Source organism: Ambystoma mexicanum, chromosome 6p, assembly GCF_040938575.1.
Source record: "Ambystoma mexicanum isolate Mex_15411 chromosome 6p, UKY_AmexF1_1, whole genome shotgun sequence".
Taxonomy (NCBI): domain Eukaryota; kingdom Metazoa; phylum Chordata; class Amphibia; order Caudata; family Ambystomatidae; genus Ambystoma; species Ambystoma mexicanum.
This window is the reverse complement of record NC_090935.1, coordinates 125,199,143-125,343,321: the sequence shown is the minus strand read 5'-3', so window position 1 is coordinate 125,343,321 and position 144,179 is coordinate 125,199,143. Positions and strand designations below refer to the sequence as shown.

At 47.7% G+C, this 144,179-nt stretch overlaps 1 protein-coding gene and 1 pseudogene across 1 annotated transcript; both read left to right on the top strand.

Moving 5' to 3' along the window:
- The first annotated feature begins 25,482 nt into the window (after positions 1-25,482).
- Positions 25,483-109,481, top strand: LOC138511272 (3-galactosyl-N-acetylglucosaminide 4-alpha-L-fucosyltransferase FUT3-like). The gene is made up of 2 exons (XM_069626822.1): positions 25,483-25,564; positions 105,826-109,481. Exons 1-2 carry the CDS (start codon positions 25,505-25,507, stop codon positions 106,798-106,800), a joined length of 1,035 nt encoding a protein of 344 aa, XP_069482923.1. The 5' UTR covers positions 25,483-25,504; the 3' UTR covers positions 106,801-109,481.
- Positions 109,482-130,066: 20,585 nt separating this feature from the next.
- On the top strand, positions 130,067-131,061 carry LOC138510889 (4-galactosyl-N-acetylglucosaminide 3-alpha-L-fucosyltransferase FUT5-like; annotated as a pseudogene).
- Positions 131,062-144,179: the final 13,118 nt, after the last annotated feature.

Below are 144,179 nucleotides of genomic sequence, written 5' to 3'. Positions count from 1 at the left end.
TCTGGGGCAAAACCCCGCTATTTATGGATACTACAGACTCTGTGTTTAAGCTAGAGACATGGGAATTTACTGGAGTATGTATGGACAGGCCGTGTATATGTATATAATTTTTAATGAAGAACCAAGGTTGCATAACCCAATAAAATCGAAAATGTTGCCGTTTCTGAATGCAACCCCTCAGGAAGAGCAGATTTGGGACAGAGACTACCTCATGTGATAGGTAATATGTACATGCAATAACAAACCACTATGTATTTGAGAAATGTGTATTTTGATCAAATATAGATTTGTGGGCAAACTGACCAGGGGAGGATCCTCTGACCCATAAAACCCACAGCATCACTCTGACTCACAGTTCCTTCCCCAATCATGGGAGAGGGGAGAATTGGGCCAATGACAAGTTGAAAGAGGGGCTGGCTAGTGATGCTGCACACACACCCACTTTCAAAACACATAAAAAGAGACTGCTGGGACAGGTAGGGACATTCAATTCCATTTGCCGCGGAGCATGCTGACCGACAAGTTCACATCCAGAGATCCAGACTTCAAATCCATCAATCTCCAGAACCTGTAGCAGTACCCAGAAAGCAGTGTTACATCCAGGATCCAGAACCAGAGGCCAGAGATCCAGAGTGACCCAGACCGCTGTTAGCAGAACCAGAGAGCTCACCCAGATCACTGTGAAGTGCCGAGACCAGAACCGGAGTCCAGTCCAAAACCTGACCAGATCCGTGGGGAGGCCCATTCCTTTTAAAATTATATTGTGAGTACCTAGCAGAACTGTGCAAAACCTATCCCTTAGTTAAAATAATCTAATGCAAGCTATTTTAACTTAAGTAGAACTGTCTCCTAGAGATCCTGTCACCTGTCATTCTTAAGCTGCGAGCTGTCATCTGTAATTCCAAAGTTGCACGCTGTCACTTGTCATTTTGAGTTGTTTTAAATCTGAACATCTACCTTTACTAAATCCTTCATAACTCCGGAACCGTTTGGGCTAGGAACGAAATTTAACTTTCATTTTGAAGCTGAGATAGTGCTACTCCTTATGCTACTCCTTATAGATATATATAGATAGACTCGGAAATATTTACCGCGATTCGCGATTTGATTCGCGATTTGACCTGATTTCAGTCACGTGTAAAAATCTGCAGCTGCTTGCCTTCCGTTAAGAAAATTTGTTTGCAATCTGCTAATCATCCATAGAGCATTGCTAACCCGAGCCTGAACAATATAAAGTAGCCATCACCTACCCTGAACCTCTAGAGGGAATTAAAGACATTTTTGGCGCATTTCACTTCCTTGCCACCACATTCCAAAGCATTTTGGGCCTGTGTTTAAAACTCCGACCTGTTTTCCTCTAAGCTTGCTGGGGGGAACTGAATTTCGTATTGTATTGATTGCATTCCTGAAAACTGTGTGCTCTCCTTTCCATCTCCTTATATTGCATAAAGGGGGGGGGGGTGAATTTTCAAAGAAAAGTGATTACATTGTCTTTTAGTGAAGTCCTATCAAGTCGATTTCTGTGCTGCATTCTTTTTCATCCGTGCAATTCATTGAAACCATAAAGCATTCTCTGATACTTTATTCCCCTGTTCCTAGTCATAAGTCACCAGAACTGTGCTATTGTAGGATTGCTTATTGCTGATTACTGCTCATATGCCTAAGTGTGCTATCAATTATTAAATTATTATCAAAGTGTGATATATCTATAAATTGTTTAATTTTTTCAAATAAATCTTTTAAATTTGCAAAACAAACCTACTTCTTGGCTCAGTGGGGACAGGGGGATTCTAAGAGAGGGGTGTTATACAGGGGTAGTCATCCAGAACTCATGAACTGGACATAAAGTTATATCAATAAGGGTTTTCATTCCGTATTCCAGACTAGGCGTTGACTTAGCTGTAGTGTTGAATTGAATATCTCTTACACCCCACTCCCCGTTCTGCCTCCCCTCCCGTCTCCCCCCTCCCAAATCGTCCCCCCTCCTTTGCACTACCTACCATTCGCCTCTCCAAACACCAAGCCAGAGGGGCACGATGGCGAACAAACTACCCTAAGAAGACTCCCCCCGAACATCACCACCGATCAGCTCACATTGCCCATGCCCGCTCTGCTGCACACCCCGCCCTGCAAGCATCCCCCCCGCCTTGCCTACAAACACCCTCCGCCTCCACTCCCCGAACACACCACTTCCCCTCCCTAAAAACTGCATGCCGAGCCTCTGCAAAAACCGAAGCCGCATCCCTCTCCCCCTCTGACTCCCCTACTCTCTCCCACACTCCAATCACAATAAAGAAACTAAAGAGGAACCGTACCTGGTCCCCCTCAATCTCTCAGCACTCCTCGCCTGTCCTGTCTCGACCCACAACCTCTGTACCCCAATCACCTCCTTCCCCCGTAGCTTCACCCTGCCTGAAACCCGTCTCCCTCGACTTCTCTTCAACTACAACCGAAAGTCCTAACCAGCCACACCCTACCTTCAATTCCCCCGAGCCAATCCCGAGCTTCCCAACTCACACAGCCACCCATTCCAGCCCGAAACCCGCCAACTCCGCTGCTCGCCCACTATTCCCATCGATCGTCTCCCGCCCTACCCCTCTCCCTCCCCAACTTCCTCTCCCTCAGCCACCTCCACCTTCCGCTCCGAGACCAACCTCACCTCCCGATGTGAACTGCATCCTATTTAATGCCCGTTCCATAGCAAAAAACAGATACTGCATCTTTGACCTCCTCACCTCGGACAAACCAGATCTGGTATTCATCACCGAAACTTGGCTCTCAGACGACTTCGCCCCAATCGCCAGTGAAGCCTTCCCCCCCCCGGATACTCCCTCATCCCACTGAACCGACCTTTTAGAGGAGGAGGAATAGCATTCGTCTTCAAGTCTCTCTTCCACGCCTCAATTATCGACAGCCAACCTTCCATTCCACACTGCGAATCTCTCCTTGTTAGACTATCCCTCTCCCCATCGCTCTCACACAGCTTCCTAATAATCTACAGACCCCCTGGCTACGATAGACATTTCGCAAACAACCTCTGCAACTCTATTTCCACCCTTCAACTAAACCACCCCAACCTCACCCTTCTTGGAGACTTCAACATATGGCTTGACATCCCCACCAACTCCATGACACACTCTCTGATCGACGGTTTGGACGCAATTAACCTCCAACCCCACTCAAACGGCCCGACTCACTACAAAGGACACACTCTTGATGCCATCTGTAGCTCCAACACCCTGATTCATTTAAAACCCCCCAGCCCTATCCTCTGGTCCGACCACTTAATTCTCTCGTTCACCATTCACTCACCCGACCGCCATCCCGTACTCCAATCTGAACCTCCGAATCTACGCAAATGCTGGAAAAAACGAAAATCGTCCCTGACCTAGCCGACGCACTCCTCCAGTCTCCACCACCTACCTGCCTACTGAACAAACAACTAACCCCGATGCCTTTGACTCATGGCTCAATGCATCTCTGACGTGGCTCACTCTCCCTTGCAAACTGTCAACCCGCTACGGCCAATTCCCCAGATGCTTCACTCCTGAGTTGAATATCACTAAACAACTATATAAATACGTAGAACGCAAATGGCAGAAAGACAAAACCCAGGTGAACAGAGGGACCTTGACCCGACACCTCTATCAGTACAAGGCCGAAATCCGGAAAGCAAAACAAGCCCACTACAACTCCCGAATCCAAAACTGCAAAAACCCAAGCAAAGAACTCCACAAAATCATCTCCGAATTCACCCATCCGGCCTGCAACACAACCGTCCCAACTCCCTCACAATAACTATGTGACTCACTCTCCCTCCACTTCTTCACCACGGCTCTCGAAAGAACAAATACTCTAGCCACCAACCTAGCTCTCTTACATCCCCAAAGCAATTCAACCCCTATACCGGCCACCCCACCAGATGCAACCATTACGCAACCAACGTTTGAATCCTTTAGTCCAATATTACCTGAGCAATTTCACAAACTTCTATCTGCCCGCAAACCATCAGGCTCGCCTCTGGACCCTTGCCCAGCCGCAACCCTCAAAGAAATCTTCACTTCCACCGGCTCAGGTGAACATGCAAGATTCATCATAAACACTTCCCTTTCCTCTGGTATCTTTCCCGACGCATTCAAAACAGCTTATGTCAAACCTCTAATTAAAAAACCCTCGCTCGACCCTCTCGAGCCCAAAAACTACCGCCCCATCTCAAACACCAGATTCCTTGCCAAACTCATTGACCGAACTGCCTACTCCCAACTAAATACATTTGTAATACTAAATACATTTGTCGAAGCACAATCTTCTAGACCCCGCTCAATCAGGTTTCAGAGCCCGCCCCGGAACTGAAACCACCCTAACCTCAATTTGGGATGACCTTAAAATGACTGCAGACTCCGCGGGATGTGCAGCACTAATCCTTCTTGACCTATCCGCTGCCTTCGACACAATCAGCCACTCAATCCTCCTAGACCGCCTCCACTCCCTTGGAATTCGTGGAACCGCTCTTAAATGGATAGTTTCATTCCTCAAGGATCGGTACCAAATAACGATACTCTCCAACTATACCTCCCAAGCCCGACCAGTCAACACGGGAGTCCCACAAGAAGCGTGCCTATCCGCCCTCCTGTTCAATCTCTACTATCACCCTCCCACCACTAATTCGTTCGCACAACATCCTGTGCTACAACTATGCCGACGACACTCAACTAATTTTAAAACTCCTGAACTCAAAACCCAACTGCAGACCTGATCTGGCCTCCTGCCTGCTTGACATAGAACTCTGGATGACCTGAAAGCCACCTCCTGTTAAACCCCTCCAAAACAGAAATCATGGTGTGTGGAAACCTGGAGCTTCTCCCTCAACCACTACCCTGGCCATCCGCCATGGGCAAGTCTCCGACCCCCTCCAACTCAGTGAAAAATCTCGGATGCACCCTTGACTCTAACTCATCCCACTGAGCCGACCTTCTAGAGGAGGAGGAATAGCATTCGTCTTCAAGTCTCTCTTCCACGCCTCAATTATCGACAGCCAACCTTCCATTCCACACTGCGAATCTCTCCTTGTTAGACTATCCCTCTCCCCATCGCTCTCACACAGATTCCTAATAATCTACAGACCCCCTGGCTACGATAGAAATTTCGCAAACAACCTCTGCGACTCTATTTCCACCCTTCAACTAAACCACCTGTAAGAGGATTCAATTCAGCACTACAGCCAAGTCAACGCCTAGTCTAGAATACTGAATGAAAACCCTTATTGATATATCTTTAGGTCCAGTTTATGCGTTCTGGATGACTACCCCTATATAACACCCCTCTCTTGGAATCCTCCTGACCCCACTGAGCCAAGAAGTAGTTCTGTTTTGCAAGTTAAAAGGTTTAATTGATAATTTAAACAATATATATATATCACACTTTATAATAAATTAATAATTGAATATCACACTTAATCTGAGATGATAAAGATTAACAACGGAGAATCTGGCACTAGCACACTTCTTGATAATCACTAAGGAGTTGACATGAAATGGATAAGATAGCAACAATACTTTTATGGTTTCAAATGGATGCAAAGTGGAATGAAATGCAGTACAGAAAATAACTTGATAGGATTTCAGCAAAAGACAATGTAATCACTTTCTTGGACAATTCACCCCCCCTTTTATGCAATGCAAGGAAATGGAAGGAAGGCACACAGTTCTCAGAAATGCAATCAAATGTAATTCAGTTCACCCAGCAACTTAGACTACAGAAGTTGAAAACACAGGCAAAATGCTTATATATGTGCTGGCAATGGAGTGAAAATATGTTAAAATGCTTTTAATTCCCTCTAGAGGTTCAGGGTGAGTGGTATCTAGTTAATATTAGTCCAGGCTCACACTAGCAATGATTCAGGGATAATTAGCAGGTTAAACGAATTTCTGGCAAATGGAAGGCAAGCAGCAGCAGATTTTTACACGTGAAGAAATTTGCAAATCGCGGCAAAATTCGCGAATGCGCCGGGCGCGATTACAGAGGAACTACAAGGAATATCACTATCGTTTTGGGGTCCAAAGACAGCCTAGGATCTCAGCTTCCAGATGAAAGTTACTGCAAGTCTCTAGCACAAACGGTCACGGAGATATGAGCGATTAAATAAAGGTCGTTTTTCAGATTTGAAATTTTAAAGTTCAAAAAGACAAGTGCAGCTTGCAACTAGAAAATGACAAGTGACAGCTTTACAAATGACAGGTGACAGTTAGGAGACTGTTCTACTTAGATTAAAATAGGATTGAATTATATTATTTTAACTAAGAGATTGGTTCTGCACAGTTTTCTAGGTACTCACACTATATTCTTGAGTGAAATGGGCCTCGCCACGGATCTGGTCAGGTTTTAGACTGGACTCTGGTCTCTGCACTTCACAGTGATCTGGGTCAGCTCTCTCTGGTTCTGCTAACAGGTCAGCTCTACTCTGCTGGTCTGGTCTGGGTCTCTGAAGGTTGATGGAGGTAAAGTATGGATTTTCCTGGCAGAGCTTCCAGCTGCAAATGGATTTGAAGGTCCCTATCTGTCCTGTCTCTCTGCTTTTATGTGTTTTTAAAATGGTTGTGTGTGAGCAGCATCACTAGCCAGCCCCTCTCCACTTATCATTGGCCAAGCTTTCATTTCTCCCCTGATTGGGGGAGCTAAGTTGTGTCAGAGTGATGTCATTTTACAGCCTGCAGAAAGTCCACTCCTCCTGTCAACTTACACACAAATCTAGATTTGAACCAAATACATATTTGCATATATTGTTTTAAAATTACACGCACCCATCACATATCACAGGAGGTATACCCTGTCCAAATCTGCTCTTCCTGGGGGCTTGCATTCAGAAATGGCAATATTTTGCACTTTTTAACTGGTTTGCAATACCGGACATTACCCCAAATTTACACACATTTGCGCAAGGAGTATGGACATTAGTTGATGAAGTGTCAGATTTTTCACATGCACACATTTTGAGTAATATCCTCTTTTCCGCTAAAACCCCCCTGAACATACCACCGGTTCTAAAAACCTCTTAAAATGTGGGCAGAAAAATCACAAGAATTATGGTGTCATTTATAAAATTTTCACATGTCCGTACTATGAGTTATCCATCTTTTTCTAAAACCATATTCTGGCTATAGAGGTGTGTCTTTTCATGTCACATGGTACAGAAACCAGTCTTTCCAGTTTCTGCCAAGCTCAGAGACCCTGCCCCTCCCAGCTTCTGCCAAGAGGAAGCTCCATTTACGACTCCCGCCAATAAAACATTTGCCTGAGTCAGGACAGGGCTTTGTTCAGAGCTCCTGTATTCTGTGGGGGCTCCCCTTAATTCAATTATCAGAGAGATGGCATATCCTTAGTGTGGCCAGCAAAAGGCAGATAGGCCTGGGAACACAGCTGTGACTCAAGTTTCACTCCTGATGGGGGTAGTTGCCAGGCAGAATTCAGTTCCTTAAGCCAGGTTTCAGATAAAATGTCACTTCTGTTCCCCAGTTTTCTGCATTCAAATAAAACTAAACATTTTTACATATGCAGCTAGAATGCTGATTCTAAGTTCAAAACTATGACATTTAAACAATTTCAACCTATGTGACACTCAGAAATAGGTCACTCAGTCAATTTAAACATTTAGATTTTTTTAGTGTCTTTCAGTCCAAATTTACTTAAACTGCTGAAATCCACAGCTCAGCCAGTCTTGTTATAAACCTTCAAGTCACTTCAGAATATAACTTTACATTGGATCCACCTCTTAAAATGTCTTTCTTTGGCATGTTTTGGGTTCATTTATTCAGTTTTCTACAAAAAGTAAAATATGGTGGTTTTAAAACGCCGGCTTTTGGATAGTGGTGAGTACTGGTACTGCACCCCTTTTTGGGATTTAAGAAAATGAATTCCCAACAGTTATGGGTTTGCTTTTGGCAATCAGCATTGCCATTCCCAATGGTTTCAGGCTACTGTGTGGGTAGTCCAATGGGGTTTTAGGCAGCGTCCTTCTGTGCCGATAACATCGGCAAAAATGAGTGGCAGCCTATTCTTCATACATTTCCCTGTGCATTTTCTGGGAAGCTCTGGCCATCTTGATGTTTTCCAATACTGCACAGTTTTGAGGTAGGGCTCGGATGCATGGGTAAATACATCCCACACACCCCAACCTCACCCTTCTTGGAGACTTCAACATATGGCTTGACATCCCCACCAACTCCATGACACACTCTCTGATCGACGGTTTGGACGCAATTAACCTCCAACCCCACACAAACGGCCCGACTCACTACAAAGGACACACTCTTGATGCCATCTTTAGCTCCAACACCCTGATTCATTTAAAACTCCCCAGCCCTATCCTCTGGTCCGACCACTTAATTCTCTCGTTCACCATTCACTCACCCGACCGCCATCCCGTACTCCAATCTGAACCTCCGAATCTACGCAAATGCTGGAAAAAACTAAAAATCGTCCCTGACCTAGCCGACGCACTCCTCCAGTCTCCACCACCTACCTGCCTACTGAACAAACAACTAACCCCGATGCCTGTGACTCATGGCTCAATGCATCTCTGACGTGGCTCACTCCCCCTTGCAAACCGTCAACCTGCTGCGGCCAATTCCCCAGATGCTTCACTCCTGAGTTGAATATCACTAAACAACTATATAAATACCTAGAACGCAAATGGCAGAAAGACAAAACCCAGGTGAACAGAGCCACCTTGACCTGACACCTCTATCAGTACAAGGCCGAAATCCGGAAAGCAAAACAAGCCCACTACAACTCCCGAATCCAAAACTGCAAAAACCCAAGCAAAGAACTCCACAAAATCATCTCCGAATTTACCCATCCGGCCTGCAACACGACCGTCCCAACTCCCTCACAATCACTATGCGACTCACTCTCCCTCCACTTCTTCACCACGGCTCTCGAAAGAACAAATACTCTAGCCACCAACCTAGCTCTCTTACATCCCCAAAGCAATTCAACCCCTATACCGGCCACCCCACCAGATGCAACCATTACGCAACCAACGTTTGAATCCTTTAGTCCAATATTACCTGAGCAATTTCACAAACTTCTATCTGCCCGCAAACCATCAGGCTCGCCTCTGGACCCTTGCCCAGCCGCAACCCTCAAAGAAATCTTCACTTCCACCGGTGCAGGTGAACATGCAAGATTCATCATAAACACTTCCCTTTCCTCTGGTATCTTTCCCGACGCATTCAAAACAGCTTATTTCAAACCTCTAATTAAAAAACCCTCGCTCGACCCTCTCGAGCCCAAAAACTACCGCCCCATCTCAAACACCAGATTCCTTGCCAAACTTATTGACCGAACTGCCTACTCCCAACTAAATACATTTGTAATACTAAATACATTTGTCGAAGCACAATCTCCTAGACCCTGCTCAATCAGGTTTCAGAGCCCGCCCCGGAACTGAAACCACCCTAACCTCAATTTGGGATGACCTTAAAATGACTGCAGTCTCCGCGGGTGCGCGGCACGAATCCTTCTTGACCTATCCGCTGCCTTCGACACAATCAGCCACTCAATCCTCCTAGACCGCCTCCACTCCCTTGGAATTCATGGAACCGCTCTTAAATGGATAGCTTCATTCCTCAAGGATCGGTACCAAATAACGATACTCTCCAACTATACCTCCCAAGCCCGACCAGTCAACACGGGAGTCCCACAAGGAGCGTGCCTATCTGCCCTCCTGTTCAATCTCTACTATCACCCTTCCACCACTAATTCTTTCGCACAACATCCTGTGCTACAACTATGCCGACGACACTCAACTAATTTTAAAACTCCTGAACTCAAAACCCAACTGCAGACCTGATCTGGCCTCCTGCCTGCTTGACATAGAACTCTGGATGACCGAAAGCCACCTCCTGTTAAACCCCTCCAATACAGAAATCATGGTGTGTGGAAACCTGGAGCTTCTCCCTCAACCACTACCCTGGCCATCCGCCATGGGCAAGTCTCCGACCCCCTCCAACTCAGTGAAAAATCTTGGATGCACCCTTGACTCTGACCTAACACTATCGCCCCAAGTCAACAACGTCTCAAAGTCATGCCACTACCACCTTAAAACCCTTAGGCGCATCTTTCCATATCTCTCCTTTCCCAACAGATGCTCTGCGGTCCAATCAATCGTTATATCAAGACTGGACTACGCAAACCCCTTATACCTCGGAGTCCACACGTACTAAATGAATAAACTCCAAAGGGCACAAAACGCGGTAGCCAAATTGCTTCTTGCGCTTGGCCCAAGAGACCACATCACCCCAGCCCTCAAGACGCTGCACTGGCTTCCAGTAGCCCGCAGGGTGACTTTTAAAACCTTGTGCATCTCACATCGAGCACTGCATAAAACAGGACCTCAATATCTTCAAGACAAGCTAAAATCCTACAACCCCCCACGCACCTTAAGATCAAGCTCAGCCGGCCTCCTAATCATTCTGAAGACAAACTAAATTAGGTTAGGTGGATCATCATTCTCAGCCGTAGCCCCCACGTTATGGAACTCACTCCCACCCCACATCCGCCAGACTGAGGATTTAATGGCTTTTCGCAAACTGCTGAAAACCTGTCTCTTCCCCTAAAATCAACCTGTACCAAACCAACCCAAACAGACCAACAGCAACTCAATGACACCAATCCATCAAACCACCTGATGCAAGAAACTGGCAACTGACATCCCCCAATAATCTAGAAGAGCAAACAGAATTAAATTAATATAGATCAAAGCAGTGAAATGATTAATAGGAGTAATAAGATTTAAACTCCCGAAACAAATAGAATGCATGCGGAGTGAACAAAGTGAATGACATAGACGAATTACTTAGAACAGATAACTATATAGTTTGAATGAATGTGAGATTTGAATGAATATGTAGACCGGATGAGTGTATAGATTGGATGAACATGTTGAGTGGATGAGTGTGTAGAGCGGCTGGATGTGTAGAATAGACAAGCGTGTAGAGCGGATGAGCGCATAATACGGGGAAACAAGTAGAATGCAGAAGCGCGTAAAACAGATGAATGTCCAGAACAGATGAGCGTATACGGGATAGTGTGTAGAAATGACATGTATGTGAACCTGATGAGTATGTAGAGTACATTAATATGAACAATGCATGAATATGGAAGTGTGATGAGTGTGTAGAGCGGAGGAGTGTATAGAATGCAGGAGGGTATAGAATGCAGGAGTGTATAGAGCGGAGGAGTGTATAGAGCAGAGGAGTGCATAGAGCGGAGGAGTGGAAAGACCGGAGGAGTGTACAAAGTGCAAGAGAGGATTGAACGGATGAGAGAATGAGTGAATATAGCGGATGAATGGATAGAGCGGATGAGCGAACAGAGTGGATGAGAGGATAGAACAGACAAGTGGATAGAATGGATGAGAGAATGAGTGGATAAGGCGGATGAGTGGATGGGGCAGACGAGTGAATAGAGTGGATGAGTGGATATAGCGGAGGAGTGTTAGAGCGTATAAGTGGATAAGTGTACAGACTGGATGAATGGATAAAGCGGATGAGTAGATAGAGCGTTATGAGTGGATAAATGTGCAGAATGAATGACTGTACAGAACGGAGGAAAGTATAGAACAAATGAGTCTAGAGATGAACTTATAAGACAGAATATCGCTGTTGAATGCGTGATATGCACGAGTCCTTAAAGCAGACGACTATGAGGAGCAGATGTGTGCGGGGAGCTAAAGAGCACGGGATCAGATAAGTGCAGAGAAGGGAGGAATGCGTAGAGGGATGAATGTGTAGAGGGATGAGTGCATAAAGGGGATGAAGCCGTAAATGGGGTTGATTCGCGTAGATGGAGGAGTGCGTAGAGAGGAAGAATGCGTAGAGGATGAGTGCATAGAAGGGATGAGTGCGTAGATGGGGTAAGTGCATAGATGGGGTGAGCGCGTAGATGGGCTGAGTGCGTAGATGGGGTGAGTGCTTAGAAGGGGATAAGTGCATAGAAGGGGATGAGTGCGTCGTGGGGATGAGTGCGTCATGGGGATGAGTGCACTGTGGGGGTGTGTGCGTCGTGATGAGTGTGTGCATCGTGGGGGTGTGTGCATCGTGGGGGTGTGTGTGTCGTGGGGGTGTGTGCATCGTGGGGGTGTGTGCGTCATGGGGGTGTGTGCGTCCCGAGGGGTTGAGCGCATCAAGGGGTTGAGCGCGTTGAGGGGTTGAGCACGTCGAGGGGTTGAGCGCGTGGAGGGGATGAGCGCGTCGATGGGTTGAGCGCGTCGAGGGGTTGAGTGCATCGAGGGATTTAGTGCGTCGAGGGGTTGAGTGCGTTGAGAGGCTGAGTGCGTCGAGGGGTTGAGTCGCTAGAGTGGATGGTGTGGATAGAGTAGATGAGTGGATGGAACGGACAAGTGGATAGAACGAACGAGAGAATGAATGGGTAGGGCAGATGAATGGATGGGGCGGATAAGTGAATAGAATGGATGAGAGGATAGAACGGACAAGTGGATAGAACAGAGGAGAGAATGAGTGGATTGTGCGGATGAGTGGATAGGGCAGATGAGTGAATAGAGTGGTTGAGTGGATAAAGCGGATGAGTGTTAGAGTGTATGAGCGGATAAGTGTACAGAGTGGATAAGTGTACAGAGTGAATGAGTGTACAGAACGGATGAAGGTATAGAACAGATGAGTGTAGAGATGAATATTTAGAACAGGATATTGATGTTGAATGCGTGAAAGACACGAGTGCTTAAAACAGATGAGTACGGGGAACAGATGAGTGCGGGGAACAGATGAGTGCGGGGAGCAAGTGAGTGCGGGTCAGATAAGTGTGTAGAATGGATTGATGTATAGAGGGTTGAGTGCATAAAGGGGGTTGAATTGCGTAGAGGGGTTGAGCGCGTAGAGAGGAAGAATGCGTAGAGAGGAAGAATGCGTAGAGAGGAAGAATGCGTAGAGAGGAAGAATGCGTAGAGGGGCTGAGCACATAGAGGGGCTGAGCGCGTAGAGGGGCTGAGCACGTAGAGGGGCTGAGCGCATAGAGGGGCTGAACGCGTAGAGGGGCTGAGCGGGGAGAGGGGCTGAGCACTTAGAGGAGTTGAGCGCGTAGAGGGGTTGTGTGTGTAGAGGTGCTGAATGGCTAGAGGGGTGAGTAGGTAGAGGGGTGAGTGGGTACACGCTTGATGCTGACAAGGGTGCAGGCGTGAGGCTGACAAGAGTGGATACAAGGGCATTGAATGGACTGAAGCGCATAGAATTGGGTAACGTATAAAGTATGGTTTGGAACGCAGAGAACGCTCAAAGTGCATTTAACACATAATGACTGGAGCAGGCATGGTGAACTGGAGCACACAGGAGCGAACTCGAACACACGCGCAAGCAGGAATGCATGATTGCGTGACCGAAATATATGGGCCAGACTAGGATGCATGGAGTGGATAGGAGTGCAAGGAATGGACGTATATAGTATGATTTGGAATGCAGAGAATTTCTGAAAGGATATATAACCCATCTTTTCCCATCACCACGCTTACTCTCTCATTACATCACCACTCAACTAGAACACAGTGATACTATGACACCATTCGGTATAACTGTTCTCATTCCAACGCTCGCCGCTCACTCCACATCATTCTAAGTAATTAATGCTGGTAACACACCCCCAGCCACGTGTTCTCCTTAGGCCTAATACAGCCACATCCTTTCTGGATAATTCCTGCCAGAACGAGCACATACTCCTGACCTCACAACCAGCACACTTACAGCTAGAATGCAGCTATTACACGGATACCGCAAGAGCTGCACACATACCCGTTGCCCACACGCACCCTTTTGACTCTCTCTTCTCTCTCTACTGATATGAACTTCGGTTCCCAAGGGCGTTCAACCTACCAGCGCCTTCAGACCATACCAGTGGTATATAAGGCGCTATATAAATGCAAGTTAACAATAATAATAACAATAACATTAAGGACACATTGGGCCTCATTCCAAGTCTGGCGGTCTGGAAATAAGGGTGCAGGTAGCAATTTACTAGCACCACCTCCAGACCGCCAGACTACGAGATTGCCTGCAGGTGCCAGGTCTTCCGGCAGGTCTGATCTGCTAGGAGTACCGGCCTTTGCAGGCATGATTTTCACACAAGCACTGGCACCGTAAGCAACAGTCCTATGGTACACCATGAGAATAGGGACTCACTGTTTCCGCAGCCTGATAACCCAGCCCGCCGCCACCTGTAATATCCCGGTGGCTCCAGGATATTATGTGGCGGAAATGGTATTACGAGGTTGGCGGCAACCCACCGGTAGCACCGGCGGGTTACCGCCAACCTCATAATGAGGACCATTCTCTGTGGTCATGGAGCACAGTGCAGTAGTGCCAAATAACTAAATGTACTGTCATATTCCTCTCTTTGAATGGTTGTACCATTCTTCTGTGTTACTCAGCTATTCCGCTTACTTTCATAATACATCAGTGTTTGAGGAATTGCCATCAGGCAAAGGTGTAGAAACACTGTCTTTTTTAGTTTGATCATTTAATGAAATGATGCAGGTAATTCCACCTCTGAGTGGGTAATCTGCTTATCAGATTCCCCTTTCATAAGTTCCATGCCAAAAACATAGTTTGTACCTTTTTCCTGCTGCATCAGTATCCTGTTGTGCAGTGCTTGCTCTAACAGTGCCACAGAGCAGGTTCATAGGGCCCAAGCGCCCATTTGACAGCTGAAGTGTCAGTCAAGCCTCTGCAGAACGAAGATGTATTTAAAACATGCACCCTTGTACCAAAACCCTATAACTATGAGTTCACTATCCTGGTGGGAGATACATCTTTAAATATAAGCCATGCTTGATTAATGGTATGGTGGGTACTATTTCCAGAATTATTACAGCCTCAGCAATTTGATATCACACATGTGTCAGCCCTGTAAGCCCAGCTCAGACATAAAGGGATTATGTGTATTCTCCCCAGGCAGGCTGTCCTTGCTAGTGCTAGCAGGACTCTTGTCTTGGGAATTGCCTCTCGTTGTTATGTTTCAAGGGCAGGTAACACCCTCCTCAGAAGGACAGCCAATTCACAGTAAGCTATCCTGGGAACATGAATCAAGTAGCACGCCTAGTCACAACAGGATCAGTCTCACACCAGGGTGCTGAAAATCAAAATGCCTTTGGATCTGTTGAGAAGGGGTGGGGATAGCATAGACAGAGGGAGCTCTTTACAGTTAGAGGAAGGTACCATCATTGTGTTTCTTTTTGCCTCTATCTTGCCTTTCTGTCCCATCCACTTCCTATAGCACAAAGCACTTTCGGTGAGATTGCAGAGGACAGGGTTTTGACCACTAAAGCAGGGTATCTTCAGTCCAATCGCCTGTTGGATTTTGCCTTCCAAAGAATGGGTCTCCCACTTCTTCTTTGATTCACTTTTGTATAGACACCTAAGGAATAATTCATTTGACCTCTGTTGTGAGAATTGATTTTTGAAGTCCTCTGCCAGTGAGGTGGAGATTGAGTCTCCAAGACAGAGGAAAGCCCTGTCCTCTAACCATCCCCAGGGACAAGTGGGGGTGAACTGCTGCTGGGACAAGACCTGCATCTCTGTTAGCCACAATGCTACCCAGGACTTCACTGTATTGAAGGACACCTGCAGATGTGCGTCAGAGTATTCTGTGTTTGGATGGGGAACATTTTATTGGTCCCTTCCATTTTAAGTCTGAAATTGTGTTTACTTAGTCTGTAGTGGGCAGTGATGTATATCCCCATGCATATATTTGGATGAAGGTTAAAACCAGTCAGTCAGTAGCATGTCTATGTATGTGAATTATGATAGTCTAACTGTTTTTTTTTCTTTGTATGCTGCTCTGCATGGTCTTTCTTTGAGGGCCCTGTAAAAAAGTTTTAAAAAGAAAAACTCTGTTTGTTAGGGAATAACTATACTCATATAAGAATGTGTGAGAGGTGTGTAAAGGTTTTAATTACAAATCCCTGTTAAGGGAATGTTACTGGGATTATCCATCCCTTATGATATGTTTCTGGGTGCCTTTGATTGAGCAGTCTTGAACACCCTTAACTATGTATGGGATCCCACTGCTTCCACCCTCTGGGGGCACATTGTGTAGAATCCAGAGCCACCCTGCAATTAGCAGCTCTTACCATTCAGAAAAGAAGATATTGCTGTAGAGGAGCAGACGTATATGTACACAGGAGACCTTACCCCCGGACTCCCCTGTATTGAAACCATGAGACCTTGCCATGTCTAACGTCAGCTACTGTACCAATACTGTAGCGAACATATGGAAGACGGGTTCCTTTGAGACTACCTTATCAAATGTACCCTTAAGTTGATGACAGCTTGCAGGAGAAATTCCTTGAGGGAATATGAGAAAGGGCTAAGAAAACAAACTGATGATGTCATAAGAAAGTGTGCACAACATCTTGAAATCCTATATCAAGACAATGTTTGGATACTAGAGGAGAAATGACAAAGTAAAGAATCAAGTGTACCTTACAAGTTTAAAAGAAGATTACACATTTACAAATGCTGCAAAAATCAGAAGTTTAATGAATGTACAGGCGGTGAAACACAATATAGATCAAGTCATTGTATAGGCTACCTACAGCAGTAAATAGAATGCTGGCGGAGCTGCCATTGTACCGAAACTGGACATTGGTATCATGAAATAAGTAAACCAAGAAATCACGAAGAATGAATGAAAGGTTGTGTTGCAGTAGAATAACAGGCTGCTGGAAGCTGCATTGGGAGGCTGTCTGGGCTGAAGTCAAGAACTGAGATGTCGAGGTCAGCTCTCTATAATGAAGAGGAACATGTGTGCAGAGGATGAATCTTCTCACGTAAAGGTGCAAGGAAGACCACAAAAGGATGCCAAGTCTTATTTCATTTAAAGAATGTAAAAGCTTGCAGAATGAACAGAATCATGGTCTCTCGTGTGTTGAGGATGGAAATAGGACTGGAACTTGGAGTTCCAGACACAATGGTGTGTACCCTCACTCCTGTTGCATTCCAAGGACAAGAATACTCTGCAAGGCCAACTACAAAGAGAATTTCATAACAGAAGGCACGATTGATGGGAGATGTTGGGCTAATTGGGTGGTAGGACACTCTCGTGTTCCATCTACAGGCACCTGGGTCTTGACTTACTTGCTGCTATTTGAACAGAATGTTCCAGACATGACCTAAGCGTGCCAACCAATTGTATTAGTCTATTTGACAAAGAACCTTATAGCTTTAGAAACCAATGAAACACGGTGTAACTGATTTGTCCTAATATGACACGTTTTAAGAGGTATGAGTTGTCCACCTGATATCGGGCAACGAATAACAAACTTAGCTCCTATATGATTGCATATTTAGTTGTGTCCCTTAACCTATCCCAACCCTTGTTAGGTTTTTGACTACTGCCATGTAGCATGATGTCATTTGGATGTATGAAAAAGGTATATAATTGTATTTCATGCCGAAATTGCTGGGAGAATGAGCGTACGTCCTTTGATCCTCGTTGTTACCTCCCTTTTTTAGATAATTTCTAATAAAACAGTGACTTGCCATATGAGTTCGTCCGGTTATTTGGACTCAGAATTATTCTTGAGTAATCCCATCCAGTAACAGATGCACGTTCCAAGTGCCATAAGTCAATTGCCGTTCATCTAACTCCTGCACTCCCCTTTCTATGTGTCTCTCCATTGGATAGTCTGCCAGAAATATATCCTGGAATCCTTGAAGCTATATTAGAGCAGTCACAATGTCTTCCCTAATTTTGGCTGGACTTCTCCAATGGCTTAATGGGCCTTCCTTGGTGGGATTATGATTTGAATGTCTATCGGGGAAAATGTGGGAGATCTGCCCTAAGGCTCACATATTTAGGAAGACTGGGTTAAAAAGCTGCAGCGACTACTGTGGATTCACCATGGACATGGTGGTGCATTAAAACTGTTTGATAGAGAACAAAATCACTGTGAACACACATGATTTCTATGATTTACCCTGGAAACAGTTCTTCAGTTCTCTCAGTTCTCTCCAAGTAGCTGTCTTCCTGCTGCTTGAGTCTAATAATGTTTCTATCATCTTCTTAACAATTGTGATGACTACATGGTATACTGTAGGCCCGCTCTGGGCTAGGATAACTTGTCCTAGAAGAACCTCCCCACCCTACTCTGGAATATCTCAGGTCTTTCCTCAGAGAGATTTAACCAGCTTATTCCATTTGCTTGCGCATTGATGGTATTTGGGAACTCTCTAGACAAATGTACAGTTTTCCACAAGATTAACAGGTTATAGGAGTGTAGTGTATCCCTGTGGTAATTACTTTCAGTGGAAGGGAGGTATGGGGAGCTTGAGCCCCTTGGTTTTCTAAGAGCCTGTCTATTTCAGATGGTGAGTGGAAAAGGCTTATGCAAGAAGATGGCTTTTCATACTCGATCAGACATGGGTTAGCATGTCATCCTTTATTCGCTGGGGATTCACTGTGGGTCAGTAGTTTACCTGATGGATACTGACATCTACTTGCACGTATTGTGTGCTATAAACCTGTTGGTGGCCCATGGCAGTCTTAATGGCTTACTCCAGAGAGTGTGCACACCTGAATGGTTCATTCTATAGTCCTATTATCAATCAACTTCCTGATTAGAACGTCTCTGTGACCTGCCATTTTCCTCAGACACTCAAGAGGCTTTAGATTGTTCTCCCAGAGATCCCCAGAGTTCAGAGTTGTTATTATGTCCCAGTACTTTATTTGATTGATTTCAATGCTGTCTTTTAAACAACATAAGGTGAAGTGATACTCTTTACTGAAAATGCAGGTCATTAATGTTAAACAGTAAAACAAATAAAAAATAAACGTTACCAATCACACTTCTTTAAGAAAAACTGTGGGCCTAATTACGGGTTGGGCGGTACTCTGGCGATAAATGAACTGGAATACCACCCAAATTAATTACAATTACCTACACTTGGTCTGGCGGAATTTACTCTGGATTACAAGTGGCGGTGGTCGTATGGACTTTCTATGAGCCCATACGACCCTTTGTGCAGTAATTCCACTGATGTTGCCAATTTCTGGTGTAGAGTTGGAGGATTCACATACAGCATGACGCTGGAGGTAAATCCGCCACTCCAGTGCCATACTCATAGTGTGGCAGAACAGGAACATTGGCAGTAATTCCGTACACCTCCAATTTTCTCCCACTCCCCCATACTTGAAATGACGCCCTCTGTGGTAGGCTGCCCAGGATCCAGTAATAAAGTGAGTGTCAAGGCTTCTACTCAAAATATATTGAGGCTCATTTCATGTTACGTTCATGTTACGTCATGAGAGACGTAACATGAACAGAAGAAATAAACGCCTTGAGTAAGGCTTTAAAGCCTTCCATTCACACAAAGGCTCACTTTCAAGCATTTGTACAAATGTAATGTGTGTGTGTATGTTGTTCTCCCTGGTAGTCACAATGGTGCATGGGTTGCACACTACCTAGCATTTGCAAATCACAACATCAAATGCTGATTGCTATTTTCTCCTTCCACGCCAAGTCCTAAGCAACCTGTTGCTTCTCTGCATCAATATTGATCCTCAATGGCCACCCAATGCCAAGCTCCCTCATCTGAACCGCAGTAAACATTTGCAAGTAGAGCTTGGCTGGCCCTGCCGCAATTCTGTGATTCGGATGAGCCCTAAAAATACCCTGCTAAATAAATAACCCAATAATCATCATCATCATCATCATCATCATCATCATCATCATCATCATAATAATAATAATAATAATAATGATAATAATAATTTCACCCGAGCTTATCCATTAAGCTCAGCTAGCCCAGCCAGGGTTAGTAAGGAAACGCAGACAAATCTCTTGCACGATCAGTAGTTTCACACAGTCTTCTCCATTACATGTTGCCTGGCAGTCGACTCAAGGTTGCGGCTACATGGACTATCCATAAAGGAATAGAAGAACAGGTTATCTGGCCTTCAATGAAAGGAAAACAAAACCAGGAAACATCATTTTTTCGAAGGGTTTACAGATTGTTATAAGTGTTTTATGCAAAATGTAGTAAAGATGTGGTTTTAGATACAGTTCTCAATGATGTAAACATTTACATACACTCAACAAACGATATGTGCAAATGCCGAACGACCATTGAGTTTCCAAAGGTTTACAACATTATTGTAAATGGTTGTAAATCTTGTTTTTATGGTTTTGAAAACCTACGCAAGTCTTTGAAAACCATACGTTTAATATAGTTTTCGAACATGTAAAACATTGTAAAGACAGTGTTTTACCTGTAGTTTACAGTTTAGAGAACTTTGCAGACATGACGTTCACTCATCTGAATGGCATGTAAACATAAAGTAAACTTTAAGTATACAGAATGTTTGCAAGAGCATTGTAGAGTGTTGTAAACGTTAAGTTATGCATTTTCTTTGCAAAAATAGGGCAATGTGTAAATCATTGTTTTCATGCAGTGTCTTAGTCACCGTATTTGTGCAGGTGGCCGGTTGGGTCAATGCGACTTGCTGCACCAGAGTTTGCCTCGCTCCGCTTTCTGCTTGAGATGAGGTGAGTCAATGGGTTCCAACAGGTTTAAGATGGCAATCAAGTCAGGTCAAAATGATGCTTCCACTGGACCAAGTCACCTTGTCACAAGATGTCTTCCAGGGGTCGAGTCAGCAATCGACTTGATTTGAGATGGGGTTGCGTTGGAAAAATGCACTGCTTGAGATGCAGTGAGTTAGATGCTTTCACAGCCATGAGCTGGTCCTCGGGTCATGGCTGGGATGCTCATGACTGGTGTCGTTTGGCATTAAGATGGCTCAAAGATACAGGAAACCAGCTCAAACTTTGTGGAGTACCAAAAGCAGCACTGCAGGCATTGTGTTAGCTCAAAGGGAATGGAGCACAGTTGAAGCTGTTCACAGACATCTTCATGCAGGGAAACATGATTCCTGCTTATTTTGGACATCTGTGTTGTTGTGAGTCCCAACCCAGGTGTCCAGAACAAGTTGAGAGCTGTTGATGCATGTCTTCTCTGGGAAGCTTGAATAGAACTCAAGGGTTCCTTTACCGCCATCGATAGGGTCATAGTTGCAGTGCAGCCACGGGAAGTCCTTGGTCCAACAGGAGTTCAACCCCCCCTATGTGCCTTGGAGGCCCTTTGTGTTCACCTCCCTGACAGAGGATGTTATAATGGACTCCCTAAAGGTCCAAAGGTGTGTTCTTCTTAGAGTCAAAGAAATTATCGAAGAATGAGGGGGTGTCCTGCTCCTTTTATAGGCAAAATACTGCAAGGGACTGCTCCAAAGCAAGCCTGGTGGAAGGGTAAAATCCCTGTTTTTGTAAACAGTGCCCTTTGTATTATGACTTCACACCCTGAAGGCTTTGCTTGCAGGAAATGTGGGGTACAGAAAAAAAGAGACCCGCAACAGAAATCAAGATGGTGGAACTGCTCTGCATGCCTTCCTTCGCTGTCTGGCTACTCTAACTCCTCCTTTTCCCATGCCTGCTGACTTCAAAGTGATTAAGAGCAGCCCATGTCAGACTGGCTTTGTTATGTCTTTGCTATCTCTGAAGCACAATTTCCAGGAAAATATCTGGAGGAAGTTGCTATGCACTGGGCAATGGTGTAACCCTCCCTACTGGAGATCCACAGGGTGTATCATTATGAATTTTAATCCACAAAGTAGCTTTGGAGACCTTCAGCTGGGAAGCAAACATATGTCAGCCATGCAACAACTGAGCCCTGCTGACAGAGCTGTCACTGGTGTGATATCAGATTGACATGGCTCATAATTGTGTGCTCTTATGAGTCACTATGCCACACGCAGGCCTGGCTTACGCTCTACCTGCCACCAGACAGATTTAAGCAGACAGTTGTTATAATTCAGATCTGAGGTGCAGAATTTAAATTGCTGGTGACTTTGTGTCCCAGAAATGGTCAAGTGCATGCAGGTGACCTTTCAACTGGCTATGTACCACAGCAGAGATGGTAATTTGATAACAGTAGATTCATTAAAGCAAGGCACCTTTATGCACTATAATTTTGGCATGGAACATTGGTAAAGGGGGTCTGATTAGCTGGCCTCTCTTTAAGAAGCAGAATTACCCACACATTACATATGAAAGAAATTAAATAAGCTAAGGCTTTCACAACCTCACAGAGGGAAGTCATCACATGGGGGTGTTCCTATATCTCCATTAGCATTACAAGGGTGTGGGTTGTGTATTGAAAACCATCTGGCTCTACCGTGCATGCCAGCAACTTAGATGTTAGAGGTGTTTGATTTCCACCTCTTCCCTGCTTTCTGGTTCCTGTGTGATGGGTTCCTGGGATGCAGAGGGCCATTCAAGCCAGATATGTAATGGCTCTAGCAGCAGCAAAAGTCCTCAGGGGTCAGTGTAATGCGAGTAATGAAAGATAAAAACCTAGGTCTATATGCAAGTATGCATATATGCATAAAATTGGGCATGCAGAGGTTTTTGTCTGCATACGTGTGCATGTAAAGGCCAGTGCAGTATATATGATGCAGGATATGGGTGTATGTGTGAATGAGGGCACAGTGTGTATATTGTAGCATGTTGTATGAATGTTGTACCACACAGGTGCTTGTGTGAACGGAAAATGAGAGTGCAGTGTGTGAGCAATTGCCATCTATCAAGGGTGTGAATGCCCTGGGCTTAATTAGTACAATTATGCAGACCTTCAAGATTTTTGCGGCATGAAATGGCACATTTTGCGGCATGAAATGGCAAATTTTGCGGCACAAAACTTTATTTATTGCTGCATTTTTGCGGGACATTTTGTATAAACTGAAGGGAGCAAGATTGCCACATTGCAGGAAATAGGCAGAGTGCAAGGCTACAAGAGAGCCAGGGTATCATTATTATGTATCATTTGTACTAATTTAATAGAAAGAGTCCCAGATGTCTCTGGCTTGGCAGAACAGTGTTTGATTTGGCTACATATTTGGTTTAATGTGCATGGCTATTTAATAGTATTAACTAAATTGATCATTATCAGTTGTAATGCTGCAAATGTTGCCCTTCTATGTTCTCCAATCCCCCAAACACCCACACACCTCTCTCACCAACACACACACATCTCACGAAGTCCCCATCACAACTTGCATTCCTGAACCTCTCACTCTGTCATACAAATACTCACGGGCTATGTCACACTGTCAAGTCACAATTTACACTGCCCAGCCCCTGCCACACTCCAAATCATACTCCCAACTCACACCTTTCACTCTACAATTCCTCCCACAATATACAGTCCTTCATTCTTTTGTGCTGCTTCTGCATCTTGCATCCTTTCTCCCATTCTTTCGCACTCTTCCCTCTTCCTTTTCCCCAATCTGCATCTCACTGCCTCGTTCCAGCCAACCGCTTCCTCTCTGCTTTCTGACTCACTGACCACATGCTCCCTCTAATTTCTGTACCTTTGCTCGCTCTCAGAATTCTGGCCCACTGCATCATTGCTTCCTCTGCTCTCTTGTGCACTGCTTCCTCCTCTGACCCACTGCTCTCCCTATGCTTTCTTGCCTATCACTTCACATCTCACCCATCACCCTCCTATCTCTCCTTTCCCTCTCACAGTGTAACCATTTTTTTTTAATGTAGATTTTGAGGCAGGTCCTCAAAAAATGGGGCATTTTAAAATAGAGCAGAGGATATGCTATTTTTGGACAACCCATTTTTGGAAATGAGCAGGTCACCTTATTCTCAAAGGTGACTGGCACATTTCCACAGGTTTGCGCTGTAGCGCAAATTGTGCGCTGGCCAGCTGCCTTGAATGGTGTTCTGGGTTGTTTGACCGAAGTGTAATTATTTGCGGCGGAATTGACCGTAGTCAATTTTGCCGCGAATTAATTTGCACTTCAGCCAAAAAATCAAAAATGTACCTTTCACCACCACCCCACCCACCTCCCTACTTAACTGCTTGGTCGCTGCCTCTTCCCCTACAACCCTGCGGTGTCAGATCCTTCCCTCTAAAGCGGGTCGGATCAGAGTCCGCAGGGTCCCTTTTTCGTTCATTTCTTTTTTTTTCTGTCCCGCCTTCAGTTTTGAGGAAGCGGGGGACACCCCTGCAACCTCCCAGTCCAAAAATACTGAACTTGGGGAACGGTTGACACCCCCACAACACATGTTCGGTATTCATAAAAATCATCGAATAGTACTGGACGAAATAGGTCAAATTGTACTATTCGATCGATTTTTGTCATCAAAATGGGTAGTACCTTGAATAGAATCTCTCTCCCGACAGTGTTCTGCAAGCTCCCAGCGCCTTTCAAATGGACAGGCCCTTCAGGGGCCTGCCACTGTAAAATGCGACCCAAAAAATTCATTTTTATCCTGTTTGAGCAACAGAAATGCAAGCAACACAGCAGCGGTTCATACCTTAAAAGAAATGCATGACAGTGTCAGGAAAGACCCTGTCATGCAGTGATAGCCCCACATCCTGTGCATGCAGGGTTGCCTACAATTTCTGCACATTTAAAAGTGCATCTTGCTTGGAAATGAGGGATGCGCTTTTAAATTGACAGAAACGCCACTTTATTTGATCATGGAGGTGAAAAAGTCCATTTGAATGGGCGCGCATATAAAATGGGCCATTCATGTGTCCCTTGTGGATTGGGCTGCTCTCTTTTTGGGCGTAAGTGATGAGATGTGTTGGCGCATTTCATTTCTTGCGTAAAACAACGTAGAGAACCTGGCACCTTAAGTATTTTGTTTTTAAACTAATTTTAGCAGATTCGTTTAAAAAAAAAAAATATATATATACATTTTTTAAAAATGCTGTGTTTGCACAAAACGGCCGTTTTTGCAGCATTTTGCGGAATCGCAAAATCGCTATAAGCTTGGGGTCTGATTATGCATGTAATTCTATCTCTGAAAGGGCAATCTGCAGATCAGATTCCATCCCGATAAGCTCCATGCCAAAAGCACAGTGTGCATCAGTACCCTGATGTGCAGCCCCTGTTCTGCTCGTGGCACAGGGCAGGTTCAGAGATCATAGCTGCTCATCTGACAGCTGCAGTGGCAGCCAAGACTCTTAATGCCACACCAACACACGTCATAGCCAGCTGCACTTCCTTCCGTATATGACAGCTGTACCATTAATGGAATCTAAAGTTTGCTAACTTGTTTTCGCCAAATATATGTTGAAAATGTAACAGCCAGACTTGTTATTGTCTTAGATTCCAGTAAGGAAGATAGTTTGCTACTTTTATGGAAAATAGAACTTGGGTTCATACCAATATATGCCTATCAAAGAGACATCTCTTAGCCACAAAGACAGAGCTCATTCTGGCAATCTCTGTGTTTGTCATTACGTGCTTTCCAAGTGTCAGCTGACTTTTGTATATTCAATATTATCATGTGCTTAATAACAAACCTGTTTATCCAGTTTGGCTCGCACGTGGCTTATTCCTGTCTGGTTCTCTGACCGCTTTTGGCCAATACGTGGCTTTTCCGAGCCACAGCACCCATCCACCTGAACCTGAAGCTGCCCAGATGCTGCGAGCCACGTCATCCCATTCACAGCAAGGGGTCCGCGGTCCCGCTTCTCCGAAGGTAAGAGCTTTTAAAAGCTGGAATGACAGGTTTGAAGCAGACATGCTGAGCATGTATTTCTTTCTGTGAATGAGCTGGGGCCCTCAGTTGTCTCCAGGCAGTACAGATGAGGAGCCTAGCTGCTTCTTAAAGCTAACGGACAGGACGATCCCTGCTGATGCATCACACGCCACTGCTTATGTTCTGTGTAGGTGCATTTTTTTACAGTATTGATATAAGAGGTTACTTATAACGCGCTTAATACCCAGAGGTTTATAAGCTCGGACGGGGAGTGTCGTCTTGCTTCCAAGGCGAGCACGTTGCCCCTGAGCTATCCTCCGGAGACCTATTGTGTCTATGTTGTGGTCCGGTACAGAGACCAGCATTTCCCCTAAGGACATTTGCTTTTTGCTGCGCCGCATTCTAGGGAGGATAGCTCTGGGGCAACGTGCTCGCCTTGGAAGCAGGATGACACTGAACAACACAGGTTCGATCCCCGGTTCCGCGCTTAGTACACCTCTGGGTATTAGGTGCGTTACAAATAACCAATTACTTCAAACTTCATCGTTCCACGCTAATACGTCAGTGATCCACTCTAATACGTCAGTGGCTGAAAACGGACTTCCTTACACCCAGAGGTGGCTGAAAGCGGAGTTCCTTACACCCAGAGGTCTCCTCCATTTCTTGTAATCTTGACATGGTGTGCTTGTTGCATAGGACTGTTGCTTATCATGCTGTGGGGCTAGGATGCTGTCAGTGCGCCTAATGTGTTTCTCTTACGAGCTGCAGAGTTTAGTGGTTTAGAGTCTCCCTACCCATGTCTTCCCAGTGAGTTTTGCTCTTTATAAACTATATCAGATGCCAACATGGGCGTAATTTTAGGAGGGGGGAGAGGTGTTTGTGCCCCCAACTTTCATGGCACACCATTTTGTCCCCATTCATGTGGCTGGGTTACCTTTTCTTCAGAGGTCATGCCCCCCCCCCCCCAACATTTTCAGCAAGGTTACTCCACTGGATTCCAATTGGGCTCCAGCTGAAGCTAGCTCCTGTTTTCAGCACCAGAGGCAAGCTGCGGTGCTCTCAGAGTATATTCATCACATGTGCAGGTTTCTGCAGGAGTGCTTTGGATGTGTTTTTGGATCGGTGTATTTCAAGGTGTCTCACGTGTGCCAGCCATCACGCACTGCTGGTTGCTGGCATCGCGACATTCCAATGTCACTCAGATGTATCGCTCTCAGGTGTCTCGGACTCACGAGTATTTGCATGATGTGTAAGTTCGTCATGCTAGCAATGATGCTTGCTATGCTTGCAGTTACTGCCTGCCGTGACAGCATTATTTATCTCATCGCCTAATCCGAGTATTATTACCCACCTCCTCCTCAGGCCTGTTTCGCTCTCCGATTTTCGATACTCCGCCATGATTTCTCCGACAGTTTTTGTTGTGAATAATGTTGCTTTTTAGTACACTTACAGTCATATCGCAGTGAGATACATACTTGTCTCCACTCACGGAAACTGTATCAAATTGGGAAAGAAAAAAACAAATTCACCTAGATTCATTTTTAGTTCACAGCTTGATCCAATACAATGAGCAGACATTTACAGTCCATACCTTTCTTTATGTACAGTCATCCTATTGCAGCGATCGACCTTGAAAATCTTTTGCCTGCTGGGACTTCTGTGCAGGAGTGACAAAGTCGTGTTCTGTAGTTCTCACCTTTCTCTGGGTGAACACCCATTCACTTTATTCCTGCATATCCTATCAGCTCCCGCTTGCTCCTATCTCCCACGATGTACCTCTTGTACAGGGGGGCCCTTCCCCCACACACCCCACACCTCCATCAGACATCCGCGGATTCTCATGCTCCCATCCATCATGCAGAGAAAGGGAAAAAACAGACCCCTGGGAGTCAAAATGTGTCCTTAATCATCAAGAAAAAAGAACACACTCTCAATGCATGTCTGCATCCAACCTATCGTTATAGATTTTCCAAGATTATACGACATTTTAAAGCAAATTAGCCCTTTGTACATGGTAGGCTTTGATCAACCATGTTAGTTAAAGGGCAAACATCTCTTTGTCACCATTGGATCACTTTATCACATGTGCACAACAATGTTATTAAAGCATAACTGACATCCACAATTTTTCTATGACGCACACAATGAATATGCCTATTTTAGACTTTATTTATTTTTATCTATTTTTGGATTTGTATAGCGCACTCCAACCCTTGGGCAATGAGGCGCTGTGAGAAGATGAAAGTAGGCTTGCTTTGGGGTTACAGATGAACAGCCCCCATTCGATACAATTGCTTAGTTACAGAGAGTCCGTAGACCCAGCACAAGTTACATTCCGTGGTACAGTACATGGTGTGAGAACAGCAGAGGGCATGAGGCATAAACAGGTTTGAAGGGGAGGCTGTTAAACAAAGAGGCTGCTTTTTAGTGCCATAAAGACTTGGCAAACACAACTATGAACTCCTGCCAAGAACATTCTTCACGCGTCAATGTCTGCACCATATCTACTTACTGGGGTTATGCCAAGTTTTCAGGTACACACCACCCTTAGAATATATATACATATATATCCTCATTTTATGGTGCCAAATAATACATCTGAGCTTTGAAACTAATTTAGATGACACAATTTATACACTTTCTCCACAAGAACCCAAGAACATAGATTCTTGTGTCAGACGCTTCTATTCATTGCCTAGCCTGATTCTTCTCTGATTTCTACGTCAATTCCATTTTTAACCTACAAACATGATGTTCCAAATTGCTGATTTTGCTACCAAAATCTATGCCTCATTCCTTCTTGCTTATCTTAAAACCCTTGGCAATGTTTATAGTTCCCCACACCTGGCATTATTGACCTGGAAACCATTTGTAATTGAGTATCCATTTTAAAATACATATTTATCTGACACTGCTCTTTTCTGCTATCAGGGATTTTACACAATGATGAGTGAACTAATTGACCTACCCACCTACCATTTCATCTTTATATCAGTTCAGGGGGGAGGGTTTGACAACCCCTGTTCAGAGGGAGAAACATCCCCTCTGTTTCTCCCACGCACTTTTCTTCCTTGGACTGAATCAAGGGGTTGTGGCCCTCGAAGCAGAGTTCCACAGCCACAGCAGGGACAAATGCCGTTTTCATGTTTTTTACGTATAGCGCCTACTCTTGCAAGTTCTGTTTTCCGATTTGCATTTTTATATGAGGTGTAATAAAAACTGTGGCCCGAAGTAGGGTCTTTCAATATTGATAAACTGGTTGACCTGCAAGGGGCTCTCAATCAGTTGAAGTCCAGAGTCATGCAATGTCAGTGGGACGCATACTTCTGTTGGTACGATGAAGCTCAAAAGACATTGGGCCTCATTTCGAGGTAGGGGGTAGCCATGGTGCTATTAGCATTCTGAGAACCATTCCCCATTCCCGTTCGAGCCCCCATAGGTAAAACCAGGCGCCCATAGCGGGACCCACTAAGGGACCTCGGAATACGGAGGTAAGTGGTTACCGGCACCAGCATCCTTACCGGTGCCGGTAACCCCTTACCTCCAACCTCGTAATGAGGCCCATTGAGAGTTTTGCAAAGCAGGTCTTTAAATGACACTGAGGCAATACTAGAGTATTAGCCCGTTACAAAGATATTTCTGCTGGCGGCATCCATATAAAGAATACTTTTCCAAACTATACCCTAGTTTCGAGTCAGGTCCTGACACACACGTGACTGACCGTATCCCAAGCACTCTGCCTGACGATCCCTTAGACCATCTCCGACCATACTCTTCCCCCGTCGCACTTCTCCCAATAAGGGTGCCACCTTTCCCGTTGGTACAACAACCACCATTTCTTTTCCCTCCATCACCCCTAGCCCCGATTCGCCTACCTACCACTGCTCCTCCTCCTGGTCCACCTCAACCCCTGCCACATTCTCCACATTTCTTGAGATCATTCCTTAGAAAACCAACTCTAACAAAATCTACCCCCACCACATCGGTGCGCTACAATTCCACTCTTCCCATTGTTTGATCCGTAACTTTGCTGCCCTGATGCCAGAATAGTTTGGAGCCCCTTCTGATAGCTGTAAGTGATTTCAATCCGGCACTTCACCTAAGTCAATGCCTAGCGTGTAATGCACAACTGAAATCCTTATTTATTTGTGCCTAAAAGTTATTTTATTCTGAACGATGTACCACTTATATCACCCCTCTCTCTTGGAACCCCCCGGTCACACTGAACCAGGAATCAGGCCGGTTTACAAAGTTAAAATATTTATTTATATAGTTCACAATATAATCACACTATGTTTAATGGGTATACAATAATCACCAATGGGGTGAGGTAACACTAAACAATCTCTTTAATCACAAGGAGTAATAATGAGCAAAACAATTCAGCACAGAAATAATACTTTTGTGTGTGTTCAAATCGAATAGCAATGTGGTTACTCTTCCCCCCCCCCCGCACACCCTCAACCCCCAATATGCAATGTAGAGAGATAGGGGGAGAGAGAATGGGTTTCAGGAATGCAGAATTCGAACAAATTTGCCCCCAGCAAACACAAGAGAGAAACAGAATTGATTGGCAAACTGTCAAAATGGTTTTTAAAGTTATCTGAGAACGGAATGGGTAAAACACTAAAAGGGTAATTCATAGAATTTCGCAGAAAAGTGTCGCAAGCGGCTGGCGCAGAGTGTCCGCGTGCGATTGTCTGCGCCAGGCACGTGCGCTAAAACCGATTTCCGCGCACAGTGTATTCATGGATTATAGGCTCCCAAACCAGCCGTGGCGCAGAGTATCGCAGCGACCCTGCAGCAGCGCCAGTAACGCCCCCAAGAACGCCCTCGCGCAAGGAAAAGCCATCAAAATCGCTAAATCATTGCAAAGGGCTGCGCTAACCCTGGACCAGTTTACAGGGCTGCCAAACAAGGAATGCAAAGCGGGTAACGTGCATATCAGGGGTACGCGTGAAGTTATACACGCGATTAGCCAGGGTGCCAGGGTACGTGTATTTCAGGGGTGCGCGGGAAGTTCAACACGCGATAGTCCAGGGAACGTGTATTACAGGGGTACGCGGGAAGTTCAACACGCGATTGTCCAGGGAACGTGTATTACAGGGGTACGCGGGAAGTTCAACACGCGATTGTCCAGGGAACGTGTATTACAGGGGTACGCGGGAAGTCTTACATGCGATTAGCCAGGGCACGTGTAATACAGGGGTACGCGGGAATTATCACACGCGATTTGGCAGGGTACGTGAATTACAGGGTTGCGTGGGAATTATCACACGCCATTTTGCTGGGTACGTGTATTACAGGGGTGCGTGGGAATTATCACACGCAATTAGGCTGGGTGGGTCCTCACAGGTATTCCCTGTACACCCTCCACGGCCCCTGCAGGCAGCCCACAAAACAGGGGACTACACTGCACACCTGCTCATGTCCCCCTGCACCCCCACCCCCCAGCCACCAGGGGCACCCACCACCAGGCCCCCACCCATGTCTCCTACCACCCCCACCCCCCAGCAGTGCAAGGGCAGCCTCCACCAGGCCCCCACTCATGTCTCCCACCACCCCCACCCCCCAGCCACCAGGGGCAGCCTCCACCAGGCCCCCACTCATGCCCGACTCATGTCTCCCACCACCCCCACCCCCCAGCACTGTGGGGCACCTGCCAGCAGGCCCCAAACCATGTCACCCACCACACCCACCCCCCAGCAGTGCAGGGGCATTCTCCACCAGGCCCACACTCATGTCCCCTATCACCCCCACCCCCCAGCAGTGCAGGGGCAGCCTCCACCAGGCCCCCACTCATGTCTCCCAGCGTGCTACGTGTATTCCAGGGGTGCGCAGGAAGTTCCACTCGCGAATAGCCTGGGCGCGTGTATTTCAGGGGTGCGCGGGAAGTTCCACACGCGAATAGCCTGGGCGCGTGTATTTCAGGGGTGCGCGGGAAGTTCCACACGCGAATAGCCTGGGCGCATGTATTTCAGGGGTGCGCGGGAAGTTCCACACGCGAATAGCCTGGGCGCGTGTATTTCAGGGGTGCGCGGGAATTTCCACACGCGAATAGCCTGGGCGCGTGTATTTCAGGGGTGAGCGGGAATTATCACACGCGATTTGGCTTGGTACGTGTATTACAGGGGTGCGTGGGAAGTTACACACGCGATTAGGCTGGGTGGGTCCTCACAGGTGTTCCCTGTACAACCTCCACGGCCCCTGCAGGCAGCCCACAAAACAGGGGACTACCCTGCACACCTGCTCATGTCTCCCACCACCCCCACCCCCCACCATCTAGGGGCACCCTCCACCAGGCCCCCACTCATGTCTCCCACCACCCCCACCCCCCCAGTCACCAGGGGCAGCCTCCACCAGGCCCCCACTCATGTCTCCCACCACCCCCACCCCCCAGCAGTGCAGGGGCAGCCTCCACCAGGCCCCCACCCATGTCTCCCACCACCCCCACCCCCCAGCAGTGCAGGGGCAGCCTCCACCAGGCACCCACTCATGTCCCCTATCACCCCCACCCCCCCGCCACCAGGGGCACCCTCCACCAGGCCCCCACTCATGTCTCCCTCCACCCCCACCCCCCAGCAGTGCAGGGGCAGCCTCCACCAGGCCCCCACCAATGTCTCCCACCACCCCCACCTCCCAGCCACCAGGGGCACCCTCCACCAGGCCCCCACTCATGTCACCCACCACCCCCACCCCCCAGCAGTGCAGGGGCAGCCTCCACCAGGCCCCCACCCATGTCTCCCACCACCCCCACCCCCCAGCCACCAGGGGCACCCTCCACCAGGCCCCCACCCATGTCCCCTATCACCCCCACCCCCCAGCAGTGCAGGGGCACCCTCCACCAGGCCCCCACTCATGTCTCCCACCACCCCCACCCCCCAGCCACCAGGGGCACCCTCCACCAGGCCCCCACCCATGTCCCCTATCACCCCCACCCCCCAGAAGTGCAGGGGCACCCTCCACCAGGCCCCCACTCATGTCTCCCACCACCCCCACCCCCCAGCCACCAGGGGCACCCTCCACCAGGCCCCCACTCATGTCCCCTATCACCCCCACCCCCCAGTCACCAGGGGCACCCTCCACCAGGCCCCCACTCATGTCTCCCACCACCCCCACCCCCCCACCACCAGGGGCACCCTCCACCAGGCCCCCACTCATGTCTCCCACCACCCCCACCCCCCCGCCACCAGGGGCACCCTCCACCAGGCCCCCACTCATGTCTCCCACCACCCCCACCCCCCAGCCACCAGGGGCACCCTCCACCAGGCCCCCACCCATGTCCCCTATCACCCCCACCCCCCAGCAGTGCAGGGGCACCCTCCACCAGGCCCCCACTCATGTCTCCCACCACCCCCACCCCCCAGCCACCAGGGGCACCCTCCACCAGGCCCCCACTCATGTCCCCTATCACCCCCACCCCCCCCAGTCACCAGGGGCACCCTCCACCAGGCCCCCACCCATGTCCCCTATCACCCCCACCCCCCAGCAGTGCAGGGGCACCCTCCACCAGGCCCCCACTCATGTCTCCCACCACCCCCACCCCCCAGCCACCAGGGGCACCCTCCACCAGGCCCCCACCCATGTCTCCCACCACCCCCACCCCCCAGCAGTGCAGGGGCACCCTCAACCAGGCCCCCACTCATGTCTCCCACCACCCCCACCCCCCAGCCACCAGGGGCACCCTCCACCAGGCCCCCACCCATGTCCCCTATCACCCCCACCCCCCAGCAGTGCAGGGGCACCCTCCGCCAGGCCCCCACTCATGTCTCCCACCACCCCCACCCCCCAGCCACCAGGGGCACCCTCCACCAGGCCCCCACTCATGTCCCCTATCACCCCCACCCCCCCAGCCACCAGGGGCACTCTCCACCAGGCCCCCACCCATGTCCCCTATCACCCCCACCCCCCAGCAGTGCAGGGGCACCCTCCACCAGGCCCCCACTCATGTCTCCCACCACCCCCACCCCCCAGCCACCAGGGGCACCCTCCACCAGGCCCCCACTCATGTCCCCTATCACCCCCACCCCCCAGTCACCAGGGGCACCCTCCACCAGGCCCCCACTCATGTCTCCCACCACCCCCACCCCCCCGCCACCAGGGGCACCCTCCACCAGGCCCCCACTCATGTCTCCCACCACCCCCACCCCCCCGCCACCAGGGGCACCCTCCACCAGGCCCCCACTCATGTCTCCCACCACCCCCACCCCCCAGCCACCAGGGGCACCCTCCACCAGGCCCCCACCCATGTCCCCTATCACCCCCACCCCCCAGCAGTGCAGGGGCACCCTCCACCAGGCCCCCACTCATGTCTCCCACCACTCCCACCCCCCAGCCACCAGGGGCACCCTCCACCAGGCCCCCACTCATGTCCCCTATCACCCCCACCCCCCCAGTCACCAGGGGCACCCTCCACCAGGCCCCCACCCATGTCCCCTATCACCCCCACCCCCCAGCAGTGCAGGGGCACCCTCCACCATGCCCCCACTCATGTCTCCCACCACCCCCACCCCCCAGCCACCAGGGGCAACCTCCACCAGGCCCCCACCCATGTCTCCCACCACCCCCACCCCCCAGCAGTGCAGGGGCACCCTCCACCAGGCCCCCACTCATGTCTCCCACCACCCCCACCCCCCAGCCACCAGGGGCACCCTCCACCAGGCCCCCACCCATGTCCCCTATCACCCCCACCCCCCAGCAGTGCAGGGGAACCCTCCACCAGGCCCCCACTCATGTCTCCCACCACCCCCACCCCCCAGCCACCAGGGCCACCCTCCACCAGGCCCCCACTCATGTCCCCTATCACCCCCACCCCCCCAGTCACCAGGGGCACCCTCCACCAGGCCCCCACCCATGTCCCCTATCACCCCCACCCCCCAGCAGTGCAGGGGCACCCTCCACCAGGCCCCCACTCATGTCTCCCACCACCCCCACCCCCCAGCCACCAGGGGCACCCTCCACCAGGCCCCCACCCATGTCCCCTATCACCCCCACCCCCCAGCAGTGCAGGGGCACCCTCCACCAGGCCCCCACTCATGTCTCCCACCACCCCCACCCCCCAGCCACCAGGGGCACCCTCCACCAGGCCCCCACCCATGTCTCCCACCACCCCCACCCCCCAGCAGTGCAGGGGCACCCTCCACCAGGCCCCCACTCATGTCTCCCACCACCCCCACCCCCCAGCCACCAGGGGCACCCTCCACCAGGCCCCCACCCATGTCCCCTATCACCCCCACCCCCCAGCAGTGCAGGGGCACCCTCCACCAGGCCCCCACTCATGTCTCCCACCAACCCCACCCCCCAGCCACCAGGGGCACCCTCCACCAGGCCCCCACTCATGTCCCCTATCACCCCCACCCCCCCCAGCCACCAGGGGCACCCTCCACTAGGCCCCCACCCATGTCCCCTATCACCCCCACCACCCAGCAGTGCAGGGGCACCCTCCACCAGGCCCCCACTCATGTCTCCCAGCACCCCCACCCCCCAGCAGTGCAGGGGTACCCTCCACCAGGCCCCCACTCATGTCTCCCACCACCGGGCAGGAGCGTGGTATTCCGTGTGCGTACGTGTGGCCAGCTTGGTACGGAGTGATTTGGCACGTGAAAATCCTGCACGTCAGCGTGAAAACTGAGGAAAGGCCCTCAGCGCATAAGCACGTCTGTGACGTGACCCGCACAGGTGTTTCCCACACAGCACGTGATGACAGAGCACACGTGGAAAGACTGCACGTCAGAGTGTAATCGCGTGTGATTGGTGGAAATGGCCCTACACGCAGAAGTGACAAAGCATGTAATTGGTGGAAATGGCCCTAGCGCGTACACGCCGCGTAAGTGACGCTGGACGTGTGGGCCTGTATAAAAGGTACGTGTAGAACACGTTTTCCTTGTACGTGCTTTTCGTGGAGAGCGAGTGGGTGAATTCTGTACTTCTTGTCGTTTCACACGCGATTTACTTCACGGCGTTTCAAGTTCGTATTCCCTGTTACCTCTGACAGCTTTTTCTCTTTTTTCTCTTTTACTGGTTTACCTGGGCCTGTTCCCTCAAACAGTGTTCCCTTCTACTGTTGTCCTGTCTCCTCAGACAGCGTACAAATCTTCTTTTGGCGCGGGTGTTGCCAACCAAACGTGCTCCTTTTACACGCTCGTTTACCAGGCAGACGGTGAGTCACGCACGTATCTAACATCTGTGCTTGCCCCGTGTGTAGCCTACCCCTTCAGAGGTCATTCTAGGCTGTGTGTGACACGCATACGTTCATTCTTGTGTTACTGGGTGCCACAGCGTAGTGCAGGTTTTTCTTTCTGCACACGTGGTCTAGGAGGGGTTGCGTGCACGTCATCTCCCTTTTTTGGGCCTCCTGTGCGTTGCGTGACCCGTCATCTTTCCCCAGGGGTTACAATCAGCCTTGCTAGAGCACTAGGGTACAATTACCATCTGGTACCCAACCCCTTTGACCCCCAATTGCCCAGGACAATAGTCTACATCCACTCCCATACGCACATTAACATCAGTGCCATGGCTGGGAGGCGAGGATTCCGTAAGGGTGGCAAAGGTGGAAGAGCCACAAGTGGTGGCCGTGGTGGATCCGGTAGGGGACGTGGTCGTAACTTGCAGGGTGAGCCTGTCCCCCCATGTGTGGAGGACCAGTCACGGGCACTCATAAACCCCCCCCCCTCCCGTTGAGGCTGATGTGGCTGACACCATCCATGCTCAGCCCTTGTTGGACCAGCCCATTGTGGCACCAGACCTGGCTGACTCCATGGCTGACTTCCAGGTGAGCAGGGCTACGACACGTGCGCTGGTGCACGTTGATGCCATCATGCCACGTGGATCTGGGGCAGCAAGGTCATCTGCTGCACCAAGGAGGCAGGGCGGAGAGGCTGCAGGGGCAGCTGCGGCTCCATCCACCCCAGCCCTCACACACCCAGCCAGGACAGTGTCGGTCCTAGTCCATGCTGCTGACATTCCCCCTGACACCATCACACTAGAGCCAATGCCTGCACCAACTCCCATGCTGAGTGTGCAATCCTACACTCCTGATACAGAGTCCACCAGGGCTCCTGCCCCTAGTGTCCAGAGTGGCGCAGGACACTCAGGATCACCACCACCTTCCAAGCGGAAGAGGAAGAGTGCTCGTCCGGCACAGGCTGATGCCCCAGACACGGCTACACAGTCCGGCCCGTCCAGGAAGCCCAGCTTCACGGATGACGAACTGAATGCACTTGTCGAGTATGTGTCCGGACATGACAACGAGATGGTCATTGTTGCAGGATCCAAGACCACACCTGCACAACGCCAGGCACACTGGCAGACCGTTGCGGACATCGTAAGTGCCCTTGGAATCGTGAGGCGCACAGCCAATGATTGCTATAAGCGCTGGAATGACCTAAAGCGCAGGGCAAAGAGTAAGCTGGCCTCAAGTCATGCTGCAACTCTAGTGACTGGAGGTGGGTCTCCAGTAGTAGACATGGAACTCACTCCACATGAGTCAGTCGCTGGGACCTATGTCACGGAGGAACAGATCCAAGGCGTGGGAGATCTGGCTGATTACGAGGCATTGTCCGGTGAGTGCACATGCATGTGTGTGTCATCCATGTGCATGGTGTGTGTGGTGAGGGCTTCTGTTTGTGTGCCAGGTGAGAGTGTGTGCGCCTGAGTCGTATGGGTCAGCCATGTGCTTCATGCAATACTTCCTGCGCAGCTGCATTTGGTCATAGCAGTATCCCTTCTGCCAACAGTAGACATCTAGCCCAACTGCACGCCAGTTGCCCTTGAAGTGTCACCTTGCCACAACATTGTTGCTTATTTTTCCCTGTTCATTCAGTCAGATTGTTTGCATTCCCCCACTTTTACTAGCCATGTCGCTGTCCACTAGTCACATGTCTGACATGGCAATGGTGAAGTGGAGTGACTTTGTTACCTGGATATCATTTGTACACACATGTCCCTGTGCAATTGGACCATTTCAGACTGGCAGCTCCAGGAGAAAAATCTGACCTGTTAGAATTAGAAAAGCAATTACATGCGGGAACTGGACTGAATGAATAGGTGCTGCCCTCCTCTCCATCTTCACTCAATAGCAATGGTACATGCCATCTGTGTGATGGCATGTGTGTTTCACCTGGCAATCACAGGCCAATGTGTGATGCCACTGCCAGGCAGCATGCAGAAAATGTGTTCATTTTCCATCTTGGTGTCATCAGTGTGTGCCATTTGCCTGCACTTCATACGCAGTGAGGGTGCATGCATGGGAGGGTTTTAGTCATGTGGGACATGTGTCAATCAAGTACTGGTTCTCTTGCTTCTCAGTCCTCATTGTGTGCCATGGTGCTAATGCCTGTTTCCATTTCTTTGTTTTCATGTCTTTGCAGGGGAAGACGCACCTGATACTGCTGGGGTTGTGGAGATGGTGCAGACCCAGGAGGGGTCCGAGGGCCGACCAACCACCAGTGAGGGACGTGGTGTGGTGGTGGGGGAGAACCCACAAGTGCTGCAGGTCGTGCTCTCAAGGGGTGTCTCTGGCTGCACCTCCCCCGAGCTGTATTCAGGTGTTGATTCGGATGAGACCTACGTGCCGTCGCAGGTGAGTGTTCCAGGGAGGGATTCTGTTCTGTCTCACCCACCTACACCAGGGTCAGAACCCTCCATGGGGATGTCAGTGTTGGCAGCTACGCCTTCGGTGGTTACGGATGCAGGGTCACACTCCGCGACATCTGATCCTGTTCCTGGGCCAGCAGATCAGAGGGGGAATGCAGTCCTGCAGCCTCAGGCAGTGCCGGCACAGCAAGGCGCAGTTCGCCTTGCCCCAGACAGGTGTGGTGCCCGCCGACGTGGTGGCCGTACGCCACCCGGCAATACCGCATGGGAGCAATCCATTTACGGTATGGCAACCCAACAGGCTGCATCATCCGAGATGATGGCTCAGGCCATGGATAGGGTGGCCACTTCCATTGTCCCCCCAGAAAGGCTGATGGAGCGACTAGAGCAGGCAACCGACTCCATCTGCCAGTCACACAGCGAGGACATGTTGGGGTCAAACAGGGACAGGCGGGCGGCACTGGCGACTCTGCAGGAGGCCATCTCCATTGAGTCCCAGGGCCACAGGGAAGCCCTGAGGCAGGAGCTCCTTCACCTCAGGACGACTCTTGTTGAGCTTGAGGCTTCAACACACCAAAGGACAGAACAGCAGCTGGAGCGTCTCACCCGTACGCTCTCAGCTGAGATGCAGGCAACGAGGGCGGAGGTCCGGGCATCCCGTGAGTTGTTGCATGGGGACCTCCGCACACTCATCCTCCAGAACCAGACCTACCACACCCGCATGCTTGCAGCCATGGAGGAGCAGACTAGGGCCTTGCGTGGGGTGCCTCCCATAGTGCAACCACCTCCGGATGCAGCTGCACAGGGTGATAATAGTGACAGCAGTGATACTCCCACAACAGGGTAGCCGTGTGGGCCATGAGCCCATGGAGGTGTTTTATTTTCCCAGGATCCACGCAGGTGGGTTCTGGTGTGCATCCTGTCCTCGGACCTCCTGGGTGGCCTCCCCAACCCCCCCGGGCCCATCAATGGCCATTTTTGATTGTTTCTTATTTTTATTTTTATTGTTATTTCTTTTATTCCCTATTTTTTTGGGACGATTTGTTGGCTTCCGTTGTTCCTGTGGGCATACGCTGCATTGTGGCTGGGCACATGCAGGCTTGTAATGTATTTGGTTCAGATGCTTGGGTTTGAGTCACACACACCCCTCCTGCTTCCCGTTTCCATGGGCTTGCAAAGGGTGTGCCCAAGTGACAGTGAATTACACAGTGACGTTGGACTCCCATGAGCTGTGTGGGCAGTCTGTAGTCAATACTGTGTATACATTCCTAGTGCATATTGCTGTTGTGTTGTACACTGCATGTTGCATTGATGTGTAACTCATCTTCTGTGTCTACCTCCCAATTTGCAGGTCCCTTCCTCATGTCTACACAAGGACCTCTAGTCTGGAGATGGGGTCCATGTTGGCAGCAGTGCACCTACAACTCTACATGGCGCCAACACTGCACAGTTGGTAGTGGTGGGAGTGCAGGCATTTCCAGGTGGTGAGACTACTAATATGTAACATTTGTGATGTCATGTTAATGGTACTACGTGCTCAAGTATGTTGTTGGTCCGGCATTGCTGTGAGCATTTCAGGTGTTGCAGGTTTCTAATAGGGACACTGTACATAGTGAGACTAGTGTCATGTTGTGGGGATTACTTTGTTTACCTGCAATTAGCATGACATGGCACGGTGTGTCGTGTGGCGGTGCTGGGGTTGGGTTGGCTGACATGGCACTGTCCTCTTGTTGCATTTTGCAAGTGGGTAATCATTTTAGCTGCTTGAATGTGTAACTTCACAAAACTGCATTGGTGGTGTCTGTGTGGGTAGGGAAGCACACATTGTGACACTTCCAGGTGAACAATCTCAGGCTGATATGGTATTCACGGTTCATTCTCCAGACATTCAGGATCAGTGTCATGTTGAGTCATCATTGATTGTCAGATGGAATGTGCCAGGGCAGTGTGCACTCCACAGGGGTGTGATTTCTATGTGAAGTAATTAGCCACTAGCTGTGTACGGGCTGCCTCCCCCCGTGCCCTTTCCCCTCCCATGCGCAGCAGCTGTGCATGTGGTTGGGGATGTGGGGCCACCACCATGTCCTCGGCCAGGCCCCGGCGTGTTGCAACATTGTGCAGGACACATGCTGCCACTATGATCCTGCACACTACTGGGGGAGCGTATAACAGCTGCCCGCCAGAACGGTCAAGGGAGCGAAAGCGTGACTTTAGCACTCCGAATGTGCGCTCCACTATGCCCCGGGTCGTAATGTGGGCTGTGTTATATCTTACCTCGGGTGGCGTGGTGGGGTTCCGAATTGGCGTCATCATGTGGGGGCTGAGAGGGTAGGCACTGTCCCCTGTGGAGGTGGTGATTGGTATCATTGGTGGGGTTGTGACCTTGCTCAGTATCCAACATGCATGCATGTGCAGTGGCATACATACTCACCAAGCAGCCATGTATCGCCATGCCGCCCAGCTTCTAGGTCCCGGCTTAGGGTGGACATTCGGTAAATGAAGCTGTCGTGGGTGGAGCCGGGATAGTTGGCATATACTGAGGTGATGATTCCCTTGGCATTACATGCTACCTGCACGTTGATGGAATGCCAGTGCTTGCGGTTCCTATAGATGTGCTCAGATGCCCTGGGGGGACGTAGAGCCACATGGGTGCAGTCGATGGCACCTAGCACTTTGGGGAATCGTGCCACACTGTAAAAATCCAGGGTGGCAGCATGCCTTTCTGCAGGTGTTCTGGGCAGGTATATGTGCCTGCGGACCGATGGGCGTGCAGTGATGATGTTCAAGACCTGGTGTAGGCAGCGTGACTGGGTGGCCTGTGACACCCCACCCATTATGGCACTTGTCCGCTGAAATGATCCAGTGGCTAAGAAGTGCAGTACATTGAGGACCTTCTCCAGGGGGCTGAGTGCTTGGGAGCACAGGGTGGGTGATGTGAGGTCATCCTCCCACTCACTCACCAGGTCCAGTATTATGTGTGGTGGAAACCTTTACCTCCCATACACCTGGTCATCAGGCATCCCGAAAAGGCTGGTTCTGGGTGTGAATATTCTGGCCCTGACTATCCTCCTCCTCCTCCTTTGGTAGCCCACTGCCACTGCTGCTAGGAACGGTATGTTCATCCTGGCGTCTGAGCTTGTTATTGTTAAAGTGCGCAAATGTATGCTTTGCGCATGTTCTAGGCGAGCGTGTGACCCGCGCACCCCTGGAATCCAGTTCCCAGTCCAATAGCGTGTGGAAATTCACACGCACCACGGGATACAGCGTGTGACCCGCGCACCCCTGGAATCCAGTTCCCAGTCCAATAGCGTGTGGAAATTCACACGCACCACGGGATACAGGTTCGCTGACGTACTTGCGTGTGTAAGTGCCCGCGCACCCATTAAATACACGTACATAGGCCAATCGCGTGTACGCGCACTTTTGTCCAATTACACGCGATGACACTCTGACGTGCAGTATTTCCACGTGTGCCCCGTCATCACGTGCTGAGTGGGGAACACCCGTGCGGGTCACGTCACAGACGCGCTTACGCGCTGAGGGACTCTGGTCCAATAGAATCGCGTATGCGTGCTGACGCGCTTACGCGCTAAGGGCCTTTCCTCGGATTTCACGCTGACGTGCAGGATTTTCACGTGCCAAATCACTCCGTATCAAGCTGGCCACGCGAAAACACACGGAAGACCACGCTCCTGCCCAGAAGGCCGAGTTACTGCCCCCCAGTGCCCCGAGCAGCCTCCCACGTGCCATCTGCTGCTGCCTGCCTGCCTGCCTGCCTGCCTGCTGCCACCGTGCCCTGCCATTTGGTGCCTGCACATCAGCCATCTGCAGGGGTCCAGTTGCTGTGTCCACCCCTGCTGGAACTGAAGACTCCCGACTGGGATTAGATCGCTCCACAGCCCAGCCCCAGGACCCAGTTGCCCACCCACACCTGCCTCTGGGGTTGCCATGTCGGGCACTTCCACATCTGGCACCAGTGGCAACCCCAGGCCAGAGGGGCAGAGGGGCACCAGCTTCACTGTCACCGAAGTTGGTGTCCTGGTGGAGCATGTCCTGGGGCAGTATGATGCCCTCTTTGGATCGTCCCGCGCCAGCAAGGAAGGACGGCAGAGGATCTGGGCCGACTGTGTAGTTGCCATCAACGCGGAGGGGGTGGCAACCCGCGACGTCCTGAAGATCAAGAAGCGCTGGGAGGACTTGAGGTCCAGGACCCTTGTGAAGGCCCGGCGCCTCGTGGAGGGGGGCCGGGGCCGCATGAGTTCCATCCAGATGAGGGTCCTGGAACGCGTACGCCCAGCGCTCCACGCCCAGATCCTTGAGAGGGAGGCCCGTCTGGAGTTGAGCGGTAAGTGTCCAAGCATTACTGTGTGAGACAGGGCATGTTGCGGTGTGCTGGTTCTATGATACTTGCCTGTATGTGTGCCATAGGCCATGTATGCATGTATGTGTGCAGGGACATCATGGTAATGCATGTGCGACCAGTGATGTGTGACCCACATGGTTGTTGCATGTGTTCAAATGCCGCATGGGGAGCCCTATGCAGATTTTGAACATGAGAGCATGCCAGTCTCTGTACCTGGACATGGGTGGGGGTGAGGGATGGGTGCTGATGCCAGGTACATATATGGTAGCCATGTCTGTGTGCCTGACCTGCGTGTCTGTGACTTGTGCATGCCATGGATGTATGACACATGTGTGTGACAATGCACAGATTCAGTGAAGCAGCCAAATTACCCTTGTATCCGCTGTGTTTGGTGTGTTTGGGGCCAGATGGATGTGAAGGTGAAGTGTGTGCATGTGATAGGCATGAGCCATGATGCATGTGAGTTACATATCATTGAATGTTTCAAGAGTCCATTGGACATGCATGGAAATGTCCATGGCATGCACCATGCCTGTTACTGTGTGTGTTTTGCCTGGACTGACCCATGTGTTGTGGAGGGACATGATGGAAGTGTACTTTGACAGTGGTGCTCATCTGCTATTGCTTCCTGTCTAGGGGACCATTGTACAGTGCCCTGATGCTTGTGTTCTTTGTCTCCCTCTACGCAGCGGCTAGTGAAGAAGAGGACGGAGACGGCGCTGTGGAGCAAGGCGGCGGGGATGCCCCCACGGCTGCAGCGGATGGGGTGGGTGAGCCCCCACAGGGGCCTGCTACGGTGGGAGACGGTGAGGAGCCATCCAGGTTGGTGGTTTGCACAGAGGAGGAGGAGGCCGCCACTGGGGCACACATGGGGCCTGGTGGGGGCATCCCTGATGGTGCAAGTGGTGCAGTCCAGGGCCAGGGGCAGGAGGCAGCACAGGTCACCGTGGAGGGGCCTGTGCATGTCGCTGTCCCTGACCCTGTGAGTGCACCACCATGCACCAGCAGGGATGCCCCGTCCCAGGCCCGTCCGCAGGTAGAGGGGATGTCCATGTCACCTGACTCCCCTCCACCTGCGGACGTGGGAACCCCTGGCTGTGCGGAGAAGGTCCTGATTGGGGTCGGGATGCGCACGGCTGTGATTCGTGATGCCGTGCGTGCTTCCCGGGAGGAGCACGCACGTCATCACGAAGTGCACCGTGCCGACGTGGCCCAATTGGGATCGGCCATGTTCGGGGGTTTCCTGCATGTGTTGGCCAATGTGGCGGCCCTCTCCTCCTCTGTGCAGGCTATCCACCAGTCGTTCTCCTTGCCGTCTTCCAGCCCAGATGCCACCAGGGCCCCCTGTGGACCTGCCCCGACCAATGCAGCCAGCTCGGTGGGGATCCCATCCCTGCCACAGTTGGGGGTCGGAGGTCCAGCAGGGGTGGACAACACAGCAACTGGACCCCAGCAGATGGAAGATGTGACAGCATCATCAGGCAGGGCACGTGCACGACGGCGTTGGTGGTTTCCATCAGCCTGGATGCCGTCGTGCTGGCAGAGGCAGTGGCATCGGAGGCAGCAGCGGGCTCGACGTGGGAGGCATCATGGCTCGGGGCCATCAAGATCAGAGGGGCAGGCATCGGCCGGAGGGCAGGGCAACCCTGGGATGGTGGTGTCTTCCGTGTGGGAGCAGTTGGTCCAGCGGATAGGTGCGGAGCGGCAGCGGGCGGAAGAGGAGCGGCTCGCCATGGTCAGGGCGGAGTTCTCCATGCGTCGGGCGTTGAGGCGGGCTGAGTGCCTCGAGGAAGCTCGCAGGGAGTTTGAGCTGAACATGGGGTTATCCCTGCGAGACCTCGGGGCCAGGACAGAGTCCCGCCTCCAGGACATCGACATGGAGTTCGATGATGCCCTGGCCAGCAACATCAACAAGTGAGCCACAGGACTTGCCCGCTGCCTTTGTATATAGTTATATAGTTAGTTAGTGTTAGGTTTCCTTTATTTGTTTTTATTATTTTGGACTGGTCGGAAAAATGGCCACTTTTTTGTATATATTTTTTTCATTAGGTAGTAGTAGGTTTCCTTTATGGTGTTGGGCTCATGGACCCTGGTACATTCCTGTATTTAGTTTGTTTTTTGAAGGAACATTTTCTTTTTTTCATTATTGTGTTCACCATGTGGAAATGGTTTTTCATTATTTTGCTTCTACTTGATATTGCTTTGGTCAACATTTGTTTTTGTATTCCTTTTTCGTTTTTTGATTTTTACTTTTGTTCTCCAACATGGACCATTTATTTTATTATCCACATAGTTGTATGTTTGATTTGTTTACTTATTTTTAATCTTTAATACATTTTTTATTTTTACTTCCACTTGTCTTATTTTGTCTTTGGTTTCATACATGTCATGATATGGGTTTTGAAATTCACTTGCAGCCATTGTGTATGTGTGTGTGACGGACATGTGTTCATTTACATACTTGCCATTGGGGTTGTGTCATGTAATTGCATTCACTATGTGGGTGGATGCAATCCTTGCCTGGGTGTTTGTGCTGGGTATGCTGCCCATTACTGCCATGATTGTGTATCTTCAGGACCTGGGGGAAGGGGGACATGGGTGGGGGCCTGGTGGAGGCTGCCCCTGCACTGGTGGGGGGTGGGGGTGGTGGGAGACATGGGTGGGGGCCTGGTGGAGGCTGCCCCTGCACTGCTGGGGGGTGGGGGTGGTGGGAGACATGGGTGGGGGCCTGGTGGAGGCTGCCCCTGCACTGCTGGGGGGTGGTGGTGGTGGGAGACATGAGTGGGGGCCTGGTGGAGGGTGCCCCTGGTGACTGGGGGGGGTGGGGGTGATAGGGGACATGAGTGGGGGCCTGGTGGAGGGTGCCACTGGTGGCGGGGGGTGGGGGTGGTGGGAGACATGAGTGGGGGCCTGGTGGAGGGTGCCCCTGGTGACTGGGGGGGTGGGGGTGATAGGGGACATGAGTGGGGGCCTGGTGGAGGCTGCCCCTGCACTGCTGGGGGGTGGGGGTGGTGGGAGACATGAGTGTGGGCCTGGTGGAGGGTGCCCCTGGTGGCGGGGGGGTGGGGGTGATAGGGGACATGAGTGGGTGCCTGGTGGAGGCTGCCCCTGCACTGCTGGGGGGTGGGGGTGGTGGGAGACATGGGTGGGGGCCTGGTGGAGGCTGCCCCTGCACTGCTGGGGGGTGGGGGTGGTGGGAGACATGAGTGGGGGCCTGGTGGAGGGTGCCCCTGGTGGCGGGGGGGTGGGGGTGATAGGGGACATGAGTGGGTGCCTGGTGGAGGCTGCCCCTGCACTGCTGGGGGGTGGGGGTGGTGGGAGACATGAGTGGGGGCCTGGTGGAGGGTGCCCCTGGTGGCTGGGGGGTGGGGGTGGTGGGAGACATGAGTGGGGGCCTGGTGGAGGGTGCCCCTGCACTGCTGGGGGGTGGGGGTGATAAGGGACATGGGTGGGGGCCTGGTGGAGGGTGCCCCTGGTGGCTGGGGGTGGGGGTGATAGGGGACATGAGTGGGTGCCTGGTGGAGGCTGCCCCTGCACTGCTGGGGGTGGGGGTGGTGGGAGACATGTGTGGGGGCCTGGTGGAGGGTGCCCCTGGTGGCTGGGGGGTGGGGGTGGTGGGAGACATGAGTGGGGGCCTGGTGGAGGGTGCCCCTGCACTGCTGGGGGTGGGGGTGATAGGGGACATGGGTGGGGGCCTGGTGGAGGGTGCCCCTGGTGACTGGGGGGGTGGGGGTGATAGGGGACATGAGCGGGGGCCTGGTGGAGGGTGCTCCTGGTGGCAGGGGGGTGGGGGTGGTGGGAGACATGAGTGGGGGCCTGGTGGAGGGTGCCCCTGCACTGCTGGGGGGTGGGGGTGATAGGGGACATGGGTGGGGGCCTGGTGGAGGGTGCCCCTGGTGACTGGGGGGGTGGGGGTGATAGGGGACATGAGTGGGGGCCTGGTGGAGGGTGCTCCTGGTGGCAGGGGGGTGGGGGTGGTGGGAGACATGAGTGGGGGCCTGGTGGAGGGTGCCCCTGCACTGCTGGGGGGTGGGGGTGATAGGGGACATGGGTGGGGGCCTGGTGGAGGGTGCCCCTGGTGGTGGTGGTGGGAGACATGAGTGGGGGCCTGGTGGAGGGTGCCCCTGGTGGCGGGGGGTGGGGGTGGTGGGAGACATGAGTGGGGGCCTGGTGGAGGGTGCCCCTGCATTGCTGGGGGGTGGGGGTGGTGGGAGACATGAGTGGGGGCCTGGTGGAGTGTGCCCCTGCACTGCTGGGGGGTGGGGGTGATAGGGGACATGGGTGGGGGCCAGATGGAGGGTGCCCCTGGTGAGTGGGGGGGTGGGGGTGATAGGGACATGAGTGGGGGCCTGGTGGAGGGTGCCCCTGGTGGCGGGGGGGTGGGGGTGATAGGGGACATGAGTGGGGGCCTGGTGGAGGGGGCCCCTGGTGGCTGGGGGGTGGGGGTGGTGGGAGACATGAGTGGGGGCCTGGTGGAGGGTGCCCCTGCACTGCTGGGGGGTGGGGGTGATAGGGGACATGGGTGGGGGCCTGGTGGAGGGTGCCCCTGGTGGCTGGGGGGTGGGGGTGGTGGGAGACATGAGTGGGGGCCTGGTGGAGGGTGCCCCTGCACTGCTGGGGGGTGGGGGTGATAGGGGACATGGGTGGGGGCCTGGTGGAGGGTGCCCCTGGTGACTGGGGGGGTGGGGGTGATAGGGGACATGAGTGGGGGCCTGGTGGAGGGTGCCCCTGGTGGCGGGGGGGTGGGGGTGATAGGGGACATGAGTGGTTGCCTGGTGGAGGCTGCCCCTGCACTGCTGGGGGGTGGGTGTGGTGGGAGACATGGGTGGGGGCCTGGTGGAGGCTGCCCCTGCACTGCTGGGGGGTGGGGGTGATAGGGGACATGGGTGGGGGCCTGGTGGAGGGTGCCCCTGGTGGCTGGGGGTGGGGGTGGTGGGAGACATGAGTGGGGGCCTGGTGGAGGGTGCCCCTGCACTGCTGGGGGGTGGGGGTGATAGGGGAAATGGGTGGGGGCCTGGTGGAGGGTGCCCCTGGTTACTGGGGGGGTGGGGGTGATAGGGGACATGAGTGGGGGCCTGGTGGAGGGTGCCCCTGGTGGCGGGGGGGTGGGGGTGATAGGGGACATGAGTGGGTGCGTGGTGGAGGCTGCCCCTGCACTGCTGGGGGGTGGGGGTGGTGGGAGACATGGGTGGGGGCCTGGTGGAGGCTGCCCCTGCACTGCTGGGGGGTGGGGGTTTTGGGAGACATGAGTGGGTGCCTGGTGGAGGGTGCCCCTGGTGGCGGGGGGTGGGGGTGATAGGGGACATGAGTGGGTGCCTGGTGGAGGCTGCCCCTGCACTGCTGGGGGGTGGGGGTGGTGGGAGACATGGGTGGGGGCCTGGTGGAGGCTGCCCCTGCACTGCTGGGGGGTGGGGGTGGTGGGAGACATGAGTGGGGGCCTGGTGGAGGCTGCCCCTGGTGACTGGGGGGGTGGGGGTGGTGGGAGACATGAGTGGGGGCCTGGTGGAGGGTGCCCCTGGTGGCGGGGGGGTGGGGGTGATAGGGGACATGAGTGGGTGCCTGGTGGAGGCTGCCCCTGCACTGCTGGGGGGTGGGGGTGGTGGGAGACATGGGTGGGGGCCTGGTGGAGGGTGCCCCTGGTGGCTGGGGGGTGGGGGTGGTGGGAGACATGAGTGGGGGCCTGGTGGAGTGTGCCCCTGCACTGCTGGGGGGTGGGGGTGATAGGGGACATGGGTGGGGGCCAGGTGGAGGGTGCCCCTGGTGACTGGGGGGGTGGGGGTGATAGGGGACATGAGTGGGGGCCTGGTGGAGGGTGCCCCTGGTGGCGGGGGGGTGGGGGTGATAGGGGACATGAGTGGGGGCCTGGTGGAGGGGGCCCCTGGTGGCTGGGGGGTGGGGGTGGTGGGAGACATGAGTGGGGGCCTGGTGGAGGGTGCCCCTGCACTGCTGGGGGGTGGGTGTGATAGGGGACATGGGTGGGGGCCTGGTGGAGGGTGCCCCTGGTGGCTGGGGGGTGGGGGTGGTGGGAGACATGAGTGGGGGCCTGGTGGAGGGTGCCCCTGCACTGCTGGGGGGTGGGGGTGATAGGGGACATGGGTGGGGGCCTGGTGGAGGGTGCCCCTGGTGACTGGGGGGGTGGGGGTGATAGGGGACATGAGTGGGGGCCTGGTGGAGGGTGCCCCTGGTGGCTGGGGGGTGGGGGTGATAGGGGACATGAGTGGTTGCCTGGTGGAGGCTGCCCCTGCACTGCTGGGGGGTGGGTGTGGTGGGAGACATGGGTGGGGGCCTGGTGGAGGCTGCCCCTGCACTGCTGGGGGGTGGGGGTGATAGGGGACATGGGTGGGGGCCTGGTGGAGGGTGCCCCTGGTGGCTGGGGGTGGGGGTGGTGGGAGACATGAGTGGGGGCCTGGTGGAGGGTGCCCCTGCACTGCTGGGGGGTGGGGGTGATAGGGGAAATGGGTGGGGGCCTGGTGGAGGGTGCCCCTGGTGACTGGGGGGGTGGGGGTGATAGGGGACATGAGTGGGGGCCTGGTGGAGGGTGCCCCTGGTGGCGGGGGGGTGGGGGTGATAGGGGACATGAGTGGGTGCGTGGTGGAGGCTGCCCCTGCACTGCTGGGGGGTGGGGGTGGTGGGAGACATGGGTGGGGGCCTGGTTTAGGCTGCCCCTGCACTGCTGGGGGGTGGGGGTTTTGGGAGACATGAGTGGGGGCCTGGTGGAGGGTGCCCCTGGTGGCGGGGGGTGGGGGTGATAGGGGACATGAGTGGGTGCCTGGTGGAGGCTGCCCCTGCACTGCTGGGGGGTGGGGGTGGTGGGAGACATGGGTGGGGGCCTGGTGGAGGCTGCCCCTGCACTGCTGGGGGGTGGGGGTGGTGGGAGACATGAGTGGGGGCCTGGTGGAGGCTGCCCCTGGTGACTGGGGGGGTGGGGGTGGTGGGAGACATGAGTGGGGGCCTGGTGGAGGGTGCCCCTGGTGGCGGGGGGGTGGGGGTGATAGGGGACATGAGTGGGTGCCTGGTGGAGGCTGCCCCTGCACTGCTGGGGGGTGGGGGTGGTGGGAGACATGGTGGGGGCCTGGTGGAGGGTGCCCCTGGTGGCTGGGGGGTGGGGGTGGTGGGAGACATGAGTGGGGGCCTGGTGGAGGGTGCCCCTGCACTGCTGGGGGGTGGGGGTGATAGGGGACATGGGTGGGGGCCTGGTGGAGGGTGCCCCTGGTGACTGGGGGGGTGGGGGTGATAGGGGACATGAGTGGGGGCCTGGTGGAGGGTGCCCCTGGTGGCTGGGGGGTGGGGGTGGTGGGAGACATGAGTGGGGGCCTGGTGGAGGGTGCCCCTGCACTGCTGGGGGGTGGGGGTGATAGGGGACATGGGTGGGGGCCTGGTGGAGGGTGCCCCTGGTGGCAGGGGGTGGGGGTGGTGGGAGACATGAGTGGGTGCCTGGTGGAGGGTGCCCCTGGTGGCGGGGGGGTGGGGGTGGTGGGAGACATGAGTGGGGGCCTGGTGGAGGGTGCCCCTGGTGGCGGGGGGGTGGGGGTGGTGGGAGACATGAGTGGGGGCCTGGTGGAGGGTGCCCCTGGTGACTGGGTGGGTGGGGGTGATAGGGGACATGAGTGGGGGCCTGGTGGAGGGTGCCCCTGGTGGCTGGGGGGTGGGGGTGGTGGGAGACATGAGTGGGGGCCTGGTGGAGGGTGCCCCTGCACTGCTGGGGGTGATAGGGGACATGGGTGGGGGCCTGGTGGAGGGTGCCGCTGGTGGCTGGGGGTGGGGGTGGTGGGAGACATGAGTGGGTGCCTGGTGGAGGCTGCCCCTGCACTGCTGGGGGGTGGGGGTGGTGGGAGACATGGGTGGGGGCCTGGTGGAGGGTGCCCCTGGTGGCTGGGGGGTGGGGGTGGTGGGAGACATGAGTGGGGGCCTGGTGGAGGGTGCCCCTGCACTGCTGGGGGGTGGGGGTGATAGGGGACATGGGTGGGGGCCTGGTGGAGGGTGCCCCTGGTGACTGGGGGGTGGGGGTGATAGGGGACATGAGTGGGGGCCTGGTGGAGGGTGCCCCTGGTGGCTGGGGGGTGGGGGTGGTGGGAGACATGAGTGGGGGCCTGGTGGAGGGTGCCCCTGCGCTGCAGGGGGGTGGGGGTGATAGGGGACATGGGTGGGGGCCTGGTGGAGGGTGCCCCTGGTGGCTGGGGGGTGGGGGTGGTGGGTGACATGAGTGTGGGCCTGGTGGAGGGTGCCCCTGCACTGCTGGGGGGTGGGGGTGATAGGGGACATGGGTGGGGGCCTGGTGGAGGGTGCCCCTGGTGGCTGGGGGGTGGGGGTGGTGGGAGACATGGGTGGGGGCCTGGTGGAGGCTGCCCCTGCACTGCTGGGGGGTGGGGGTGGTGGGAGACATGAGTGGGGGCCTGGTGGAGGGTGCCCCTGGTGGCGGGGGGGTGGGGGTGATAGGGGACATGAGTGGGTGCCTGGTGGAGGCTGCCCCTGCACTGCTCGGGGACGCGGGTGGTGGGAGACATGGGTGGGGGCCTGGTGGAGGCTGCCCCTGCACTGCTGGGGGGTGGGGGTGGTGGGAGACATGAGTGGGGGCCTGGTGGAGGCTGCCCCTGGTGACTGGGGGGGTGGGTGTGGTGGGAGACATGAGTGGGGGCCTGGTGGAGGGTGCCCCTGGATGGTGGGGGGTGGGGGTGGTGGGAGACATGAGCAGGTGTGCAGGGTAGTCCCCTGTTTTGTGGGCTGCCTGCAGGGGCCGTGGAGGGTGTACAGGGAACACCTGTGAGGACCCACCCAGCCTAATCGCGTGTGTAACTTCCCACGCACCCCTGTAATACACGTACCAAGCCAAATCGCGTGTGATAATTCCCGCGCACCCCTGAAATACACGCACCCAGGCTATTCGCGTGTGGAAATTCCCGCGCACCCCTGAAATACACGCGCCCAGGCTATTCGCGTGTGGAACTTCCCGCGCACCCCTGAAATACACGCGCCCAGGCTATTCGCGTGTGGAACTTCCCGCGCACCCCTGAAATACACGCGCCCAGGCTATTCGCGTGTGGAACTTCCCGCGCACCATTGAAATACACGTACCCTGCTGTAATCGCGTGTGGGACTTCCCGCGCACCCCTGAAATACACGTACCCTGATGGAATCGCGTGTGGAACTTCCCGCGCACCCCTGAAATACACCTACCCGGATAGAATCGCGTGTGGAACTTCCCGCGCACCCCTGAAATACACGCGCCCAGTATATTCGCGTGTGGAACTTCCCGCGCACCCCTGGAATACACGTACCCTGGATAATCGCGTGAAAAACTTCACGCGAACCCCTGAAATACACGTAGCCCGCTCCCCCAGGCCCGATCGCGTGAGAAACTTCACGCGAACCCCTGTAATACACGTAGCCCGCTCCCCCAGGCCCGATCGCGTGAAAAACTTCACGCGAACCCCTGTAATACACATAGCCCGCTCCCCCACGCCCGATCGCGTGAAAAACTTCACGCGAACCCCTGAAATACACGTAGTCCGCTCCCCCAGGCCCGATCGCGTGAAGTTGTACCCTGCTGAAATCGCGTGTGAGACTTCCCGCGCACCCCGGTATACACGCACAAGTATTTTTTGTCAGCGGGTGTCCGTGTTTGTGGGTACCCCTTTGCACGTCATTTGTCCTGGAGGGCCACAGTATAGGACATTCATCATGGCAGTATATAGGTGCTATTTGTTGGCGCACCTTTTGGCGCACATTTCTTACAGCCGCAGAGACGCTACCGCCTGCTTTCTTGTGGCGGTCGTGTTTGTGCCTGTGCGCTGGTTTGAGCGTGCGCTTTTTTGCCCTATTCTATTCCATGAATACGTGTTGTAGGCGAGCGTGTGGGCGTTCCGCGCACTTGTGCCCTGTACTTCCCCCGTGACGCCCACGTTTTTGCAAGTTGTTCCCCATTCCGAGTGTTACGCCCGTGTTCCGCCTACTTTTGTTGCGTGCGCCGCGCTATGTGCGAATTTCGCTGTGGCCTGTGCGATTTTCGCTGTGACCTGGCGCACGCTGTTAGATGGCCAGTGCGCCAACGTGCGCGGCGCACTTTTTTATCGCACATCTGCTGGTTTTCTCGCGCACGGCCTTCCATGAATCGACGTGCGCTGCTTTTCGTGCGATTTTCGCACTTGCACTGCGATTTTCGCTTTTCCACTGCGATTCGCACGTTTTTGCCCACTTGCGCCGCGCTAATTATTCCATGAATCGGCCTGTAAATATGGGCTAAATTGCTGAAATTGTTTAAATTCTAATGGGAGCCACTATAGATAGTTATAGACAAACTCCAGCAATGATTTGACACTAATAAGCAATGTGAAAACTGAAAATTGAGGTTGGGTGCAATTGAAAGCTGTTTTCCACTTGACAGAATTTTACCTTAAACAAATTTGCGGCAAACTTTTCCGTGTGTGGTCATCACGATTGCAGGAAAACTACATGGATTTCAGATGCGGTTTTTGGTTCTGTGGATGTTAGCTACAAGCAGAAGTTGACATTTTGTTTCTAGCACACAAATTGAAAAAGTTATGGACGTTTCATGGAGGTCGTTTATTTCAGATAGGCGCAAGAAATGAGAAAACAGGACTGCACCTTCAAAGGACAAACAGGATTTGTTTACACTAGGGGATGACTATGAAGAAGCTTATACCACACGGAAGCACAGCCACTAGATCAGGGCACCACTCAATCAGGGCGACTGCCTGCCGAGGAGCTTGTCTTTTTCAGATGAAATATATCAGCGCAAAGATATGTTTAACAATACTATTACAGAAGGAGATAGTAGGGATAATATAGAGGGTTCAGGCAATTCAAAAAGATTTCTAACAATGCAGTTCTGAATATAAGAGAGGATGGGTTTAGATAGGGATTACTGTGGACAGTACATAGGCTAGTGACACAGTTCTGTACTATGGATACTCACTATATAGGTTTGAACAGAACCATCAGGAATTCTGGTCCGTCAAGATCAGGGATTCTGCTCAGAAATTCTGCTGGGCACACCAGACTGGACAGGCTGCTGGCCACACCGGACTGGACTGGGTCTGCAATGGCTCTGGTCACAGCTATCTGGTCACAGCACGGCACAGCACGGCACAACCGGATTGGGTCTTTTTATTCTGGTAATAATTCTTTAGCAGGAAAGCAGTTACAGCACAGCCCGGCTGTTTCTTTTGTTCCCCTTAGATGGCTGGGGTAAATTCTGGTTTCTGGAATTTTAAGGCCAAGCTGAGGATGCTTCAGCTGTAGAATTTGCCTTTCTGCTTGCCAAGTTTCAGGACTCTGGAGCAACGAATATGTCAAGTTCTCTCGCAGGGTGCTCCTCCAGCAATCGGTTATTGGGTGAATCTGTGTGTGTCCTCTAATTCCTCAGATGTCTCTATTTATGCTTTATGATAAGGGGGTGGGTATGCTGGCTTATCCTAAGTGCGCCCCTTAGGTAGGCTATTGGCTAGAGTCTCCCCCCTCCCTTGATTGGAGGAGAAAACAGGTGTCACCATGATGATGTGGTTTTATGAGTCAGAGAATCCTCCCCTTGGCTCTTGAACATAAAATCAACTTTTTGTACAATACATATTTGCAAGTGTGCAATCTTTCTAACAATAACATATATAAATTACATATTTTGTGAAGCAGATACTCTTCCAAGCCCCGTCTCTGTAGGATTTTGGGTCTGCTTTTGACAGAAATTCGCCCTTTTTGTCCGGAACACATGGAAACATTTGATGCAAAACCATAATTTCCACGAATACTTCCCAGAACATAGCACAGAGTTCTAGCACCTCTTAAAATGTGCAGCCAAAAATTAAATTCACAATTCTGGGGTTTACATATTTGTCCCAATCGTACACAGTAAATTATAAGTCTTTTTAAAATGTGATTTTTGTCCTTGTGAATCAACAACTGGTTGTCTGTCCCCACCTCCTTCCTCTTCTTGCAGCTCAAGAGCAATCTCCTCCCATTTCCTTCTGGCAGAGGCCATTTAGGATCCTTCCTAATTAGCATCTCCTTGAGCTGGAGAAAGTCCATTGTCTCCTTCCCACAGCAGCCCAATTTCTCCTCCCACCCCTTAATCATCACATGGGTGTGAGTTCCTGCAGAAGGGAGAGAGGGGTGTGGCCTTTGTGGGGGATGTTTGGAACTGGTTTGGCTTTGAGTCAGGCTTAATTTTAAATGTCATTTTGTTACATTATTTTCTGGGTTTAAAACAAACTTGCAATTTTCAAACAAGCAGCTAGAACACTTATTCCAGCTTCTAAACCCTGAGATTTAAATAGTGACAACCTAGGTTACTCTCAATGACAGGCCACTTAAATTTCAGACATTAGATTACAATTGTACAAGTTTAAATCCTTATGATGCAATCCACTGACAGCTGTCATTCATACGGTCACTGGTACTGCACCCCAATTTTGACATATTTCACAGGCAGGCACATTTTTTCTGTGAATGTTTTGATGACAAATTCAGCTTTTCAGGACATTGTCTGTTCATAATGATTTCTTGAATGACGTGACTTCTGACACCCAGCAAAAATATTGGATGTTTAATCATGTTTTGGACCGACATTCTGTATTTTCAGCAATCAAGAAAAATATTTGAAAACAAGATTCTGGATTTCTTTCAGTAAAGCACTGCTTTTCATCTATGCTCCATTTTTACGTGTTGGGCAGCCCAGTGACATGTTTCAGGAGTGCGCTATCCATTCCACCCCTGACAACATGCATTGTAGATTTGGCAGCTATCTTTTCGTGTTGTAAAGCGGGATTACCATAGGTTTTGGCACGCATAGGGATTTTGCGGCCATTTTGATAATTCTGGCACCATCAGCACACAGTGATGCCGCAGGGCAGAGCATAAGTGGGTTAATACATCCCCCAAAGCCCACTCTCATGACTTGAAATTTGACTGCCCATCAAGGGGAAGTCGGGAGATTGGGATGTTCAGTTTTTCTTTTTGGTCCAAGAGGAAAAATGTGTCTGCTTCTACCATCAGTGCTGGATCGACAGGTTCTCCTCGCCAGTTCCGGATGGGAGTATGGAGCGATACCCCGGGCCCCTTGATTCTTTCCTCCTGGACCCCGAGTGGTCCTCCTTGGTGCTTAGGATCAATGGTTTCAGTCCTATGATGATAAAACAGAGCATGTTTGTGGACATTTCCCCACCACTATTCATGTAGTGGGGCAGATGCATACATTTGAAATATAAATGACAATCTTTCCCACTTGTAATTACTACTGATTTTAACAGGTGGAAGGGTTTTAATGGTTGTAATTTTCTAGGGATCTGGAATGTCCGCCTCTGGGTTTCCAGATGGCCCCTCTAGTTGCCGCAGAGTATGCCTAGGATGGCAACACTTCAGCTGGTTGATGTGGACCCACTTATCTTCCCCCTCTGCCAAACAGCCTTTGGGGATACAGATTTTGTAGGCGACTGGTGAGATTCTGTCTACAATTTCAAAAGGACCCCGCCAGCTAGGAAGAAATGTGCACTGCTTGGCCTGGTTACTTTGGAAATTGTACAAGTAGACCCGGTCTCCTACTTGGTATTCTTTTCTAGTTGTCGTAAGGTCGTAATGGGTCTTCATACTGTCTGCAGATCTTTCTAGATTGCGCTGAGCATAGGCAAAAGCATGTTGAAGGTGTTTTCTCAGATTCTCAACATACTCATGAGTTGTGGAGGCATTTATCAATGTCTGCTCTTGGGTTCTGTAGAGCAGATGCCGGGGAAGCACCATCCTTCGTCCAGTCATCAGCTCAAATGGCGGCATTTTAGTTGCAGAAGAAGGAGTAGATCTGATGGCCATGAGGACAAGAGGTAATCAAATGTCCCAACTTGGCCCAGAATCAGCCACAACCCTTTTTAATATGCTCAATATTGTCTTGTTGTATCTCTCAACTCCACCACTAGAGGCTAGCCGGTAGGCAAGGTGTAGTTTCCTTTTGACCCCAAGTATCTCCCACATCTTTGTCATCACTTCGCTAGTGAAATTGCTACCTCGGTCTGCCTCAATCCTTTGGGGTAGTCCAAAACGCGAGAAGATGTGGTTGATCATCAGGGCAGCTGCTGTTTCTGCCTTGCAGTTTGGGGCCAAGAGACATTCCACCCATTTAGTGAACAAGCATGTCACGGTCAACATGTACTTATTCCCCCTAGAGGAGCGAATCACGGGCCCGATAAAATTGACTTGTAAATCTGACCAAGGCAATGTCATCCCCCTCTTTTGGAGTGGAGCACGGTGTGTGAGTGATGTTGGCTGAAATTGTGCACACACAAGACACCCCTTCAAGTATTGGTCGAGGTCCTGCCCCATGTGTGGCCAGTATGCAACCTCTCTCAAGATTTCTAGTGTCGTATGAAAACCCTGATGACCAGCTGTGGCCGTATCATGGGTGTGGCTTAGCATCAGGCTTTGGAATGGGGTAGGGACCACCTACTGGTCATGGCCAGTTAGGGATCTCCTCACCATCAAACCGTCTTGGATTCGGAACATTTCTGGACATTTCATCAACACTCTGAGGTCCTCTTTCCCTATGTAACCGGTATCCGTCAGGGGAAAGTTCTCAGGGTCCTCAATGTGTTGATAACATTTTCCAATTATTGGATCCCCTTTTTGAGCCATAATCAAATCAGCATCTGGGGTCTCCTTACTCCATTGTGCAGTTGAAAGTTAATTGTGAGCAATTGTCTGGGACCTAGTGATCGCAGTGACCTGGATTTTCCCCAACAGGGACTCAATCTCATGTAGATCCCCTTGGATGGCTCCGGTTTTGGCCAGCTGATCAGCTAGATCATTTCCAGTTTTGTCTCGTCCCTCTAGTTTAGAATGACCCTTGATCTTTTTCCAGCAGATGGTCATCCCATTCGAGGTGACCAGATCATCAATATTCTGCATTAATTTCCCATGTTTCAATGGTTTGTTATTAGCACATAGAATGCCTCTGGTTTTTCAGTTAACCAGGTGCTCCACAAACCCGTTCCGTACATAATCCGAATCTGTGATTATGACCAGTTTATGGAGTTGGTGTTGGACAGCAGTGAGGATGGCTTGATGCACAGCCATCAACTCTGCCACTTGACTACTACAGGGACCGATTTTGTACCCAGCGGAGGGTACTGGGGCATCATTCACCCATGCATTCCTTACCCTGGCATCAAGGTCTTTTTCCCCGTTGTTGTCAACATGGTACCCATCCACATAAACAGTGGGCATTCCCTCACACTGGTCTTCTTCATAGACTTTGTGTGGGGAATTAAGGTATGCCTCCATGATGTCCTTGATTTTAGAACTTACGTACTTGAGAACGTTTTCTCTGGCACAATCATGCAAGTCAGCTCGAGCTTGCGCGAGGGGACTCTTCTTGTTTTGGCCATATCTGACCACCACAGGAAAGCCTTGCATTGACAGAATCCAGGAGGTAATTAGGGAATTACTCAAATTTCCGGCCCGGATTCTGTCACTTTGAAGATATTGCAAAGGTTGGTGTGGAGTCTCCACTATGATGTGTTCCCCCTGGATAAACGGGGGGGGTAAATCTTCAATACCCACACCAGGAGTGCCTTCTCACAATCATTGAATTTTTCCTCCACAGAGGATAAAATCTTACTCGCATAGGAGATTACTTTATTGACCTTGTCATGCTTTTGATATAATAATGCCATCAAACGTGTATTTGAGAACCCTATCTCCAAGAAGAACTCCTTGTTTTTGTCAGGGTAAGCTAGGCAAGGCGCTTGTGAGAGGCTTCTTTTGAGTTGTCCTACTGCCTCTGCTTGTTCTGGACCCCACTCCCACTTGACCCACCCCTTAAAAAGATGGATCAGGGGTCTTGTGATCTCTACATAGTCCTCAATGCACTTTCTGCTGTATTTAGTTAGTCCAAGGAGGCTCCTTAGTTCCCGCAGAGTTCTGGGGTCTTTTAATTTCTGGAGTGCTTTCACTTTCTTTTCCTGGGGACAGAGACCCTTAGAAGTAATCTCATGCCCCAAGAAATTGACACGGGTTCTGCAGCACTGTGCCTTTTAAAAGGAGAGTTTTGCTCCGGCAGCCCTCAACTGTGTCAGAACGTAACGGATCTCCGCTATGTGTTCCTCCACAGTTGAGCTTTTGACTAAAACATCATCTACATAGGCCATGTTATCCCTCTCACCCAGGTCGGGCATGGCCTTCTGTAGAAAAATGTTAAATTTATTGCCAGAGTTGATGTATCTGAAGGGAGTCCGGGTCCATGTGTACTGCTGCCCCCCGAAGGTGAAAGCCAGCTTGTATTGGTCTTCCCTACTGACGGGTACAGTCCAATACCCATTGTTCAGGTCAATTGCAGTGAATACCTGTGACCCTTGGATCTGGGCCAGCCCTTGGTCAATGTAGGGAAGAGGCCATCGGGAAGTATGGACCCGTTTGTTGAGCTCCCTAAGGTCAGCACAGAGTCTCCACTGGCCATTTGGTTTCAAAATCCCCAGCCCAGGATTATTGAAAGTGCTGTGGAGTGGACAAATTATCTCACGGGACTCAAGGTTCTTAATTATTTCAGTAAAGCACTCCATTGATGCGAGAGGCAAGCCATATTGCTTCACGAACACTGGAGTCATGCCAGGGTCCATGGGAATTGTTGTTGTATGGATGTCGGTGCGACCACAGTCATATGAGTCCACCGCAAAGAGATCTTGAAAATCTAAGAACACTTGTTTCAATATTTTCTTTTGCTCCAGAGTCTCACAGGCATCAGCTAGGTTGACTCTCTCTTCAACCATCTGCCTGTAGCCTAGAAAGACTTCTGGTTTTGCTATCTCAACGGCCTCCTCCAGCTGGGTGGAGAAGTCCCTGGTCAAAGTGCTGATTTGGACTGGTGGCTTCAGGTGAGGAAAGGCAGTCCTCGTGGACTTGGAAGATCACCTCATCCCTCCTGAAGTCACAGGTCACATCTTCCTTACCATAAGGGCAGGAAGTGTACACCGGGAAATGCCACCATGCCGGGTGAAGATCCTGTCTGGTGTTGCGTCCTCATCATTATCACTGTCAAACAGTCCTTGGGGATTGGTCCTGACAGTTCATTACCTAAATCTATGGAAAAATGTTGGTCATCAACTGCCATTCCAATAATGGTGCCTGCGGCCAGAGTGATACTCTTTAGGTCGTTGTTATCCACATCTATTTGAATGGTGTCATGTTCTATGTTGACTAGTGGTGTTGGGTTTACCCCCAACCCTTGCTGTTGGAAGTGAGCATTAAGATGAATATAGGCATCAGGGTTTCTAAGTTTCTGTCCTCTTTTAATTTTTACTTGCAGAGAGAATTGTCGGGTCCATTCTGGGATGGTGACTTCCACTCCAATCTGAATTTCAACTGCATAAAGCAGCAGTTGAGCTGACCTTATTGCTTTCTCTGGTTCATCAAAGTCCATGGGATTACCCGCTTATCGGGACCAGGCTTTGAAGTTTATTAGGTCCAAACTAATGGCAAATCGATTGAGAATGTGACTGCCTAAGTAAAATGCGGCAGGGACGTCTCGCACGACCCAAAAATTATGTACTATGCTCTTGTTGCCTATGGAAATTCTGAGCATACACCTGCTAGGCAGGAGATGTTTGGAATTGGGTGTTTCCAGATCCATATCCCATTCGTCTATCAGTTTAATTTGGGAATGGCTAGATCTTTTGGTAGTTTGTGGAACATGGCTTTGCTGATGAAGCTCTTGCCGTTGTTCACACACACTCGGGCAAGAACAGAGTCCTTGCCTTTATTTAACTGAATAGGGATGAACACTGATCTCCAATTTTCTGAATATCAGCCAAGCTTTGAGCTGATTCCTCATCTTTTTGGACTATGGGATTTTCTGATTGTCAATTTGTAAAGAATTTCAGAGTGTTCCCTTCCAGTGTGGAATGCCACCTTAGACTGGAAGGAAGGTTGATTTTCAGAAATAGAGAGGACTCCCCATCACCAGTTTGTTGTCCTACTGTAATTACTGCCACGTCTGGGATTTGATTATTCTGGAAGTGAAATTCTATTTGGTCAGGTTGTTTCTCTATCATGTGGGACGTGCCGTTTAAACTAACATGGTTGACACTGTGTTTCAATTTTATTGGTTGGCTAGTTTGGGTCCAGAGGACCTTGTTTACACAATCTATGAAGGGTAACAATCTATGCAGGATGTCATTCCCTAGTAAACAAAGTGTGCCTCTGGAGTCACAACTATGACCAGGTGCTTCACCTTGTGTTGCCCAATTTTAATGTCCAAATCCACAGTCCCCTCAACGTCGAAGTTCTGAAGTTTTCCAGGAAGAGGGGTGAGAAGAATTTGGTATTTCTCCCCCTTCCCGAATTGAGTTGATCAAAGGCCCTTTTTGTCAGAAGGGTAGCTTGGGATCCAGTGTTCACCAGTGCCAAAATTGTACATTGCCCCTGTATTTGGACCGGGTCATAGAATCTTCCCTCCTTCTCCTCAAGGGGGCAAAGATAATGTACATTTTTGGACAACTGGTGGGTTAGTTTCTTGGTTTTGGATAATGACAGAAAGGTGATTTGGGCAGGATTCTGTTTGGAGTCTTGGGAATCTGGAAGAAAAAGATGACAGCTAGATATGGGGAAGGTTTTGGGTGTCCCTGGTTCTGGGCTGCCCCCTCCCCCTTTTTGGAGGCAGTCACCAGGATGGGTTTGAACCAGGGGATTTTTGTGCTGGTGATTCTGGGGTTTGATGATGGGCGGTGCTAATTCAGTCCCCACATCTGCCCAGTCTGGATTTGGATCCTTTGGGACCCATTTTTTTTTGGGATTTTGGGAGGAGTTCCCCCATCCCTGAAGGAGAAGATCCTTTTCCTAGGATCCTCTGAGGATCCCTCTCCTTCAAACTGGAAGATTTGTTCCTCCTCCTCAAAATGGGTCTTTTTGGGCTCTTTATTTCTCCTACCCGCCCTCTGCTCCTTGGGTGGCAGACTTTCGGGGGCAGGAGATTTTGGTTCTGGTTCCTGGGTTTCCAGGGGCTTTCTACAAGTGGGGAAGGAAGCTTCCTCCAAGGCTTTACACCCCCCTTCCCCTTTTGCCACCTCCCTGGGAACCGGTGGGTTGTTGGGATTCTTCCCCCGTCATTGCTCTGGAGCACCAAATCCTGAATTTGAGGCATTCTGAGCCGCCAGGCTCATCTGAGGGTTCTGCTGAGCCCTCAGCAAGCGACCCAGATTCTGTAACATGTTCTGGACCTGGCGCTCTAGTTTTGACACCTGCTCTGGCTGGTACGGGGTCCTCATGCCTCCCCTGGTCTGATCCCGAGAAGGGTAGCTATCCCTTCTCACAAAATACCCTGGGATAGGGAAGTTTGGGTACCCCTCCACCTCCCTGTTTGTGATTGGCCCAATGGCTTTCTGGATTTGGGGTTGTTTTGATTCTGTGCGAGCAGGTTTTTAGGCCCCCCCATCTCCAAATCTAAAATGGGGGCAACCTTCACCGCCGCCACTTTAGCAGCAGCAGGGGTGTTGTTTGTTTTAGGGTTTTTGGGACTATTTTTGTTTTCCAATGGCTTCTGCACCTCATAGATGCGCGTTGCTTGTTCAATGACCCAGTCTAGTGATCTTTTCTCGTGAAAGTCCCTCACTAGCTGGGTCATAATATATTTGGGGAGAGCATAAAAGAAGATGTTTACAAATTATTTACTGTCAGTGCGAAACCCTTCAAGTGGTCTGCTCAAAGGCATGTTTTAACTCTTGAACAAATTCTTTTGGGGACTGGTCTTCCCCACATTGTAAGTTGTAGGCTGCCTTGCAAGCCACCTGACTGTTCTTGTGAATAGAAAAATGTTTCAGGATGGCTGCCCTATAGGGGACATTCTGGAATGATTCTGATCCTCCAGCCCTGCAAAGAAGCTGGAGTTCTCGGGAGAAAATGTCCACTTTATATATTGAATACAGCTTTGGCTGTCGTTCAAATAGAAAGCTTCCATCATTTCTTCAAATAGCACAAGGTGTTCCTAAACCAAACATTTTGCATTCTTGTGATAGGGCGTGAAGACGCTCCTAATGGATTTTATTTGTTTCAGGGGATCCTTGAGCAAGGCCCTCTTGACCTTGTTGGCTTTTTTAGTTCGGGTGACCCTGGTCCACTCATCCTCTGAATCAGAGGCACTGCTACCAGAGGTGGCTGTCTGGTCTTCTAGGCTCTCCCGGATTCTATGAGCTTGGGAATGGCTGGCAGAATGCGGGGGCCTAGTTTCTTGAGTCCTGTGGCACTCAGAAGAGTTTTGTACCCCTCCCAGTCCTAGCTGGGAAGAGGTTTTCAGGATGCCCCTAGTGGGCCTACTCTCACGGAGTTCCCCGCCACATTTTACTATCTGATCTTTGGGTAAGTTATATTTTTGAGGATCCATTTCTCTGATCCTCCCCTCATTGGAGTCTCCTTGATCAGAGAAGATAGCCTTAGCACTTGGGAACCCATACACAGATGCCCGCCCATCAATTTCTGGGAGGCGCTGACCTATGAGCCTCATATTTCTCCTTAGGTTGAAGTCTGCCATCCCTGTGGCCCTTGGATCCTGTGAGCCAGTGGACATGGGGGTGGCAGAGTCCATGGAGTTGAAGAGATGAAAGTATCTAGTGCCCGGGCTCCTGAGGTTATGCTCAGGTGTTTCCCTCTCCCAGTGGACCTCATCTCTCTCAGCCCCTTCTCCCTGTTGATATGCAAGAACCTGACTCTTTTGTTCTTCTATCAAAGCCTTACTAGTCTCTATTAGTTGCCCCTGCATAGCTACCTGTCTGTGGAGCCTGTCATTTTTCTCACAGAGAGCCTCATTGTCTCTGTGTGCTTCCTGTGTAATTTTGGAATATTGGGCCAATTTTTGCTGCAGGAGGGTTACCTCCTGAGTCCTGTCCTTACTGGCCTGGTCATTCTTTGCTAGAGCATTTTCCACCCTCCTGGTGTGCTCTAACAGTTTTTTGTAGTCTTTTTGGAGCTCACCCAGTCCCTGAAGGGCCAGGTGATTTTCTTCCATCTTGGTATTTAAATAACTGACCTCCTGGCCTAAGGTTTCCCTTTCCTGAATGAGAGTACCCCTCTGTGCAGCCAGGTCGTCCCTTTGTTTTTGGAGTGCACCAGCTCTCTGTCGCTCTTCATCAAATTCATTTTGGGAGTCAAGATCTTTCAGGATTCATTGATTATTTTCCTCCTTTAAGGATTCTAGGCGGTTTTGCAGGGTGACTATCTGCTCTGCACAGACTCTATTATAGTTCAATTGCTGCTCCAGCTTTTGTTGGCTATGTAGTAGGGAGTCCAAACTTTCTTGGCACTCTTTTTGCAGCACCAGTACTTTGGTATCCTGCTCTACCTTCTCTTGCTGCAGGATATCCAGATCTCCTTTTACTTTTATCAGGTACTGTCTGGTTTCATTTTCTTATTCTTGGCTGTTTTGTAGCCTTTGCCCTGCAGAGTCAAAATCAGTTTGGGTTTTTTCTAATGATTGTAGTTGCCTGTTTGCCAGATCTAGGTTTTCGGCATATTTTTCCTGTATTGCTCCAATGTGGAAGTACAGATATGCCTCTATATTGGCAATTTTACTTTGCTCTTCTTTTACATTAGGGGCCATGTACACTTCACTAAGTGCCATGTGTAATGGACCCTGATCCTGCCATGTATCTAATCCTGTGGCAGTGGCTTGTTCTTTGATTTCCTGCAGCCAAACATTCTGATCCTGCTCTGTCCATTCACCCCTGACAAATAATTTGTGCAGTAGGTGTTCTTTTGCCATATTAATTTCTATGGGGTCGCCAGTCCGGAAATATTAATTTCCTTTCTGACTTAAAGGAGTTATTTTATTTTTTTGTGAAACAGGGCAATTCCTTAGAGCGTTTCTATTGAAGGGTGTTTTCACAGTGTAGCACAGTGTGGTAACCCAGCTAGTTTTATGTACCCCTCAGTTAGCACGCTGTATTAGACTGTCACAAGTGATATGTCTAATTCAGAATTCAGATTTGTGACAAGCCCACAATCTGTAAGTGATTTCAATCTGGCACTTCACTTAAATCAATGCCTAGCATGTAATGCACAACTGAAATCCTTATTTATTTGTGTCTAAAAGTTATTTTATTCTGAACGATGTACCACTTATATCATACCCCTCTCTTGGAACCCCCCGGTCACACTGAACCAGGAATCAGGTTGGTTTGCAAAGTTAAAATATTTATTTATATAGTTCACAATATAATCACACTATGTTTAATGGATACATAATAATCACCAATGGGTGAGGTAACACTAAGCAATCTCTTTAATCACAAGGAGTAATAATGAGCAAAACAATTCAGCACAGAAATAATACTTTTGTGTGTGTTCAAATCGAATAGCAATGTGGTTACTCTTTCCCCCTGCACACCCCTCAACCCCCCAATATGCAATGTAGAGAGATAGGGGGAGTGAGAACAGGTTTCAGGTATGCAGAATTCAAACAAATGTCAATCCCAATTTCCCCCCAGCAAACACAAGAGAGAAACAGAATTGATTGGCAAACTGTCAAAATGATTTTTAAAGTTATCTGCGAATGGAATGGGTAAAACACTAAATATGTGCTAAATTGCTGAAATTGTTTAAATTCTAATGGGAGCTGATTTAGATAGTTATAGACAAACTCCGGCAATGATTTGACACTAATAAGCAATGTGAAAACTGAAAATAAAGGTTGGGTGCAATTGAAAGCTGTTTTCCACGTGACAGAATTTTACCTAAAACAAATTTGCGGCAATCTTTCAGTGCACGGTAATCACGATTGCGGGATAACTCTATGGATTGGAGATACGGTTTCTGGTTCTATGGGAAGCTGTGGATTTTGGCTACAAACAGAAGTTGGAATTTTGTTTCTAGCGTAATAACTGAAGAAGTTATGGATGTTTTCATGGAGGTCGTTTTGTTCAGATAGGCGCAAGAAATGAGAAAACAGGGATGCGCTTTCAAGACAAACAGGATTTCTTTACATTAGGGGATGACTATGAAGAAGTACATACCACACGGAAGCACAGCCACTAGATCAGGGCACCACTGAACCAGGGCGACTGCCTGCCGAGGAGCTTGCCTTCTTCAGATGAAATATATCAGCGCAAAGATATGTTTAACAATACTATTACAGAAGGAGATAGTAGTGATAATATAGAGAGTTCAGGCAATTCAAAAAGATTTCTAACAGTGCAGTTCTGAATATAAGAGAGGATGTGTTTAGATAGGGATTACTATGGATAGTACATAGGCTAGTGACACAGTTCTATACTATGGATACTCACTATATAGGTTTGAACAGAACCGTCAGGAATTCTGGTCCGTCAAGATCAGGGATTCTGCTCAGAAATTCTGCTGGGCACACCGGACTGGACAGGCTGCTGGGCACACCGGACTGGACTGGGTCTGCAATGGCTCTGGTACAGCTATCTGGTCACAGCACGGCACAGCACGGCACAACTGGATTGGGTCTTTTGATTCTGGTAATAATTCTTTAGCAGGAAAGCAGTTACAGCACAGCTCGGCTGTTTCTTTTGTTCCCCTTAGATGTCTGGGATAAATTCTGGTTTCTGGATTTTTAAGGCCAAGCTCAGGATGGTTCAGCTATAGAACGGGCCTTTCTGCTTGCCAAGTTTCTGGAGTATGGAGCAAGGAATATGACAAATTCTCTCGCAGGGTGCTCTGCCAACAATCAGTTATTGGGTGAATCTGTGTGTATCCTCTAAGTCCTCAGCTGACTCTATTTATGTTTTATGATCAGGGGGTGTGTATGCTGGCTTATCCTAAGCGTGCCCCCTAGGTAAGCTATTGGTTAGGGTCTGCGCTCTCCCTTGATTGGGGGAGAAAGCAGGGTGTCACCATGATGATGTGGTTTTATGAGTCAGAGAATCATCCCCTTGGCTTTTGAACATAAAATCTACTTTTTGTACAATACATATTTACAAGTGTGCATTCTTTCTAACAAAACATATATAAATTACATATTTTGTGGAGCAGATCCTCTTACAAGCCCTGTCGCTGTAGGATCTTGGGTCTGCTTTTGACAGAAATGTTCCCTTTTTGTCCGGAACACATGGTCCCATTTCAGAGCAAATTTCCGCAAATGTGCGCCTTGTATACGGGCATGAGCATGTGAAGTTTCATGCTTTTGACATAAATACATTTGCAGCAAAACCATAATTTCCACGGTTACTTCCCGGAACATAGCACAGAGTTCTAGCTCCTCTTAAAATGTGCAGCCAAAAATTAAATTCACAATTCTGGGGTTTACATGTTTGTCCCAATCCTACACAGTAAATGATCAGTCTTTTTAAAATGTGCTTTTTGTCCTTGTGAATCAACAATTAGATTACAATAGTACAAGTTTAAATCCTTATGATGCAGTCCACTGACAGCTGTCATACAGGCGGCCACTGGTACTGCACCCAGATTTTGACAAATTTCACAGGCAGGCACATTTTTTCTGTGAATGTTTTGATGACAAATTCAGCTCTTCAGGACATTGTCTGTTCATAATGATTTCTTGAATGAAGTGACTTGTGACACTCAGCAAGAATATTGGGTGTTTTTTGGTGTTTTAGACCGTCATTCTGTATTTTCAGCAACCAAGAAAAAGATTTGAAAACAAGATTCTGGATTTCTTTCAGTAAAGCACTGTTTCATCTGTGCTTCATTTTTACGTGTTGGGCAGCCCAGTGACATGTTTCAGGAGTGTGCTCTCCGTTCCACCCCTGACAACATGCATTGTAGATTTGGCAGCTATCTTTTCGTGTTGTAAAGCGTGATTTCCATAGGTTTTGGCGTACATAGGGGTTTTGTGGCTATTTTGATAATTCTGGCACCATCAGCACACAGTGATGCTGCAGGGCAGAGCATAAGTGGGTTAATACATCCCACATAGCTACTTACGCAAAATTCTTGCCACAGCCGAATCAGGTTCCTTTGCTGCTAAGGCCACACTGTGCGTCCTTACCAGGCAAGACCTACAACCATCACACACCACCCTTTCAGGACCACAATCTTTAGGCACTGGTGCTCCTGCGCTCTCCCACTCCACGCATCCCGTTGATACTACTCTCATGCCTATGCGAACAAACCTTGGGGACCCCGACACGGCGCGTGTTATAAATATTCTCACTCCATGTAGCTCCTCTGATTTATACCATATGACACAACAGTTCCCTTCCTTGCCTGAAAATCCCACAGTGTTCTTGGACCATTTAGATACTGTCAACACTTGTTACGTCCTTCCATTGGGGATTTAATACAACTTATCTGGGCTGTTTTGAAATAAAATCTTTATACATTTTTTTGGGATAAACTCCAGTGGCCTGATGAACCTGAGCCAGGCTGTGACCACTGTGGCTAGTTTAACTCAATTATCTGATCTCATTAACCAACAATATCCCACCAAATCTGATTGGTCAAAGATTTCTGCTGGTCCAAACCTCCTTCAGCCTACCTTTCTAGGCTCATTGACAGTTTTACTAAATATTCTGGTATTGAAAATGCTGCTGAACAAGCTACTACTGCCCTTGTGACCCGATTCATCATTGCACTCACTCCTGAAATATCCAATAACATTCAAAATGTCCGAATTGGATTGCAAGCTGAATCCATTGACAAGGCCTTGCAGGTTGCTCAGCATTTCTATGACCAACAGAAAACACAGGACCACGATGGTGTTACTCGCCTCATGGCGCTACAGGTACAACATTTTCAAATTGAAGCGTCCTGTATTAGGGGACAACCTGGCCCACCACAGCAGCACTTTACTCAACAGACCACGGGCTCCGCCCAGGGGCCCCAATGAATTTCTCAAGCATTTTTGCATTCCCAACAGAGTCAACCTGTTCACCCTTTTTGCCGATATTGCAAGCAAAATAGCCACCTAATTGATCAATGGTCAACCAGGCCTCCTTGGCTGTAACAGTACGTGCCTCCCCAGCAAACCTTCTACACCCCTCCAAACCATGTTATATACCTCCTCCTCCCTATGCAGGCTGAACAGTGGGCAGGTCTTTTGCTTATAGTTCCTGCTTCCCTATCGGAATCTTATGCAAATGATGTAGGCCACATTTTTCTGCTAAATCTGTATGCATCACACACACCCTGAGATTCCTTTGCCTAGGATCTCACAGTATATGATTTCCCCACAAGCAAATGAAGGTATTAATCCAGTCATTTATTCCCTCATACAACAGGGGATTCCCTACCACACAATGTGCACCTGTAACACTATTATTCTTCCGAATTCAAAAAAAGGTACAAAAAAGTTTCATTATGCTTACGATAGACGTGGCATTAAGTCGACTGTCATCCCATCCAATCCTGTAGTTCCTGATCCCGTCACCATCCTTTCTTGCATTCCAACCAGCGCACTATTTTGAATGTGCATTGACTTGGCACTGTCTTTCTTCTCTGTCCCTATCCATCCTGATTCACAATTATTTTCAGTCTTTGCCTACAAAGGGAGACAACTCACCTACAGATTGCTCCCACTGGGATTTGTTGACTCTCCTTCCCACTTTTCCCAAATACTCAAGGAAGAACTCCAGGACATCACATTCCCTAGCGGTTCCACCTTGATTCAGCATGTTGATGGATGCCTCTTAGCGACTCACACACTCCCCTCTTGTAACTGGCTGCTAAAGGCCACATGGTGAACAAAACCCAGCTCCAATTTAGCCTTCCCAATGTCCGCTATTTAGGGCATGACATCACACAAGGGGCTAGTTGCCTTGCTCCTTCCAGAATTTCCTGTATCCTTCAATGCCCTTTCACTGTCACCAAAAAGCACTCTACTCCTTTCGCGTGATGAGAATTGTCTGTCTCCCTTGGATCCTTGATTATGCTTCCATTGTTTCCTCTCTGCAAAAGATGCCCTGTGACTCCCAAACTGACAGCCTGCTTTGGACATAGGAAGCATCCACTGCCTCCACTAAAATTGAATTGTCCCTCTCTCTCAACCCTGCACACGCCCATCCAGATTACTCCAAATAATTCTTCCTGTTTTGTGATGAAAAAGAGGAGTACGCTCCAAGGGTACTCAAATAAAAGCATGGTGACCTACCGCGCTCTGTGGCCTATTTCAGCTCACAGTTAGATCCAGTAGCTTTGGCTTTTCCACCCAGCCTCAAAGCTGTTGCTGCTGCAGCTCTCCTGCTCGCTAGGATAACATTGCACTGGCCAATCAAATAGACATGCTAGTGCCTCACACGGTCCACTCTTTGCTCTTTAGGGGTAAAACTCAACACCTCTCAGCTGCACATCACACAAAATACAAGAACGGCTGATCTCTGCCGCTAACATCACACTCATTCGATGTTCTCCTCTTAACACTGCCTCCCTATTACCCACTGCAGTCAATGGTCTCCTGCCTGATTGCCTTGCTGCAGTAGACATCATCTCCTCTCCAAGAAATGGCTTAAAAGACATACCCCCTTTTTAATTCTAACATGGTACTCATTGACTCATTGCCTCAGTGATTCTTCAGGTGCTCTTCACACAGCTTTTTCTGTATGCAACCCTTTAAGGTTCTAGAAGCTTTTCCTCTCCCTTCATTATGCTCTGCACAGGTTGCAGAACTCATCGCCCTCACAAGGGCCTGCAAGCTCACCACACAACACTCAGCAACCAGTTGCACAGAGTCACGCTATGCATTCGGCATCTCACTATTTGTGGTACCCTCTGGTAACAGAGGTGCAATCTAAAAGCTCAGAGAAAACCCATCCTCAATGCCCCTTACTTTGGAGCTCTGCTTAACTCAATTCTTCTGCCTGCTGCCCTTGCAATTTTAAAATGCAAGCCCCACATATGCTTCTCTGATGATATCACAAAGGGTACGGCACTGGCATACTGCCATGCAAAGAATGCGGCTGTACATGGCCCTCAGACTCCTGATTATGTGCTGCAGTTTATCTTCTCTTTAGAGGATCCCATGGCATCCATTTTGTCTTGGCGGACCTTCAGAGGGAGGCCCCCCAGGCTGAGAAATAAAGCTGGGAAAATAATGGCAGTGTTTTATGTTCTGACCACCAATGGTGAGATGAGCTACGTCGGTTAGTGGCCTCAATGTCTTTATTACCATACCTTGCTCATGTGGCACACTCAGTGTCTCATTCCATCCAAGGTAAAATGAGTGCAAATGCTCCAAAATATTGGTGCGACGCGCCTACATTCTCCTTAATTGCACAAAAATATTGCACCCATTGCTCCACGTTCCTTACATTCAACCCTGGGAAAGCAGCAAAAACTACGCCTGGGGCTCACAAGCCCAACCAGCGACCCTTCGTAAATATCCAGATCAACTTCATCTCCATTTCCAAATGTTCCATGTGTGAATATGTGCTGGTATTTATAGACACATTATCTGGTTGGACTAAAGCCTACCTGTGAAAAAATGCTGATTCCATTACAGTAGCTAAGAGACTGTTGGAAGAATTCATCCCCTCTTTTGGCCTCCCTGACTCCATTAACTCTGACAGAGGTGCACACCTCACAGGACAGATAATGCACAACATTTCAACAGGCCTATGTATATTTCCGAACTACCATTGCTTGTTTCACCTGCAAACCTCAGGCGCAGTGGATCACAAAGGCATTGATGTCAAAACCACCTGGCCAAGGTGTGCCACAAGACTCGACTTGAATTGCCTGATGCGCTCCCATTTGTTCTGATGGACATTAGAAACACTGTCCCTGAAGGGACATCGAGGCCGCATCCAGCAGGATGGAGAACCCTGCTTCATCCAAGATCGCCCCTCCGCTGCGCCAACCTCATTGATGCATTTAAATCAGCAGATTTGGCTTTCTTCGTGCTTCACTGATGCTGAAAACCACGTGGCATACCCAAAATGGCCGCCACATTGAAGTTGTTGCCGGTTGCTTAGCAACAATCCTCGCTCCTCATTGATGAGCCCTCTGTTTATGATCTGCACAGCCCCGCCGGAAAGCGTGAGCCAGCACTTTTCAGCAAGGCACCCGATATACACAAAACTCAATTATCCGTAGATACGTGCAAGCCCTCCATTCATTAGTGAAACAATTCATGTGTTAAACACACATCACAGCCCCTTCCAACTGGGTGGCCCTACTCAAAGGGCATATATTCTCGACAGGAGACAGTATATATGTTAAAGTTTATTTATTTTATCCATTAATCAAATTTCATCGTGGAAAAATATTTACTAGAAAACACATTTATACACATTTGACATATCATCAATTAAAAGCCAAGTCTGAAAAAACATATCATAACTCGGACCATACATATCATACCAAACCAGTGATCACATCTCACACATCATTTCTCACATCCACTTTCATCCCCATTCATACAAACAACCAATAATACATGTGCAAAAAGTCACAGTTTAAATAATTGTGTTCTGTAATTAGAACTCCCATCTGCTAGGGTTGGTTCCTTTATCTGCTAGAAATACATAGTTGACAATATTACTTTTCTAAAAAGTCAAAACACAGGTATATGTTCGGAGAAGTACTTGCTTACGAACATATGTCAAATACCACATTTTTTCATAAACCCAAGTTAGGCCCAACTTTGAAAAAGAATGGGCTCTGTGAAGGTGTCTACTCGAGTTTCGGGCAACTAGACAGGCTTAAACCATTCCCATCTAATGCACTTCATCAAGACATATGCATTTTAAAAGAAAAAAACAGAGCTGTTCTTGTTGACTTAATTCAGCTTGATATGCAGTGAATATCATCCAGTGTTCAATGTACAATTTCTTCCCATTAGCCAGATTCCATAATAATATGGGTCACATGTGTTACTGTGGAAGCCACTTGTACCAAATAGGAGGATATAGAAAAACAAAACAAAAAAGAAGAAGAACAAAAGAAAAGAAAAAGAACAAACTTGTTACAATGATTCTTTTCAATATCCTACCATACTTTCATCATGTATTATGAACTCCAAACACTGAGTGAGGCAACTGATATGAGGCACACAGCCTGTCCGTGGCTGCTGGGCCACCGTCGCCATGAGTCTTTGACATTTCAGCGTCACTCCGGTCACCAGTGAGTAGCTAGCTCCCTAGCCAAATACTGAACTTCCATCTTTAGCGATATTAACTACGCTATTTACTCGTGCACACAATCTAATTAATTAATTAACACACCCCTAATTAATTTGACCAACTACCACACTGCACACGCAAGGCGCTTCTTTGACCAAGTGCCTTGCATATGCATTGTGCTCTGTTGGGTATTTTGTGGATATTTGGGGCTTTGCGGCATTTTCTTACCGCCAAAATACCTTTAGCAATAATCACTCTCTGTATTCATATTGGGTCACACATGACAATAATACATTGCATTATTTCAGAATTCAGACCTATTTAGATGATATGTGCGGTAGTTTGCGTGGTTGTTTGGTATAGTGGTTGGTTTATTTGTGGCCCCAATATCCAACATCCCTTGTTTTTTATCTAGATTGTTCTTGATCACTAGAGAGACCTCAGGCCTACATTTTAGGGATACCACATTTTCAGTGTTAGTGTTGTGTGCCACCATGGGCTATTGTGGTAATTTCCACTACCTTATATACGGTAGGGAACTATGTCCAGAGAGTCTCTCTTCCCGTTGACTCATGTACTTCCAACAGGCTATGCTACAAACAGTCACTCACAACTGTCCATACTGAAAAGAATCATGCACACATCTGCTTTAAAATGACAATTGCACTGTTTAAAAATCTACCCACATTTAAACCTTTCCCCATGCAAAATGAAAGAGAGAAATAATACACACTAGCTATCTGTTTTCAAATATGTTTGTATTATAGAAATTTCTTTTAAACACAGTTTAACTTTTTTTACAGAAATAAATGAAATAGTACAACATTATTTGTGATAAAATGAACAGAGAGCTGCAAGAATATATTCAATTGGTAACATTAAATATGCTGATAAGAGACTGAGACTCCCTCTAAGACACTGACTGAACAGTTTCGCACACTTTCGCACAGCTCCCACTCGCTTCTGTAATTACCTTATCTGTTCAGCATGAGTTTTCTCCGGCTATTCTCTTTCTGAATTTGGCTCCCTTGAATATCAACCCCAGTGAGAACAACCGTCTGCCGTTCTCAAACCGGGGTTATTGCCTTTGAACTCTCAGCAGCTGGAATGTCCCAGCCAGGAAACAGGTCCTTCTCCCAGCTCTGCAAGATCTCGATTGTTCTCCCCCTCCCCTCAAGCTTCTCCAGCAAAGTTCTAATCACAGCCTCTAGCATGATACTTGCTATGACGCTGCTCCAATCAGAATCAATCATGTCATCTCCTCCCTCACTACACAATGGCTCACTTCTACAGTGGCAATTGTAACAAACTGATTTCCTGTTCCTTCGAGCTCTTTGCTTCCTGTAGTTATGTGGACAGAGCAGCAGAGAAAAAAAAATGAATGTGCGTTTAAAAGTTCACTTTCAGAGTAGGCCTAATTCTGCAGTGGAGACACATTTTTATTAGTGGGTTATGTTAAATGAAGTTTTATTAGTCAGGTTAGTTATTAATAAGGTTAGTTATTAATTTTCAAATGTGTCTCTTGCAACATAGGCATTTCAGGTGAAAAATAGTGTGCATTTTGAATGTGCACATGTGTGCTTCTAACTGTAAAAATAGATTTGCATCTTATATGTAAAAATCGTTTTTGACTGAATAGCCTGTCTTTACTTATATGTCCATGTTACTCTGGCAACACATATAGCAATGCACCACACCCATGTGGTGGTGCTGCATCAAAAACAAAAATGCTACCTGTGCAGTAGTGCTGTACTCTGTGCTGTAACACGCCAAATATCCTTACAGCTCATGCCCCGTGCGCTAATCTGAACCAGCCTTCTTTTGCTCCAACCTAGCGCCCATTGCACATGCTCTGCATTGTACTGTCCAATTGCCCATTGCATATATATATATGTATATATATATTGTACTCATGCCTCGTGTGCGACCTCAAACCAGACTACATTGTTTCAACCAAGTACCCTTTGCATATATATGGCGTGTTCATGCCCCATGCGCTATCTTGAATCAGCCTACATTGTATTGACAAAGTGCCTAAGCATCATCAAATAATTGAACTTTCTGTTACCGCTTTGTGATCGGCTTCAGTCAGCACAAGACCTTTGCTCTGTGCTCCCACCGACCTGCATTATTGCCGACATTCTCAGCCACTCTCGCCCACCATCCTCCTACTGGATCTCACCCCCATATTCCCAATAATTACCTCATTCCATAGAGTTACTCTGGCCATGACCTCAATACTTTCATTAGTTCACACAATCAACCGAACACACTTCCTGCCAGCTTTCCAAACCACTTTCACTCACAATCCAACCATCAAAGCATCCATGAATTCAGCACCATACGCAGCCCTATTGAATGGCTACAGCATCTTGCAACACCTCCCACGTCACTTCTCCCACTACCGGTGTCACGACCCTTGACCCAAAACCCCACTGGCATGCCCACATGGCAGGTAGGGTCAGGAATCAGGGTTCACTTGGGGCCTCAGGAGCCTTGCACTACCTTACTGGACTCTCCTGGAGTCAGTCCTGGCGCCTTTGGCACCAGGCTCATGTTCAGAATGGGAAACCTCCTTGAAGGGACTATTTTTTCTTTGGGGCCTGCAGCCAACATGGAGGCACCCACACAGTCTAGTTCCTGGAACTACACTGTGCGGTACAGTGTTTTGGGGTGTGGTAGCCTGGGACTACCTTACCTGGACTAGTTTACTAAAGGGTTATACAAACCACACCCAAATTACAGCACGCGCTTCGTGTTATTCTGCAGCCAGCAGTGTGACGCTCATCGTGTCCAGTGTCCTGATACCAGCAATCCTTGAAATAACAGACCTGCAGAGGAGACAAAGAACATCATTATTAGTTTCTACTTACCTACGAATTCCATCCCGCTTCTGTCTGTCATTCGTCCATGCTTCTGCTGCTCGCGGTCATCCATCCAGCCATCAGCATCTTCGGTACACAGCGAAAGCAACGGAACGAAGCAACCTGGAGGGAGAGAGAGAAAAACAATGTTAAAACAAGTTACTTACGGCGCTAGCCTCAGTCATCACGAGAACCTCACCTGGTTGGGCCTCTCTAGGCCGCCATCATTCTGGAACACTTTGCACGCCAGAAAAGACCATCGCGACCTGAAAAGGAAGGAAGAGTACAGGTTACAAGTAAAAGACAAAACAGCGCTGCACTTAGCGCATTACCTACCAAATCGTAGTACGCTCTTGCGTCCTCCTTTCTGGCAGGAGCCCGATCCAAGCTGCGCACACGCCGAACCTCAGCTCACCCAAGGGGGAATAAAGAAAAGACATAAACCACAAGAAAGGAAGGCAAGGATGTATAAAGACTGCTGCAATCAGACCTCCCTACCTTATGACACTTGAATGGGCTCGCACCAGTGAAGTAATTTGGTCACTCAAGCCCGCAGAAGACTACGCACCCCTGCAAAGAAGACAGGATGGAGAGCACGCCAGACATCACAAAAAGGTGAGGAGAGTGCCATCGGGTCGAACCCAGGGCAGGTGGGAGGAGACCGTACCTGATCTTAAATCCAGTCCTCCTGCGCTTTCAGGCCCGACTTCCATCGAAGGCACCACCTGGGATCTGGAAGTGGTCCAGGGTGAATCCAGCAACCAGGGCTGAGTGGCGTCCCCGTGGATACCAGGTGAGCGTAACAGAACGCAAAGCCTCTATAACATAATCAACCTGGGCGTCATGGAGACATCAGAAATAGACCAACTGGCCCAGTTACTAGGACAAATACACGCCGAAGTTCATTCGGCCAGGCAAGAGACTAATGCCCTATGAAGGGATCTAGTCGTAACCAAGGATCGCACCGAAGAAATCAGTAGGTAATTACTACAATCACAGGCCAGAGAAACTCCATTGCCTGGAAATATCCCACTGGCACAAGCACCCACGTTATCCACCGCTGCAGTGCAGATTACCCTACCTGGAGCAGTACCTTTAGGCCCATCGGAACGGTTTTCAGGAGACCCCAGGAAGTATGTTGCATTCATGAATCAATGTCGTCTTCACTTCCTCTGCAGACCAGGCACGTACTCCAACGATCAGGCACGGGTAGACTTTGTTCTGTCATACCTGAGTGGAAGTGCAGCATACTGGTCAGTGCCGCTTGTAAGCTATGATGATCCATTACTACGTGACTTTGGGGGTTTCCAAAGGGAAATGGAAAAGCTCTTTGCTTGTCATACCCAAGAACAAGCCGTAGGTAATGAACTCCTGTCACTCCGGCAGGGGAATCAAGACTTATTAACATACATTGCAACCTTCAATAGGTTAGTTGCTGAAACTAGGTGGCATGAAGACCAAAGAACCACATTCTTTCACCGAGGCCTACGAGGGGAATTGAAGGACGTTCTGGCCCAGGTGGTTGACCCGCCTAGAGACTGTAGTGAATTCATCAACCTGGTTGTGCAACTAGATCACCGATTACACGATTGGAAGGCAGATCGGGTCCAGGTCAGACACTCGGGCCGTGTATCTGCGAAATAAGGATGCTGCCCCATGCATGTCGGAGAATACCGCAGAGCCCATGCAGATCGGAGGCATACGACCACCATTAACAAAAGCAGAAAGGGACAGGAGAAGGTAACAGCTGTTATGTTTGTACTGTGGAAAACCAGGACACTTCCTAAAAGACTGTCCAGTAAAACCTCCCAAGAGAACCATAGGAGCCACGGAAAGGGATGGGAGTAAGGAGTCGGAAAACTGCCCAGCTCGACAACCGTAGAGGTCAGTTTGTCGAGTGAGAAGAATGGGCCACCGACCTCACCTTTTGCAATACCAGTGATCCTAATCAATCACCAACAACCGTCTAGGATGCACACCGTTGAGGCTTACATAGACAGCGGAGCAGTTGGGAACTATATTGATCAAGAACTGGCAGCAGAGATGGGGCTTCCCTTATGTTTCAAGCCGAACACAGAAAACGTAACCACTGTGGATGGGACAGAAATTGCTTCCGGGCCAGTAACCCAATGTACAGTAGGGGTAACCCTGCTGTGCCAAGATGGACACCGGGAATCCATTTCCTTCGATCTCATCAAGGCACCTAAGTTTCGGCTAATATTAGGGATGCCATGGTTAGTTGCTCATAATCCCTGGATAGATTGGCGTGTAAGAAAATTGACCTTCCCCGATGACTGCACTCCCACCTGTTATTACCATGAAGAAAAATCCAGTTTCAACATCCCTAGAAGTCCTAGAACAGTCGCATCTACACTTGACGCAATTAGTACTCTCCCGTAAGAATACCAAGATTTCCAGGATGTGTTCCAGAAGGAGCAAGCTAACACACCACCACCGCACAGGCCCTATGACTGTCAGATTGACCTCATACCTGGTGCGCAATCCCTTGTAGCAGAATCTATGCGCTCACAGAACCAGAAAACCAGCATCTAAAATCCTATCTGGACCAGTATTTGGCAAATGGGTTTAACCGCCCATCTAAATCACCGGCAGCCAGTCCCCTATTCTTCGTACCGAAGAAGGAAGGGGACTTGACGACCTGCATCGACTATTTTGCGTTAAACCGGATCACCGTGAAGAATCGTTACCCACTGCCACTTATTCCCGAAATGCTGGACCAAGTCAAGGATGCCCAGATTTATACCAAATTAGACCTCAGAGGAGCGTACCACCTAGTCCGAGTTAAAAAAGGAGATGAATGGAAAATGGCTTTCCGTACCAAATATGGGTTGTTTGAGTACCAGGTAATGCCTTTCGGACTCTGCAACACCCCCGCAGCGTTCCAATACTTCCTGAACAATGCTCTGAGGGAATTGATCGATATTTGCTCCCTGGTCTACATAGACGACATCCTAGTGTATTCAACCTCGAGACAAGAGCATGTCAAGCACGTCCGCTCCGTTCTCGCCAAACTTCGCCAGCATCAACTATATGCTAAACTTGAAAAATGCTTCTTTCACGTAACCAAAGTAGAATTCCTTGGTTTCATCCTCACTCCGAAAGGCATCAGAATGGATGTACACAAAGTGGATGCCATTCTTAAGTGGTCTTCTCCAACTTCGTTAAAAGGGGTCCAGAGCATGCTGGGCTTTGCGAACTTCTACCGTCAGTTCATCCCAGACTTACTCACGTTACTCCTAAGAAAAAAACAATAAAAATTCATGTGGACAGAAGATGCTGAAAGGGCCTTCCAAGAACTTAAGAGAAGGTTCACTTCTGCTTCGGTCTGACAACACCCTCGCCCGGATCTCCCTTACATCGTGGAAATGGATGCCTCCAGCATGGATATGGGGACTGTTCTTTATCAAAAGGACCCTGAAACCGGCCAGTTGCACCCTGTGGCCTTCTGGTCATGAAAATTCTCACCTCCTGAACTCAATTTTGCCATCACTGACAAGGAGCTTCTAGCTATTAAATTCGCCTTCAAAGCATGGTGACATTATCTCTTGGGGGCCAAACATACGGTCACAGTTATCACGGACCATCGGAACCTACAATATTTGAAAACAGCAAAGGCTCAATCCTCACGTCAACTACGAAGGGCCCTTTTCTTTGCTGAATATGATTATGTGATCACTTATCGACCAGGTGTAAGGAATGGGAAAGCTGACGCATTATCTCGCATGGGCATTTACGAAAAGGTGTATGCAACTCCAGATCCGGTGGCCATCATTCCTGAAGACAAGCTCTTAGGCCTCACCACAGCTTTAACACAAACCGAGCTCAGAAACTAAATCCGAAGTGAAATAACTCCTAATACCTTACTGCAGTGGCATACTAGAGGAAAACAATATACCATTAAGGACCAACTACTGCCATATTTTGGTGAACGTCTGCACGTGCCTAAAACGGAGCTACAACAGCAAATCGTTTTGGATTATCACGATTCCCAGATGGAGGGTCACCCCGGAATTGCCAAAACCCTAGCCAATGTGAAACGCAACTATTGGTGGCCTACTAGGCGTCACAACGTCATCCAATATGTCCAGTCGTGTGGGGTGTGTGCACAAAATAAGTCGCTAAAACAGAAACCAGCTGGCCTTCTGCAGCCATTGGAAATTCCTCCTTCACCATGGCACACACTTTCTCTCGACTTTATCACAGACTTGCCTCCCAGCCAAGGATTCAACACTATTTTAGTAGTAGTAGACTTATTCTCAAAAATGGCACACTTTATCCCCTTCAAGGGCCTTCCGGATGCATCCCGTTTTGCAAAAACGTTCCTGGAAAATATTATTAAACTACATGGTTTCCCATCAGTCCTGGTCTCTGACCGAGGAAGCCAGTTTGTGTCTAACTTTTGGAAGAAAGGCTGTTCTATGTCTCAAATCAACATTCGATTATCCACCAGTCATCACCCTCAAACGGATGGTCAAACAGAGAGAACCAATCAGACTCTCGAACAATACTTGCGGTAGGTAGAAGGGACTTGGAGAGATTTATTTTGGATAGCAGAATATGCTTACAACAATTCATTGCATTCCAGTAGTGGACAAACCCCTTTCTACACCCTCTACGGCAGACATCCACGTACCTCCGAACTAGACATTCCTTCCAGTTTAGAAATGCCAGCAGTGAAAACTCTTCGTGCAACCATCTCTCAGGCCTTTCAAAAGGCAACAGAGCATTTAATCCAAGCCAAGCACAAGCAAAAGAAATTTGCTGACCGACATCGGAGAAAGGCCCCTGACTATCAAATAGGAGACAAGGTTTGGCTAGCAGTGAAATACATACCCATCAAAGCGACCCAGACCTTTCGTCCTCGCTATTTGGGACCTTACACTGGGCCTCATCACGAGTTGGGCTGTAGCCCTTAAATGCGGTGGTAAGGGTATTACAGCCACATTTAAGGGCTGGCCCTATCACGAGTTGGGCGCTAAATGGGCTGTTTTACCTCCAGCCTTTCTCTGGAGGTGAAAATCCCCTGTTTTCGGCTGTATTACCGACGGCTGTATTAGCCCGCATAATTAGTGCTGAAAATACCCCATTGAATCCAATGGACCCAATGGGAAATGGTGATTTACCGTTAACACCCAACTCGTGATCCGGCAGTAATACAGCCGGACCGGTCGATCCGAGGGCTATTACAGTCGGCGGTATTACAGCCGGGAATACAGCCCAACTCGTGATGAGGCCCACTGTCAAAGCCATCATCAACCCGGCAGCTGTTAAGCTAGCACTATCAGCCAATATGCAAATCCACCCGGTGTTCCACGTCTCACTTCTGAAACCGGTACAACCCGGTACACGAGTTATGCCACCACCAGAACCCGTAATGGTCGATGGGGAGCCAGAGTTCAAAATAAAAGAAATCTTAGATTCTAAATTTACCAGTTCCAAACTATGCTACTTAGTCGATTGGAAGGGTTATGGCCCTCAAGACAGATCCTGGGAACCCAGCGACAATATTCATGCACCACGTTTAATTAGGACATTTCATCAGAACTTTCCAGCAAAACATGGACCAGGCAGAAGAACCACCTTGGGAGGGCCATTGGGGGGGAGTGCTGTCACAACATTTGACCCAAAACCCCACTGGCATGCCCACATGCCAGGTAGGGTCAGGACTCGGGGTTCATTTGTGGCCTCAGGAGGCTTGCACTACCTTCCTGGACTCTCCTGGAGTCAGTCCTGGCGCTTTTGGCACCAGGCTCATGTTTAGAATGGGAAACCTCCTTGAAGGGACTATTTTTTCTTTTGGGCCTGCAGCCACCATGGTGGCACCCACACAGACTAGTTCCTAGAACCAGACTGTGCGGTACAGTGTTTTGGGGTGTGGTAGACCGGGACTACTTTACCTGGACTACTTTACTAAAGGGCTATATAAACCACACCCAAGTTACAGCACGCGCTTCGCGTTATTCTGCAGCCAGCAGCGTGACGCTCATCGTGTCCAGTGTCATGATACCGGTGATCCTTGAAACAACAGACCTGCAGAGGAGACAAAGAACATCATTATTAGTCTCTACTTACCTGTGAATTCCATCCCGCCTCTGTCTGTTGTTCGTCCATGCTTCTGCTGCTCGCAGTCATCCATCCAGCCATCAGCATCTTCGGGACACCGCAAACGCACTGGAACAAAGCAACCTGGAGGGAGAGAGTTAAAACAAGTTAACTACGGCGCTAGCCTCAGTCATCACTAGAACCTCACCTGGTTGGGCATATCTAGGCCGGCATCGTTCCGGAACACATCGCATGCCAGAAAAGACCATCGCAACCTGAAAAGGAAGGAAGAGTGCAGGTTAGCAAGTAAAAGACAAAACAGTGCTGCACTTAGTGCATTACCTACAAAATCATAGTACACTCTTGCGTCCTCCATTCTGGCAGGAGCCCGATCCAAGCTGCGCACACGCCGAACCTCCGCTCACCTAAGGGGGAATAAAGAAAAGACATTAACCACAAGAAAGGAAGGCAAGGACATATAAAGACTGCTGCAATCAGACCTACCTATCTTAAAGACACTTGAATGGGCTTGCACCAGTGAAGTAACTCGGTCGCTCAAACCCGCGGAAGACTACGCACCCCTGCAAAGAAGGCAGGATGGAGAGCACGCCAGACATCACAACAAGGTGAGGAGACGGCAATCGGGTCGAACCCAGGGCAGGTGGGAGGAGACTGTACCTGATCTCAAATCCAGTCCTCCTGTGCTTTCAGGCCCGACTTCCATCGAAGGAACCACCAGGGATCGGGAAGGGGTCCAGGGTGAATCCAGCAACCAGGGCTGAATGGCGTCCCCGTGGATACCAGGTGAGCGTAACACCGGTTCACACTAGGAACCTGAGATTAGGCTCCCGATTCCCAAACCACAATGCCCTGTCTAAGCTAAAAAGCCTGTCAACCCACCGGAGTCAAGCAGCTTCATTGCCGCTTCCCCAACAATCAACCCACCACCTAATATGAACTCAAAAGAACTCGGCCCTTCCCTCCACCATTCGATATCAAAGAAGCACTCAACAATGCACAATCCCTCGTAGCACATGCCACAGAGATTGCTGACCTCATTACCTCCAATAGCCTCGATTTCCTGGCTATTACAGAAACATGGCTACAACATGCAGCTGGCCCAGCACGCTCCCTAGCCCTTCCGGAAGGCTATACCATTATCAGGGCTGACAGAAACACAGGCAAATGTGGAGGAGTGGCCTTCATCGCTAAAACTCACCTGCCTTCAAACCCATACCCCCTACCAGATTCCCATCTGCAGAGATCCTATCAGTGAAACGTACACTTTCACCCACTTAAATGATACTTATGCACCTAATCTAACTCCGGCACCTCTCCCTCATATGAGGAAGACATTTCAAACCTCCTCTCCACTAACACCAAACTCGGGTCCCAAACTATCCTTCTAGGAGCCCTTAACCTAGGCCTGCACGACCCCAATGATGCTCTTGCCGTTGCTGTGGATTATTCTAGCACACATCTGGGCTTTAAACATAGAGTCACAACACCAACTCATTCCAAAGGCCGCACTTTGGATTGAGTGTCATAACTGAACTGCTCCATCTCCACTCTCCAAAATGACCCAGTTAGCTGGTCAGATCATCACCTCATCCTGTTCTCCATCCAAGGAGCCTACCTCCTAAGGCTACCCTAGCCCCCCATCTCAATCCATAAACTGTTGCAATATCACCATTGACAGCCTCCAGCCCCTCATCAATATCATTCTCGATGAGTCTAAGTTCAAGATTCTCGATCCCAACAAGCTGGTGGACCAATACAACGACACGCTAAAATCAGCACTAGATATTGCGGCACTGCCTAAACTTAGAAAAGCCAAACCCATCGCTCACCTCAATAAGTGTACAAGTAAAATCAAATTCACATCAGCCTCTGCAATCTACAAAGATGCTATCCTCTCTACAAAAAAAGAAGCCTATAACTCGAGAATCCACAATGCCAAATCAATTACTAAAGAGCTCTTCAGTATCCTAAAAGAGCTAGAATCCCCAGCACCTCCCTCTCAGGATTGTACCAAAGATGCTGAATGGTGTACAAAAATTCAACAAGCCCTTGCTGACAAAATCTCACTATTACAAAATAAGATTGAATCCAAGAAGGCTAGTCTCCTAATCACTTCCCAATACTCACCGGCCCCTACTAATAACCTACATCATAGTACCCCCTTCATGTTCTCACAAGTAACACCAAAGAAAGTAGATGGCATCATAACAAGTCTAAAACCCTCTCTCTGTCAAGGGGACATTTGGCTGGCCTCCATCATCAAGGAAGGTGCAAAAAACCTAGCCCCATTTATCACCACCTTGATAAATACTTCCTTCTCAACCAACCAGGTACCTAACAACCTCAAGCAAACCTGTGTGATACCCCTCCTAAAAAAAAACAACCTTGATCCAAACATCCCCACAAACTACAGACCCATCACCACCGCCCCATTCCTCCTAAAAATCCTGGACTGTGTGGCATATTTGCAAATCCAGAAGCATTTAGAGGAAAATTAACTTCTAGGCCTTAGACAATTGGGCTTTAGGCCCAGACACAGTACTGAGACAGCTCTCCTTGATCTAAAGATCCAAATGGACGAGGCGAGGAAAAAAAGGTAAGCTAGTGATCCTCCTACCGCTAGACTTATCAGCGGCATTCGACTTCATGGACCACCAAATCCTCACAAAGCATCTTACTTCAGCTGCAGCATTCTCCACTAATGCATCTGAGTGGGTCAATTCCGTTCTCTCAAATCGGACCACTAGAGTGTTCTCCCCTTCAGCTTCAGCGAACCTGATACCCACACTCTGTGGAGTATCTCAAGGCTTGTGTGTGTCACCCACACTATACAATATATTTACAAATCTGTTATTCGATTGTCTGGACAAATTGGGTGTCATCTACACGAACTATGTGGATGACACCCAAGTCCTCATCCCCCTAACTGGCTGTTACATACAAGATTCCAAACTACTGAATGACATATATCTTGAAATCCAAGCGTGGATGGCCACCAATAGCTTATGTCTTAATGACGAGAAGACCGAGCTAATGATCGTGGGCACTCAGAAACGATTGAATAAACTCGACTCTAGGTACTCATCTTTTGACATTGATGGTAACAACATCAAAGTATCCAAAGAAATGAAAACACTGGGGGTCTATCTTGATGCAACACTATCCCTTAAAAAACAAGTCAGCAGTTTGGCGACCTCCACAGCCTACACCAATAAACTGATCTATAGCTGCAAATCATACTTATCGACAAGCAGTTGCCTCACGCTAGCAAGGGCTCTTTCCCTGTCTAAATTAGATTACTGTAACACACTATTCGTAGGCTCCTCTGTACTCAACCTAAACAGACTACAGGTACTCCAGAATAACTCATTGAGAGCAGCACTCAGCCTACCCAGATCTATCCGAATCTCCACACTCAGACACAATGCCAATTGGCTGCCTATTCATGACAGAATCACACTACGCACCTTGGCTATCACACACAAATGCCTCTCGAATACAGCCCCTAAATATCTGTCTGACAAAATATGCAAACACCAAGCCTCACGTACCACCAGATGAGCTCACTCACTCAAGCTGGTGGTACCAAGGTATAACCTAAAGACCGCTGGAGAAGCTAGCTTCCTGGTCCAAGCTGCCAAACGATGGTAATCCATGCTCATCCAGTTCAGACTAGAACCTTCCTTCCTCACCTTTGAAGCCAGAATCAAAAACTGGCTCAATAATAGGACTCTACTTTAATTTGAAACCCTCCACAGACGGCCACCTCACAGCACTTCCACCTCACCAACTACTGCACTTTCCCGTATGTTGCATTTCTATTACGATACTGTACAAATGCCTTCTGATGTTGTCTCACCTATTACTGGTTTCCTCTCTATCTATGACACTGTACAAATGCCTATTTTTGCCTTACCCACCTGTCGCCTGACCCAACTGTAACCAGGGTCCCCCTGCATGTTTTACTTTCTACCTGTCACTGTATATTGCCTCACATGTATGTAACTCACAAGTCATCAAGCGCCCAGTTACCTCAAAGTTCAGTGCATGGTATAAATAATAAACAAATACAAAACAATACAAATACTGTAAATAGGGTGCCCGGGATGTCGCCACATGTAATAATGATGGGACAGCCCATGAGAATGCTGCCCACTCTTCCACCCTCATCTGCTGATTCTAATCTTTAGTTGAATGATGATCCACGGGGACGTCACTCAGCCTGCTCGGACCAACCACGATCTCGAAACCTTCCCTGGAATCCGTTCAAATGGGGCCTGGGTCTGGAATACAGGATATCTAGTTTTAGCTTAATAGTCTCAAGTCTTTTGACTCCAATTCCCCTTGAGGATCAAACCTTCCCCTATGTCTTCTCCTCACCTTGTTCTCTTGTATAGGGTGCTCTCCATCCTGCTCTTCAGCGCAGGGGTGCGCTGGTTGAGGTGGGCACAGCGCAACCTAGTTGCTCAACTGGTGCGGCCCTCCAATGAGTTCGGGCTTGCTGTGACTCCAGCCCGATAAGGTAGGTTGTTGGTTCTTGTGGAATTGTCCTTTTCTTGTCTCTTGCGCTCCTTAATGATGTCTCCCCTTCTTCCCTAGGTGCTGGTAAGGGGATCGGGATGATGTTATGCTGCTTGAGGAAGTCGAGCGCTGAATGGTGAGTGAATGATATGATATGGCATTTGTAACGTGCCTACACACAAGTGTTACAAGGCGCGACAATGCGCGATGAATGCGCAATGTGCGATGCTGTTCGCTTGTCTTTATGCTGACCTATGTCTCTCTTGTGCCTAGCAGGCTGCAGGCCTAGCAGGCTGCTGCAATGTCCCAACCCGACTGCCGGTGAGAGAATAAGTTGCAGTAAGTAAAGTGCGAAGTGCGGCGCCTTATTGTCCTTTATGTGCTAACCTGCGTTGTGTTTTTCCTTGTAGATCGATGGCGTGCTCCGGAGCTGAAGTTACCAAGAGCGACTCAGGTTCAGGTAAGCGTTTGACTATTCTTGCTGTTTTTAAGGAATCCGAATACGAAAATGCTTAATAATGTTCTTTCTCTCTCATTCCTTTTCCATGCAGGCTGTGGCGTTCCGGAATGGAGATGACGCCTACGAAATGCTGTCCACTGGATCGGAAGAACGTTGGATGGAAGCAGATTCTTCTCGGTACGGTAAGTATAATACTAATGCTGTCCTTGTTCTTTCAGGTGCGCGGGATGCGATGGAAAGGCGAAGGCCTACAGGAGAGCGATCCGAACAAGGTGAGTGTCACGCTGCAAGCGTGTTTCTCTGCCTGGGTGTGGTTTTTATAGCCTCCAGGTATCACAGGCATCCCTAGGTCGGACCACACCCAAAAGGCTAGACCGCATAACTCAGTTCGTGGAACTGAGTTATTTGGGGGCCTCCATATTGCCCCAAGTGCAATGCCAAGTCCTGTTCCTCATCAGACTTCTGCTTTATGTATGAGCCTGGTGCCACAGGCGCTAGGTCGGGCTCCAAGTGAGTCTCTGAGGAGCCGGGGAGGCCCTCAAGGTCCATGTGGGGGTGGGTGGTCTGGCTCCAGTGCGTTGTCTAGGGGGGCTAGGGACAGGGATCATGACACCTGCGTGGGTGTAATGATTTGGGATTTGGAGAATTTTCCAGATAAGTATATCAGGGCAGTATTTGACAAACATTTGTGGGTCAGAGAATAAGCTTTGAACATAATGTGTTCGTGTACAGGAAGCCAGTGGGCATTCGTCTAGCTGTGAAGATGTGGTTATTTTGGGAATGTTTAGAGTAGCTCTTAGGGCATTGTTCTGTATGACCTTTATTTTTCAAGATTTCTTGTGTTGGAGCCTGCAAAAAGGGTATCACAGTAGTCAATCCTGGATAGTATAAGGGCTCTAGAAATTGTGATGCAGCTATCAGAGGTCCGGAAGGGTCTGCAGGTGTTGATAAATTTAGAGATATATGCTGCTGCAGATGCAATAGCATTTACCTGTCTCGTTAGGGATAATGCAGAGTCCAAGAACACCCCCAGGGTTTTAACCTCTTTTGAGACAGGGAGGATGCTCCCGTCAATGGTAAAGGATTTGTAGGATCCCATAAGTTTGTAAGTTTGTTTAACCAGGTTTCTGTGCCTATAAGGAGCAGCTCAGTTTTCTCATCAGTTTTGAGGAGAGAAATCTCTCTCTTTTTGTGGGCTGTCAGTTTGCGCCACACAGCAGTGCTGTTGCTTGGGGGTGGGACATAGCAGTGCGACCATATGTTTACTGGAGCTGCAGCTGGCTCTGCCCCTGCAAGGGTAGCAAAGGAAGGAAGATCACTGCACTTTACGCCTCCTGGTAAGAAAGCCCAAGCACACAGCTTCAGGTCTTTGAGTATCTGAATGGAAGGAATACAGTTAGAAAAGCACCCAGTGAGTGACACTGCAATAAGACCCAGAGAGACTCAGAGATCCCTTTTTGAATTGAGAAAACATGATGGCATTGGGAACTTTTTGAGTTGCCAAACCTGTACACAGCCACAGCGGGATCTTATATATTAATCCTTGTGTTTCGTCCTTTGTGGGGTCCACTTGGTTTTGTGATGGTAGGTACCTGACATACAGGAGCGGACACGTTTTGGTGGCTGAAGTTGACTGAAATTCAGGTGTTAAACTGTAATCATGTAATACCTCCTTATTATGAATATTGGCCTAAGCCCATTCGCACTACACAGAAAACTGCATTCGTAATCTTCCGACATTTGGTTAACTTCGCTGCCATTTTAAGAAACATCTGCCATTTTGATTTCGACTCTTGTTCCATGTTCTAAAATGGTGGACTGTGTTTTCGACTTGCAGTCGAGCCGAATGACCTTTGAGTTTCCGTTAATATTTAGACTGACCAAGAGCAGACTGTTTGACTAATGCAAAGAAACCTTGTGCTTCATATGAACTGCCATTCAAGTGCTGTCTGCACTCACAAGCCTCATCCAGCTATAAACAAAGAGACAATGGAAAACAAACTCAGATCGTGTGTTCTGGCTGAACTGCATTGTAGTGATTCGTGGAATAAGGCTTACCATTGATCAGAGAACCAACAGCATCATTGTGACTTCATGGACATGTACATTTGTTTAATCCTTTATATAATATTGTAACATCTGTCATATGAACTAGGCATGAACTCTGGCCAGTGAATTATTAGCTTGGAGAGAGACTGGACAACATTGCAAAAACGGTATAAATATGCGTGTGTCTAGATGTCCAGCAATCTCACCCCTCACTGTGTCTGCTGGTACACACTGCGAGGTGTTGGGAGCCAGATAGCTATCTGTTTTGCTTTGTAACTGTAGAGTAATAATCGTTACTTTTACAAACCATGATTGGCGTATTTTTTATTTGTGGTACTAAGCCTCGATATTTCTTTGGTCTTTCACAGGTACTGCTCGTTCTCTTAGAAAATGTGTGCATTTAGAATTTTGAAGTTAATGATGCATTTAATGTGATTAAATGTAGTTGAAGAAGAGGAAGGCAGACATGTAATACACAGTTAGTTCACTCTACAGGTTACAGATGTGCAATGGGAGTTGTTTCTGCCCATCTGGTCTAGATGGTACCTGTTCATGATGTAGGAGCTAAAGCATCATATACGTGAGTTGCCAAAATACATACATTGTTATAGCCAGTATTCTTGTAATCACTTGGTGAGAAACAGTATGAAGGTCAAGTGGGAGGTGACACATAGCTAGTTCGCAGCAATCATCCTTCTCCATTAGGAGGTGGGCATCGTCAATGACATGCATGTCGGCAGCTGCAGAGCAGTATCTAGTTCCTAATGAATGAATAGGTCTTAAATGTAGAGGTCTGACTGAATTTCCCTTTTTGGCAAACTTTGCTGTGAAGTGTAGGTGTTCTAATTTGCAACATTGTCTTTGTTGGGCATTTGCTTCTTCAGTGGGGGAAGGATTTTGCTTAGTTTACTGCATCACGAAAGATGCCTTTAGTAAGGAGACACAGATGTGGGGTGGATGAATTTCCAGAGATCGTCTTGCTGAAGGATGCTTGCAATTTGACATGTTCTTGAATGCTGGCATTAAAGGCTTGCTGCTTAATTTCTCAAGTTTAACAGTACTGCATTTTGTCAATTTCCAAGTGTCCCATGATGTGTGGATGGCAGGTGCTAATGAAAGTGCATTGTTTAATTGTGTTGATTTTATCTATTTAGAAGTAATTGATTATCTTGCATTTTTCCAGGATTTGTGATATTTCAGGGTCTGGTGAGTTGTTGTTTGAATTATTGTCAGAATTGAGTAGAGCTGTGCCTTTGTGTGAGGGTTTAGAAATGATCAATAATTTGTACCCAGGACAATGAGCGTGTAATAAACAAGCTCATTCGCCCTCGCCGGGATGTTTCCAGTCCAACATTTCCTTTGTCGCTGCACAGAGTCCCTTCTCCCTGTTCCATGGTGGCCATCTTTTTTTAACTATGGGCCCCTGGGCATTAGCTGATGCCCCCCGCGTCAGGGCTTATTGCTTAAGTAGGATTTTATCTTTTGGATCTTACACTAGCTGGGAGATTTCATTTTGATGAGGTCTTCAAGAAACTGAGAGTTTCTCCATTCATTTTATTGTTTGAAAACGCTGCATTGAATTGTCTGAAAATTCTGGTATTAAGTCGAGGGTTTGTCTCTGTTGTGTTGCATCTTCAGTGGAGTGCATATAGGCCATGTTCCCCAGCAGGCGGTTTAGATCTCTAGTGTAATGCACTTCTGTTCGGTTGCAGGCGACTGCATGTGAGGTAGCATTATCTTCAACTAGAATCAGGAGCACATTTTTTAAAGTAGCAATGATGAGACTTGATTGGTTACTTTAAGTGGAAGTAGAAAGATAGTGTGTGCTACAACTTGATATGTTAGTGTGACAAGCCCAGTTTGGTGGGAGAGGTGGGAAGCATTAGATATCTGAGGGCGTGGTGTATACCAGGTAGGTTCAAGTTACTTGCCCTATTGAGTGTAGAATATGTGATCAGCTGTTTGGTGTTCAGGGTGCAGAGGCTGTGAAAGAACTTTTTTGATATGTGTGATAGTCTCATAAGGCAGAGAACAGCAGGCAAACCTGCCGTACGTTGAAATAAATGTACATGCAGGGTAGCACACCCTTCTGTTGCAAAAAACGATTACACTTTTTGCAAATGTAATACAATTTGTATAATTTGTAAAAATCTTCTTCATCCAACGTGTTTCATTCTTTCATCACCAATATTTTTTAGAATTCATCATATGGCGACATGTTAAAATGACCGCCACCACATGTACATGTTTCGATCATTAATGATCGTCCTCAGGGGGCTCCCGTTATTCCGAACATGGCCCATGTGAAATGAAACCGCATTCATGAATTCTCAACCTAAGGCAGCAAAGGTATTTATTGTACTACTTTTAATTTTCTCCTTTGGGAATAATTGCCAGAGGATCTTGACTACCATTGCAGGGCCCTGACACACAAAAAAGGAGCTTCCTGGGAATAAAACATTCAAGACCCTGGCTGCATTCTGCCACGTATAATGTAAGCCATGTTGGCTGCATTTGACATTCACAGAGGATCCCGAGCACCATATAAGGTACCTGCAATGAAAAAATAAAAAAAACAAGAAGACGAAGCTGTGTGGGACTCCAGTACCCACAATCCTGGCTGCATCCAGTCAGGAAGTTTGGAAGCCACCTTGAGAGCTCGGATTGGCTCTCAGAGAGTTATGTGACCACATCGTGTGAATAGAATTTCATAGTAAAGACACATGAGGCATCCACAGCTAAGTGCCAAAGCAGCATATGGAAATTCCTTGCTTGGGTCTGTTATAGATGGAAATGGCCTATGGGCACAGCCTAGGTGCCTGCACATGCTAGGACTGCACTGTGCTTACCCTTCACCTCACTCCTGCTTCCACAAACAGAGATACTTCAAGCAAGTTACTCTCCATAAACTGCAGTTACTGTTAACTCAAAGATCCAAGGGACATTGCTTTGGTGGGCCTGCCAACTGTCTTTTGGTCACCTATAGCCCCATTCTATCCTACCTCAGTACTTGTACCCTGCCAATCGTTCCTCCTTTCTGTTTACTCTGACTCAAATTCCCTCACCCCTTGGTCTGTACCATTCCTACGCTGTCTTCACTTGACCATTTCTCTTACCCTCCGTAATGCACCTTGAATTAACTCTATTCTCCCTTGTGCTCACTATTCTCCTCTCTTTCTATTGTAGCCTTCAGCCACAACTCAGTCTAACATCTACCTTACTCTTCACCCCTCACCGTAACTTCCCTCCTCACCCCCTGTACCCACACCTCTCAAACCCAATGCTCCCTTTCTCCTAATATCTTTATTCTTATCTATCCCCTTTGCCCATGGTAAACACCAACTTCTCCCCTCACCTCCCATCAATCTTTCACTCAGCCTCTGAAATGCACAATCCTTCTAAAATAAGTCATTCTACATCACTGATCACGCAAACTCCTCAAATTTCACTTCCCATCACAGAAGCCTGTATTTCCCCTCATAACTCTGCTACACTATCAGCTCTTCACACTGACTCTGCTGCTTTCTACCACCCTCCCCAACCTTCTGCAAGGGAAATGGAGTGAGGTTCATCATATGAATTCAACCTTTACTCTTTTGAAAACTACCACCTCTCAACTCCTCCCTCTAACAGTCTTCATTGTTCCGGCTCTCTTAAAACCCCTGGTCCTCTCACTTAAACCTACAACAGACACCCCACTGTCATGGTGGTAGACTTTAATCTTCCACAGCCAGGTGCCTTGAACTTAACAACCTCCTACCTTACCACTCCCTCTACTACCTGCATGGGTAGCCTGCCAGCTCTGGTGTAACTTCCATGATGTTGTCTTTCTCTCTACATCCCTCTTCTTCTCCAACCTCTCCAATGACCCCTCTACCTATGATCACTCAATTGTAAACTTTAACATCTTGCTCCCTCCGCCTTTGACACCTCCTCTCCACTCATCAATGACCAAGAGGAATTTCAAGCTGGACACTCTTTCCCCTTAACTTGATGTACCTCTTGCTGCAGTTGTGCTTGGTGATTGACAGCGTCGATTAAGCTTCAACGTGCTTTTCAGGCTTCTGCAACAGAATTCGAGATGGAGGTCAGCAGTGGGTATCAGGCGGCAAGACAGTTCGGTGAGCGAAGCTTGGAAAATAGCTGCAGGCTGGCTTCATTGCAACTATGGGTCAGGCATTGTTGTTTAAATGCTGATCTGCAGTTCTGAAGCACTGATCGATACGTCTTGGGTTCCTTCAGCGACACCGGTTTGACAGCGTTTGCTTGAGGCTTGATGACGGTCAGCTTTGCAGGCAGTTGAGGATCAAGGAACTCGAATGGCTTGAGAATGTACTTTAAGGCAGACAGCAGCAGGTGCTTGTCGGAGCACTTTTCCCCACCTTTTCATTGGGCTTGATTTGTCCTTTAAGTAGGACGGCCCAGAGATAGGAAGTGCGTTGCAGATAACTGTCGTGTCCTTGGTTTCGGGTTCAGAGACCTCTGGGACTCCTTGTCTAGAAAGCTTGCTGCCAAATCTAGCAGGGCACGCTGTGTGTGGGCTGGGTACCGGTTCTGAAGTGGGTGGAGGGTCTTCTGAGTTCTTTTCTCCCTCTGTTCTCTGGGAGAATGTAAGAGGAGGGATTGTGATTCCCTGTTTGAGTGTTCCTGTCCTTCCTTCAACAGTGGAATCTGTAAGGCAGACTGTGCCTGCAGCCACGGTCCAAGGATGAGTTCTTCTTTGTGCTTCAAGTGAAGACTTCAAATGATCTGCTTAATGAGGGGCTTGAGCAGTCTTTTAAAGCCAGGTGGGCCACAGTGAATGGTGTAGGGTGAGCCTACCTTAGTGAGCCACTCCTGGTGTCCCTAACCACATTTTTCTGTATGTGTGAGGTCATAACCAAAGTGCTTTGCAATAGGAAAATATATGGGGATACTACAGGAACAAGGGGTGTCCCATATCCAGTATGGCTGAACCTTTCTCTCAACAGAAATAGTTCTGGGCTAGCCTGTCATACTAAGTCCCACCCACCTTCTTATCTGGTCTGATCAAAGAGTTTCTCTGGTCAACGGTTCTCCCTGTGTGGGTCCTTTTTTAAAGCAGCAGAACATCCTTGAAGATGCTGAGACACGAGACTCTCTGGCTTCTGCCAACCACATTCATGTATCTTATGAAGGGGCTCCCCCTACTGGGGGTAGTCTACTGCAACAATAGATTTAGACATGTCAGTTCCCTGTCATTGATACTGAGGGGCAGGGGCTGGCTTCAGGTTCACACAGTTACATATGAAAGGTCTGTTGTGTTTCCTGTCTTCTTTGTTATCCTCTGCAGCCAGGCCCCATGGGGCGCTTATTTGAAGTACCCTCTTTTGGTATATTAATAGGTGCCACCAGCAACAGGCCTAACAAAAGAGCAGGGTGGTTCCATGGAGCCCTCGTCTGTTAATTAGACTGTACATGGCAGGCAGATGTTCCCCTCCCCCCTTGGGGTGACATTCTACTCTCCTCTCCTGCCATATTCCAACTTAATGTGATAGGGGTGGACTGTACATGTAGGTTGTGTCCATGCTGGAGTACACAGGCGTAAATGTTTGTTGTGGTGTGAGCCTAGGAAAATGTGTTTGGATTGGACATTCACATTTTCACAGGCAGGTCTAAAATCATCCATTTATTTAACAATTACCAAAGGATCCCAATGCGAGACCATGCCCCCCAGCCTCAATATGTGAACCACCACCCTACTGAGGTTCTGGTTCGTCATCTAGGCAGAAGTACCGGCTTAGGCAATCTGCATTCCCATGCTGGTAGTCTGGCTTCTGTTGAATGTCCATATCTAATCCCATTTAAGGATGTGGCCCAGAGCAAAAGCTTAGTGTTCTCCCCTTGCATGGCCAGTAACCATCTATGAGGCCGGTGGTTTATTTGGACTGTGACGTGAGACCCAAAGACATAGGGTTTCCCAGCAGGAAATCTCTGCCCCTTCCTTTGTCTAGATATACTTGCAGTCAGGGGAGTTGCTAGGTCTGGAAAAGATCCGGGGCTAAGCTAATGTCCAGGCTGTCAGGACTCGGGGCTAGCTAGTCTCTTGGCTGTAGCTCCTGAGCTTCTATCCGGGGCTACAGCAAAAAGATCTGGGTCTATAGCCCCCTCAGCCCCCTCTAGCAACTCCCCTGCTTGCAGTCTATAGTAAATGTAATTTAACAGTGCTCTGTTCCCTCAGAGTGCATCCGCTGTAGTTTCGGGCTGGACCCATACCGGCTTGTATTGTGTAAGAACACTCAATGTTTGTGCCCTAGGATCCAGACATAGGAGCCACTCTTCCTGTCCTCTTCCATGGGCTAGCAGGGTTTGATGTCTGTTAAAGTAATTTACACAGAGGTTCTCTTATATCTGTGGGTAGTCTCTAGTCCAACCTGTATATACACCCCTAGTGGGATTCCTCATTATTTGTCCAGTGCATGGTCCCCATCTCTTCTTGTCCACCATTGAGGTCTGCCCTTTCTTCTTGTTCCATTGTTGTGAATTATCTTGTCTATTCTTCCTTCTTGTTTAGCCTCCTGCTGTATGTGCTTGCCTATCCCCTTACATCAGCATAGCCACCCCAAATTTACCTGGGTACCCTGTGTAACCCCTGGCACAGTGTGACAGCAGTGATGCTAGCCATGGTGTCTCAGACCACAGGAGTTGTGTGTCCATTGATATGCATTTGTTATAAGAACAGTTGAACCGTTCCCACTCAGTGCAACCAGTTCACATTCAGCCACTTCTTAGCCTCTAGGAGGCCCACACTAATTTTGGCCTCCTCTTGAGGAGGATCCCCTTTCCTATGGTGCTACTCCTTACACAAGAAATAACCTTTGGCTTGTGAGAATGCAGGTGCCCCTTTGCTAGGGGTGCCTGCCCTCTTCGTTTCTGGGTGCACGGATGAATCAAAGTTGTGGGGTTTCCCTTTATGCTTGTGGGGACCTGACTTAGAAGAGGAGTTGGATGGACCTTTGTCCTTCCATCATTGTTAACTTTCTTGCCCAAGGATTTCTCTTATGGTTTGGGTGTGCTTGCCTGAGGCTTTTTCTGAACTTGAGTACTGACAAACTTTGTTACCAGACACCCATCGCTCGTATATTTTAATGTCAAGTGTTTGAACGCTTCAATGTCTGCCCACTTTTCTTTCTGAACTCTCTGAAGCACTTGAAATACTGTTCTGGGGTTTTACAAACTTTCTGAGAAGAGGCATCTTCATGCTCTCATGAATGGGCCTTTTTTCAGGAGTTAATGGAAAAATTGCATCAGTCGCCTGTGTCGGTAAGCGACTTATCAGGGTTGCACCCCACAATACCTCATCCACCTCCTGCAGCTGAAAAGCATGCTTGAGCACTTCCAACCAATCAAACATGTCCTTCCTTACTTCATAGGCCTGCACTAACCCTTTGGAGATGTGACTACCTGGGCTTGTCCCGGGCACCTTGGTTTGAACCACTACTGCTGCCCTCGCTAGATGTGGGTCTGTTGGCCTTCTTCCTCAATTCGAGAGCCAGCTTGCGCAGCTCTGTGGTGACCTTGTCCCACTGTTTCCCTCCAGCGCTGGTCTCCTCTCATCCACCAGGAGTTTTCCAGCAGCTACATTGTTCACAGCGGGCACAATACTGGGCCACTTAGAAGCTGTTCCAAGTCATTGGACATGTATTTATTTATTTAATAGTTTGCTTGTTAGGCACTTATACAGCAAGTAAAATACTGTTTCAAAGCACCCACTGGGCGAAGGGAGGGAACAAGGGAGTGAAACTCATTACAAAACACAATATTTAAGAGCAGTGGGAGGAAAAAGGAAAAAAGACAAACCTACTATGCCCTATCAGTATTCAGAATGTACAAGTGCAGCAAGGAAGAGGCCAGAGGGGTTAAGTGCTGTGGAGTCCGAACTCATGGGTGTGCCATGGATGAAGTGCTGTGATTCTTGAGTGCTATGTGGCCAGAGCCACGTTCAGTGAAAGTGGGAACCTCTCGGGCGGAGAGTGTGCCAATGCAAGTGCTGAGGTTAGACAGGTGCTGCGCCGATTTGGTGTGGGATTTCACGGGCCCCGAGGATGCATAAAGGCCCCAGACACCAATTACAGCAACTGTGGGATTAGCAGGGGAGAGTAGGAGGGAAGGAGGAGGTACAGAGGAAAGTCTTAAGGAACTTCTGGGATTCAAGAAAGTCCTGCTCAAGGCGCAGAGGGAGAGGGATGTTGTTCCATAGGATGGAGCAAGTTGAGGAAAGCGAACAACCTTCTGTTTACGAAAACGCTTTACACACAAAGAGTTGGTGTCAGAGGAGCGCAATGGTCTGTGGGGAGAGTATTTAGTAAGATAAAGTTGAAGATAGTTTGGTTCGCGCCTGGAAACACTTGTGTATAGGCGCGTTATAAATGCCATATCATATCCCCGGGCCCAGACAGCCTTGTGGATGATGCAGAGGGATTTGAATTTAATCTGTGCAGAAACCGGGAGAAAGTGAAGATTTAGGGCAGGAGATATGCGGTCCCTGGGCTTAAGCCCAAGGATAAGTCATGCTGCCCTATTCTGTATTAGTTGGAGGGGTCGCAGAATGGAAGAAGGTAGATTTAAGAGGAGGCTATTGCAATAGTCACGCCTAGCGAGAACCATGGCTCGGGTAACATTGAACCTCTGGAGGAAAGTGAAAAAAGGGAACATTCATTTGAGAAGGAAGAGCTGAAAGTGGGACTTCTTGGCAATGTCCTGAGTGTGAGGGAGGAAGGAGAGAGAGGAGTAGAAGATGACTCCAAGATTTTTGGGTTCAGAAGAAGGAACAGGGGGAGTGCCCAAGGAGGAAGGCCAGAGTGAAGGGAAGAAGGAGGGAGCAGAGAGTATCTCAGTTGCGGGATGCCGCACTAGCCCCTGATTTTGCTCACACTCTGGCGTGTTTAGAAGCCAAACTTTCCTCTCTGATGGGTAGTTGGTAAGAAACACTACTCAGGTTGTCTTCATCGCCATCTTTAACAACCCCTTGTGGAAGGTCTTCCCCATTCGGGTACACAGAGTGTAGCCCACCCCCTGCCACCCTAGCTTCTCTCCAAGTTTGGAGACTGATCATCAGTTCAGGTTTACTAATCGTGGAGCTGTGTGGAAGTCCCCTCTCTTGATATAAGATGCCCAGGACATCTTTGCTCATGGCTTTCACAGTTTCTATATCAAGAACCATGATTATTAAGAATTTCCTGGCAGTGTGCTAAACGTTGACTGCAACAGTACTTTTGTTGTTGGGTGACTAAGCTGTGCGCAAGGCTCCAACTAGATCTGACTGCCTGTCTCCAATGTGACGAATCATATTGCGGTACAGGGGTGAATATCAGTTTCTAAACCGTCAATCAGCGCAACACCTCTAATAGGCCAGAATTGATCCAAACAGATTGGATTAAACAAGCATACAATTAAAATTATAAATCTCCTTGTCCAATTTTAGTAACATGGACGCAATGGTAGGTTTACTTTACTGCCTCTAAATGACGTGGATCAATTGTTATTTGCAACACAGAAAAAATACAATTATTACCCAATGATAAAAACCACAATACTTTTTTAAAAGGCTTCTTTGCTTCAACAAAAAAGAGGGAAACGGTCCTAAAATGTCTCTACAGACCTTCTGGGAAGGACTAGCTTCTGCCTAATAGTTTGAGATGGGAGTCTGTGGCAGGTATCTGGCGGCAAGACGGTTCGGCGAGCAAAGCTGGGTGAACAGCTGAAGGCTGGCCTTCACAGTGACTCAGGTCAGGAATGATTGTCTAAGTGCTGATTGACAGTTCAGAAGTACTGGTCGAGACCCCTCGGATTCCTTCAGAGACTGTAGCATGACGGCGGAAGCTCGAGGCTTGCTGGTAGTCAGCATTGTAGGCGATTACGGATCGAGGAACTCGACTGGCTTGAGAATATCGTTTTTTTTTTAAACCTTTATTTTGAGATTGACAAGTGCAATTCAGATACATGACATGTATTGAGGGAATACAGATTCAACATACATCAGAATATGCAATATCGTGTTAGTGTCTACTTTGTATTCTGTTGTTTGCCTAGGTGACTTTTAAATGTTCTCTGCTTGATCTCAATTATATTCATGTAGGCATATCGGCTGGGTCATTGGCAGAGCATGTTAAGTCACTATCTGACGCATCAGGGGATTTGTCCAGGTATCTCCTCAGGGGGGCCCATATATATTTGAGTCTACAGGTGGGTACAACATTTTGGACGTATAATTCTTTGGTTTCCTGTACTTATATTAGGTCCTTTAACTAAGCTTGCCGGGTGGGAGGAGCTCTTGCCTTCCAGGCACGAAGGATGCATCTTTTGGCGACCACCTCTGCAATTGCAACAAGTCGACATGTTTTAATTGAGACCTTCCCGATGTCAGCAAGTAGGTATTTCAATGGAGCTGTTGGGATTTGGAGGCCGATAATGCCACTCACTGACTTCGCTCCAGAACTGTTTGATCAGGGGACAGTCCCAATAAATGTGAAATGAGTTTGCCCCTTGGGCCTGGCATTTAGGGCATTCTGGCTGTAACGCGAGGTCGAATATGGCAATTTTACTGGGTGTTTTATGGTAACGATTCAATATCTTAAATTGAATCAGTCTAAAATTGGTGCATATAGAGACAGACTTAGTGAATTGGCAGTATTTTGCCCATTGGGCATCCTCAATAGAAATCCCTAGGTCGCTCTCCCATTTGGCTTTCATTGTGTTCTTGGAGGGGGTATGTCGTTGGACCGCTTTATAGAGGGAAGAAATTCCACCTGTGAAGCCCTTAGGTGTCGTGGTATCAGTTGAGAATTGGTGAGTGGGTGGAACTTCCGGAAAGGAGGGCTATTTCTTATTGCACGCTGACTTTAACCTGTAGTATTGTAGTGACAAGGCCAGCCCGGCTCCAACTTTCGCCTGGACGATCCCAAGAGATGCAAATTTCCCATCTGGATATAGGTCTCCCAGATGCATTTCCTTCCCTGGGTCCCACCTTTTCTGGAGGGTCGTGTCAAGGGTGGGGTTGAGTTTTGGGTAGTGCCATAGCGAGGTGTATGGCTAGTATGGGTTGTCACATCCCACCCTATCTAGAAGACCAGACCAGGCTCACACTTTAGTTCCCACCTCCCCCTAGTCTCTTCACACCTTGGAAAAGCAGAGTGGGGCTGCTGCAAACTTTTTAGCCTGTATGTGTGCGTAGGATTCCGCGGAGTCTGACCAATATTTTGCAAAGTGAGCTTGGGCAGTCTGAGAATACAGTAGAAAGTCTGGGGCTGCTAGTCCCCCCGTTTCATACCGCTCACACATCTTGGGCCATTGGAATCTCACAGTTCCCCCGCTCCATACAAAACTTGATGCCAGTCTCTGTCGTTTTTGAAAGAACAGTCTGCCTGGCCAGATTGGGATGTAACAGAACAGGTATAATAGCTTTGGGACTACTACCATTTTGAGTAGCAATATTTTCCCATATAGTGGTATTGGAAGTTTGTCCCATACCTTAAGTTTGTGAGCTAGGAGTACTAGATCTGGTTCGTAGTTATTAGTGTACAGGGTCTGTTTGTCTATAGCCATTATAATTCCCAGATATCGGCCAGTGGTGGGTGACCATTCGAATTGCGCGGTGGCTGGGGATTGGACTGTGGAGGGTGTAAACGGAATGATTTCTGATTTAGCCTGATTAACTCGGTACCCAGAGTATTTAGCAAAGGTCGTGATTTCCTGCATTACCGGTGGTAGATTGGCTTTGTGGTCTCTGTAATTAAGCATTGTATCATCAGCGTAAAGTGAGATCAACTGGGGAGGTCCCCTAATGCGAATGCCCCTCCGTGCATTTTCATGTCTAAGTTTAGCTGCCATGCCCTCTATGGTGAGTGCAAATATAAAGGGGCGATAGCGGGCAGCCTTGTCTGGTGCCTCTACCAAATGCAAAACTTGGAGATAGGGATTTTTTTTTTCTAACCATTGCCCTGGGATCGGTGTTTAGGACACATATCTAGTGAATACGGGCCGAACCCCATCTTGTCTAGTATAGCGTACATATAGTTTCAGGATACAGAATCAAATGCTTTTTCAGCATCTAGAGTGACCGCTATTGTCTTGGCTTTCGGGTCCAATTGAGAGGTGATGGCGAAGGACCTCCAGAGGTTCAACGCAGTGGATCTGGTGGGAAAAAATCCCGACTGGTCGGGGTGGATTAGTTTATTCATGTTTTTTATAAGGCGATTTGCGATTTCTTTGGAATATATCTTAGCATCCGAATTGATTAGGGATAAAGGTCGATAGGACGTGGGATCTTGAGGCGGTTTGTGAGGCTTTAGAAGTACAGTTATTATTGCTTCTTTCATGGTATTTGGCAGTGCCTCTCTTCCAGAGCCTCCTCCCAGACCTCCAGTAGTTTAGGGGCCAATTCTGCTTTAAATGTTTTGTATAAATCGACTGGGATACCATCGGATAAGGGGGCTTTGCCTACCCGTAGGTCCGCTATGGCTTGTTCTATCTCTTTGATGGTTAGATTGAGGTCCAGGTTCGCTTTTTCGGTTTCGCTCAGTTTGGGCAGGGGAAATGAGTTCATGTATTCTTGTAGTTCTTCAGGGGATGCCTGGTCTGTGTTAGAGTAAAGGTTGTTGTAAAACTTCTGAAATACCTTGTTAATATCAGCAGCTTTAGTCTGTACATTCCCATCCACATCAGTAATGCTGGTTATGTGTCTCATCCCTTGCTCAGCTGTAATTAGGTTAGCAAGCGTTTGGCTAGCTTTGTTCCCTTTGCTGTATTTCCTGGCTCCCGTGGGTTGTGTCGCGTAGAAGAGTTCTCGTTTGGCCAATGACCTGAATTTCGTCAGTTGTTCTGAGATTTTTTGCAGAAGGGCTTCGCTATTGCACAGAGCGTGTGCATTTTCCAGGTCTCTCAGTGCTCGTTCAGAGTGGTCTAGTACGCTCCTTATTGCTTTCAGCACTCCGTATGTCTGTGCCATCAGTTGAACTCGCAGCCATACCTTGAAGATTTCCCAGATTGTTGCATTAGACTTGATGGAGTACATGGAAGTCTATTATTTCCGTTCTGAGGGGTTCTATCAGTACATCATCCCTCAATAATACAGGGGGCACCCTCCAATTCTGGACAGTATATTCTACTGTAGACGGTGTCAATTCGAGGAGGACCGGGGGGTGGTCTGACATTGTGCCTGGATATATCGTGCAAGCGCTCACTTCTGAAATGAGGTCTGGGGTGCGTAGCCAGTAGTCTATGTGTGAGCAGGAGCCAGGTACAGTGGAATAGAAGGTATATTCCCTCTCCTGTGGATGTAGTTCTCTCCCTGTATCTGCGAGGGGGAGTGTGCACATATCCTGGAGTATGGTCAGGGTAGATTTGGAGTGGTTTCTATTGCCGTCAGATGTTCGTCTAGGTTCAGGTCCAGAATCGTATTAAGATCCCTGCCCCATAGTACATTGGCGTGACTTGCTGGGGATATCAATGCAAGGATCTTTAGATAGAAACCCGGAGAATGAGTATTAGGAACGTAGGTGTTGATTATAATCGTTTCTTTGTTGTGTAGTGTATCCCAGATGATTACATAGCAGCCCTCCTCATCTATTTCGGACCTAGTTAATTGAAAGTTGGTTCGCTTGTGCACTACTGTGAGCACTCCTCTGGCTTGTGTAGAATAGTTTGTGGCAACTTTCGTGGGGCCCCAAATTAGGGCGAACGCATCAGTCACTTTCCTTGTTGCATGGGTCTCCTGTAGTAGGAGGATGTCAATTGTGTGCCTATTTGCGTAACTTAATAGTTTTCTTGCCTTGATCGGGTGAGTAAGGCCTCTAACGTTCCATGTTAGGAGTCTCACCCCCTGTGGTTTCCCTGGTGTTGCCATTGGTGATTTATTGTCTCTGTTGTCTCGGTATCGTACATCGGATCCGGTATTGTGTAGTCTTTGCACTTGTCAGTTTTTCTTATTTCTTCCATCTTGTCAATACGCCTGAGGCCTCCATTACTGGTCTGGCAATGTGGCCATTTTGTTTGAGTATTGTTGTGTGGTTTTCCCCCATTTACAATAAGGAAACTGGCCTTTTCTTCCTCGTGCCTCCCTCCCTCAGCATCCCCCCAACTGGACAGTGTAACCCCTTGAAACAATGTCAACATTTGAAATGTTGGGTGGCTCGTTATGGGTGCCACCAATCTAAATCAAACACACCACCCCGAGAGCCGTTGCGCAGCTTAGTAGTTGAGCGGAAGTTGTATTCTTACTCAGTGCGAGTGTATGGTCATCTCTCTGTGCCTGGAGGAATGTACTAGTCTCCTACGATCGTGCCGCCGCTTCCAAGTGCCCAAAGGGCTGGGCGGTCAGTCTGTCCCTAGGAGGGGCTGTGTGGAACTTCTGGTGTTGTACCTGGTTCTGTTGGTGTAAGGATTACAAACTCGGTTTCAATTGCCGTGAGGCTGATCCAGCTGGTCGATGAGCTGTGTGCTTCTGTATAAGCATTGTTGTGGTTGCAGGCAGTTTTCCGGTGCTGTCAGGGAGAAGTTCCAGCCATTCGATGAAGGAGTACGTATAGAATAGTAGTGTTCATAAAGTGCAAAGGGACATGTGTTCCAGGGGGGCTTCAGCACTGTGTGAGGATCAGCGTTGGTATTATGTGCCTATCCTTGTTCGAATGTCTCCAGGCAGTGGTCAATGGGTAATGTAATCAGACTGTTGGAGCTGGGGTTCCCAGTAATGGGCTCGTATTCACATTTGCGGGTCGCGGGCTCCCTAACATGGCAGCCGCCTGCCACGGTCGTCAACCTCAGTATGGCAGCCCAGTGTTTGCCACAACCCTATATTCGGGGTGCAGCGTATTTTATCAGTGTTCTGTCCCTGAGATAATTCTCGGATTTTGCAGCACGTTCCTCCGTGCGGATCCGTAATGTCAGCAGGAGCCTGCCTCTGCCCGAGCGCCCGCACCGCTCGCTCACAGTGCACATGGTGGGTGCCAGGGAGGGGGCCCTTGCATGCTCAATGATCGGGGAGTCGCGGCAGAGCACTGCGTACCTGTGTCTTGTCGTTGCCAGCGCCACCGGTCCCGCTGCTGCACACTGCCTTCGCTGGTCGGCTGCTTTATGTGCTATGGTGCGAGCGGGCAGGGGCCGCCGTCACCTGTGGGCTGGAGCTCTGCAAATCCGAGACACAGGTGGGGGATGGGCAGCACGGCTAGCAAACCCGCACTCAGAAAACATTGTGTATCTCCAGGATTCTGGCACTGTTTGGGGTACAAGAGATAGCGATTGATGCAGAAGACCAGAATCCACCAGATTCCGGGGAGTCCACCTTTCCAGGATGTACCATTCCGCAGGAGGGGTCAGAAAGGATTTAGTACCGCTGCACAGCTACACACTCAGGCGGCCATGTTTGTTGGCGTCCCACGGCATCCCCTGAGAGAATATCGTTTAAGGCGGACGGCGGCAGTTGCTTGACGTTGCACTTTCCCGCCTCTTCAATCGGCTTGAGTTTTCATTTAAGCCGGACAGCCCAGAGCTAGGTTGTGTGTTGCAAGCAGCTGCCTTGTCCTTGGTTTCGGGTTCAGAGACCTTCTGGCACTCCCTGTCTTGGGAGCTTGCTGCAGAGCCTAGCAGGGTACGATGTGTCATGGCTGAACACTGGTTCTGAAGCAGCTGTAGGGGCTTCTGAGTTATGTTCTCCCTTTATTCCGTGGCACAAGTTAATGGGAGGGATCTTGCTTCCATATTTGAATGTTCCTGCCCTTTCTTCACTGGCAGAAGCTGTAAGGCAGACTGTACCTTCAGCCAGGGTCCAAGGATAAGCTCTTCTTCGTGCTTCAAGTGAAGTCTTCAGATGATCTGCTTAAAGAGGGGTTCTAGATTTCTTTTAAAGCCAAGTGGACTGCAGTGATTGGTGTAGGCTGAGCCTAACCTAGTGAACCAATCTTGTCATCCCTGCCAACTATTTTCTGTATGTGTGAGGTCATAACCAGAGTACGTTGCAACAGGACATGGTATAGGGGTGCTACAGGAACAAGGGGTGTCCCACAAATAATACGGTTGAACCCTTGTCTCAACAAAAGGAGTTCTGTGCTCACTCACCTGTGATACTAGATCCCACCCACCTTCTTGTCTGCTGTGATCAAAGAGTCTCTCTGGTTAATGGTTCCCCCTGTGTGGGACCTTTTTTAAAGTGACAGATCTCCTTTGAAGTTGCTGAGAGACCAGACTCTCTGGCTTCTGCAAACCTCATTCTTGTATTTTACGAATTAGATCCCCCTAGCAGGGGTCGTCTACTGCAACACTAGACTTAGTCATGTCCTTCCCTGTCATTGATACTGATGGGCATGAGCTGGCTTCAGGTCGACACAGTTACATATGAAAGGTTTTTGGGGTATCCTGTCTCCTTTGTTATCCTTTGCAGCCAAGCCCCATGGGGGCCTGTTTAGAATACCCTCTACTGTTAAGTTCATCACTGTCACCATCTGCAGGGCTAACAAAATAGCAGGGTGGTTCCACAGAGCGCTTGTCACTTAATCAGGCTGTCCATGGCAGGGGGAAGTTTACCCCCCTCCTCGATAACATTGTGCTCTCCTCTCCTGTCATAGTCATACTAAATATGACAGGGGTGGACTGTCCCTGCAGGCTGTGTCCATGTGGAGTACACAGGTCTATGTGTTTGTTGTGGTGTGAGCATAGGAAAATGTGTGAGGATTAGTCCCACACAATTTCCTGAGGCAGGTCTACCATCATCCATTTACTTAAACATTTTAGAAAAATCCCAGGCGAGCCCAAGCCCAACATGTGGATGGTCGAATTCCTCACAGGTACACCTTGAAGTCGAGAGAGGGGATACAGAGGGAAACAAAAACTGGTTAAAGGTTAGGGAGGGAAAGGCAGATTCAGTCTTGATTAATTCAGCAGTGAATTCTCACCAAACCTCCCATTGAATCTATATTCCTCTGCGTTAAACACACTGTCCTTCCCAACTGCATTCTTAAGTCTCTTCAAGCCTCCATCCACAATTCCCTCCCTTGTATTCATCTGCGATGAGAGAGGAAGAAAAGTGTGTTACTTTTCTCTCCACCTAGAATGCACCGAAGTTAGTATAAGTATAAAGCAACCCTTCCCACATTTTTCCTGGCCTTTTCGATGCTCATGTTTCCCTTTTTCTGAAAGACTCTCACCCTTCCTGTCTTTTTACTTTGTGAACCCCTCTTATAAGGATAACTACACTGACAAGTGGGGCTCTGTTCAAATATGAACTAATGCATGAACTCATGATGATAGGTTTGGTTGCATTTTGTATAATACAGTTGATATTTTTCTCCTTGTTCCAGAGCCCTGGATGCAATATGAAGACCCATGCTCTCAAGACATTTCTCTTCACTACAATCCTGGCTGGTCTTGGTTATTTTGCCTTCTTCAAGGCCTTTCCACACGATGAGGCAAATCAAATGAAGTCAGTTTACCCCATTGCCTTCCACCCAAAGCCATTTGCAGAGACTGAGACTCCACCCCTTCCCGCTGCTGAAAACAAGTCACGCAAACTGATGATCTTGCTCTGGTCGTGGCCACATGGTCACAAGTTCCCACTGGGCGTATGCTTGGCAAAGTATGGCATTGATGGCTGTCACCTGACAGAAAACCGGAGCTGGTATGAGAACGCTGATGCAGTCGTCATCCACCACGGGGATGTGAGTTCTAACATATCTCTGCTTCCTCCACAGAGAAGGCCACCAAACCAGCTTTGGGTATGGTTCAACATGGAGCCCCCCATCCATCTAAGTAATCTACATATAATGGACAACCTGATCAACCTTACCTTATCCTACCGGCACGACTCGGACATCTTCTCCCCATATGGCTGGTTCGAGAATCTCAATGAGGCAGAGAATTTTACAATACCAAAGAAAACTAAACTCGTATCATGGGTGATCAGTAATTGGAAGCCACAGGACAAGAGAGTGCAGTTTTATGAGGAACTTAAGAAGCACATACCTATTGAAATCTTTGGGAGAGGACACTTGGCGGTTCCAGATGGAAAGATTTTGCCCACAATCAGCCAGTACAAGTTCTACTTGGCCTTTGAGAACTGCCAGCATAGGGACTACATCACTGAGAAGCTATGGAGGTATTCATTATTTTCAATGACTGTGCCTGTGGTCTTAGGTCCACCGCGTGAGAATTATGAACTCTTCCTACCTGCAGACTCCTTCATTCATATCGATGATTTCCCCTCTGCCAAAGAACTAGCCACGTATCTTCTGCAGCTCGACGCAGATGAGGAGCAGTACCGCCGCTTCTTTAACTAGAGGTTCAGTCGGGTTGTCAGGATCCACTCATGGGTCACACATTATTGTAAACTCTGCAAAGCAATGCATCAGACGTTTAAGCACAAAACTGTGCCCAGCATCGAAAAGTGGTTTCTTTAAATGACACTCTTGGTTGTCCAACTCAACGTTTCAAGGGCCGGATCCATGGCTGATTTTCAGGATACCCATCATTAATATTCATGAGAGACATTTGCATACAATTATTCTAAATGTTTGCAAATGTGTGCTCATGAATATTAATGAGGGATATCCAGAAACCCTGTCAGGATTCCGGCCCTCAAGGCCTGGAGTTGGACAACCTTGCAGGATCACACCCTTCATTGATGGTCTATGATGTGGTCTCCAAGTCCAGTTCACAACAATCAAATCTATGCCATGGTTTGTAGATATCCACAGAAAACCAATTGCACTACAGTAAGTTCAATGGGAATCATTTGCATCGTTAGCGGTTTAGCCCTAATATATTTATGTTGTGGCTCTTAGGGGCTGGACCTAGAGACTCCTTATCTATGAGAAGTCATCATCTAAAATTCACTTAGCCTGTGCATGCAGATAATTTCACCCAAAACACACTTTGACAGAAATTGTATCATCGTGAATTTTAAAAAACACTTGCGACATTCCCTCGATTGAAGACCACTTGGACTTCCATCTACATACGTACAATGGATAATTATATTTCAGAGAATAGCACCTTACTCTATCACGTAACCTACGTAAGCCTCTCCTTCTTTACGCAGATTTACATTACTTTGAGGCATATGTGTGACATTGAGTAAGTGGATTGGTTTGTTCTCTCCCTCGATGGGTGTGATTTGTCTTCATTGTGTGTCAGTCGTGGTCACTTATTCTGTTCTGCTGCATTGCTGCCCCCCGTTCCCCATGTGACCTCTCCTGCACCCATAACCCATCTTCTCATGTGTTCTGTGGCATTCTGTGACCCCTTAATGCTGCTTTGACTCCCGCATTCTATAAACATCCAGTATATCATGCATTTTCTCTCTCCGCACCTTAGGCTTGTTTCCTGCTTTCTAGCTTCCTCTTCCTTGGTCAACATCTTGTCTTGTTTCCTTATGTTGTGGCCTTGACTGCAGCAATCACCTGAGAGTTCAGCAGGGAAAACACCAAGAGCTGATTATCACAGGAAAATCCAGATATTTGGTAACATCAAAGGTCTAGTGTAATTTGAAGAGTGCTATTGGCCATGAGTCACTTTATGTGTCACCAATGTCATAGTAATGTAAAGGTATTTTAAATAATATATATGTTTCCAGCCTCAGTCTTATACATATTGACCTGGCTGTCATACAATGGAGGGGTTGTAGTTTGCAACAGGCAGCAATGGAGAGAGTTATTTTTCTCACAGGACCGCGTGATGAGCAATGACCCAACCCAGAAGGCCAGTGTCTGCAGCCTGCATCACTTTGAACTACAGCTGCAACTATCCTGGAACATTGATTATCCTGGAAAGGGATGATGGAAGTTGTCGTCCAAAACATCTGAAGAACCAAATATTTCAGACCTATGCTATGCATTAGCAATGTGAGATTTTGCGCGACACCTGTGTTGCATGACTTGTGTCTCTTGAACTTCTCCTAAACTATGTCCCTGAATTGCCAAACCCATGCCCCATTCTAAACGTGTAATACTGAGCCTTACATGGTGTGCCATTTCTTTTCCTGCTTCACAGGTAGGAAATGGTCTTCTTTTCTCGCTGCACCAGATGGTCATTGATTGTTTGCTATGTTGTTCCTCCCACAACGCAATATTAAGCAATTCTATTGCCATTCCTACCCAGTTCCTACCTTTCTACGCACAAAACACCTCCTCGTGAGAACTCTTTGAAATCACTTTATTCATGCCTTGCCATCAAACGTTGCACTCGAAATGTCTGCCCGTGTATTTTGGTGCTGTAAAGACGTTACAGGTATAATACAAATGTCATAACATGCTCTGTCTTCAGCCATTCAATTTTCAAGCACCATGTGCCCTTTACTAAAGTCCTGTTAAAAACAGCATTGGCAAAGCCAACATTTTTCAGTTTGATATAAGTTATAGGCTTTTGCCAGTCACAGATAATATATGCTGAGGTACTCGCACCATTTTGTGGATGCTTCCATCAATGAACAGTACATCCTACTATGGCAGTTCCAAGCAAATGCCTTTCCCATGCCCACACAAAAGCCCAAACTGTCGGCTTTGCCAATGTTTTTTTTTCTGGGTGTGGCTGACCTGGGCCGTTGGCGTGCTGAGCAGCCCATCCTCAATAAGTTTCCTTTAGGTTTACTCTACTGTATGCATAGCGATCAGCTGGCCGCTTGTCACCTGGGTGAGCCCATTCAATATATACACGTGTATTAGTTCCCTTTAAGCTTGTTCTAGTTTCAGGAGGATAGCTCAGGGGCAATGTGCTCACCTTGGAAGCAAGACGACATGGAGCAACAGAGGTTCGATCCCCAGGTCCGCGCTCAGAAACCTCTGGGTATTAAGCGCGTTATAAATTACCAATCATATCATATGATATACTGTTATGCTATATTCATAGTGACCAGCTGGCAACATGTCACAATGGTGCACTCATTCAATACCTACATCTTTATCTAACAGAGATTCGCATACTGGAACTTGTAGTTTTGTTTACCAATAAAACCCTTGACTGTACAATGCCTGTCATGCAGAGTGCTGTTGTCTAAAAAAGCCAGGACTCGGGGGTGTTTGAGGCGGAGTGTGTTGACCCCTCGTGACCTGGATCCAATTGTCAGCCAAGATGCTATTGCTGTGGGTGAAGCAGCCATTTCAGTCATGTCTTAAGCAGACACCATCGCACATTGTGCCTCACGCGTATCTTATGCAAAGAAGAGCAGAGATATCCATCAATGGCATTTGTCCTCCTGCCTGAGTGATACGTGACTTAGCGTGGGTCACGTGTCCCTTACGCAACTCTACTGAGTTCGACAGCCCCACTTCCCTCAGCCCCCACCCCACCCCCCAACAAGCGCACAAACCATTTGCTGGAACTGCGTCCTCACGGTAAGAAAATAACCTCTACATTTGTTGTGAAGGACCTTTTTATTCTTCCAGAGATTTGATCACGTGGTTATGGTTTTAATTGTGGAACCAAAAATGTAGGGGCCGTTTAAATCTTGGCTTTCCAACTTGAACTATGATTGTGCATGTGGCAAAGAAAGATGCGTGTTCTCATATGTTATTAAACGGTACCTGCGTAACTAGGAGAGTTTTCCCTCCGTGCCACACTCTTCTTTCTGAGGTCTTCCCCTGGCTGTACACTTTGAAGGTATCACACATTCCATGCGTCCCTGGCAGATGCCAGGCAAGCGGCACATACGAGGATAATTCTGAAACACATGTAAGTTGGAGGGTCATTTCTGCAGCTGGAAACTAGGGCAGAATTAAAAGAAGTGGAAAACAGGGGGCGGAATTCAAAGACGAATTCAAAGAATTCTCTTATATGGGTGAGAACATAAAAGATTAACCATCTCCACTGTGAAAGGGTTTGCGAAGAGGGACAACAAATATGACACTTTAGGGGGGTTGTTCTTTATGCGTAGACTGTAAGATACAATTTGGCAAATGTTGTGAGTTTTTTTTTCTAAACGCCCCAGAAACTGGTGCCCGCAGTGTTGTTGTGCTTTGTGCACGGCAGGATGCCTTTAAAATGGCTCCTCAGTGGGAAGTGCATGCTGTCGGCGTACACCTTTCTGTGCAGCGTCGAGGTGAAAGGTTGGGCTGGCTTGATCTAGGAAGTGTACACGTGTTATGTTATGTTATGTTATGTTAAAGGTTCTTATACCATGCACTGTCACCACGTAGTCCCTTGACGCTTTGGCCGATCTGTAAGGCAAGAGGGTGAGGGGGGTGTAAGTTAGAGGGACTGAGCGGGAGAAAAGAGCAAGAGAGCTGTGATGTGCTTTTAGAAGCTTCAGTTCGGTTGACACCGCTCACTGAGCATAGGGGTGTTTTTTGATTGGTAGCCGCCATGTGCATTTGGGCGAGGCTATGCGTGGGTTGTTTTGTTGTTGCGGCGTAGTGTAGTGTGTGTGGTTTGTTGTGCTGTAGAGGTATGGTTGTATTTAGTTCAAATATGTTGACACGTTTACAGTGCACATAAGTGGGTTTATTTGTGTGCTGTAGGCAAGTGCATACCTTGTGAAGGCCACATGGGAAAAACACGAAGTCGCAAAGCCAATAGCTTTGGTATTTGCAGTTAATACCATTGTACATGTATAGGTAAGAATGCAATACATTTATGGGCTATCCTTACCCACTAATTCCAAACATGTCGGCAAGTAAGTGTGAGCAAACACATAACATTGTTAATATACATAGTAGAAAGACGTCTGTTTACTGCAGCAACCTTTTTACTATCTGTACTATTGTTATGTTTCAGCCAACACTAACTTGCAGACATGTTTGGAAGGTTTAAGGTAAACATGGTGATTTGTGGGGTGTGTGTCGTCTTGCAAAAGGGTTAGGGATGAGCTAAGGTGAAAGGAAAGGGGGTGAGCTAATGTGTGAGGGTTTATATAGGGGTGAGCATCATAGGCATTGGTGTGCTATGGTGTGTTGAGATAGGCAGGCGTGAGCTAGGAATTGTGGGTTGGTGGGGATAGGATGTGATGAGCTAGGCGGGGTGGGTGTGGGTAGGTAGGGGTGAGGTAGAGTAGCTGGGTAGAGGATAGGTCCAGTAGGGTGAATCATCATAGGTGATGTAGGGAGGTTGTATGTAGGGGTCGAATGAAGTGTGTGAGATGGAGGTGTATTTGTGGGTAGATTTGGTGAGGCGGGGTGCTCCATGGGGTTAGGGGTGGATTTGGCGGATCGTATGCATTGGGTAAGAGTTCAGTGTGGTAACATAATTTTGGATAGGTATGAGGGGAGTACTTGGAGTAGACTAGTGTCTTATTGTGGGTCATGTGTCCCTTCCATAACTCTCCCTTCTTCCGCTGAGTGAAACCGTACCAATTCGCAGAGTTACCCCCAGCATAGAAACAACGGACTTGAATGATTTCCATCACCAAAGTAAACAAATAACCTGTCCATTTGGGGCAGTGAAGATGTGTAGGGGCAGAGTGTGTGAGGTGTGTTACAGTGCATGTGAGTAAAGTAATAAGGATGGGTAGAGTAGTAAGGTGGGGCAGTGGTGTGGGTAGTGTAGTGGAGTGGCATTGTGGGTTGGAGTAGTGGGGGTTAGAGAAGTAGGGTAAAATAGTGGGTTAAAAGTGGGAGGGTGAAAAGTGGAATGTGTAGACTGAGATAGAGTGGGGTGAGGATGGGGTGGAGTGGGATGGGATGGGTTTGAGTGTGTGGGTCAAGAGGATATGGTAGGATAGTGGGGTGACAAAGTGGGAAGTTGGTGTTGTGGGGGATGAGCAGGTAGCACCGTGAGGTAGAATTAGATGTTTGTTGAGTGGGTGAGGTAGATTTGGAGTAGGTGGATGTGGTAGAGCAGTTGGGTGAGGGCACTGTAGGTTATGGGTAGTGTGGGCTGGGTAGGGGTAGAGTGTGGTGTGTGATGTTAGAGCAGAGTAGGTGGGTGTAGAGTGTAATGAAATTGAATGAGGCAAGTGTGGTGCCAGATGCAGTAGGATGTGTGTGGGTAGGAGTATAGTGGATCGGGCCAGAGTGTAGTGGGATCGAATATTGTCTGGAAGGTAGAGATGGGTAGAGGGGGATTGTTGGGTAAAGTGGGGGTGGGGTAGAGGCAAATCTGTGTGTGGTAGAGTAAAGTGCATGGAGGCAGAGTGGGCTCAGTGGTCGGGTAACTTTGAAGTAGGGTGTGTAGGGGTCGAGTGTGATGAGTCAGGGGTTAGAGTTAGTAGGGCTAAGGTGGTTTGGGTCGGGAGTGGGGAGAGTTTAGGGTTCAATTGGTTTGCTAGAGTAGTGGTGTGTGGTAGACAGGGTGGGTGTATAGTGGTTAGGGATAGATTGGCAATTCTAATAGGGTGGAGTGAAGTGGTGGCAAAGTGAATGGGTGTGAGTTTTATTTGTTAATTGGTGCAGTGTAGTGGGGTGTGGGGTGCCTGGGCAGAGTAGTGGGTTGGGGTAGAGTAGGTAGAGGGGTGGGTAGTGGGGTTTTCTATAATACTTAGGTTACGGTAGTGTGATGTGGGAGTAGAGTGGGGTTATAATAAAGTGGGTGGTGGTTGAGTGGGTTGAATGGGTAGAGTGGGGTGAACTATGTTGGGGCGAGAGTATAGTGAGTTGAGATATGAGTAGGTATTGAGTATTGGGGTGGGGTATATTGGAGTGGCACATTAGGGTAGAGTAGTGGTGTTGGTAGAGGAGCAGGTTAGAGCAGTTGTGTGGGGTAGAGTAAGATTGGGACAGTATAGTGGGGAGTGGTAGAGAGGGTAGTGAGGGTAGTTTGGGAAGAGTGGGTGAGTGTAGAATGGGTAGAGTGGGTGGGGCTAACATGGGTAAAGGTGGGTTGGGGTAGAGTGAAGGGAAGTGGGTAGAGTGGGTGGGATATAGTAGTGGATTGGAGTAGAGTATTGTTGAGTGGTGGTAGAGGAGTAAGAGCAGTGGGGTGGTTAGAGTAGTGGGGTAGTGTGGTGGGTAGATTGGTTAGGGGTAGAGTGCACAGGGTTAGAGTAGTGGACTGGGATAGAGTTGTGGAGTTGGAATAAAGTGAAGCGGATGTGGGGTCGAATTTGAGTGTATAGAGTGGAGTGGATGTAGAAGGGGTGCAGTGTAGAGTGGGGTCGGTGTAGGTGGGTAGGAGTAGGGTCTGGAAGAAGCATGGGGGACAGATGAAGGGAATACAATTTACAAAGCAGGCCAAGATCATCTGCCGGCATGCCTGGAGAACTTGAGGTGTTTATTTATTTATTTGTATTTATTTTGTCATTTGTATAGCGCATCGAACCCCGGGGCATCTGGTTGCTGGTTTACAAAAAGGCAGTGATACAGGCATAAGGTGATTACAAACAAAGGTGATACATACAAGCATCCATATGTCAGAGTGTCTATTCATGTGAAGGTAGTCCATGTTACGTGCTTATTATGTTCTGCAAACTCTGCTAGGTTAGTAGATCTGGAGTGAAGAGACCAGAAGTAGGCTTCTGATCTTAGAGTTAGATGCAGGGCGTTCCAGTGTTTAACAGCAACCACTGGGAAGCTGCTGCCCCCAACTTTCTGCCGTTTGTATCTTGGAACTGTAAGTAGGTGCAAGCGGGCAGCCTGCATGAGTCTAATGATTTGGGATTTGGAGAATTTTCCAGACAAGTATATCATGGCAGTGTTTGACAAACATTTGAGGGTCAGAGAAAGGGCTTTGAACATAATGCGTTCGTGGACAGGAAGCCAGTGGGTATTCCGTTTAGCTGTGAAGATGTGGTCTATTTTGGGAATGATTAGAGCGGCTCTTAGGGCATTGTTCTGTATGACCTGTAGTTTAAGATTGCTTGTATTGGAGCCTGCAAAAAGGGCATTGCAGTAGTCAATCCTGGAGAATATAAGGGCTCTAGAAATTGTGATGCAGCTATCAGAGGTCCGGAATGGTCTGCAGGTGTTGATAAGTTTAGAGATATATGCTGCTGCAGATGCAATAGCATTTACCTGTCTCGTTAGGGATAATGCAGAGTCAAAAAACAGTGACGATGCTCCCGTCAATGGTAAAGGATTTGTAGGATCCCTTACATTTGTTTAGCCAATTTCATGTGCCTATAAGGAGCAGCTCAGTTTTCTCATCAGTGTTGAGGAGAGAAATCTCTCTCTTTTTGTGGGCTGTCAGTTTGCGCCACACAGCAGTGCTGTTGCTTGAGCTGGGAAACAGCAGTGCAACCATACCTTTACTGGAGCTGCCGGTGGCTGTGCCTCTGCAAGGGCTACAAAGGAAGGAAGATCACTGCACTTTACACCTCCTCGTATGAAAGCCCATGCACACCGCTTCAGGTCTTTGAGCTTCTGAGTAGAAGAAATCCATTTAGATTAGCAACTAGCGAGTGACACTGCAATAAGACCCAGAGAGACTCAGAGATTTCTTTTTGATTTGAGAACACATGATGGCATTGGGACCTTTTTGAGTTGCCAAACTTCTACATAGCCACAGCGGGATCTTGTATATTAATCCTTGTGATTCGTCCTTTGTGGGGTCCACTTGCCTTTGTGATGGTAGGTATCTGACATACAGGAGCGGATACGTTTTGGTGGCTGAAGTTGACTGAAATTCAGGTACTGCTGGAACTCTTAGAAAATGTGTGCATTTTGAATTTGGAGGTTAATCATGCATTTAATGTGATTACATGTAATTGAAGAATAGGAAGGTAGACATTAGTTCACTCTTCAGGTTACAGATGTGTAATGGGATCTGTTTCTGCCCATCTGGTCTAGATGGTACCTGTCCACTATGTAGGAGCTAAAGCATCATATACCTGGGTTGCCAAAATACATACATTCTTATAGCCAGTATTCTTGTAATCACTTGGTGATGCACAGAATGAAAGTCAAGAGTGAGGTCGCACATAGCTAGTTCGCAGCAGTCACCCTTCTCCATTAGGAGGTGTGCATTGTCAATGACATGCATGTCGGCAGCTGCAGAGCAGTATCTAGTTCCTAATAAAGGTTTAGGTCTTAAATGTATAGGTCTGACTGGTATGTTTTTTTTTCTCATTAAAAATAAGATATTTCCCTTTTTGGCAAACTTTGCTATGAAGTATAGGTGTTCTGATTTGCAACGTTGCCTTTGTTGGGCATTTGCTCCTTCAGTGGGGGAAGGATTTTGCTTACTTTACTGCATCACGAAAGATGCCTTTAGTGAGGAGACACAGATGTGGGGTGGATGAATTTCCAGAGATCGTCTTGCTGAAAGTGACTTGCAATTTGACATGTTCTTGAATGCTGGCATTAAAGGCTTGCAGCTTAATTTCTCAAGTTAAACAGTACTGCATTTTGTCAATTTCCAAGTGTCCCATGATGTGTGGATGGTAGGTGCTAATGAAAGTGCATTGTTTCATTTTCTTGATTTTATCTATTTTGTTGATTTTATCTATTTAGAAGTGATTGATTATCTTTAATTTTTTCCAGGATTTGTGATATTTCCAGGTCTGGTGAGTGGTTGTTGGTATTATTGTCAGAATTGAGTAGAGCTGTGCCTTTGTGTGAGGTTTTAGAAATTAACAATAATTAGTACCCAGGACAATGAGCGTGTAATAAACAAGCTCATTCGCCCTTGCCCGGATGTTACCAGTCCAACAATTCCTTTGTCGCTGCACAAAGTCCCTTCTCCCCATTCCATGGTGGCGATCTTTTTTGTAACTATGGGCCCCTGGGCATTAGCTGATGCACCCCGGGTCCGGGTTTATTGCTTAAGTAGGATTTTATCTTTTGGATCTTACATTAGCTGGGAGATTTCAGTTTGATGAGGTCTTCAAGAAACTGAGAGTTTCTCCATTCATTTTATTGTTTGAAAACGCTGCATTGAATTGTCTGAAAATGCTGTTATTAAGTCGAGGGTTTGTCTCTGTTGTGTTGCATCTTCAGTGGAGTACATATAGGCCATGTTCCCCAGCAGGTGGTTTAGATCTCTAGTGTAATGCACTTGTGTTCGGTTGCAGGCCACTGCATGTGAGGTAGCATTATCTTCAACTAGAATCAGGAGCACATTTTTTAAAGTAGCAATGATGAGACTTCATTGGTTACTTTAAGTGGAAGTAGGAAGATAGTGTGTGCTACAACTTGATGTGTTAGTGTGACCAGCCCAGTCTGGGGGGAGAGGTGGGAATCATTAGATATCTGAGGGTGTGGTGTATACCAAGTAGGTTAAAGTTACTTTTCTTATTGAGTGTAGAATATGTGACCAGCTGTTTGGTGTTCAGTGTGTAGTGGCTGTGAAAGAGTTTTTTTGATGTGAGATACATTGACCCACTCAGCAGAATTCCCTTTCATAGCCAAGCTGCACTTCAGCAGTCAACAGCAAAATGGCTGTGCTGGCTCCTTTGAGCACCATTGCCTCGCATCAAAACTGCATTTTTCAGCTAGAAAATGATGGCTGCACTGTATTGCCAAGCACCCATTGGGCAAGTTGAAACAGGGAGCACACAGAGAAAGGATGCCAGCATGTTTTTGTGTGTCCACCAAATAATCACATTGAAAAGCTGCGCGGCTCTGCTGCTTGCTAAAAAGTACCCATTGAAAAAGAGAATATTTCACATTGAAAAGGATGCTGCGAGTGAGACCCTGCCATGCCTATCCATATTTAGATTGTGCTCCAGCAAAATAGAGCATTATCCCTGAATGACAAGCTGTGTCAGACAGATCTGGAAAATCAACAGAAACTTTACTTTCTCCATACGGAAAAACGCTTGACATTTGGGCTACAAAATGTCAAAAATCAATGCTTCAAAAGAAAGAAACCCGAGCTCTGTACATATGTCAATTTCAGTGGACTTGTGTCTTGAACAGATTGCTGTATAAGAGAAACTGACTAGGGCAGCAAAACCATGTTGGGAATTCAGATGGAAGAGGAAACCTTTTGAAAGGGACATCCCAGAAGACTTCACCACGTGTTAAAATATGCTTTTTCAAATAAGAAAAATACATGTTTTAAAAGGGTAATGTTGGATAAGGCACTGCCCTTGCTTAGCAATATAAAAGAGGTTTTGCTGGGAAACATATATGTGATGTTTTATTTCAACAGTCTTGCTTCTGATTCAGAACAAAATAAAATAAAATAAAGAAATAAATGTATTGGCTGTACTGGAAAATTAGCCAAACAGGGTTGCTACTATGGCTAAAGGGACATGTGGGGGCTGTCAACAGGAGTGACCTTCCCCCAACAGGAGCCACAATGGATTTCTGGAGCACCCACATGTTAATTGTGCCCTTTGAAACTCTGAATAGACCAAGAGGCAGCTTATCACATGCTCGTCAGACTTCTGTCTGTGCTCCAGGTTGACACAGTAGATTCTGGGACATCTAAGTGTGACTTTTGGAAAAACACCTCCCCTCAACTTCTACTGGGGAGCTTCAAAGCCAACTCCAGAGCAGCCTTGTAAGCTATGCCCTTATTTGGAAGACAAAGCTGGCCATCTGGCTCCAAAGGCTATTTCATGATTACATTTCGGGACTCTTTATCTCCGAAATTGGACAATGCAGAAATACAATGAGGAAACTGTATATTATGCCACTTTGAAATTAAATACTCAGATGCCTTATGATAATATGTACACATGTATAAAGTTAACGAATTGTAGCTAAAATCATTTTCATTGAAAATGACAAAAGATTATTAGACGGACGAAACAAAGTCTTACAAACTTGAGTTGGACTGCCATGCTCTGTGTGAAATATGTATTCTGCCTATGTAATTTGCAAAAAGGCCCCAACTGTATAAATGTGTGTGACCTATCCGATTATTGGTGGTAGATCTAGATTAGTTCTGTCCAACAATAAATCCTGTGAGGTCACCCGCCTTAGAAATAAGGGGTGGGAGCTCACAGGAGGACACTCTCTCCAGAATTTCCAGTGCCTGCGTATCAAGACCTTCCAGATCCACCTATGCAAGATTCCAGACTCTATTGCCAGGCCAACGTATAGCTGACCCTATCACAGCAAGTCCATTGATCCAGAAACCCCACTAAAAAATCCCAATAACAAGGGAGAAAAGCTGTGGTACCTTTTGGGAGTATCCTGTGACCAGACCAGCTTTTTACCCACTACCTACATGCCCGCTGTACCCTTGCCAGCCAGTGACCAGACTTACCCAGTTGCTTGCTGTTAGGAGAGTCACCATCCTGTGACCAGAGCCCTTTGAGTCTAGAATCCGGTTGGCTGTCCCAAATCCCAAACTCAAGTGCAGATTGTGAGTATTTCCCCATCCCATAGCAACACCTAGCCTATCCCATTTTGACTCTTTGTCTTTGTCATACTGTCTAAGTAATCCTATCCATATTCTGGTAACTTGTTTAAGACTGTTAGAATTCTTTGTGCATCCTGTCTTTATTTCCTGGTGTTAGCACCATCCTTTCATTCACCCTATCTTGTAACTCCTTAGCAATATTTTGATTAAGTAAATCATTTCTTCCTAAAGAAAAGAGGCACACTACCTGGAGGGTTACTACCGCAGCATCACTTTTCTATTCACAGGTGGTGTTCCCCTTTTCTAGCCATTAAATCTAGTATAAGTGAAATTTGTCTTTTTCTTTCCCAACCAATTTTCTCTTTTAATTGCTTTATTTTCCTAAAACCGAGTCCACTTCCACCTTGAAAATCTCCCCCAGTTATTCAGCTAGAGTCACTCTTTCACTGCTATATTATCCTTGTGATGTGCACCTATTCCCCAGCCTAAAAAATGTATTCTGATTCTGTTTATTTCACCCATTTTTTTAAAAACCTTTTTGATATTTACAACTGAAAAAAGTGTAAAATGCAACTTTTCCACATGTGATTTTGACTGCAGTGGGTTCTCACTTTCAAATTGCTTTTGTACTCTATGGGCCTCATTACGACCCTGGCGGTAAGGGGTTAACGCCAGCGTTAGCTGCGCCGACCCCTTACCGCCAATTACGAGGTCCCTCAGCGCCATGGCGCTTTTAACACCTGCTTTTAGCAGGTGTTAAAATCCATGGCGCTAAGGGACCATGGAGTTAATTACGCCACCGTAATTTACGGTGGCGTAATTAACGCCTTCCCCACTCCCATTATGCCCTATGGGGCAAAAATGGGAATGGGGAAGGGTAAATGGGGATTGGGGACTTACCGCCCCGCCGACCTCGGAATGGGGCGGTAAGTCCGCCAACCACCATGGCGTAAACGTAGTTTACGCCATGGTGGTAAAGTCACGGCCCAGGCGGTAACTTACCGCCTGGGTCGTAATGAGGCCCTATGCCTTTTGTGATACCTAGCCTTATAGTTGCTAGTGATATGACATCCCTGATACTGTGGTAAAACATATGTACATCATTATTTCACCACACATATAATAAATTATTTGTCAAATTCCGAGTGTCATTTCATGCAATTGCAAAGGATTTTGAAATCTGCATTGCCTCTTATTTTGTGAGGGAAGGTCGGATTTTGTTTCTGTTTGCTGCCTAATAACATTGACTCCTTGCTGCTCCTTTTTATCCACTCAAAATTCATTGGAGTTTGAGGGAACATTTCAGGGGGAAATCTTAACTCGGGTGCTATCTATACTAATTGAAAAAGTGCTCCTATTCATATGTGCTTTGGATATGTTTTGTAGAAGGTTAACCTTCTTTCAGTAGTTTTCATTGTAATTATAACCCCACTGGTGATTGCTGCCCAATATGAAAATTGTGTGATTTTCTTTGAAATTAAAATAAATAAATATTGTATTACCACCCACCGGCCTGATTGATGGTCCATTGTGACCCGGGGTATTTGTAAAAGGGGGTGTGAGACAGTTTGGGTACCAGCTCAATTCGAATTAGTTGAAAATAAAGAAAAAGCATTCCTATAGAGCGCTACATCCTAGGTTAAGACCAAGTGTACTGGTCCGGTGTGTGATGCCCGATTGGAATCTTTCACAAATTGGGGGCTCCGGCCAGGAATTGGGATTATTTGTTTGTTTGTTTATTTATTTGATCCAAACCCTCAGGTAGCTGGGCGCAGCATTACAAGTATACTTAAAGCTTAGTTACAGAGTAAATACGTAGATACAAGAAAATACAGAAGAATACAAATAATTACTGTAGCATAGATAGCAAGGGACTAGTGGTCACATGTCGAGATAGTATAGTTGCTGTCAACTAGAGCAGTAGTAGTAAATAAATTGAAAGCGGAGATGCCTGACAGGCATTAGGTAGCAAATAGAATCATAGTCTAGGCTAAGCAGTTAATTGCAGCACGTTAGGAGTCATTGGATGGTACCCAGGTAAGGACTTTCCGTCTAAATCTGGAATACAGTTGGTCTGTTCTGAGCTCTAGTGGGAGTGCATTCCAAGATTGCGTGGCTATAACCGGGAAGCTGGATCCACCTGCTGTGGTACATTTAAATCTGGGGATCTCTAGGGTATAACCGTTGGCAGATCTCATGGTGCGGGCAGTGTGTCTCTTGTTTATTATTTCAGCGAGAAACAGTGGGGCTATATTGTTCAGACATTTGGACGTGTGTCATGGGTACTAGGTTAGGTGGCACTATTCAGTCAATTACATACCCAGTTCATGATATCAGGAGGAGAAATCAGTCAGGAGCATTATGGGTAAGAGCTTCGAGGGCAAGGTCAGGGTAAATATCCATGTCTCCATTTGGAATCACCTATCCTCCATAGGATAACAATAGACTTCCTGTTCCACTAACATGGATCCCATTTTGTTCCAATCTAGTCTTTCGGGCGAGGCCCTCTATAAAAGCCACGCCCAAAAGAACAAGACTTGCTTCGTGTGTTTTCTGTAGCAGTGAGCACGCACTTACCTGGTTCAGTCTCCAGAGCTCTTCCATGGTTTTCTGCAGACCTGATCCCCGGCAGGATGGCATCCTCGCTTCTTCGAGCTCCGTATCTGCAAGGGAACAACTGAAAGCATTAGCGAACTTCATTTTTTCAACTCACCTGTTTTCTTCCGGCGGACCCGATCATCTCTTCAGCTTCATCTTCACCTCGCGGACCATCTGGCCTTTGCAGTCTGTTGGATTTTCTTTTTCGAAGAGGTATTTCTTGAGTAGACCTGTTAGGAGTTTTAGGGAGAATTCTCTGTTTAGGCTGAATTTCCTAACCTAGTGAGTCCCCCAGCAGCTTTGCTGGATTTCTGGAGTTTGTTTTTTCCATCCTGCCAAGAGTGAGACTCTTTTTCTCCCACTCTTGGACATGAATGTGTGTAATTCCTTTGAATGTCAATGTGTTCTATGGGCTATGGGGTCCTTTACTTCATAGGGTCTCATATGTTTTGCTATGTGTGTTACACCGCACCCTCCGTGCCGTAACACTGGGGCGTCCTAGCGGACCTCCATCATAGACTCCATACCCGGGTCCTGACTACGGTCTCCCCGGGCCTGTAAAGTCACCATTGGCTTTACTAGACCTAAATTTACTAACAGAACTAGTACAAACCACCCTATTGTGGACGTACAAGTAGGGGTAATTCGATTACTCCTAGGTCTGTTATTCGAGGGGGCACTGTCCCGTCCCCACTCGTCGAGTTTTGGCTGGTGGCAGTGGAAACTACTTGTTATGTTCAACCCCGAATATAACCCTATGGGATTTTTCCCATTGTTGGAGATTGATACTTTTTCTCGTTAGTCTCTAACATACCACTGGTCTACTTATCTTAAATAAGTCTATCGGATGGTATTTTCTGCCAGAACTTGGCTTTTTAAAATGGTGTCTGTGTTTGTCTCTTTGACTCCTAAACCAAAGGTTGAGCCCTTTGTTCCACTTTTGGCGGGCTTCTGTACAGAGACCCTCCAAAGTGGTGCCATTCTGTCTGGGTTACCACAGGGGTGTGGGAGGAGGTTTAGGCACCCTGGACCGAGTTGCCTTGCCAACTCCGGTCGCACTCTGGTGTGATTGGCCCAAGTGGTGAGCCTCCCCGCTCACCACTTAGCGTGTGTTGATTGACAGCTAGGCTGAATGAATTGGGGATTTCTGCATAAAAGCAGGGCTTTGGGGACTGGATCTTCAGAAGTTGCCACAGGACCTAAGAATCCGACGAGGGTAAAGCTGAGCCGACCTGCAACGACGACACCTCTGGTGGAGCCCTGCTGAACCGACTCACCACTTGCCGACGACAGAGGAGATCTCCCTGCCGGAGAGTCTCTTCCCCTGACTGGTGGGAACAACCGGTCCCCTTTTGCTTTTTCTTCGCCTGAGGATGCAGTGGTTGAATTGCCCGTGCAGAGCACCTTGGCAACCGGATAGCCACTACCCCGTACCGCAACCAAAAGGTGGTGCCTTGTGATGTAGCACTCCGCGGCTGGTCTCTTCCCTGGTGGTGCAACGATCTTCAACTTTCCTTTGACGGCGAGATCATCTCTTCTCTTGGCAAAGACCGAACGTGCATCCACCACCAGGAACAACTGCCTCCACCGGAGCTGTCTCTCCACAATCAAGGTACTGTGTCCGCCTGGCTTCCCTTGTTGCCGGATAGAGTGAGGTGTCTTAATCCTCACCTCTCCATAGGGTCGCCTTAAGCTTTCTCTAGCGTGTTGTTCTGAACTGGTCCAATCTTCCGATAACAATTTGCTACAAAGACTCGAACGCATTTCCACTAAGATACTTTTTGGGACATATCGCCTTGCCTCTCTCCGAGTGGGCCTGGCCTCTGAACTTTATGATCTACCGTGGTTCTTGTCTTCTTGCCTTGCATGTGTCCGTGAAGTATTGGAACCGTGTTGATTTCGTAACCTGCTTATTTTTCTCTCCCATCCTAACGAATACTAGAGTGCCATCTAGATTGAAGCATACACCTCTGTCTGCAAATAAGTGATGCTGGTAAACCTAGACTTGTCTAACTATTGTTAGGGGGATTGATCTTTTCCTTCGTAGAGTAATTGTAATTGAAGTGTTTGTCGTAATAGTGCCAGAGTGTTTTCTATAGATGTGTCGTTATAAATAAATACCTTTATATCTTTACGTTGAAGCCTTGTTGCGTGTTTGCTTGTCTTACTTTGTAGAATTGCCCTATGTTGTATACTCCACATACTGCCTAACTCTTCTTGAGGGAAGTCTGACTGCTCAGCCACAGCTACCAAGTGAATCTGTGTGGTACAGACTGCTACCAAGTGGGTTTACTGCCAAACACCTGTAGTCCTAAATCTTTTGCAGTGGTCCCAGAGGGAACTGCACAGGTTTCCGCCTAACAAGGAGAAAGACAAGAGAAAGAGGGATTCATTGCTAAAGACAATTCTGGGTCCAAATACCCTAAGGACATATGTTTTCTCTTACCTGCGCCTAGTGAAGTAACTGGGCCACCGAGAACTCTTGGACATTGAACTCTTCGATCCACCACATAGGGGTTCAGTGAAGTAACTGTCCCTGGACTTATTTTGGATCGCCTGAACTTTCCGAAATTTAGGAGGCGGCATCGTTTTCTCTCCGCCGCAACAAACAAGTGGGGATAGTTTCCCTACAGCACAACTGCCATTAGGCCCGCACCATAGCGACCCTGCAGAGCCAGGACGGAGAGCACGCCTTACCAAACTAAGAGGTGAGCCCCTAAACACAGTGCTTAACTCAGGGTGGTTGGGAGGGGGTTTTACCAGGGCCTGGCACAGTTCTAACCCGTCCCTTACCTATCCTTATAGGAAGAACCCCAGGAGAGGGAGATAAGTTGAATTCGGGGAATAGCAGAGCAGAGGTCGAGAGAATCCATCGCTCCCGCAGAGTTTTCAGGTGAGTGTGACAACGTGAGAGAAAGTATTTTAAGGTGGATCCTGTCATTGATGTTGAGCCAGTGGATGTCTCTTCTAAATGTAGAAATGTGCTGTCTATGAGGGATATTTGGAGCAGCTCTGAGGGTATTGTTTTGAAATCTTTGCATTTTGTTAGTGATAGACTTGTTGGCTCCTGCGTACATGGCATTGCAGTAGTCCAATCAAGATATTATGAGGGCATTGGCCAGGGCAATGCAACTAGATTCAGAAAGAAATGGTCTGCAGGCTCGGATCAGTTTACATGTATAAGCGTTTGATGATGATAATGAATTAACTTGCATTTTAAGGTTAAGTGCAGAGTCCAGGTAGAAGCCTAGAGTGTTAACTGCAGGCATTGCTTTGAAGACGTTATTGTCAATGATGAATGAGGCATAGCTGGGGTTAAGTTTTTTAATGGCCGTCTCTGAACCCAAGATCAATAACTCTGTTTTGTCGTCATTCAGGCATAGGCATAGGATGCCATCCATGCCTGAATGAAGAGGTATATCTTATTTACTAAGGCTGAGTCCTCCAGAAAGTTGCCTGAAAGGGGACAGAGAATCTGGGTGTCACTTGCATAATTAGTGAAGGTGACGCCCAGTCTGTCCAACTTGTCAAACAAGGGCTTAGTAAAAAGGTTATACATGGTAGGAGAAACACATGATCCCTGTGGTATGCCACAGGAAAATTGTATGGGTTTGGCGGCTGCTGAAGGGGAGAAGATTCACATTGTATGGTTGGCTAGGAAGGACTGAACCCCTGTTATGGCATCCCTTGAGAAATAGGCAGCCGACCTAAGGTGGTTGCATAAGACTGCTTGGTCCACCAGGTCAAAGGCTGCGGATAGGTCAAGGAGGAGAAGCATACATAGCTGATTTCCCTTTGTCCTTCAACTCGTCAGTTTGGGTCCTGAGGTCTATTAGGGCTGTTTCCGTGCCATGGAGTGGGCAGAAACCAGACTGGTGTGATCCTAATAGGTGGTTGGTTTCTAAATAGTCTTGTATTCGTAGGTATGCAACTCTGTCGATAATTTTGAGTAAGAAGGGGACTGTGGTAATGGGTCTATAGTTGGTCGGATTGGCAGGATCTAATGTTTGTTTTTTGAGCAGTGGGAGCACCCAGGATTCTTTGAGATTGTTGGGCACTGAGTTTGTTTTAAATTAGGCATTGATGAGCTTCGAGATGAAAGTGGCTATCTCTAGTTGCAACCTTTATAATTTGGGCCAGGCAGTTGTCTCCTTTGCAATTAGAAGGTTTTAACAAGAGTATTATTTTTTCTGTCTCATGGATAGAAATGTTCTTGAATCTGAAAGTTAAGGTGGTACTGTCCAGTGTGACAGGTGGGGGTTTCTGCTCAGGTAGGAGCAGTGAAGCTTTCTCTTTAGCTATTTTGAGTTGGAGACAAGAGATTTTATTAGCTAGGGCATTTTGAATGTCCGTACACCATGACTTATCCTTGGGAGTGTTATCGGCCTGAGGTATTCCATTTCCCGAAGGATGGAGAATAGTTCCTTGGTGTCTGACTTTCTGACTTTGCCTTAGATATTCTGTCGTTGAAAAATTCTTTTTAGTATTGATTATCTCATTCTTGTACAGTTTGGAAAGGTTTGTTAGCTTGGCTTTATTCTCGTCAGTGGGAGAATGGCGCCAGGTTGATTGAAGCTTTCTTTTTTGCAGTCTTAATTCTTTAAGTTGGGGTGTGAACCAGGCGTTAAGGTGAGATATCTGTTTGCCTTTGCGGATTTTGACAGGCGCAATAGTGTCCAGATCCTTAGTCATGGCGCTGTTAAAGATCTTCACTAGTGTAGTGGGGGCCGTATTGCAGGCTATGTTTTTGATGGCAGGACCAAGGTTTGGGAGTAGTTTTTCTGCTGTAATGTCCTTTTTGCTTCTAGTCAGGAGTGGAGGTTTCATAACAATGGTTTTAGGGCAGATGAGGTCTAGTATGGCAGAGAAAGTAATTAGATAGTGGTCAGTCCAAGATTGTTTATTTACCTGTGACAGCTTTACACAGCAGGCTAACCTTCAAGGTAGTGATACTTTGCGTGGTTGGAACACTGTGTTACGCTGTAGAAATCCTAAGTATCAGGCCTGTGTATAAGATTAAAGCTAAATCAACCCCAAACTAGACAAAAAGCAACAGAATACAGGTTACCCTTATAGTTAAATAAATTAATAAAGAAAGAACACTTTCCAAAATGACCACAGGAGGGATCAATATGGGTAGGCAGCACCTTCTGCACAAATTATTTGTCTGTGGGGGATGGCCAAGCAAGATGAAAAAGTCTGGCTGGAAGAAATGATGCCGGTCACCGCCATGGGCATGGACAAGTGGCAGGGCAGTAGCCTATTACAACAAGTTTTGAGCGAGTTGTACATGAAAATTAAAGAGGAGCAGATTAAAAATTGTCAGAATCACGGCCTACATGTATCTCCATATGGGAGTGATGCGGGAAAAGCATGAGAAAAAACAACTTTAGCGCAAAATCAATCTGAACTCTTAACTAAAATCCAGACTGAAGTAAAATTAGCAGAACAAAAATTGCAAAAGAGACAGGATTCTGAGGAGGAATCTGGAAATGACATTAAACAGCTAAAATGGACTTGGCCCTACAACGCCAGAATAATTCAGGCACTTAGGCCCAAATAAATGCCTCAAGAATGGAATGTCAGGAAAAGGTTGACTCTCTGCAAGAGAGTCAACAGAAACTAATTCAACAACTAAAATATAATAAAGTTTGCTCAGAACAAATTACCGTGTTACAGAAGCAGATTGAAAAAGCGGAAGAGGAAAATAATAAATTAATAATGAGAGAACTCCACTCTCAATCAGCATTTGATGAAGAGCGCCAGAAATTAGGCACCATAACACAACAAAGGGATGACCTGGCTGAACAAAGGGGCGCTCTGTATCAGGAGAAAGAGGCCCTATACTAGGGAATATGCAGTTTAAAAAACTATCTGGAGAGAAGGGAGTCAGTCCTCCAGGGACTGGCTGGCATAAAAGAAGAATGTGATTAATTAATGGGACATAGGAGACAAATGGAACTCGCGTTAGAGGAGGCCATAGAGGCTCTAAATGTGCAGAAAAGGGAGGTGTTACTCCTGCAACAGAAATTGTATCATTGTTCCCAAACCATACAGACAGCGCAAAGAGACAATGAGGCCCTCTGTGAGGAGAAAGAGGGGCTCCACCAGCAGGGGGCAGCTCAAGAATGGGTCATAGAGGCCAGTAAATCCCTGATAGCTGAGCAAAAGTCTCAGATCTTTGCCTATTATCAAGAGAAGGAGAAACTAGTGAGGTTGGAGAAAGAGGGTGCTAGATTTAATCCAAACTGGAGGGACCCCGAACAATTAGTGAGGGACAGGGTAACGCCTGATCATAGTAAGATGACCTCTGTACTAAAGGACCCAAACCCCTTTAATACTGTGTACACTGCTGTAAGGGATTTCAATCAGGCACACACACAGGTCTCGCCTAGCATGTAGTGCGCAATGAAACCCTTATTTTATTTTTGTCTATAAATACAATATTCGGAATGATATACCACTCATATCACACCTGTCTCAAAATACCCTCCAAGTCACATGGAACCAGGAATGAGGGTAGTTTGTAAAGGTAAATATTTATTTTTTTTATTTAATACTCAAATCACACATAAGTTTAATATATATAGATATGGGACAGGAATAACCTACCGGTGACAATACAATTCAGAAAATAAGCAAAGCAATTGAATTCACTTATAATGATGCAGAGTAAAAAACACAAGAAAAAGAACAGTTTTGTTTTGTGCACAGATAGCATTTAGGTTAATAGTTCCCCCTGCAAAGTACTGAAATACAAATGAGCAATCCTACAGAGATGCAAGTAATCTGCAGGTATTCAGGAATGAAAGACAAGGTCTAGAGTTTAAATACAATCTTCCCTCCCTCAACAAAAGAGAAAACCATTTTGGCAAATGACACTTTTAAACTGACAAGTGACAATTGATTCATAAAATAATGCAAAAGGGGGCAAAAATGCTTAAATGGATAGAATTTCTGAGGAAAGCTGCACTGAACAGGTCCTAACACACATGAGCTATGATATAAACAACAGTACACAGTTTAGATCAGAATGGGATGGAAGAAGCACTTTGAAATGGGACAAAGACACGTGTAAACTTTTGAACTTTGCAAATTTGCTGCAAACTTTTACTGTGCGATATTGGGGATAAACGGGTCAAATACACTGTTCTGCAATTTAGTTGTGGATGTAGTTAAGGGTCTTAGGTATCAGTGAGAGTTCAAAATTCGTTTCTATCTTTAAAATGGAAGAAATTATGGTTTCAGTGAGAGGCGTTTTTGCAAAATAGGTGCAAAAATGGAAAACAGAAATTCGATTTTAAAATGACAGATAGGCTTTCTTATACTATATTAAGGACTATGAAAAAAAGAATGCCACACAGGGATCAGTTATTCAGGTGTGATACTCTAGTTTCCGTTCTGTATGGGAATTACTTTAATTAATCAAAATCACTAAGGAGTTATGGTTTTGTAAAGTCAGCACAAGAAGGATTCGAACGATACTAGGGTTCTGAATTTAAAGATGGGATGGGTTGAGATTGGGATAATACAATGCAGATATGCTATGGGTCACTGTTCTTCCTATTCATACTTACAGTCCTTTGTAATTAAATTGGACCGTCAGTTCTGGTCATTGGATTGGATCAGGTCTAGTGGCCTGCAGGGCACCTCTGGAGGGATTGGATCAGTGGCGTGGTTCTGGTCAATTTTTGGACTGCACCTCAGACTGGATTTGGATGGGTCCTTCTTGTTACTGGGCACAGCAGATTACCGGATGCAAGTTTCAAGCCGTAATGGTAGCAAGCCAAGCTGAATCAGAATTATTCTTTTGAGCTTTGGAGGTTTGCAATTGGGTCAAGCTAGCAAGAGTTCAGGAATGCTAAGTCTGGATTCTGCAAAGAAATCTGGATCTTCAAAGAGTTCTGGAGTCAGCTACAAGATGAAGAGTTCTGGACCAAGGTGCTGCGCGGGAATCTGGATGTGTTTCTTGAAACCATTTTATGTGTAGTGAAACTCCTATATTTATACTGTCAAATGCCATTCCCCAGTTTCTGGTGAGGGCAGAATTTCAGAAACACACCCCCACGGCTGTGAGTGGCTGCAGGCCCATGCTTTGTCCTGGTTGGCAGTCAGAACAGAGCTGTCATTTTATGATGCGATTTAGGAACTCCCACCTTGATTTTTACCAAAACATAACTTTTGCACAAATGTACATTTCTAACATGATGTACCCTAATAAAATTGGACCCATATATTTCATATTTGATTGTCTACATGCAGCACGATGGCGGTAGCTTGAGGCTTGCTGGTTGTTAGCTTTGTAGGCAGTTGTGGATCGAGGAACTCGACTAGCTCGAGAATATCATTTAAGGCAGACGGCAGCAGGTGCTTGTTGTTGCACTTCTCCCTGTCTCTTCAATGGGTTTGAGTTTTCCTTTAAGCAGGACAGCCAGGGGCTGTGTGTTCCATGCAGCTGCCTCATCCTTGGTTTTGGGTTCAGAGACATTCTGACACTCCCTGTCTAAGGAGCTTGCTGCAGAGCCTAGCAGGTCACGCTATGTCATGGCTGGACGCCGGTTCTGAAGCAGCTGGAGGGGCTTCTGAGTTATTTTCTCCGTCTGTTCCCTGGCACAAGTTAAGGGGAGGGATCTTGCTTCCCACTTTGAATGTCCTTCAAATATTAACTAATGCATGATCTCGTGAGGATATGTTTGGTTGCATTTTGTATAATAAAGTTGATATCGTTCTCCTTTTTCCAGAGCGCTGGATGCAATATGAAGACCCATGCTCTCAAGACATTTCTCTTCACTACAATCCTGGCTTGTCTTGGTTATTTTGCCTATTTCACATGATAAGACAAGTCAAATGAAGTCAGTTTACGCCATTGCCTTCCACCCAAAGCCATTTCCAGAGACTGAGACTCCACCCCTTCCCGCTGCTGATAACAAGACACGCAAACTGATAATCTTGCTCTGGACGTGGCCTCGTGGTTACAAGTTCCCACTGGGCGTATTCTTGGCAAAGTATGGCATTGATGGCTGTCACCTGACAGCAAACCGGAGCTGGTATGAGAACGCTGATGCAGTCGTCATCCAACACAGCGATGTTAGTTCTAACATATCTCTGCTTCCTTCACAGACAAGGCCATCAAACCAGCTTTGGGTATGGTTCAACATGGAGCCCCTATCCATCTAAGTAATCTACATATAATGGACAACCTGATCAACCTTACCATATCCTACCGGCAGGTCTTGGACATCTTCTCCCCAAATGGCTAGTTCGAGAATCTCAGTGAGACAGAGAATTTTACAATACCAAAAAAAACTAAAGTCGTATCATGGCTGATCAGTAATTGGAAGCCACAGGACAAGAGAGTGCAGTACTATGAGGAACTTAAGAAGCACATACCTATTGATGTCTTTGGGAGAGGACACTTGGCGGTTCCAGATGGAAAGATTTTGCCCACAATCAGCCAGTACAAGTTCTACTTGGCCTTTGAGAACTGCCAGCATAGGGACTACATCACTGAGAAGCTATGGAGGAATTCATTGGTTTCAATGACGGTGCCTGTGGTCTTAGGTCAACCGCGTGAGAATTATGAACTCTTCCTACCTGCAGACTCCTTCATTCATATCGATGATTTCCCCTCTGCCAAAGAAATAGCCACATACCTTCTGCAGCTCGACGCAGATGAGGAGCAGTACCGCCGCTGCTTTCACTGGAGGTTCAGTCGGGTAGTCAGGATCCACTCATGGGTCACACATTATTGTAAACTCTACAAAGAAATGCATCAGACGTTGAAGCACAGAACTGTGCCCAGCATTGAAAAGTGTTTTCTTTAAATGACACTCTTGGTTGTCCAACTCCACGTCTCAAGGGCCAGATCCATGGCTGATTTTCAGGATAGCTCCATTAAAATTCATGAGAGAAATTTGCATACAATTATTCTAAATGTTTGCAATTGTTTCCATTTCTTTTTAAGATTCTCGATAAAGTGGCTTATGTTCAACTATTGGCTCACTTAAGAAATGGTAACATCCTGAATAAGAGACAGTCTGGTTTTTGGGAAAAACATGGCACAGAGTCCGCTTTGTTGGATTTAAAATTTAGGCTCCTTAGACACATGGATGAAGGCGACCCCAGAATGCGGATGCTGTTGGACCTATCCGCCGCCTTCGACCTGGTAGACCACACGTTATTGGTCTCCAGGTTGAGGGAGGTGGCGGGTTTCTCGTCATCGGCGGCTGATTGGGTCACCTCTTTTTTGAAAGATTGTCACTGGAGAGTGAGCAGCAACTTAGCTGATGCCAATATCAAGGAGCTGATGCAAGGGGTTCCTCAGGGAGCCTGTCTCTCCTATTTTCTATAATCTCTTTATGGTACCGTTTCTTGATTTCCTGGATATTAACAACATTGAGTTTACTAATTACGCCGATGATACTCAGTGTATCATACCAATCTCTGTTGTCTTGTCAGATGATGAACTTAACATCAACATAATTTACCTGCTTATTCAAAGTTGGATGTGTTCTAATGGCTTGGCCCTTAACACAAGTAAGACAGAGCTTATGCTTGTGGGTACTGTCCCCAAAATCCGTAAACTTGAAGATCAATACTCCAAAGTGGTTATTGATGAATGTGTTATAGTGGTCAAGAAGAAAGTCAAGACTTTGGGCATTTATCTTGCCAGTAATCTTAATATGAAAGCACAGGTCGGTAGTCTGGTGGCTTCATCCTCTTACTATATCAAATTACACTCTCATGCTCGACCATTTCTCTCCCATAATAGTAGGGAAACACTTGCCAGAGCACTGATTATCTCCATGCTTGATTATTGTAGCAGCTTGTTAATTGGTCTCTGAAATGGTGAACTTAATAGACTACAGGTTGTGCAGAATAATGCTGTTAGGGTTGTCTTGGGCAAGAAAAGGTCTGATCATATTTCTGAGGCGAGAAGGGAACTCCATTGGCTCCCTATTAGGGAACGTTTCCTCTTCCGGCTCCTATCTATCTCTTTTAATTGCTTGAAACTCTCAGGCCCTAGTTATCTCAGTGAGGAACTACTAACTAAAGTGAGTAAACATAATCTCAGATCCAACAACCAATATCATCTCAATAGCATGTTGCCCAGTTATATAGACCATTTGTTTGTCAGCACCCTTAAGCCTTCGGGTCAGTGGTTTCTGCGCTATACAAGTGTAAAATAAATAAATAAATGTGTGCTCATGCATATTAATGAAGAATATCCAGAAACCCTGTCAGGATTCCGGCCCTCAAGGCCTGGAGTTGGACAACCTTGCAGGATCACACCCTTCATTGATGGTCTATGATGTGGTCTCCAAGTCCAGATCACAACAATGAAATCTATGCCATAGTTTGTAGATATCCACAGAAAACCAATTGCACTACAGTCATTTCAATGGGAATCATTTGCATCATTAGCGGTTTATCCCTAATAAATGTTTATGTTGTGGCTCTTAGGGGCTGGACCTGGAGACTCCTTATCTATGAGAAGTTATCATCTAAAATTCACGTAGCCTGTGCATGCAAATAATTCCACCCAAAACACACTTTCACAGAAATTGTATCATCATGAATTTTGAAAATCACTTGCGAGATTCCCTCGATTGAAGACCATTTGGACTTCCACCTACATAAGTACAATGGGTAATTATATTTTAGAGAATAGCACCTTACTCGATCACGTAAGCCTCTCCTTCTTTACGCAGATTTACATTACTTTGAGGCATATGTGTGATTTTGAGTAAGTGGATTGGTTTGTTCTCTCCGTCGATGTGTGTGATTTGTCTTCATTGTGTGTCAGTCGTGGTCACTTATTCTGTTCTGCTGCATTGCTGCCCCCCGTTCCCCATGTGACCTGTCCTGCACCCATAACCCATCTTCTCATGTGTTCTGTGGCATTCTGTGACCCCTTACTGCTGCTTTGATTCCCGCATTCTATAAACATCCAGTATATCATGCATTTTCTCTCTCCGCACCTTAGGCTTGTTTCCTGCTTTCTAGCTTCCTCTTCCTTTGTCAACATCTTGTCTTATTTCCTTATGTTGTGGCCTTGACTGCAGCAATCACCTGAGAGTTCAGCAGGGAAAACACCAAGAGCTGATTATCACAGGAAAATCCAGATATTTGGTAACATCAAAGGTCTAGAGTAATTTGAAGAGTGCTGTTGGCCATGAGTCACTTTATGTGTCACCAATGTCATGGTAATGTAAAGGTATCTTAAATAATATATATGTTTCCAGCCTCAGTCACCTTATTAGTTATACATATTGACCTGGCTGTCATACAATGGAGGGGTTGTAGTTTGCAACAGGCAGCAATGGAGAGAGTTATTTTTCTCACAAGACCGCGTGATGAGCAATGACCCAACCCAAAAGCCCGGTGTCTGCAGCTGCATCACTTTGAACTACAGCTGCAACTATCCTGCAACATTGATTATCCTGGAAAGGGATGATGGGAGTTGTCGTCCAAAACATCTGAAGAACCAAATATTTCAGACCTATGCTATGCATTAGCCATGTGAGATTTTGCGCGACACCTGTGTTGCATGACTTGTGTCTCTTGAACTTCTCCTAAACTATGTCCCTGAATTGCCAAACCCATGCCCCATTCTAAACGTGTAATACTGAGCCTTACATGGTGTGCCATTTCTTTTCCTGCTTCAAAGGTAGGAAATGGTCTTCTTTTCTCGCTGCACCAGATGGTCATTGATTGTTTGCTATTTTGTTCCTCAACAACGCAATATTAAGCAATTCTATTGCCATTCCTACCCAGTTCCTGCCTTTCTACGCACAAAACACCTCCTTGTGGGAACTCTTTGAAATCACTTTATTCATGCATTGACATCAAACTTTGTAATCGAAATGCCTGCCCGTGTTTTTTCAAAGCAGTCGTCTAAGAGGTAATCACTTAATTAGTGTTGTAAAGACGCTACAGGTGTAATACAAATGTCATAACATGCTCTGCCTTTAGCCATTCAATTTCCAAGCACCATGTAGCTGAGGTACTCCCACCATTTTGTGGATGCTTCCATCAATGAACAGTACATCCTATTATGGCAGTTCCGAGCAAATGCCTTTCAGTTGCCTACACAAAAGCCCAAACTGTTAGCGTTGCTTTTTTTTTTTGGGTGTGGCTGACCTGGGCCGTTGGCGTGCTGAGCAGCCCATCCTCAATACGTTTCCTTTATGTGTACTCTACTGTATGCTTAGCGATCAGCTTAGCGATCAGCTGGCCGCTTTTCACCTGGGTGAACCCATTCTATATATACACGTTTATTAGTTCCCTTTAAGTTTGCTCTAGTTTCGAGAGGATAGCTCCCTTTAAGTTTGCTCTAGTTTCGAGAGGATAGCTCAGGGACAATGTGCTCACCTTGGAAGCAAGACGACACAGTGCAACACAGGTTTCGATACCCAGGTCCGCACTTAGAAACCTCTGGGTATTAAGCACGTTATAAATAACCAATCATATCATATACTTTTATGCTATATGCCTAGTGACCAGCAGGCAACATGTCACAAGGGTGCACTCACGCAATACCTACATCTTTATCTAACAGAGATTCGCATACTGGAACTTGTAGTTTTGTTTACCAATAAAACCCTTGACTGTACAATGCCTGTCATGCAGAGTGCTGTTGTCTAAAAAAGCCAGGACTCGGGGGTGTTTGAGGCGGAGTGTGGTGACCCCTCGTAACCTGGATCCAATTGTCAGCCAAGATGCTATTGCTGTGGGTGAAGCAGCCATTTCAGTCATGTCTTAAGCAGACACCATCGCACATTGTGCCTCACGCGTATCTTATGCAAAGAAGAGCAGAGATATCCCATCAAAGGCATTTGTTCTCCTGCCTGAGTGATACGTGACTTAGCGTGGGTCACGTGTCCCTCCAGCAACTCTACTGAGTGCGACAGCGCCGCTTCCCTCACAACCCATTTGCTGGAACTGCGTCCTCACGGTAAGAAAATAACCTCTACATTTGTTGTGAAGGACCTTTTTATTCTTCCACAGATTTGATCCCGTGGTTATGGTTTTAATTGTGGAACTAAAAATGTAGGGGCCGTTTAAATCTTGGCTTTCCAACTTGAACTATGATTGTGCATGTGGCAAAGAAAGATACGTGTTCTCATATGTTATTAAACGGTACCTGCGTAACTAGGAGAGTTTTCCCTCCGTGCCACACTCTTCTTTCTGAGGTCTTCCCCTGGCTGTACACTTTGAAGGTATCACACATTCCGTGCGTCCCTGGCAGATGCCAGGCAAGCGGCACATAGGAGAATAATTCTGAAACACATATAAATTGGGGGGTAATTTCTGAAGTAGGACACTAGGGCAGAATTAAAAGAAGTGAAAAGCAGGGGGCGGAACAAATTTAAACTAAATGCAGCAGCGAACAGTAGCAAGAGGAATTCAAATATTTCTCTTATATGGGTGAGAAAATAGAAGATTAGCAATCTCCACTGTGAAAGGGTTTGGGAAGAGGGACAACAAAATATGACACTTTAGGGGGGTTGTTCTTTATGCGTAGACTGTAAGATACAATTTGGCAAATGTTGTGAGTTTTTTTTTCCTAAACGCCCCAGAAACTGGTGCCCGCAGTGTTGTTGTGCTTTGTGCACGGCAGGATGCTTTTAAAATGGCTCCTCAGTGGGAAGTGCATGCTGTCGGCGTACACCTTTCTGTGCAGCGTCGAGGTGAAAGGTTGGGCTGGCTTGATCTAGGAAGTGTACACGTGTTATGTTATGTTATGTTATTTTATGTTATGTTATGTTAAAGGTTCTTATACCGTGCACTGTCACCACGTAGTCCCTTGACGCTTTGGCCGATCTGTAAGGCAAGAGGGTGAGGGGGGTGTAAGTTAGTGGGACTGAGCGGGAGAAAAGAGCAATAGAGCTTTGATGTGCTTTTGGCAGCTTCAGTTCGGTTGACACCGTTCACTGAGCATAGGGGTGTTTTTCGATTGGTAGCCGCCATGTGCAGTTTGGCAAGGCTATGTGTGGGTTGTTTTGTTGTTGCGGCATAGTGAAGTGTGTGTGGTATGTTGAGCTGTAGAGGTATGGTTGTATTTCGTTCAAATATGTTGACACGTTTACAGTGCACCTCAGTGGGTTCATTTGTGTGCTATAGGCAAGTGAATACCTTGCGAAGGCCACATGGCAAAAACACACACTTGCAAAGCCAATAGCTTTGGTATTTGCAGTTAATACCATTGTACATGTATAGGTAAGAATGCAATACATTTATGGGCTATCCTTACCCACTAATTCCAAACACGTTGGCAAATAAGTGTGGGCAAACACATAATATTGTTAATAAACATAGTAGAAAGACGTCTGTTTACTGCAGCAAACTTTTTACTATCTGTAACACTGTTACATTTCAGCCAACATTAACTTGCAGACATGTTTGGAAGGTTTAAGGTAAACATGGTGATTTGTGGGGTGTGTGTCGTCTTGCAAAAGGGTTAGGGATGAGCTAAGGTGAAAGGAAAGGGGGTGAGCTAATGTGTGAGTATTTACATAGGGGTGAGCATCATAGGCATTGGTGTGCTATGGTGTGTTGAGGCAGGGATGAGCTAGGAATTGTGGGTTGGTGGGGATAGGATGTGATGAGTTAGGCGGTGTGGGTGTGGGTAGGTAGGGGTGAGGTAGGTAGCTGGGTAGAGGATGGGTCCAGTAGGGTGAATCATCATAGGTGATGTAGGGAGGTTGTATGTAGGGGTCGAATGAAGTGTGTGAGATGGAGGTGTATTTGTGGGTAGATTTGGTGAGGCGGGGTGCTCCATGGGGTTAGGGGTGAATTTGGCGGATCGTATGCATTGGGTAAGAGTTGAGTGTGGTAACATATTTTTGGATAGGTATGAGGGGAGTACTTGGAGTAGACAAGTGTCTTATCGTGGGTCATGTGTCCCTTCCATAACTCTCCCTTCTTCCGCTGAGTGAAACCGTACCAATTCCCAGAGTTACCCCCAGCATAGAAACAATGGACTTGAATGATTTCCATCACCAAAGTAAACAAATAACCTGTCCATTTGGGGCAGTGAAGATGTGTAGGGGCAGAGTGTGTGAGGTGTGTTACAGTGCATGTGAGTAAAGTAATAAGGATGGGTAGAGTAGTAAGGTGGGGCAGTGGTGTGGGTAGTGTAGTGGGGTGGCATTGTGGGTTGGAGTAGTGGGGGTTAGAGAAGTAGGGTAAAATAGTGGGTTAAAAGTGGGAGGGTGAAAAGTGGAATGTGTAGACTGAGATAGAGTGGGGTGAGGATGGGGTGGAGTGGGATGGGATGGGTTTGAGTGTGTGGGTCAAGAGTATATGGTAGGACAGTGGGGTGACAAAGTGGGATGTTGGTGTTGTGGGGGATGAGCAGGTAGCACTGTGAGGTAGAATTAGATGGTGGTTTAGTGGGTGAGTTAGATTTGGAGTACGTGGTAGAGAAGTTGGGTGAGGGTCTGTGTGGGCTGGGTAGGGGTAGAGTGTGGCATGTGATGTTAGAGCAGAGTAGGTGGGTGTAGAGTGGAATGAAATTGAATGGGGCACGTGTGGTGCCAGATGCAGTAGGATGTGTGTGGGTAGGAGTATAGTGGATCGGGCCAGAGTGTAGTGGGATCAAAAGCTGTCTGGTAGGTAGAGATGGGTATAGGGGTATTGTGGGGTAAAGTAGGGGTGGGGTAGAGCCAAATCTGTGTGTGGTAGAGTAAAATGCATGGAGGCAGAGTGGGCTCAGTAGTGGGGTAACTTTAGAGTTATTTGAAGTAGGGTGTGTAGGGGTTGAGTGTGATGGGGGTCAGGGGTTAGAGTTAGTAGTGGTAAGGTGGTTTGGGGTTGGGAGTGGGGAGAGTTGAGGATACAGTTGGTTGGCTAGAGTAGTGGTGTGTGGTAGATAGGGTGGGTGTAAAGTGGTTGGGGATAGATGGGCAATAATAATGGGGTGGAGTAAAGTGGTGGCAAAGTGTGTGGGTATGATCTTTATTTGTTAATTGGTGCAGGTTAGTGGGGTGTGGGGTGCCTGGGCAGAGTAGTGGGTTGGGCTAGAGTAGGTAGAGGAGTGGGTAGTGGGTTTTTTTATAATACTTAGGTTCAGGTAGAATGATGTGGGAGTAGAGTGGGGTTATAATAGAGTGGGTGGTGGTTGAGTGGGTTGAATGGGTAGAGTGAACTATGTTGGGGCGAGAGTATAGTGAATTGAGATAAGAGTAGGTATTGCGTATTGGGGTGGGGTAGAGTATTGGAGTAGCACATTAGGGTAGAGTAGTGGTGTTGGTAGAGGAGCAGGTTAGAGCAGTTGGGTGGGGTAGAGTAAGATTGGGACAGTATAGTGGGGAGTGGTAATGAGGGTAGTTTGGGAAGAGTGGGTGAGTGTAGAATGGGTAGAGTGGGTGGTGTTAACATGGGTAAAGGTGGGTTGGGGTAGAGTGAAGGGAAGTGGGTAGAGTGGGTGGGATATAGTAGTGGATTGGAGTAGAGTGTTGTTGAGTGGTGGTAGAGGAGTAAGAGCAGTGGGGTGGTTAGAGTAGTGGGGTGGTGTGGTGAGTAGATTGGTTAGGGGTAGAGTGCAAAGGGTTAGAGTAGTGGACTTGGATAGAGTTGTGGAGTTGGAATAAAGTGAAGTGGATGTGGGGTCGAATTTGGTGTATAGAGTGGGGTGGATGTAGAAGGGGTGCAGTGTAGAGTGGGGTCGTTGTAGGTGGGTAGGAGTAGGGTCTGGAAGAAGCATGGGGGACAGCTGATAGGAACACAACTAACAAAGCAGGCCAAGATCATCTGCCAGCATGCCTGCAGCACTTTAGGTGTTTATCTATTTATTTGTATTCATTTTGTCATTTGTATAGCGCGTCGAACCCCGGGGAATCTGGGCGCTGGTTTACAAAAAGGCAGTGATACAAGCGTAAGGTGATTACAAACAAAGGTGATACATACAAGCATACATATGTCAGAGTGTGAAGGTAGTCCATGCTACGTGCTTAATACGTTATGCAAACTCTGCTAGGTTAGTAGATCTTGAGTGAAGAGACCAGAAGTAGGCTTCTGATCTTAGAGATAGAGGCAGGGCGTTCCAGTGTTTATCAGCAACCACTGGGAAGCTGCTGCCCCCAACTTTCTGCTGTTTGTATCTTGGAACTGTGAGTAGGTGCGAGTGGGCAGCCTGCGTGGGTCTAATGATTTGGGATTTGGAGAATTTCCCAGACAAGTATATTGTGGCAGTGTTTGACAAACATTTGTGGATCAGAGAAAGAGCTTTGAACATAATGTGTTCGCCGACAGGAAGCCAGTGGGCATTCCGTCTAGCTGTCGATATGTGGTCTATTTTGGGAATTTTTAGAGCAGTTCTTAGGGCATTGTTCTGTATGACCTTTAGTTTTTAAGATTGCTTGTGTTGGAGCCTGCAAAAAGGGTGTTGCAGTAGTCAATCCTAGATAGTATAAAGGCTCTAGAAATTGTGATGCAGCTATCAGAGGTCCGGAAGGGCCTGCAGGTGTTGAGAATTTAGAGATATATGCTGCTGCAGATGCAATAGCATTTACCTGTCTTGTTAGGGATAACGCAGAGTCCAAGAACACCCCAGGGTTTTAACTTCTTTTGAGACAGTGATGATGCTCCTGTCAATGGTACAGGATTTGTAGGATCCCTTACATTTGTTTAGCCAATTTCGTGTGCCTATAAGGAGCAGCTCAGTTTTCTCATCAGTGTTGAGGAGAGAAATCTCTCTCTTTTTGTGGGCTGTCAGTTTGCGCCACACAGCAGTGCTGTTGCTTGGGGGTGGGACATAGCAGTGCGACCATATGCTTACTGGAGCTGCAGCTGGCTCTGTCCCTGAAAGGGTAGCAAAGGAAGGAAGATAACTGCACTTTTACGCCTCCTGGTAAAAAAGCCCAAGCACACAGTTTCAGGTCTCTGAGTTTCTGAGTGGAAGGAATACAGTTAGATAAGCAACTAGTGAGTGACACTGCAATAAGACCCAGAGAGACTCAGAGATCCCTTTTTGAATTGAGAAAACATGATGGCATTGGGACCTTTTTGAGTTGCCAAACCTGTACACAGCCACAGCGGGATCTTGTATATTAATCCTTGTGTTTCGACCTTTGTGGGGTCCACTTGGCTTAGTGACGGAACATACCTGACATACAGGAGCGGACAGGTTTTTGTAGCTGAAGTTGCCTGTAATTCAGGTACTGCTGGATCTCTTAGAAAATGTGTGCATTTTGTATTTTGAGGTTAATCATGCATTTGATGTGATTAAATGAAGTTGAAGAAGAGGAAGGCAGACATGTATAACACAGTTAGTTCACTCTACAGGTTACAGATGTGAAGTGGGATCTGTTTCTGCCCATCTGGTCTAGATGGTACCTGTCCATGATGTAGGAGCTGAAGCATCATATACCTGGGTTGCCAAAATACAGACATTCTTATAGCCAGTATTCGTGTAATCACTTGGTGATGCACAGAATGAAAGTCAAGAGGGAGGTCGCACTTAGCTAGTTTGCAGCAGTCACGTCACCTTTCTCCATTAGGAGGTGGGCATCGTCAATGACATGCATGTCGGCAGCTGCAGAGCAGTATCTAGTTCCTAAGGAATGTATAGGTCTGAAATGTATAGGTATGACTGGTATGGAGTTGTTATTTTTTTCTCATGAAAAATAAGATATTTCCCTTTTTGGCAAACTTTGCTATGAAGTGTAGGTGTTCGAATTTGCAACGTTGCCTTTATAGGGCATTTGCTCCTTCAGTGGAGGTAGGATTTTGCTTACTTTAATACATCACAAAAGATGCCTTTAGTGAGGAGACAGAGATGTGGGGTGGATGAATTTGCAGAGATTGTCTTGCTGAAGGTGCCCTTGCAATTTGATATGTACTTGAATGCTGGCATTAAAGTTTTGCTGCTTAATTTCTCATGTTTAATAGTACTGCATTTTGTCAATTTCGAAGTGTCCCATGATGTGTGGATGGTAGGTGCTAATGAAAGTGCATTGTTTAATTTTGTTGATTTTATCTATTTAGAAGTGATTGATTATCTTTCATTTTTCCAAGATTTGTGATATTTCAAGGTCTGGTGAGTGGTTGTTGGTATTATTGTCAAAATTGAGTAGAGCTGTGCCTTTGTGTGAGGGTTTAGAAATTATCAATAATTAGTACCCAGGACAATGAGTGTGTAATAAACAAGCTCATTCACCCTCGCCCAGATGTTACCAGTCCGACAATTCCTTTGTCGCTGCACAAAGTCCCTTCTCCCTGTTCCATGGTGGCCATCTTTTTTGTAACTATGGGCCCCTGGGCATTAGTTGATGCATCCTGGGTCAGGGCTTATTGCTTAAGTAGGAGTTTATCTTTTGGATCTTACACTAGCTGGGAGATTTCAGTTTGATGAGGTCTTCAAGAAACTGAGAGTTTCTCCATTCATTTTATTGTTTGAAAACGCTGCATTGAATTGTCTGAAAATGCTGTTATTAAGTCGAGGGTTTGTCTCTGTTGTGTTGCATCTTCAGTGGAGTACATATAGGCCATGTTCCCCAGCAGGCGGTTTAGATCTCTAGTGTAATGCACTTGTGTTCAGTTGCAGGCCACTGCATGTGAGGTAGCATTATCTTCAACTAGAATCAGGAGCACATTTTTTAAAGTAGCAATGATGAGACTTCATTGGTTACTTTAAGTGGAAGTAGGAAGATAGTGTGTGCTACAACTTGATATGTTAGTGTGACCAGCCCAGTCTTGGGGGAGAGGTGGGAATCATTAGATATCTGAGGGTGTGGTGTATACCAAGTAGGTTAAAGTTACTTTTCTTATTGAGTGTAGAATATGTGACCAGCTGTTTGGTGTTCAGTGTGTAGTGGCTGTGAAAGATTTTTTTTGATGTGAGATACATTGACCCACTCAGCAGAATTCCCTTTCATAGCCAAGCTGCACTTCAGCAGTCAACAACAAAATGGCTGTGCTGGCTCCTTTGAGCACCATTGCCTCGCATCAAAACTGCATTTTTCAGCTAGCAAATGATGGCTGCACTGTATTGCCAAGCACCCATTGGGCAAGTTGAAACAGGGAGCACACAGAGAAAGGATGCCAGCATGTTTTTGTGTGTCCACCAAATAATCACATTGAAAAGCTGCGCGGCTCTGCTGCTTGCTAAAAAGTACCCATTAAAAAAGGGAATATTTCACATTGAAAATTATGCTGCCAGTGAGACCCTGACATGCCTATCCATATTTTGATTGTGCTCCAGCAAAATAGAGCTTTATCCCTGAATGATAGGCTGTGTTAGACAGATCTGGAAAATCAACAGAAACTTTACTTTTGCAATACGGAAAACGCTTGACCTTTGGGCTACAAAATGTCAAAAATCAATGCTTCAAAAGAAACTCGAGCTCTCTGGCCATATGTCAATTTCAGTGGACCTGTGTCTTGACCATGATTGCTGTATAAGAGAAACTGACTAGGGCTGCAAAACAATGTTGGGAATTCAGATGGAAGAGAAACCCTACCGTTTTGAAAGGGACATCCCAGCAGAATTCACCACATGTTAAAATGTGCTTTTTCAAATAAGAAAAATACATGTTTTAAAAGTGTAATGTTGGATAAGGCCCTGCCCTTGCTTAGCAAAGTAAAGGAGGTTTTGCTGGGAAATATATATGGGATGTTATATTTCAACAGGCTTGCTTCTGATTCAGAACAAAGTAAAATAAAATAAAGAAATACATGTATTGGCTGTACTTGAAAATTAGCCAAACAGGGTTGCTACTATGGCTAAAGGGACATGTGGGGGCTGACAACAGGAGTGGCCTTCCCCCAACAGGAGCCACAATGGATTTCTGGGACACCCACATGTTAATTGTGCCGTTTGAAACTCTAGACCAAGAGGCAGCTTATCACACGCTCGTCAGATTTCTGTCTGTGCTCCAGGTTGACACAATAGATTCAGGGACATCTAAGTGTGACTTTTGGAAAAACACCTCCCCTCAACTTCTACTTGGGAGCTTCAAAGCCAACTCCAGAGCAGCCTTGTAAGCTATGCCCTTATTTGGAAGAAAATGCTGGCCATCTGGCTCCAAATGCTATTTCATGATGACATTTCGGGACTCTTTATCTACGAAATTGGACAACGCAGAAATACGACGATGAGGAAACTGTATATTATGCCACTTTGAAATTAAATACTCAGATGCCTCATGATAATATGTACACATGTATTAAGTTAACAAATTGTAGCTAAAATAATTTTCATTGAAAATGACAAAAGATTATTAGATGGACGAAACAAAGTCCTGCACTCTTGAGAGTTGGACTGCCATGCTCTGTGTGAAATATGTAATCTGCCTATGTAATTTGCAAAAAGTTCCCAACTGTATAAATGTGTGTGACCTCTCCGATTATTGGTGGTAGGTCTAGCTTAGTTCTGCCCAACAATAAATCCTGTGAGGTCACCCGCCTTAGTAATAAGGGGTGGGAGCTCACAGGGGACACTCTCTCCAGAATTTCCAGCGCCTGCGTATCCAGACCTTCCAGATCCACCTTTGCAAGATTCAAGACTCTACTGCCAGGCCAACGCATAGCTGACCCTATTACAGCAAGTCCATTGATCCAGAAACCCCACTAAAAAATCCCAATAACAAGGGGGATAAGCTGTGGTACCTTTTGGGAGTATCCTGTGACCAGACCGGCTTTTTGCCCACTACCTGCATCCCCGCTGTACCCTTGCCATCCAGTGACAAGACTTGCCCAGTTGATTGCTGTTAGGAGAGGCGCCATCCTGTGACCAGTGCCCTAAGAGTCCAGAACCCGGTTGGCTGTCCCAAATCCCAAACTCAAGTGCAGATTGTGAGTATTTCCCCATCCCATAGCAACACTTAGCCTATCCCATTTTGACTATTTGTCTTTGTCCTACTCTCTAAGTAATCCTATCCATATTCTGGTAACTTGCTTAAGAATGTTAGAAATCTTTGTGCATCCTGTCTTGATT

Bases quoted from the DNA above. Each gene is read 5' to 3' on its own strand.
- LOC138511272 (XM_069626822.1), top strand. From the start codon at position 25,505: ATGCTGCGAGCCACGTCATCCCATTCACAGCAAGGGGTCCGCGGTCCC. The intron at 25,565-105,825 runs GTAAGAGCTTTT...TCCTTGTTCCAG, and splicing joins GCGGTCCCGCTTCTCCGAAG to AGCCCTGGATGCAATATGAA.